Raw genomic sequence first — 144,179 nt, 5'->3', positions numbered from 1 at the left:
GGATTAAGAAATAGTCATGGTCATGCACCAGGAAATGACTAATTGGCTTATTGAGACATAGAGTATTAGTTGTCTAGATAAAAGTTCATGCTTTTAGCTTCTTCCCTGGCAGGGCTACATTACCAACTAGGCAAAGTTGAGTAATTCTGTTTGGGAAAATGGGAATATTCACAAAATAATGCACCATATAAACTGGCATAATAAGAGCAAAAAGATGGGTCTACCTAGGCCTCCTGATTACCAAGATGACCCTACAACCTGTGCTAATTGGAGTCCAATTCAATACTTTTGCTAGTTACATCGACAGCAAAGTCTTTGAAGACTCGGCAGACAAGATGTACGTGAGATGCACCAAATGCAGGATGTTCCTCTGCATAAACAAAGAGAGAAATTGCTTCCTGGATTATCATCACTAAAAGGAAAACTCAAGAAGTAACATGCAAGGAAATGACAGAAAAAGACAATAAGTTTTTAGATTTGCAGATATAGTTCAGATTCGTACCTTAAATCAACAAATAATTCCTACAAAGAATTTAAAAGCAAAGAAATACAAGAGCAATAACAGATCAAAGATTTGAGTTCAACTGTTCCATAGCTGAAATAAAAAAAAACAACACTCAGAGAAGTCAAGGGGTGACAGGAAAAGCAAAATTAAAAAAAAAGAAGAGAGTTTTCTGTTTAATAGAAAATCTACTGAAATATGCCTAAAATCAACAAAAAAGTAAAACAAATACAAAATGAAATAAAGTTAAATATGTTGTTGGTTAAGGTGGAAACCTTTACATTTTAAATTGTCAAGTTTGACTGTTTTTCCACATTAAATTGTCCTGCTGACTACTACAGTGGACATACTGTTAGAAAAAAAGAGGAAGGAGGACCAGAAGTTCACAGAAACAGTGGCAAATATTTAGATCATCGGGGACAGTTACGTTCAACAAAGGGAGGAAGCAGCACATGGGAAGTTCAGCAAGAAAGTTCAGTGGTTTTGGGAAAGGAGGAATGTGTTGGAGTGGTGTTGCTCCCCTTTTTATGCTGAGTTGGACAAACAGAATGTCCCTTCTATTCAGATTCAGATTCAGAAAACTTTACTGTCTGTTGTGACAGAAAATCCTCTAAGAGGTGGCTCAGCACAGAGATCACATAAGATATACAAAACCTATTCCTTGAACAAAATAAAATACACGGCACAAATAACTTAGACAGAATAAAATATATGGTACTAGTGTGTGAAAAGTGGCATAGTGCATGTGTGAGAATTCATTGTTATGTCATTGTTTGTTTAAAATGCCTATGGCAGTGGGAATGAAGGAGTTCTGGTAAGTGGTTTTTTTTTGGCCAGAGGGACTTTATAGCAGCGGCTTGATAGAAGTAGCTGGAAAGACTTGTGCAGGGGGTGAGTGGGATCCTTTGTAATGAGACTGGCTTTTCTTTCAACTGTTCAGGTATAGAATACTGATAATTGAGTTTGGACTGTGGTTATTATACTTGCTTTGTTAACGATTCGGTAGAGCTTTGATTTATTCTTGACAGAGATGGAGTTGAACCAGGTTGTGATGTTGAAAATGAGTATAGATTCAATGAGTGATTTGTACACAGCTGTTAAAATGTCCTTCATGACAGACGTGTGTTGGGAGAAAGACAGAAGGCTGTCTATCTCTGTGCCCAGGTACTTGAAGGCCCCTACTATCTCCACTGCCTGCCTATTCAGCCTCAAGCGTTCAAAGAGAGGGTGGGGGGAATCAGATGTTTGCTTTCCCCCACAACACAGCTGTTTTGTCTTTGAGATGTTGAGCTCCAAGAAGCTCTCCTTTATCCAGGATATCAGGGAGTCTACTTGCCGGCGGTATGCAGACAGGGAGATCTCATCCTTCAAGTGGGCCACCGGGGCCATATCATCTGCGTATTTAAGAAATGAGATGTCATTGCTATTGCATGTTATATTGTTTGTGTAAATGGAAAATAGAATGGGGGATAGAACATAGCCCTGAGGAACTCCAGTGTTTAAAATCATGTTTTTGGATATAAAACCGTTGACCACATGTTGAGGCTGGTCCTGCAAGAAATCCTTTATCCATAGGATCGGTGTAGATCCAAATGACAAATCCAAACAGCAAACGGCTCCAATATTAATGTATATCAGTCTCTCATGTACTGACTGACAAAACATTACACTGTCAATCCAATGAGAAGATTAACTTTCAGCTTTTGTTTTTGTATCAGTTCTGTATATTTAGAGTAAGACAGTTGATTGAAAACTAAATTTTCCAGTTTGTTGATGCACCAATAAACAGAAGTTATTTGCCATTTTGCCAACATTAAACATCACAAGTTTCAGAAAGTCCAACTTAAACTTTTTTCCAGCAAATTTAAAACTATACATAACTATATTCAAACCCTTTTGAGACTTTTTATACAAGTTGAGACTTTTAGGTCCTGCTTGTTTCTTTAGTTCTGGTCAGTCTCATGCTGTACTACCTAGGTACTGAACAAGAGTGAATTAGTAGAGTATGATTAAGTTAATGGGAATCAAGTGAGGTACTGCTTGTTGGCTCAGTGCTTTATGATTAAAGGATAAAATCTCAAATCTCATATGCAGAGCCAAACCAACAATGAATCGAGCATCACATTTTCAGTTGTGGAGAGTAGTTCCGAGTGCGGCAGATACCACTGTGCATGTGTGGGAACGTGGTTCTGTTTACAGCAGGTTTGCTAGCTTGTTGTGCTACATATCACTTTGTATATCAAGAGGTTGACCTATGTGTTATATATAGCTAGTGAAAGGTGTATTGTGTGCGTGTGTGAAGTTTGATATATATTATTCCTCTGCTGCACTGGGTGACATGTTTCTTCACCCCAGAGATAACGGTCATGTTAGCTTGTTTAGAAACAGCTTCAAAGACTAATAACAGTGACTGCATTTTCAGTCTCCTGAGAGTAGTTCTGTGTATGGCAGACTACTGCAGTCTGAAAATGTGCTGCGTTCCAGACAACTCAGAAGTTGAACATTTCTGACCCCCTACTTGCATGGAACAAGTCTTTGGAGCCCTTTAAACTAATGTGACTATAATCTTCGAGGCAACTGTGTGGTTCACTGATAACAAAGGTAATCATAAATAATAAAATATGATTACACTCAGCTGCACAGCAATCGCACAAATATTCAGTTTCAGTGGAGTGGAAGCTATATTTACAGTTATTCATAACACACAGTGCACATGGATCAACAGTTTAAAATTTAAGTCTGGATATGGCGATCTGAGAAACATGCACATGAAGCTTGGTTTGGTTCAACTCCTCTGCATAGAGGGAATTGGCTGCTTGTGTTCATTTATTTATGACTCTGGTGTAAATAATTGACATGCAGGGTATTGGCAGTGAGTGCAGGTTTGTTGTTCATCATCACTCTTTTCCCTGTGTTATTCATTGGCTGTGATGATGTTGTACACCTATAATTGCTGCCAGTGACACCAAAAACTTTCAGATTTCATTGATTTGTTGGATTACTGAGAGTTGACACGGCAACAGTCGTCTGAAACTTATTTTAAAACAGGGCCATGAAATATCCGTTAAACCTTTTAGATCAGCTCACTTGCACCTCATGATTTTGATCCTGATTATTTATGGTAAAACACTTTTTTTTTTATCCATGACCCATCACTGTCATCTTTAGTTTGATGCGAGTTCGACCTTTACAAGTCACCTCCACCTTTAAGTTGATGTTTTTAACTATAGCAGTGAAGAATGCAGCATCGGCATGGACACAGTCTGTTCTAGGTATCAAAGTCTAACTATACAAGGCAGTGCACAACATGGTGCAACTTTGTCTCATTGTAACCCTTGTGTGGTGCAAAACCCTCCAGTGCCATCTGCTGCTCACTAGACTCAATTACATGATGGTTAGTCAATTCTCAGTCAAGAGATTGGTAGTTGCTCTGATGTCCTGCAGCCACAATACGGCTAGATTCATTTGTAAGACAACACAAAAACACCAACCATCAATCAGGTAATGACACCTTTATATTAAAAAAAAAAAAAAAAAGGGATAAAGATGGGGGGGCATTCATTCATCACCACATCCATTTTCTTCTTTTTCAGGGGCAGTTGATATTGTACCTCCTCAATAGCGACAAGTTATGATGCAGCAGGTTTTCTGGATGAACATTTTGCAGTGAAAATAAGTGAAACAGTTTAGACTTTTTTTTTTATAAACTTTATTCATCAATTGGGGAAGTTTAGTCGAACAGGCCGAATCCCATGTCGTCATCGGACTCCTCAGACTCTTCTTTCTTCTCTTCCTTCTTCTCCTCAGCTGGAAAACAAAAACCCCCACAAACTATTATTTTCTGCTATAATCACCACATTTGATGAACAGCTATGGTTATGAGGTCACAAACAATTCATGCATTCATTAGTAAATATTTCTTAAAATGTTAAGAAATTGTGATATTAATTTAAATGCTTCTTAAAGCAGCAAGAAATCACAGTACTTTTCCTCATTAAAATGTAATTATTACACCCTATTCTCCAAAATGTCCCGGCGTTTAAATTAACCCATTAATAAAAAAAAAATTAAAAGCTTCCATCAAATTATGACTTGTACCAGCCAAGTATGTCCTCAACCAGGGTTAAATTGTTTAGTTTTGTAACATTTAATTCCACAAAAAACAACTTATGATAATTAATAGATTTGGCTGCTTGTAATCATCCTAACGTCCAAGGTGAAGGCAAACGAACTGTGAGCCAAGTGTCATCGATGCTGACAAACTAGGTGCTAAGCAGTGATGCTCACCTGCAGCAGGGGCTGCAGCTCCGCCAGCGCCACCAGCCGCAGAGCTGGCAACGGCTACGGCACCGCCTGCTGGTACGCTGGCCAGCTTGCTGTAACCTGTGGAGACACAAGTTGGCACACATAAAACACAAGTGGTTACGCAGACACTCTGCAGCCAGAAACAGGTTAGAGGTCAGAAAACAGTATAATGATGACATTAAATATAATCTTACAATTTAGTTATAATACTTTGACAGCTTACATTCTTCTCCTGGCCTCAGAGTAATAACATTTGGTATTTGTTCTTAGACAGTGAAATCATTATCAGTGAATCCAGCTTTCAGTATGATTTTCCAATTTCTTTTTGTCACTTCCGTGTTGCACAAGAATTTACCATCAATATCAAACTCCAGGAATCAATTCATGTCACCTCTACATTGTCCTTTGCATGTCATGGGATGCACTTCTGTTTCTCCAGGTTAAGATGCATTTTAATAATTCAGAAGGTGCATTTCAATATCAAAATCCTGCTTGGTGCTGTTTAACACGCCACACAAATATCCTTTCATACACCAAATACTTTAAGATTTATCATTTTTAATTATTTATAGTATTTCTTATCATCTGGTATTTTCAGTATTTTATTACCAGACTTTGTGTCATTTAACAAGTTTGTTGTTTTTTTTTTTTTTTAATCTTTTTGCATCAGGACCTGAGTAATATTCATTTTGTTTCTTTACATGTACAATATGCTGGACTGACAATAAAAACTTTGAAATCCTTGATAAATGGCACACTCACCTGTGGCGATCACCTCATCCACATTCTTGCCTTTGAGCTCAGAGATGACCTGTTGAGCAAGAGATCAACTTTGAGAATATCACAAGAGTAATAACTAGCTGCTGGTAGAGACATGCTGCCACAACGCCATGATGAAGCACAACAAAAAGCAGTTTGTACCTTCTCCATGCGTGTGTCATCAGCCTCAATGCCTACGCTGTCCAGGATCTTCTTGAGGTCGCTGGCTGCGGGGCTTTCATTGCCACCAAGGGCAGCGAGTAGGTAAGCAGCAACGTAACGCATCCTGCGAAAAATGTTTTAAAAAATTACGTTCATAAGTTGAAAAATAAACTGACCACAAACAAAGCAGCAATATAAACAAGTTACTAAATGAATGTTACAAGTATTAGCCTATTAAATGAAAATAAATCAACAACACTGCAAAGAGCAAATTCAAACATGGTATTGCTGCAAATTTAAGACAGGCTTTATTTGCTTATATGATCAGATTGAAAGGACTCTAGATGTGTATAATGTACTTTGACGTTACTTAGCACTTTGTTTAGCAAAATCACCATCTTCAAGATTTCTTGCTACCAGCTTAGAGCATTTCTGTACTTCTCTCTTCCTTGCAAAACAATTCTAGGTCAAAATTATTCTTAGGTTCCCTTACATAAATTTCCATTTACATCTACCCAAATACTTTTCCAATAAATTAAGGTCTGGGGAATGTGAATGAGTGCCTCAAAGCTTTCAGATCTTGGTTTGTCACAGCTGACTTTGAGATACATAAAAGTTAAATGAAAGGGTTTCAATCCCTTGTGGCAGTATAAACATTTTACTTGGCAGATGTGTAATAAAATTCGAAATGTTGCACTTCTTAGAGCGTAATTTGCGGATTTACCTGTAGTATGAACAGTAAATACTGTTAACAGTGTAATTTAAAGTTTGAGCACTCCGTAGATCATGTTAATTACTTTTATAATCGTAGTTACAAACTGTAGTTGCATCTGATAATTAGCATGTTTATCTCTCAATTTTCAGTTTAGAGCAGATTTTTTTTTTGATCGTGTTACATGAAGAGATGGTCCAGCATAAAATGTAAGCATCTCATGTATTAATACAGTACAGACAGCTTCGTCTCAGCAAATATTGAGCCTAAAAGTCCTTTTTTTAAAGTCCAGTCACATTTCTCTGATATTTTCTCCAAAATATGACAATTACAGCTGGTTTTACGTCTTCACCATGTGGCGGTTGTCTTCAGTGCCGTTGCCGTTAGCTAACTTAGCCGCTAGCAACGTTGCCGTGCTTAAAACTACTAAATTTTGTTAAAATAACGCTTTTTAAGGGTTGAAATCTACCAAAGTTAGTTGTTTACGTCTTTCCTTGCATACCACGCTTATTCTCACACTGATTTTGCAATTTAAAACATTATAAAAAGCCACTCACTTGAGTTAGACGGGCGGGCGCGTGTTCACTCCGAGGTTAGCACGGACAGAAAGGAAGATACGTCACAGAGTGAAACCGGAAGAAACCTCACTTCTTCTTCGGTTTTAATTAACGACCGAAAGCAAGTAACCCGCCACCTGCTGCACCGGAGAATATATCGTTATCTTTTGCATTAAACTGCTATAAGTTCAACACACTTGCATGTAACAGACGCTGTTTACACGTCATCTATGCACAGTGGTGGAAGAAGTATTCAGATCCTTTACTTAAGTAAAAGTACCAATACAGTGATGTAAAAATACTTCATTAGGCCTACAAGTAAAAGTCCTGCATGAAACCTTTTAAGTAAAAGTACATAAGTATTAGCAGCAAAATGTACTTACAGTATTAAAGTAAAAATATTCATTTCGTTCCTCTGAGTGATATATTATTATATGACATCATTAGATTATTAATACTGAAGCATCTGTGTGTAAGCAGCATGTTACTGTTGTAGCTGCTGGAGGTGGAGCTAGTTTGAACTACTTTATATACAGTTAGCTAGTTTAGTCCAGTGGTTCCCAACCTAGGAGTCAGGCCCCTCCAAAGGGTCAACAGATAAATCTGAGGGGTCGCAAGATGATTAATGGGAGAGGAAAGAAGAAAAAACAAAGTTGTGATACACAAATCTATTTGCGGTTTTTGGATTTTTTTCTCTAATCTTTGATTTTTGGTGAAATATTGGATCATTTGAACATTTATTGAAATTAAACTATGTAAGAAGTTTAGAGGGAAAAAATCACTATTTGGTGGAGCTGTTAACAATTTATAGACATCTGAAATGTGACCTCGACTACACACTGCTTTTTGTAAGATGTCAAAAGCCAAAAAGGGTTGGGAACCACTGGTTTCATTTTTAACAATGTGTTATATATTAAAAGTTTGTTATATTATCCATTATATCAAATCTTCATCTAAAAAATAACTAAAGCTGTCAAATAAATGTAGTTGAGTAGAAAGTATAATATTTCCCTCTGAAATGTAGTGGAGTGGAGCTTGATACATAAAATGTAATTGTCAGTATCTTCACTGTGTCAAACTGGTTTGTGTTGATGTTATGTCTCCACATCACAATTATGTCTTTTTCAATTACAGGTTATTCCTTTTATGACATTGCAAAAACAGTTAATTCACCTTTAAGCTGCCTGTATCTTTTGATCTTAGCAAGTGCTGACAACTTTTTCAAACTACTGCCTTACAACAAACTATAAATGTTCTCTAAACACTTGTGTGTGTGTGTGTTATTCTGTTTATTAACATGAATCAATGCTCCTTCCTTGTCTGCTCCTACTGCTGATTTGGCTCCTGATCCAGTTTGGCCTCCTGCTTCATCCTCAGCTCCTGCTGCTGCTGCTGCGTTTGCTCCTGGGTGTGATTGATTTTGTGAACCAACTCCGCAATGGATTGCATCCACAGTATGACAAACCAGCAGCTGTGCTCCAGTCTCAAGCTGTAGTGTGAACAACCAGCTCTAATGAATCGCTGTCACGTGCACCGTTTGGTTCCAGGCAACCAGCCCTGAGCTCCTCTTACAGAGCTCTTCTCAAACATCGACAGTATTGTGTGGATGCATCTGGGTGAAAACCTTTTTAAAAAACAAACACTACAACCAAGCCTGATAAATAACTAGATGTTTGGAGATGACACCAAAGTCTACAAACCAACCTTCTCTCCCAAGTTTACATAATTCACAAACAGAGACAAAGGGCAGAAACTACAGTTGAAAAGACCCTTTTTTCCCCGGCAGACATTTCTACTTTTCAAACACAGGTGTAAGTGATCAAGTCTTGTCATATGACAAGTCAAAATATCTGCTGTGAAAAAAGATTATGAAACTGATTCATTTGGGGACAAAAATAAAATAAAAGTACTCTGATGTTTAGCAGCCAAGCAACAAACAACATGTAAAGAAGCTGGAGAGACATTTGACAGGGAAGAAAAACTGGTGATGTTCATCAAGCAAACACATCAGTCAAATCCAAAACAAGCATCTTTTGCTCTCAAGATTACTGTTAATATAGCACAAGTGCCTTGTGTCTTTTGTGTGAAAATTTGGAAAGTTTCATTTAATTTTTCATTGTGCAGCAGCATATAATAATGAGGAATATGTGAAAAAAGACACGCAGTTCATGTATTTAATGTCTTCTCAGTAAAAATCAACACTTACATGTTGTTATATTGGGGGGTTGCCAGAAAAAGTTTGGGAACCACTGCATATCAGGTGTTTCTGTCATTCCCTCTTCTGTAATGTCTCCATGTATTCCTGATACATGGTTTCTAATTGCGAAATTGTGGATTTAATGGGAAAAAATTGAATTTTACTTCATTTTACAAAATAGTTTAAGTCCAACTGTCACATCCATTAAGTTACAGCTGCCAAGATGTTTTCACAAAGTTTCCACTCCTGTCACTGAAGTCGCTTCCTGCTTTTTCTCAGTTAAGTTGAGACAGATGCAGCAGTGAGAGATGAGCATTTAAGTGGACGGAAAACATTTACTGAAGTTCCTGCAGTCCACATCAACAAGAGAGCAAACTGTTTCAATCGTTCAGTCTTGAGCCCTACATCAAAAAGAGCTCTTACTGTGTGTTGTGTGCGTGCTCTTGATGTCAAATTTACTTACAGTGATACATCTATCATTTGTGTCAAGCATGACAGTTCTCATAAAGAGTACAGACTCTATTATGCAGCCTACCTGCAGCATGAATATTCAGCTAAAAGAACAGATAAATCTTACATATTCAGTATAAAATCTGAACTTAATGACAGGAGACATGCTTATAAAGATATTGGTTTTGGTTGTTCTGGCGGACATCTAAAATAAATGTGACAGACACTCAAGAAGACATTCAAAGGTCATTAATTTAAGCACTGTTTATTTAGCCTCCAGTCCAATTATTAAGTTCTACATCACAACATTTTACATTCCACATCAATGTAACACAGTAAATCAGATAACAAACCGGAGAACACAAAATAACAACAACACAATCTACGACGTAATAATCCTAAACAAGCACTGACTAAAACGTTTCAAAGCATTATCAAAATTTTCACAGAGGTTGAAAGTTTGGTCTTGGTACTAGAAAGAAAAGAAAAATCAGTTCAGATGTCAGAAAAGAGCGCTGATCCAGGCCGGTTTATCTGTTCAGCCTCAATGTCCGTACAGATATAAGATCAATAAGTCGCCTTCCTGCGTCAGTGCTGCTTTTCTGAGAGACTTTGCTGATATGGCCCTGGTACACAGCCAAAATGGAAGTACCAATCATTCCTGGAATTTCTTTTTTAGGAAAATCACTTATAAAAATTGAGAAAAATATCAAAAGAAAACTATTATAAAAAATACTCTATTGACCATTCCAATATATAGACAAGGAAAAACGGGTAGAAAGTTGACGGGTACTTCACAAAATTCTGCAAACTAAGTCAAACGACGGTCAGTGACATTCAGTGGAGAGTGTGCAATATCAATTACAAGTCTCATTACATTTTTTTTCCTGATGAACAATATGTGTGTGTGTGTGAGAGAGCAGTGAATCTAACCAGCTAATTTGAGATAAAACACAATTAAGAGACAAACTATACATTATATTAAGACATTTCGACTTTTATGTACACTCTTGACACTTCTGCTAAATTTTCTGCCTCAAATAAAAAAAAAAAAGAAAAGAAAAAGCTCAAAGTAGCCTATGAATGGTCTATTACTAACCACATCTCACATAAGCCTATTGTTCCACATGCATCCTGACAATCATTAATTAAATGGCAAGGCTGTTATCACAGGGAAATTCTCACTGCAACTAGTTGACAGTGATCAATATGTGAATGTTGAAATATCAAAACATTGTAACTGTCTCGCAACGTTACGTAAATCCAATGTGTCTTAAGTGCGACGTTTCCAAAAATTGTCGAATTACATTCGATGTTTCTCCACATAGCCTCGGAGAAGTCGTTCTCAATTGACATTCTACAGTAAAATGATGAAGATTTTGCACCATGTCAGGAAATTTCCAAACGTTTTAAATGACTTTGCATAGATTATCGATTTGCATTCAGTTTTTGCAGTACCGTGTGTGTTTTATTATCATACTTTTTCCTAAAATTCTGCATTTTTCATAGGAAGTCATGGATAACATGGAGCATCGAGCATCAAGCATCATCGTGTATCATAATTTTCTTGCAATAAATAAAGATAATATGGCCGTTGTACCTTACAGTTAAAACAGAGTTTTGAGTTGACATGAAGGGTGATAATGGATACATGTAGAGACTATTACAAATAAAAAACAACATGCCAAGGAGTGATTTGTTTGCTCCAATTTTACATTGAGAAAATTGCAATTTCATCATCAATTGATACTCATTTTCTTAATATGAAAAAAGCCATTCATTTCCACATTTTGACCTGATATTCTCAGTACCTAGTGACCAATTTGGGACTTTATAAAACATTTTAGAGTGATGCATTTAGCGGTGGCCAAATGGTTAAAGCCAATTGTCTCTGAAAGGTTACAGTTAGATGCACACAATATCACATTTTTTCAACTAAAGTATTGATACTTGAATTAGCTGGAGCGACTTAGAAGTGGTGGATAAAATGGCAAAAACACCAACAGAGGTGAAGAATAACTCTAGAGTACCTATATCACAAAAGCAGTAATTAGTAATTATGAAGCAACATATAATAATAACAGTTATGTGCCACCTGCAAACTGACACACCTGACTGAATATCCACAAAATGCAAATAATATTTGCAGACTGGTTCAACATTAGAGGACAAATAGTTCAGGACTTGCAGGAAAGACTGAAGCTGCGCCGAAGATAAAGTGGTGCTGCTTTCATATTCTGTTGTGTGTTTCTGTTACTTTATCCACCATCCACTGAATTTCAACATCAGTTAATGAATCACTACCGAACTCCTGTCTCAATTATGTGATGTACCAATCCTGAGACTGGACAATAGTATGGCTTACACAGCTAAAACCTTGTTCACACATTCTACTGTTTACAGGGATATTTTGTAGTCAAAACCTATTTTTTCCTCTTTACTGGGAAAGCAAAGCGAGGTTTCTAAATACTCTTTTGTTATTTTATATTGAATAACGTAATTTACAGAAACCCATGACTTGTGGACTTGTTTGATTTACATATTGTATGTAAGCATAATGACAGGATCGGGACATCTTAATGAAAAAAAGATCAGAATTGTTGTTCTTTTAGCCATTAATATTCCAGGAGAGTTTTCTCATGATGTAAGAAATATCAATAAGACAGCTAAACATGCACAAACACTTAAAAACGATAAAAAACTTTCTTAATAGGTGTTTTTGTGGACATAGGAGTGAAGCCTACATATACAGTACTGTGTGTCGGGGTTATTGACACCATTTTGATGCTTCAAACCGCCGATTAGACCAACATAGCTGTTTGGCAGTATTTAGTGATAAAATGTTTGTCTTTATCGCTCCTTTTTACATCATGTGCAGTTTGTTATATTACATACAGAGTACATGGGTGCCACTAAATAGTTGGTTTTAATGAAGCAAAGACGACTGAAAAATGCCAACAATTTGTAAGCAGGGTGATAAATCTGTAGTGACACGTTACAAAACATCTCAATTTATTGCTTTGCTAATCTATTGAAATCTGTGGGCTTAATCTAGTCTTTCAATGGAATACAACCATAATATAATAAAAGTAAGTGGTAATTTAAATTTTAACATATTTTTCAGTTCATCACTGGTTTTATCTGTAAGATTAACCTCAAGTCTGTTAAAGATGTCAATGGTGCCAGGATAGAAAAGTTCAAATGTAGTAAATGTTTCATTTAACACACACTCTTTGTTCTGCAAGACTCTAAGTAAGAAAATGTTAAAAATGCACAGAAAATAAAAACGAATGATATGCCAATGCAATACATTTACAGCATAAGCCACTAAACACTGTGTGAAGCCTTGATGATTAAGCAGTGACCACATACAGCATGTGTGAGATCAACACCTGTGCTCACATTAGGCATTATGTGACTTAAAGCGATCGCTTGATATAATGAACGTCTTATTTTTCACTTCAAACTGTCACTAAATGATGCTAACAATGCTAACAAGCGGATATTATCAAAGATGAAAAGATGTGTTGTGTAACTGATTTCTCATCGAGTTTTGCACCTGGCGTTCCGTCAAGACAAATGAATCAGTAGCTGGACAGGTTTCATCTCATGTCACGCTGACTGCAGGGTTTGTGTTTATAAAGGCTGATGATGAAAGTGAAAATGAGAGTCTCTGTAGCAGCAAGAATTTAGATCATGCACTGCTGAGCCCCCATTACGCCACTTACAGAACCTGCTAGAGTTCACAAACCCCACAGTGCACGCTGAGCTTTTTATAACATGGCATGACATTAAGAAAACTAACGAGGGTAAGCCCAACAAAAACCTTACAGATAATCCGTCCCTTATGTTCAGGAATGTCCTTCCAGTGGTTTCCCTTATTTTAATCAAATATACAACTATTTCTGATTAAGTCAAACTGTCATAAACTCCTCCAAAGCTTCCCTATGACAGAAATATCTGTGGAGTGGCGATAAAAAAAAAAACTGCATCTTTTTTTTAGTTTGCACAATCACATGTTTTACAGGATGTTTAACAAATCAAATGATCTTTGAAAATAACAGCTGCAAAGTGTGTAGTGATTCCTGCCACAAGCATTTAATAACCAATCTTACTTTTGACTTTAAACGATCAAAGAGAAAAAAAAAAAAAAGTAGAACCGTGAACACAGTACATGAGATAAACATGTTTGCCCTGAGGCACTTGGTAGTGGCTGTGATAAAAGAATTAAAAACACTACCTTTCCAGTCAAAGGAGTTCTGAAGTTGATCTCAAAAGTTGCATTCAAATTGTCAATTCAAAAATAATGCACAAGGTGTGAGTGACCACCTACAGTGACAATCATAATTATTCTAGTATTCTCCTGGAGTTGTAGTGTCCAGTACAGTAACAGTAGTGAATATTAAAAATGCTACAGAAAACGGTAGAAGCACAATATACAGTAAGTGTGAGTATAAACTAAAACTAAACTCGGGTATATTTGTTATGCTTTTCGGGCAGGAAGATAAGAAAGAGACCAGAACAGATGGCCGGAAGGCTAGAAGAGGAGAGACATGGGAGCTGGGCATCAACATGGGGAAATCCTACTGGGGATAGTTGTTCTGTTGCCGGCGCTTCGCCGACCTCATTTTCTCAAAGCGGGACTCCATTTCCTCTAGGACTTTGGGGGTGTACCTTACTACCAGCTTCACTGTGCCCTGAGCTGCTTTAAGGAGTTCCACAGCTTTCTCGTGGTGCTCACCTTCCACACTCTGGAAACACAGAAAAACAAAATGTACATTAAGATTTTATCACAAAGAGGCACCAGCGCTGTAGCAAAGGCTACAGTTTTTATAGGGTTGTAATCAAAGAGCAATATACTGTGAGCAAGTGCTAAGCTCAAGATCAAAAGGCTTTGGAAGAAACAATGACGTCATTATTTTACAAGTATCAGTGTGATCGTAGCTGCAGCCTACGATTTGGCAGCCTGGTTCAACGTATCATATAAAAGTGTGTAATTTGGAACTTTTAATGAGAGAGTAAACAGAGCAATAAACAAAGTCGACTGGATGATTGTCTTCTGGCTGATCTTGAATTTTACAACTACCTAGAGGGAAGCAAGTAGCAACAATTATCGCTGCTGAACGTTGTAAACAACTTGGACAAGCCTTAAGATGTAGTTTCTCTGATAGCTGGAGTTGAGAATCTGCTAATTGGTAAAAGGCCATTGTTTATCAGCTTCAACTAATACAGTGAGCTAACAAGATGGTGAAAATGTGTATCTTTTCTAGGTGAGCACACTGAAAATTGAAGTTACAGGCTGTAGCTCAACCCAGCTCTTTGCTAAAGAAGGAGTGGTGAGTTTTGAAGCGTCAGTGATTTTGTCTGAGCATTAAAATGACAGGATTCATGGTGAAAACAGGCAAAGTTCCCCTTGAATAGGAGACAAATCTTTAGGTTAATCAAATGTCAGTGCATATATATTTAGCAACCTCAACAGAAAAAAATATTTCTACATCACACACACGTTACTTGTGCATGGAAATCTAAACTGCAACTGTTTATGTCCATTTTAACATCTGGCTGCAAAACCAATTTCTCAAAAGAGATAATGTAGCTGAGCCATCAAAAGTGTCTGTTCTGCTCTCATATATTAATCAGATATTAAAATGCATGTCATTAGACTGAATTGTACGCCACGCTAAAGCATCAATTGTCAAATTCCTGTAGTAAATAACAAGTGTTAATTGAACATACCACCCCGTTAACGGAGAGCAGCTGATCGCCTCTCTTCAGGCCCCCGTGTCGGTCAGCGATGCCTCCTGGGATGATCCGTGAGATGTAAATAGGCGAGTTTTGCTCCTTTCCGCCCATTATATTGAAACCCAAACCTTCTTCTGTCTTGGGCAGTTCCACGACACGTGGATGCGAGTGTCCCTCACTTGCCGCAAAAGCTGCCACAGTAGCCTATAAATTAATCAGTTGTGTTAATGTTGTTAATGCTTTATCAATATACTGTGTTTACTAAAATGTGAAGTGTTCAGCTGACAGAGTTTTAAGAAACAAATGATCTGAATTAAAACACAGAAAAAGAGGTGTGTGAATCACATAAATGGGATTTGATTTGGGTCTACCTTGGCTGTGGCGTTGGCTCTGACCTCAGGACTGCTGTTGATGTCCACTGTTTCATACACATGCTCATAAACCTGAAGACATGATTTCTGTCAATATTTTGTCACATCTCAGCTACAAGTAATCAAACCAAAGCCTGTGTGTAACACTAGACGGAAAAAGTGAAGTAATGCCATCTAACAATTCAGTGTTTTAACACTAATAAACTCACTTCTCTGACAGCATTACAGAATTCACTCTGTAAGACCCTCTGCAGCGCCTGCAGCTTCTGAGGAGGCACTTCCCCCGTCCTCTGAAGCTTATCGAGCAGTTCAATCGCACGGTTAATATCTGTCAACCATAAGAACACATGCACCACCATCAAGGTTAAAACTGGTATCTGCAAACGGAGACATTCACAAAAGGCATCTGGAAGTCCAGTTTAATCCACACAAATGTAAGACACAGGGATGCAATTGCTTTTGAGTGAAAAAGTGGGAAAAGTCTAGTGATTATCCATTTAATCTTTTGATATAATTTAACCAAATATAAACTACAAAATCTTAAATGTCTGGCAATTAACCAAAGTCTAAATTAATATCTAAAATTGCTCATTTACTCTGATTAAAAGCCAAAAAAAAAATATAATACAAAACATAATAAATATCTCCATGGGTAGTTTAGCCATGAGAAAACCTGAGCATGGGACTATTTCTTCATTTGTGAGATTTTGTCTAAGTATGGAAATTTGTTGTTTGTTTACAGCCTTGTTGATCTTCCATAAACACAATAAAACATGTCGCTACAGAAGAGTAAATATAGTGCCATGTGTTAAACTGTACGTATTCAGTAACTTTAAATGTTATCAGACAATTTACTGCCTTTTTTTTTTTTTTTTTAAACAAATGAATAAATTCCACTGTCACCACTTAGTACCTGGAACAAACATTATCATTTTCTCTGTCTAAATTAGGGCTGCAACTAATGATTATTTTCACTATTGATTAATCTGTCTATTATTTAATTGATTCATGGACTAGTTGATCTAGGAAAAGGTCAGACAATGGTGAAAAACATTGATCACTATTTCCTAAAGCTCAAGGTGACACCTTCAAATGTCTTGCTTTGACCACAACCCAAAAATATTTAGTTTTCTATCATTGAGGACTAAAGAAACCAGAAAATATTCACATTTGAGAAGCTGGAAACAGAGATTTTGGACATTTTCTTCTTCTTAAAAAAAGAGAATCAAAGTGATTAATCGATTACCTAAACAGTGGCGATTAATTTAATAGTTGACAACTGATTGCTTAATCATTGCAGTTTAAGTGTAAATAACAATAATAACCGTACAGAATTGCGTTTACAAGCACAAAAACAAGTGTGAGACCTTTTTGCTCCAATATTCTGTTAGTAAAGGTGTAAATATGTTCGTATTTTGAGATTCTTCTTTCTTACTAACATGGTTATGACAAAAAACTTATTATTATTGTCTCGATCTCCGGCTTTGCTAACGATACTGTAAATTCATTCAAACTCGACTAACGTTTCTGAACACTACACTTCATTGCATCAAGCAACGTGGTAATTCTTCTCCACATACATTAAAGTATGCTTTATAACAGAGAGTAACGTTACATGTGTGGACTTCTGTTTAAAGCCATCTGGGGTTTTCTCTGCTGTCCATCCAGCAGCTGCTATCTGTTAAAGCTAATCTCAGCAGTTTTAGACATTTGCAAGACTTGGGGTTGAAAATAAGTCTTTTGTTACAAAATGTTTAAATCCCACCTGCCCATCCTTGCTGCCAGTCAAGATGAAACTAGAGATTACAACTTAATGAGGCCACATTTCTTAATGTTAACGTACGTGGAACCTTTAACAAACAAGCTATCACAGCTGATCACTGTTAGCTTCAATTAGCTCAAACTAAAACATTGTTACCGTACAAACTATTACTGCCTTCCTCACTACCGAAAATAGATACAATGAATGAAAACTGTACACATTTGCCATCTGTAAGGCATTGTTAACGCAACATTTGGTGACTGAACGAAGATATATGCAGTCAAAAGCAGCAATCACCAGCTGTATTAGCTAACGTTAAGCTAGGTTATTGTATCACAACAAATATTTCGAAGCTAACGCTAGCTAGCCAATTAACTTTACCTCTCTCCAACCGCACAGGCTCCCCAAGCGATGCCATCCTTGAAATGAGAGTCTATTTGGTGTCAGATAGATATTGCGTTAAACGCTAGATATGGAAAACTAAAGTTGGTAATCCTAGCTAACGTTACGTGTGCTTAACCGAGACGATAAATCAGATTAGCCAAGTTAGCCGGCTAGGCTAGCTGCCAGTGTCACGGTGCGTTCAGGGAATCCTCGAAAACTGGAAAAAAAAACGAATTCACCTTGTTATTTTCAGTAGTTTCTGGATGTGCGTGAGCAAACATTGAAGGCCTCTCCTTTAAACTATTCTGTATCATCAGTCAATGTTTTAAATTATTTTCTCAAAATAAGTCCTAAATGAATTCTACATTCTGAAATATTGCAGAAGTAATTATGTGTTTATGCAATATGAATTCCTTTTGTACATATATCACAATTTAATATGTCAGAATCAAAATGTAGCGGGCAACAGAAATTATCTCCATTCATGAGGATGCTTCTTTCTAACACCTTTTGTGGCCTCTGTATATTTCTTTTCTGGTGTTAATTCCCTCTTTAAAGGTTGAATAATACTGCAATACTCCACTCAAAAATGTGTTTTTCTTCATGTTCCTTCAGTTGGATGTTTGAGCTTCGCTGTGCAGAATGACGTATGTGCAGAGTTTGACACTAGAAGGCTGTTTTCACATTCATCTGCTGAAAGTGGAAAGTTTCTCTGTGCTCGCTGAAGATCGAAGTTAAAGGGGTTCTACACTTCGAGCATGATTTGTGACCTTGATCCTGGTCCAGTATTCAACTTACACAAGTGTGATGTGGAAACTTGAAGCCTCCATTGTTCATACAGTGAGAATGGACTTTTCAGTGAATCTTGTGTCCAGCAGTCCAGCTTTTGAGAATTAAACTATTTAAATATGAATAGATTCTGGATTTTTGATGAGGGAGAAGGAATAGATGTAATTTTAAGAATTTCTAAATGCGTAATTACACTTTTTTGTGGAAAAAAACACACAAATGATTATTCACAGCAGAGTTTTTTTTTTTAAATATGTTTTAAAATACGTCTGGAGGGGATCTTTAAGTATAGGCACTGGGTTTTGTAAATTCTGTTTAATGCTGACAGGAGATGTGGACAGGGGTCCTTCTTCAGGTGTCAGAACCTTGTGTTCAGCCCACTGGAGGTCCAATTCACCAAAATCCAGGAATAAAGTGATGGAAGGTGCCTGCTTTGTGATCCCATTCTCATGTCACTGTATAATGATCACACAGTCAGCAAGCTTCCATGGCTTAGAGCATCCTTTATTCAACAGCTGTACTGAGCCTCTGCATGGATGCTCATGGCTCAAGGGAATGTGGCATTAAAACCTAGGTATTAGTAACAAGGGACCAAAAGCCTCTTTGGAATAGTCTCCCTACTGCCCCCCGCTGGCTGGCTTCAGGACATCTTGAAACTCTGCAGAGAGCACACTCTGCAGGAAACTGCTGCTTCACCACTCTCTTGAAACATCCAAGCATGCCAGGTCTCACCACACCCCAATCTATGACATCACACAAGGTGTTTGCCTTTGACAGCTGATGGAATACACCTGCTGTGACATCACAGATTGGGGAGCGGCCAGAGGTGCCAAACACTTGAGGGTATGAGCCAGAAAGAGTGAAGCAGCAGCAACTTTACTCCTTTTATTTTGGTACAATATGTGATAGACCCATTGTTTGAGTAGAAATGTTGAGTTTGGTTTTCATCTCGTTATTGTCTTTAAGCTTCAGCCACAGCTTTGGGTCAAATAAATACTACATTATACCATAAGATTTATTCATATGCATGATTTATAGTCACAAAAGACAATATGGGCTTCATTCTGGCACTGCTCAAACACAACTAGTCACTTTGCCCATTCATTTATTAAGTGTGTGATTGAAGTTTTCTATTACTTAAACTAGGTTTAACAGAAATTGCTTTAGGCAAGCCTAGATCATTATTTTGAAAACGCGTCTGTTTGATTTATTATTCTGCATGCCGAGGATGTGTCAGTGCTCAGACATGTTGACTGAATATCACTAAATCCTTCTAGTTCTATCTTAAGGTGGATTTTTTTTGAAGAGCTAAGCAGAGCAATTGCTTGAATGACTTAAGATAATGCTTATTCTTACTTGTTTCCACCGGGCATGACAGTATCTCTTATTGGACATTTGAGAGACATTATGATTATAATCTTTCTCAGAGGTGGCATAGAGACTCTCTACTGTCCTCACAGCTGCAGTATAATAAAAGTAACTCACAGCACCTTCATCAGGCTCCTCTGGATGATCCGAGAAAAATTGTGAAGAAAGTGAAGCATCTTTTTTTCTCTGTTCAGAAAATCTGTTTCCAAATTCCCAAATCTTCTCTTCAGAGGTCACACTTACCTTCAAGTTGATGAAGAAGAAGTAAAATGAGGCAGCTGGGATCACATGTAGCACAAATTTCAGACGTAACTGAAGCTTGTGATGAATCTTTGTATATTTGTGATATATGAGCATTCTCTTTGTCTCAAATGTTATATTATGGATACCTTTGAACGTGTTTGTATGATATTGAGGAGAAATGAAAGAAAAAAATGTATTGTTATCCTACTACGACCTTACGACTCACCATGTATTGAGTTATAGTCTGCTGGAGAGAATGTTGATATGAAGCTGCAGTCAGAGAGGCTTTTCCTTCAGATCAGAGTGACCGTACAGCTGTTTAAACACCCCGATGATTGTCCTTTTGTAAAATATTTAAATATGAGATCACCATGTGTTGATAAGAAAATGGTGGTTGTATATTTTTAATGTACACAAATGGGTGGGTGAATCCATCACTGTCAAAGTCGGGTATGCCTCGTGTGCACCCGTAGCCTACTTATGCTAGTCTTCACTTGTACGTGTGGGCGCTTTTCTTGTCATGTTATGTTGTTGTAATTGTGAGATATCACATGCAGCTGGAATAATAATTATGTAAATCTCTGAATGAACACAAAACTATCAAAGGACATGTGTTTGTGTTCCAATAATGAGCTGGTGGGGAGCAGGAAGTAATTTTTTCACCTTTTCCCTAATAAAAATAACACTGAATAACACCCAGGCCTGCAAATGATAACATCTTTGCCACCAATAACACATAACTGCTTGAATTTCGCATGTATTTGCCAATGCACTGACTCCTCTGCTATGGCAAATACTCTGTGTTATTATCTCACAGGCTGTAAATGTGTGAAATAATTTCATTGGTTATCATGGAAATCCTGGTCATTTTCATTTTGTAGTTTTACGCTTCAGAAACGTGGCAGCGTTGGTGCGCATGTATGTGTGTGCATGTGTGTGCCTGCCTGCCTTCCTGCCTGTCTGTACAATAAAGTTTGTCCTGCCTAAAAATGCACTGTTGAAACTTTATCGACATTGATTTTGTTTTTCAGTTGCCTATAGTCATTTTTATTTCTTCAAATATTTCAGTTTAATATTGCAAACAACTTCACAACATACAAAATGAATAATATTAACCCAGAAACATGTCAATGAATAAATTTTATATATATATAGATATATACATATATGTATGTATATATCTATATATATAATTTTTTTATATATATATATCTTGTCCTCTGGTGGGGATAAAAAAATAAACAGCAAAGCTTTGACAACAGCACCTTGACATAGTATGTAATTCCAACATTACCTTGAGAAGTTTAGAACAGTAAACAGATAAATTACTTGAGAGGAAAATTGTTTTCTGCTGAATATGTAAACGGAATGTTTTTTGGTCAGCATCATATCCTTTTTTGTAAGTGGAGAATTTCTCGATTCACAATTGAAGCAGCATGCAAGCTTTTGAAGATGGAACTGTCCTCTCTCATCCTTGCCTGTTTTTTTTTTTTGTTTTTTTTTCCTTCATTTTCTAATTCTTGGCAACGTAAACAAATCACAATGTCTTGAGGAATGTGATATAGTAATTTAAACTGGGCGCAAATGACTGATCAGATTTTTTTTAATTGTTTACAAGGTCATGAATATGTTCAATAAATAGACTGTAGTATCACTTTTACTGTATAAACTTCATCTTTTTTTACATGCAGTCCATAAAATTTTCATTTGACGGAATAATTTACCCTGTTATGTATATATACAAATAGATATTTTCTCTTTATTCTCTTTTTTAAACTCTTCAATAAAATCTATACATTTTATACACTATCTCCCTCTTTTAATGGTCAATGTGCATACACATGAAGTGTCTATCCTTATAAACCGCCAGCCAATCTTCTTTTTGCTATCCATGGTAAGCGCTCGCACGTAGGACTGGGTTGTCCTGCATTGGGAATTATAATGCCGCTTGTCTATTCCTCTGCAGCCCTCCTTCGTGTACCCCATGGGGTTGCATTTGGTCTCATAAAAGTATTGCTTCAGTTGGCCATTGGGGACAGGGACCTTTTCCATGACGGTAACTGTCTGCCCAGACATGTCTATTGCCGTCTTTTTATCCACAGCTGTCACCCACTGGCTAATACTGTCACACACACTGAGCTCTCCGCGCCGTGAGGGATCGGAGTGTCGCCGCACCCTCATGGACATATTAGCGGCATCCAGATAGTTTTTGTATTCCTCCAGAAGAAAGAGCAACGGCGGCTCCAAAGGCACTTGGTTGCTGATCATCACCCGCGAGTCGTACAGGTCGACATCCTTGGTCTCCGTGGTGACCACAGAGGACGGGCCCCCACCTCCCTGGCTCTTATCAGCCCCCTGTCCCAGCTGTGCCGCTTCTCCCTCCACCTCCAGCAGCTCCTCTATCACTTGCTCAAACGTGTCTGTGAGTGAGGGCAGTTCCCCGCGCTGGCCTGGCCCACCACCACTCTGTGGAGTCCCATGGCCTCTTGCGGCCGTCGCAGCAGCGCCCAAGTAGCCTTCCGTCCGATGGCCCCGCATGCCCGGGGCGTCTCTCAGGGGCGCAGCTCTCATGCAACTGAAGTATGAAATAACCATAGTAAGGAACAGGATGGTCATCACTCTTCTAACCTGGTGGAACTGGAGGGAGGAAGAAAGACAGAAAACAAGAGGGAAGGGAGAGAGAGAGAGAACAGACAGTTAGTCAAAGAGCATTTCCAATGAGGTTAGCTTATTTTTGATCCATAATACACCATCTCATGCCTCTCCTGTTATTTACACCCTCCACTCTTTCTTTGCGAGCCAAAAAGAGAGCCAGTGCTGTAGCTTTGGAATAATCACAAAATGTTTTTTTTTTTATTAAACTGATACTGGCGCCGTGTCATCAGTGTTTTCAAATTGTTTGCAAACTGTAATCATCCTGTTCCTATGTGAGGTCTGGCTTAGATTTTTATTTGTTGGCAGCAGTGCACAAAAGCTGTGCTGCTGAGCATCAGAGAGATCAGTTATTACAAAAGATAAGATTACACAAATAGTTGTCACTACATCCTTACAGGCTAGCTATAATTTATGAACAATTCAAATGTTGTGTTGTACAGCTTATTTCGAGAATGTGATTTATTAGTTAGATATTAGTTACAATGGGCAAACCTGTCATTCATTGTATTGTCAGTTTTGAAAGCTTTTTTTTTTTAAACTTGGGTGTCATGGTTGATTGTCATGTTTATTAGGGCGAGTATGTACCTGAATTGTTTGATTTTTGTAATATGTTAATTATATAGTTTCCAGGTAGGAAATTACATTTGGGATCTAAAGGCCATGTGTGTTGACATAAGGATATGGTTTTGTTTGTTCCGTGTGTTTGACGAGGCAAAAAGCTTTCATAAGGCTCATGTATTATCTTTTGAGTCTGGCATTTCCCCCCCTCCCCAACACCAATCACCATTAGCAACACTGAGGGAAACTCCAATGTGGACATCACTTAGATACTGACTGAGTGGTGGTGTTTGTGTCAGCTCTGACAAACACACCCGTGCTGCAGTATTATTAATGAAAAAAAAAAAACTGGTCTGTGTTGTAAGACAGGTCTGATACTAAACCTTTATGAATGGGAGGCAGGGGTTTGTTCAGGGACACTGTTTGTTTTTTGGCAGGTGGATGGAGAGGAAGAGCACTGCAGGATGAACTAACACGATGTCATGAGGATACTGAATGACAGAAAGATGTGTCATCCTTCTCACACTGTAAAGCACCAATCTCGAGGCTCCGGAGAGCTGCTCACAAGATAAGCAAGCATGCCAGGGGGAAGGAAAAAAAAAAAAAAAAAAAAAAAAAGCACCACAGTGAGCCAGGTGTAGCCGAAATACTGTACATACATCCTTAACCAGCAGTATCGCCTGAGCACATATGCATCCCTTACCTTTGAGGAGCTCTAAGATTCACAGCAAATCAATGAATTGGTGGACATCCAGCAGCCAGAGATATAAAAGCAACCATAATGAAAAGAAAATCTAGATCTTGCTTTCCACAGGGGCTCATTTAAAAATAGCCTGGCCGAGGCTTTGACTGCACTCTGCATGTCCCAACCTGATGCAGGAAAACACAGCCCAGCAAACACACTGCTGCTGCTGCTGCCTCCACTCAGAATGGACAGGAGGACCTTTACAGTATAGGGAGGAGCGAACCCCACCTTAAAAGCATTTGTTTCATTCTTAATTGGTATCTGGGGCTGTGGCTGCAATTAACCGACACCGCGGTGACTGCCATAGAGATATCTCATCTAAAAATAGATGTGCTGGGAGTCTCACAGTCTCTATTCAGAATATCACATCCTTCTTCTTAATGAGCCACTCATTCCCAGAGCTCAGTGACGCGCTCCTCCAGAGTGTGTGAGTGTGTGTTAGGGGGAGGGCATGGGGAGGGGCTGGCTTGTATGTGTTTGCAGGGAGATTGGGGTGGGGGGGTATTTTTCCTCTCACCAACTAAAACAACAATGAGGACAAAGCCAGGAATAAGAAGCTGATTATCCAGTTTTCATTAAATATTACAGTATTAATTACATGAAAAACCAAGCAGATTAACCCCTCAATATTGATTCTAATAATAAGATTTCTCTGTGAGTCTTCCCAGCAAAGAAAATCATGTAGGTTTTACAGGATTGAGGCCAGTAGTCACGAGCTTTATGTGTAGGATGCATTTAGGCTTGATATTATTATCAGCATCGCGCACAAATGGTTCCACTTCCACATGAAGGGAAATGAAGGCAGAGGGGGCTGATTACTGTTAGGCGTCAAACTTCAGGCTGGAAATGGTGCAGACGAAGTGCTGCATCTTCCGTAACAGACCACAGGGGTAATATTGCAGTAGCAGGGGGTGGAGAGAGTGCCAGCGTCATTTCGCAGCATAACAACCACAGATGACGTCTCTTCCAGGTCTCCATAGGGGTGGGGTGGAGGAGGCGGGGGGTGGTGGGGGGGGTGGGGGGAGAATGGAGGAGAGGAGGTTGCTGGGGGTAATGCCACTCAACAGTGTGTGTGCAATTGCATGCCGTTCCCCCGGGTATCCTCACACCGGGAACAACAAATGATTTTATTTCTATCTCTGTGATTTCCTGTTTCCATCAGGACAATCAATATGGCTTATGTTCTCAATCAACATCCTGTTAAAATGCGATAAAGCCAATGAATCATTTAATTGCTGTGGGACTGGCTGTGGATCTTTGGCTTGTATCTACTAGAGGCTAAATGTGACAACTGATTGGTTTATACATCCAGTGAAGGAAGATTTTTATGTGCACTGCTGGATTTCACAGTTAATAAAAAAGCTGCTTGCGAGTTAACACAATGGGCATGAATAATAAAGCGAGGGAGCGATGCAGGAATGTTTAAAATGACATTTTGGGAGCTTCTGGATCAGCTTTTGGAGTTTGGTTAGATGCAGGAAGTGAGGTTTAAAATACAATTGGGTGCACCACTCTGTCAGATAATAAACTCATGATGTGAGTGGCAGGAGTGGTTTTGCTTTTGACCAAAAAGGTAAATCACTTCAAAGCTGAAGCACTAAGCTAATAACATGGAGTGGAAGAAAAACAAATCCCGCAATAACCACTGCTCAAACACGCTTTTCTTTCTTTATTCAGCAGCGCACCTCAGAGCATGAAACACCCTGAACAATAGTAGCAGGTGAGTGTGTGCACCCTGACGTCTCTGGATGACCACCTGTTTGTCTGCTCTGAGAGCACGGCTGTATGGCGGGGGGGATGTGTAACTTACCCTCGCGTTTATTCTGTGTGCCAGGTGGGGATTAAAGTGATAAATGCCTTCTTTGACAGATGCTGAAAAGTTTCCCCAAAGCATGAAAGGACTAGTTATTATCACACAATCCCCCAGCACACTTTATGGCTTCATCTTCACCAACAGCCTACATATAATAATCTTGTGGAACCGTTAGAAGGGGAAAATAAACATCAAACAGGGGAGATGAAAGAGGGAAATGTGGCCGCTACATTTGAATAGAAATATATGACCTATAGCAACATTTGTTCTCTGCCTCTACTGCCGCTCCCTTGTGGGCATCCGTCTTTGTTCAATTCCTCAAGAACCATGTCGACTGGAGCTATTTACCCAGCAACATGTTTTGTCACGTTCAACATGTATCGCACACCATGCCAAATGTTCAGCTTTAAAAATAGAAGAAGAAGAAAAAACCATGCATGCATGATATTAGACCCCTTGTGTGTGCCACAATGCAGCACTTTTAAGAAAGAAAAAAAAAGCAATTAGAGTTGTCTGCAGTAATGGCTGACACATGTGGAAGCTTAATTGCTTCCTTTAGATCTGTTTTCAATCTGACACAGTTTCAGGGCACGTTTAGTAATAGATGAGCATCACTAAGGGATTATACCTGGCCTCCAGGACAACCCCGGCCACTGCCACATAAAGCCAGACATTCAAATAGCTGCTGAGTGATCCATGCTATCCTAATGAGCTGCTGCTTCCCTCCCACACTGCGTGCGACAGTGGACAATTGAAAGAACACAACATATCGACTCTCATTTGGGGCTACGTGGTTGTTCTTAATTGTGCAACGAAAGTTACTTCTCAGAATGAGCGTCCTCAAAATGTCCACAGCTACCTGGAGTTTGTTGAAAAAAAAAAAGAAAAGATCTCAGGTATCCTGAGTTCATTTTAACCCATGAATGACCAAAACTGAAATCTAATCACTGAAACAACACCATTGCACCTATAGTTCCACATGAAGGCCGCTGCAGTTCACAACGTTTTGCACTAGATGGCGTGTGAGACCGTGAAATGATGGTGGGAGCTTTTTTTTTGTCTCTCCCTCCCTCCAACACCCATTTCTCCCCCCCCCCCCCCCCCCCCCTCCTGTGAAACACGATAGATAGATAGATAGATAGATAGATAGATAGATAGATAGATAGATAGATAGATAGATAGATAGATAAGCCCAAAATAGTACATTGTTTCAATTTTTTTGTTGTGCGTAATTGTAAACAGGCTATAAAGTTCACTTATGTGCAATTTAGTCATAACTCTCACAAGAAATTTGGCCCTCATTTGCATTTTTTGGAAACTGCATCATTAATTCATCATTAAACCATCATCCAACCGACTGTTGGGATCCTCACATAAATTCTTGGACAAGATATGCTCACATGAAACAGTTTTCCACCACTCTGTAAACTGTACCTTGTTTTATGTCCTATTCATTCTGGGCAGTAGTTTGAAGTTGTTCAGTGCAAGCACACACAACACCAAGAAGTAGACCCAGCCATGTATGTTGGCCGACGTAGCTGGACGTTTAGGTCTCAGGTTTCCTATAAAGTCTTAATGAGTTCATCAAAGTTTTTTTTCCCCTCTCCCTCCAAAACAACAATGTAAAACCTGTCTGGACTTTTTTGTTTATTTCTTCACAGTAGATGTTAGATAAGCAAATAAACACTTTGAACAGAGAGTTTATTGAGCTATTTATGAGCGTAAAGTTGCCATTAAACGTTCAGACGTGGCTGATTTCACGCAGAGACACGTTGGATTGTTTCCACCTTATTACTTAAGAGAAATAATAACCAGTCACATTACTCGGGCTGCTTTAATCATACTGAAACAACAATCTGTTTTTTTCTTTCTTTCTTTCTTGAGATTACATCTGCTGAGCCCTTGCTCTCCTCTGGAAACCCAATCAACATAATAACTCCGTTTTTTATTAATGAACAGGAGGATAAGGTTACACATATCCCCTCTCGGGCTGCGGCGCTGTCTGTTCGCAGGATAACCGGACTTGATCGAGCTACTTTTAGACCCCCCCTCCCCCTCCCCATTCATCTCCCCCCCACCTCCACCTCCACCTCCAACCCCCCCCAACACCACACACACACACACACACACACACACACACACACACACACACACACTCACATAGACACACACACACACTTTCTATCTTTTTCCCCCTCAAGCAGCATCAAACAAAGCGAAAGTGCTTCAAACAACTTATCGAAGAAACAAACAGACACATACCTTTTACTGCCCAGTCGTAAAACAGACCATTCAACAGGACAGTGTCATCTGTGATGTTTTGGACAACTCCCTGGGTAATTTTACTTAAGCGATATTTTCCTCTCTGTACTCTCCCGACAAGCTTCAGGATATCTCTTCAGCTTTGGAGCAAATAGATTAAATTATTGATGGTGGAAATTGCATGGATGAGGTAATGCACTCCCATGGCTGCGCGGCTCCTTTGGAGATCGTCTGAAACTGAAGTTGTCGCATGCTAAAACGCCGCCGCAGCAGCACCACCACCACCACGGGATGAGAGACCTCTGGAGCTGGAATGAGGAGCCTTTGCAACTACAGTAACTTTACTACACAATGACGCTGCAACATGTGACCTGCCGCTGGCTGACTGGTCGCCGCACCAAACTCCTGTTTAAACAGCCCCGAGGCGGAACTATTAATGCGCTTTTTTTTTGTCCGCATATCGTGCAGCCCGCATCCACACCACAATATCTGGCAATATATAGCCTATAAAGGCACAAGCGAAGCTTCTCCTCTTCCGTATTTTTGCTCACCGAGGCCAAAGAGATGGCTTTTTTTTTTTTTTTTTTAATTTTTTCTTTTTTTTGTTGAAGGTTTTGCGTAACAGCGCGTCTCCACCAAGTAATGATACACTGCGTGCCATTTAGAGATTGTGTAAAATTAGATACTCAGAGCAAAAGTAGAAATATGAATTTTTTGCTCTGGTGTGCAGATAGTGAAGCAGCTATAATTTATGTAGCCTAATAATAAGCTTGTTATTAGCCTGTGTGAACAAATTTACCCCAACATGTAATCCATTTTGGGCAATATTTTCTATATCCTTGATACAGACTAAAACCCTATATGATGTACCGTATATAAGGTCTATTTATGAGTCATCCCCTATCATATATAAGCCTCTGCATATCAGCTTAGAGGAGGCTTCTAATTTTGCTCCAGTAAAATCTAAGTGGCGTTTGGATGCCAACAGCTACCGGAGGCTAACAAAGATGTGAACTTATTGAAAAAGAAAAACAAACAAAAAAAAAAACTCTTCTTCTCCTCGCTTTTAAAGTGAGCCATCTCCACAACAGATGGATGACTCCCCTGCAAGTGCTCTGCAGTGTAGTAACCAGCTTTCGCAGGTTATTATTACCAAATGTCAGCTAAACAAACGCGTTTAAATTACATACACAGAGAGAATTACTCAGAAAATGAAAACTGCTTCTTGATACTCTGTTTCCCCTCATCGGGAACAAACTGGGCAACCATTCATCCCCTCTTTTATAATGAGGGATTCAAATAAAGATGTCAGCGGAGCCGCAACCTTTCAATGGGTTGATGAACGTTTGGAAACTCCACCTCTGATGAATACAAGAGTGAGCATAATGGGGGAAATAACAACTCATTATCCTTGTGACTTGGCCCTGGTCCAGTGCAAAGATTTATTGTGATGTGTTTGCTATATTGCCATCATGATTCTTCCCTGCACGAGCTTATGAGCTGGAGAGCTCTTGTTTGGCATGTAGCAGTATGGGAGTGGATGCTCACACCTGCTTAATGAGTCACTCCCACCTCCAACACACCCGGGGACATGCCAAGATAGATATAGCCCTCCCTGAAGGCTCACAGGAGGTGAGGGCAAACTCTGGATGACAAAGAGTTGCATCAGCAATCACTGAGCGACATGACTCCAAAGAGGATAAAAAAAAATGCACACTGCACAAGGGGGCTGTTCCAAACAAGTAAATCATAAATAAATCACTTGGCATCTCATTAGAAGAGCAAAAAACAACAACATGGGTCTCTCTCATTTCTGCAAATGCAGCACAACTGAAGGTGGCGTTTCAAGTTGAAGTCTTTTGGCTCGCATGTGTCTGGGGCTTCAAGGGCTGAACTTTTCTGAATGAAATTTTTTTTTATCGTTTCTGATAACTGGGAGCAAAAAAAATGGAAAGAGTTGTGGTTCTTTTGGGGGCCACGCAGAAGCACTGGTCCCGTTATAAGGCAACCAGCAGGTTTCTGAAAACTGCTAAAAGCTCTTTTTCATTGGAAGTGAGTCACTAACAATGACTTCAAACTGTCTGAGGTGCTCAGACGCAACCTTTGTATGTTTGGGGGCAAAATTTGTACAGGTTTTAATCGCCCCGCCATTGATGGCCATAAAACATCTGTCTCTCCTCACATCATCCACCCCGCTCACCTTTCTGCCTGTTTGTGCAGTAGATATGTAGAAGAGACAACTCACAGGAGCTGACAACACGACACACACACACACACTTGTATAACCTTTCAAGGCTTCTCTTGCCAAAAAAAAAAAAAAATGCAGCACAACGCTGACAGGTCCGCACTGCCGAAAGCTTCACTTAACAAGTAGAATTATGCCTCCTTGTGCGAGAGAGGAGCCGTGTAACATGGGCGAAATGACATTTTGTGAAATGTCATTTTCACTGCGGGATAAAGGCAGGCGACGAGGGTGTTTTGATCAAAGTGAAATTGCATCCCCTCCTCGAAGAGAAAACACGTCAAACTGAGAAAACATTGTGTGTGTGTGTGTGTGTGTGTGTGTGTGTGTGTGTGTGTGTGTGTGTGTGTGTGTGTGAGGTTGGGTGACGTCAAGCAGCGCGGGGCGGGCTGGTTGGAGAACAGTTGAGAAAACTCCAGACTGGTAAACAGGTAAACTGAGCACTAGGCCTCATAATCAGACGCTGGAGTGAGTTAATGTCATCCCTCCTGTGATGACAATAACCTTTACTGTAATCATCAGGCAGACACAGTAGTCCTCTAAGCTTCATGTATATATATATATATATATATATATATATATATATATGTACACACACACACACACACACACACACACACACACACACACACACACTCCTTCCACATCCTCATACAGCTGATACATTATTTCTATAGTGGCAAAGACTGCAAATCACTCCACAGCCTATTAAGCCTCTCTCTGTCTCTGTCTGTCTCTTTTCTTGGCTTATGCCTCCTCCCTCCTTCCTCTTCCTTCTCTTCCTCCTCTTCCTTCTCTCCTCCCCCCACAATCCAATATCACCACAGCATCAATAACCTTTGCATGGTTCACTGCTGAATGAAAACACACAGATCATACCACAAAATTACTTAGAAATGCTGAAATATTTGTTATGTTTCAACAGGAACGCAGAAACCACACAAATGAGGCTGTAGACAACTAAATCAAAGGCTTGAATAAACCTCCTACTTGGTTTAATATAACATATCCTGCTACTATATGCAACTATAGATACATCTTTTACCAAATAATGAACAGAAATGAAAAAAAATATCAATCTAGAAGTTAGTCCAAACATGAATCACTTCTGGTCTAGCTCATATTCAGGAAATACAAATATATATATATTTTATTATTATTTCGGGAAGTTGCTTGAATTCAGTGATGTGCAGCGTGCTCACATGCTGAGAGACACACTTGAATGGTTTGATCACACATACACACACACACACACACACACACACACACACACACACACACACACACACACACACACACTGCACAGCATCCTCGTTGTCCCGCAGTGGTCCGACATGTAAGATGTCTTTACAGTCAGAATAACTATATCCACAGTGTATTGATAACTTGCCGTGGGCTTTGAGCAGCACTGTAAAGCACACACACACACACACACACACACACACAAACACAAACACACACACACACACACACACACGCACGCACACAATCACGCCACCGACGAAATAAAATAAATAAATCATAAAAGCCACAGTGGCGTGAAGTATAACTGATAATTAAAGGTTCGGGATGAGCTTCAAAGCTTCGCCTCCTGCCAGAACTTGTTTAAACAAGCCTGTTAATTGGCTGAAGGTGTTGGTGATGAAGATGATGGTGACTAAAGCAGCAGCAGCAGCAGCAGCAGCGACGGCGGCGGCGGCGGTGGCGGCAGCAGCAGCGGGCGATGTAGCCTACATTTCCATAATGATTAAGATGATTCATTTTCTCTCTAAATATATCGTGACGTCCGCCTAATTGTGAGTCGAGATTTCCGCCATCTATACCCCCCCATCACGACCCCCACCACCCCAATATAATCAATAGCCTATAACTGATATTAGACATCAGCTTGGACACATAGACAAGTTATTACATTTCATGAATGAAAGACGTTGTGGCAACTGGGCAACTGCACGATCGGAAATCGAGTTAGGTTATAGCCTATCTATTATTTAAATTTAAAAAAAAAAAAAAACTCCTTAATTGAAAACCTGATTTCACCAAATCCTTTTAGTCCCCAAAGTGCATGAATTGATCGCAACGGCACACAAAGGCCAACATTTACACTATGAAAACAAGAGCAACAGACACGTCAGCTGCATGAAACAATCAAGGAAATTATTAATATTATCTTTATTTCTGCAGGGTTTATTTTATTTCGTTAAATAAACAGGCCTACCGAAATAATTTCATTTGATTCTGCAATGAAACCTACCATCAGGTTTGTTATTGACGCCCACCCCAACTCTGCAGAGCTGAGAGTGCAGAGAGAGAGAGAGAGAGAAAGGGAGAAAGAGAGAGAGAGAGAGAGGGGAGATTCTCGGTAAAGATAACACACGCGGAGACGCACGCACACAGGCGCGAGCGCACGCAGGCGCACGCCCGCACACAAACACACGCAGCCCCATTTATGGACTGATCCGCTGACGTACATTGCAGAAAAGTGCTATAAAAAAACCTTCATACATACAAAGTGTGTCGTGCCACCCCACAGACCCCTCCTAACCCGCCTCCGCTCATCCCTCCTCCTCCACCCAACACGCCCACGCCCACACCATAATCCCACGTCTCAGTAGAGGAAAAAATAAAAAAATAAAAATACTGCTACATGGCCAGAAAAGAGGCATTCTGCAAAGAAAAGATTATATTTGTAAACCAAATAGAGCTGGGAAGATGCTGCAATAAAGAGAAATCTCTTTCTTTTGTTGTGCATGAAAGGCCAAATATTTCTTTAAAGTGTCACAATTTTTCTGATCTTAATATCAACTAAACTAATCATCGCTTCGTTAAATAAATTATTGATTGATCATAATTTGTGCAGTGAACCGTTCTGTCGTACTAATAAGCCTGAAACGTGGCTGTTATAGTTGCGACGCAGCCTTTATTAAAGCAGCATTTTTATGAATGTCGGGCAGCCCAATAAGTAATATGATCTATTTTGGTTTCACTGTCATATAAAATGAGGAATAATAGACATTAATATGCAGTAAATGATCTGCGCACGTTACATTGCTGGGTAAAAAAATATATATAAAAAATACCGACAACGCCAGCAGCGGAGAAGTCACATAATTCAAATGCAATTAGAAGATTTGTTGGATAGATTCAGTTTGGGAGTATTTATTTGAAAATGCAGCCTGCGAGAGAGGAGCCTTGATTAAAACAGGACTGCCAGTGGGCGTTGGGGCTTTTCTCTTCTCTTGCAGTTGTTTTGCCATGCAATTGCTTCGTCTTGGATCAGAAAATCTTAAATCTTTGACCAGAGGAGGGGAAAAAAAGGATAGGGAGAGAAAGAGAGAGAGATGGAGATGGAGAGAGAGAGAGGGAGAGAGAGAGAGGAAATACACAATATCCACCGTTTCTGCATCGGTGCGAGACGAATTTTTTAGGCTACAAGTCCTTCAGGAACAGCAGAGCAATAAAATCCCAGAGCAGTTTTGTGTGTGATGATCATCTCAATCTTAACAGCCTCACGTGATAGATGTGATGCGTGCCGTTATTTTTAAACAAAAAAAAAAAAAAAAAAAAAAAAGAGACGACGACGGAAAGAAAAAAAATCGATGCCTCCCGAACAATTGCATATCAAGACATCTTATCTCTCCATCACATTCAGCCATAACATCTGTCAGTGGATGCACTTTGACCACGCCCATATTTATTGTAATTTTTTTTATACACAGAGTAATACAACAGTTTGTGTGCTGTAAAAAAGGAGCCTCGCTTCGGCAAAACCCGCAAATTACACGAGTCAAAGCGATTAACAATTAATTCATCTTTTTTTTTTCTCCATTATTCATTGGTAGCATGTGTTTGACAGACCGACACAGAGCCGCGTATGGACAAAAGAGGGGGTAGGGTAGCAGGTGAAGTGAAAAGCACCTTATGAATGAAACCGTGGAGCGGTCGTAGTAAAAACACAAGTGATTTGATGGCGATGACGGGAGGAGGGGGGGAGGGGGGGTGAGGGAGGGAGGGAGGGAGAAGGGAGGAGGGGGAGGAGGAGGAGGAGGAGGAGGAGGGGGAGGTGGGGGGGGGGGGGTAAAGAGTAGGGCTATTTTTGGTCGATAACAAAATCCAGAGGGTTTGACATCAAGACAAAACATGAATGCAGCAGACCAAACAAGAAAAAATAAGCATAGATGGATAGATGAAAGGCAGAGTTTCATTTTCCCAGACAATTTTTTTTTATGATCTGCACCAGCATCAGTACTCCAGTTCGTGCAGGCTGGAAGGATCACTGCAGCGTCTTAAGTCCCATATTGGGAGCATGATTAGGCACAACGCAACGATTACGCAAATTGTGTTGCAGCAGGCAGTGTTCAGGAAACTCCAAAAAGCTCTATTTTAAAAAATCCCAAGCACGAAACCGAGTCCCAATTTATACGTTTCACATGACTCGAAGCCTACGTGAATGTGCACGCACCAACATTTCACAGATATAACTTCATCTTTTTAAAAAAAAAAAAAAAAAAGAACAGGCAAAGGGGGGCAAAAAAGACATCTACGAGAGATGTTGGTCACCTGGATTGGATCGGATTTCATTCCGGAGTTATTTCGGTCACTGATGCCCACATTTAACACACTGCTAGACGAGGGCTGCATGCTGTAGTTTAAGCCGAAGTTCTTTTCAGAAATAAGCCAGAGGAAAGCCCGTAAAGACGACAGGAACAAAAGAGTGACATGAAAACAATGGATTATGCTCTTACCTTTACAAGGGCTGACAACCACTATGTGCGTGGTTAGATCTCCGCGACCAAGACTTGCATGTCCCAAAGTTTAACGCAGTGTGGGGGGGCTTATAGGTACCGAGAATGTGGTGTGCAAAAGACCAAGACGCCCTAACATTTTAACTTTCACCATGCTCTACAAAAACACATCTTTAAAAAAAGCACAAGCTCTTTTAATGGCAAGCGCTTTTCCTTTCTGTTTTTTTTTTTTTTTTTTTTTGAATTGCCTTTTTTTAAATCCCGTTTTTTCCGTTTATAGACCACAGGCTCCCTCAGAAATAAGCTTACCAAAAGTTGAAAAAACAATCCCAGGTTTGGCAAAGGGGGGTTGGGAAAAGAGAGAAAGAGAGTTGGCGTCCACTCGGCGTTTTAGTCCATGCACGACTCCGGTGCCTCTGTCCAACGTGCTGAAAGCATAACACAGCCAGGGTAACTATGAGGGGCCAAGAAAATATCTATATACTTTTGTTGAGTGCCCACTTTAAACTGCTTTTTTTTTTTTTTTTTTTTTTTTTTTTACTCTGCTGCTTCCCCGCGTCTTGTCATGTGTATTTCCCCCCCTCTTGCCAAACCAGTCTTGTTAATATTTGATCACATGTTGGTCGGACATTTCCTTCCAGATAACAGCACCTATATCACAAACGCCGGTTCGATCCCCCCCTCCTTATAGTCGCCTCAAAAAAGGCTCCACTCTCACGCCAAATTACAACTGGCACCACTGATACTGAGCCTCGTTGTTCCTAATGTCATGCTTGTGGCAAGTGTCACAGGTAAGTGGCACATGTTGCTTTTAAAAAAAAAAAAGAAAAAAGAAAAAAAAACACGGGCACCTAAAAAGAACATACATACATGCATAAAATATACAGCCCTCACTGCCAGCACACACATCCCTCTATAGCCTACATCCCATCTACACATTGCGCGCAGACACAATGTAATATTTCCTTACCTCTCTCTCACTGTACCGGCATATCCTGAGCCGAGAAATTGCCACACAATCTTTTTTTTCACACAAGCTTTGTCAACATCAGCCTCATCAGACGTGGGTCTCGATACTGAGTTTCTCAAGTAGCCACTGAGTCCAACCCTTCCAGCAATGCGTTGCCAGACTAAACAGCAAGCACGACTATTTACTGCTAATCATCCCTTTATATGCTGTGTGTTTTCATTGCTACTTACCATTTTCCCCTACGCTGTCCTGGAGATAGAAGTGTCTTAATATCCACTCACTCCAACAGATGCTGGTAGGTAATGTGTCTTGTTTGAAGTCATCATATGAGAACTTCTGCTGTGCTCAGTAGATCGCCCACCACTTCGCTGACTTATGAATCTAATAACCCTTTGCAATATCGGCGTGCTTAAACTCTCTTAGGCAACACCTTGGTGGCTCTACAGTAAAGACAAATATCAACAAGCCTGGCTTGTCAGAAAAGCTTGTACAGATAGGCTATACGTAACACCCTCGCCCGGACAACGCCATTAGGGGTCTTACGTGATTGAAATAAGCGACGGCAATCCAAGTTTATGGGGGATACTAGTTCCTGACTGATCGCTCGTTCACTGCCTCAAATCTTTAAATCCGCATCCGACCAACAATGACAGAGACATAAAACTTCTGAGACATATCCATATTCACGTGTTTGTGTTATAGACTGTTAACTCCCTCTTTGGCGAAGGGCCATATGCCTATTACGCATACGCACAACTGGTCATTTAGATTTTTCTAAGACGCACCGATGCGCAGCCAGGTCGGTTTAGAAAACAAATATCACATTAATAGCGCCCCTGTGTCTCCCTGTCAAGTTCTTGAGGAACTTGTTGCTGCTTTAAAAAGAACCCCCCTTTTCGTTTTTTTTGTTTTTTGTTGTTGTTGTTGGACCAAACACTCTACATGTATACTTACATTGTCAATTCTGTTAAAGTGCTGCGTTTTTTTGTTCTTCCACCCGAACAGATATAACAGAAAATCAGAAAAAAAAGTTAATCCACGTCCTCCAGAGGCGTAATTACACTGAGAGAAGCGATCAGGGCGTTTTGATACTTTTCGATCAGGAATATCTGGAAGTTCAAAGGCGAAATCTGTTTTCAGTAAAATTCCATCAGTTGCACTGCCAACACTCAGCCATCTGATTGTTATGCGGTGACGAAGCGCTGTGCTTGCAAGTGAAGCCCCAAATGTACTAAGTAACATGAGTAATAGGTGATATTTGCCTGACTCTTTGCCAGCACCCAAAACTTTCCAGAGTGCTTGTAAGGAAAGTGTCATTCTTGTGGTATAAATTACTTTTTTGTCATAGTTTGTGGACATCACACTGCATGGGTGGCGCGTTACTGGAACCTGTAGGCGTGCGTCTGCAAGAGACTATAGCACCAAATTGACAAATTCTTCTTTCACTAACACACACATACACACACAAAAGGCTGCTCATCAAAGTGTTTTTAGGTAACTGGATGCCACTCAGACTTGATACTCAGTTTGCCTTCTGCCTCATGTGAATCATGGATTTAGAAAAGCCTCAAAGAAGCCATCAAACATACATGTTGCTGCACTGATCTGAACATTTCATCTGCAGGTTTGTTTATGACAATAAATTTATATTAAAAAAAAAAAAAAGATTTCTGTGTTGTCACTGTTGCCAGTGTCACTTCACAATATTGTACCAGCAAACTTCTGACACATTCAAAAGTCTTTCTTGGCAAAAATATATGATTCTAATTTGGTCTGACTACGCATGTACTCTGTCATCTTGCTTGTTGAGGCAGAAGCCAAAAACTTATTTTCTTTGCAGTTTGTTTCAGTACATTTCTTTCTCAAAGACACAAGATGGCATAATCTGATAAAATTAGAATCATTACTAAAGAAAAAAAAAAAAAAAAAAAAAAGATTATTATTTGCCAGGAAAGATGTTCATGCACCATGCAGGCAACAAGTGCTGGACTAGAGAGTCACACATAGCTTATTATCCTTGAACTCACTCCTTTCTAAATGTAGGCTTTTCACACAGTGGCTACTCATTACAGGTTACTAATAAAAGGGAGTGACGTACAGAGAGAGAGAGAGAGAGAAAACGAGAGGTAACACATATCAGCTCGGCGTGGACAGCATGCTGAGGATGAACAATTCACTTTCATTCGCCGCACATGATTAAATGATCAGGATGTATGTGTCCCATCACCTCTTGCGCTCCTACCATCATCCTACTCTCAGTCCTTTCTGCTTCCTGACGTGGTAACTTGACTTGCTCCTACTTGTGATGTTGTTAACACTTCCTCTGCTCCCACAGCTTTTCGCAGACTCTGTTACTGACTCATGCTCGTCCCTTTTCCACTATCCATGCCCTCCCCCGCACTCTTCACCACAATATCTTATGGCTGAGTCCGAGGTCACAGATCAATCACTTCATCCCCTGGGCTGCATATGACTGCATGGCATTTTGCTCCGTGGTCTGCCAAGATACTTCACCTCTTTTGAGCTTACTCTTGGAACTTTTAAGTGTTTGAGTGGAATATGTTTTGGCAGAGGGAGTGTTATTAAAATCTGTAGCCAGCGGGCAGCACCGTGGGATAAATATGGAGATGAATGTGCACAATTACAGACTTTTTTGTGGTCTGTAAAGAAAGATTTACATTGGTATAGATATTGATATTCATTAGGTACAGTAAACACAGAGAGGGTGATGTATGATTTTTACAGTGTGAGAATAATGGCAGAAATACCACTTGGCTCATTACCACTTGTTCTTATTATTTTATGTTTTGTAAAACTGCCTTTAAAATGTGATCTTATGCCAATTTCATCCAACCTTTTGCGACGACTGGCAACAATATGCCTATAAAAAGCCTGAAAACGAATCCCAGCTCCGCCTTCTCAAATGACAACTGTACAAAATGAATCACCAAAACAACAAAAAAAGTATTGTTAAAGCCATTTTAACACTGCAGTCATCATACATCCCTGTTTACATCTGCTAATTACATTTGGGCCCTGTCTGGTCTCTGGAATCATTACTAAAATGTCGAGTGCCAGCCTAAAATTTTGAGTCTATCAGCACTTTCCTCCCCCTCGCCGTAATGACAACTATTAAGCGAGGATGGATCCAGTCTGGGCTGTGTGTATCATTACTCTGTCTTAATCTTTGTTCCATAAATATTGATAACAAGAGCCCCACGTCATGTGTTACTAGTACCTGCTGTTAAAAATAGCAGGCCTGCTGATGGCAGGTTATCTCTTACTGTCAGATCCCTGTGTACCCCCCCTCCCTCCCCTCCCACTACTTCTTGTATCTACAGGAAGTTGCGCTCTGGGACAAACAAAGAGCAGACAGAAAACAACAAATACTCTGATTACACACCAGTAAATCAAACTACTGTACCTCACGCCTCTTGTATTTATCCTCGACCAGTCAAACAAAATGTAGCTTGTAAAAAACAACATATATTAAGTCTTGATTCACTGACATAAAAACATGATTTCCTATAAATTTCTGCATAATGAACCGGTCAAAATAGCTTCATTCTGTCACCTTGTTGACAATGTGTTTCATGCTGTACATCTGTCATTCTGTCGTGCAATTTCATAATATTTCTGTGCAGTGTGGAATTAATTATCAGGCTCGGTCAGTGACTCAGAGCTCAGGTCTTCAGAAAGTAATACGGCCCGTAAATAATCGCCCTGCTGCCACCATACTTCACACTGATGGCGAGCGCTGCATTTGTGCTAATTTCGCTGTTCTATGTATAGTGTGACGGACAGTGTCAGGATGGATGGTATTTGGGTTGCCCCAGTGGCTTAGCAGGCTGAAATTGAACCAAATGTGCTTGTGTGATATTGAGGGTTCCTATCGTTATCATCCGTCTTCTCCCCCTGACCATCTTTTTACCAGTTGAACACCAGGTGACTATGTAAACTCTGTCTTTAGTGCCTGAGGGGAGAAATCTGGAGCTCTGGGTGTGACATATAAGTGCATTGATCTCCTAACTCTGACTAACCTCCGTCTGCTCGACAGCCTGGAGTGGAGGATGCTGCCTGTCTGCCATTAGCTTTATGACTGCCTGGGTGAGACGCGTAATCTGGGCCTGTCACTGGACTGAGAGGCTGCCAAAGTGAGCAACAAGAAGGGTTAACACAAAGATTTAAATGATCTAGATCATCAGTTTCTTATCGTGGGCATCAAGGAGAGCGAAGACAAGAAATATGGATCCAAACTCAAATCAGATATCGCCCCAGGACTGTGACTTATTCATGATCGAAATGAATGCATTGTATTTTAATTCTGCAGCGTGGTGCGCTGAGAAGAGATTGTGTGTGAGTGTTTGTGTAAGCTTGAAAGTCTATGGAGTGGTGTGCGAATTTGAATAGATGTATTTGCATCTTGTTGCTTAGCCAAAGGCATTATTGGTTCCCAGTGGTAGTGACCTGAAATTTTGCATGCACGGCAACTCTGCAAATGGTAACCCCTTTATGATCAGCCAAATATTACACAGTACAAGTAGAAGGCACTGACCTTCAATGCAGCACATATAAGTAACACACGTCGACCAAGATGTTCACATTTCATGACTGTCTCTCCTTCGCAGTTGTTCGGCTGAATTCTACGAGGAAAGGAGAAGCAGTAAAATGTATTTACGTCTATCTTAACAACCTGCATTTGGAGTGCGATGGTTCAACACTGATTTGGTGACTTTAGTTATTATTATTATTCAGTCCTATTTGCATGCGACACATGTTTTCAAGCAAGTAACAAGTCACACATACTAGAAAACAATAAAAAAGGACTGAAAAGATGATCACAACAATAAAGGGTGGTGATTTTTATAGCTTGTAGATGTACAGAAGTCATTACACAGTGATTCTACATTCATACTCAGAGGAAATTCACTTTGTGTGATTCAGTCCGACACCAGTAAGGTGGACTGTAGCAGCACAAGCTGTTGACCTTGCAATGGATTTCAGAGGTAGACGCTGAGCCTGCAAAGATCTTCTATGAGAAAACCTGGGCTTTCTTAGTCCACTTACCACTGTAAATACCTTACTGTAAAATCTAGTGTAAGCCATCTTAAAATATTCAGTCAGACTGGGTCAGCAACCCTTCAACACTCATACCACCATTACTTAGGCTTTATACATAACAAAACAGTTTTTTTCAGTGTTTTTATGTAAAAGCCCTATTTTCTGACCCCATACTGAAATGCCTATGTGATGAATATAATCTTTATCTGCTTAAGCACTTGTGAGCGCCCAGGAATGGACGGGTCAAGAGTTTTAGCTCTTTTACTGGTCATCTGATGTAAAAGACAGGAGCTGCCGCCTGCAGCGGAGGTGGAGGCTCGTGACTTGGAAGCTGGCAGTTCAAATCCCTCAACTGCCTGACGAAAGCTGTGTAGGGAAGTAACACTGTGCTCTGCCTCAGCAGCAACTGTCAAAGCACTTTTGTACAGAGTCACTGACGTCCCAACTGCTCAGTGACAAACAGTGCGAGACTGTGGCAGTATACTGGGCAGCTCCCAGGTGTGAGCGTGTGGACCTCCTCCTCACCTTGTCTGGTCAGATTACTGATTATGATAATGTATGCTTGAATTAAAGCTGGCAGTTTGCTGATCAAACATGAATCAATGTGTGGCTGTTTATAAGAAGATTTTAGAGCTGATACTATCTGTTGATTAATCAAATGGCAACTGACAACTATTTTTTATAATCAAAACATAATTTAAGTTATTTTTAAAGCAAAAATGTCAAATATTTATTGGGAAATGGGAATATTTGCTGGTTTTCTTGGTCCTCTATGATAGTAAACTGAAAACTTTGAGTTTTGGACAGCTGGTTGGACAAAAGCTTTCTGAAAACATCAGCAAAGGCTGTAGGAAACTGTGATGATCTTTCCTTTTTCTTTTTCTTTTTCTTTTTCTTTTTTACATTTTATGCAATAAACAATGAATTAATCAAGAAAAAAACTGTCAAATTAATCAACGGTGAAAACAATCGTCTGTTGCAACCCTAATAGCATAGAAAGGCATCGTGTGACCTACTTTGAAAAACTGATCTCTATCCCAAAAGTCAAACTACCAATTATGTTATTTTGGACAATGTAATTTGATTTACTTTTGACATTTGAATGGACATAACTGTAAATGAATTCAGTAAAACTATGAATACTTGTGTAAATGGAATACTCACAATATTATCCACCTTATGCTTTGTGGTTGTTTAGATGTTCCTAAACAAAAGAGGCCTGTCAGACTCCATATTCAAAGTTTCTGAGTAGAACAAGACAAACATCTTAATGCCACTACAGTATTTCAGAATATTACGTACTGAATGAGATTCTGACGCAATTTAAAAGGGCTGTAAAAAGTGCAGTAGTGTGGATAAATCCTCCGAGTCAGTATATTGGCTGATTTTAGCTTATTTTGGCTACATCGCGATTACATGAGCCGATATTCAACAAAAAAAATTGCAGTACAGAAATGGCAAACGTACAGTATGTTTGAGGTAACTTATATACAATTTCTCCATCTCATAGTTTATCTATCAGAGAGCACTGACAAGTTTATTTTTCAACTGTACAATGTTCTGCTCACTACACATCATGGCAGTGTTAATTTTGACAAGAATTTTAAGTTTAGTTTTAGTCGCTTACTGAAAATTGTTGATGGTTTCAAGTCACATTTAAGTATCTTTTGTTTGTTTTGTTTTAGTCAAGATTTAGTCAATAAAACTCAATTTTACTTTTAGTCTAATTTTAGGCAATGTTTTAGTCATGATTTTCTCAGATAGTTTCATGATACTTTAATGTATTTTGCTGAATATTTCTTCTGGCTGTAAAAATTCCATTGAGAAGTAAGCGTACCTTGAATTCAGTCATCCAGGCTGAGATGTGTTACTGACTTACCGTACTTTGTACAATTAGTGTTTCTTTCGGTTTGAATATAAGAGAAATATGTCCACAGATCATCTCTCCTCTTTCTTCCCACCTGACAGGCTGCTGGTGAAGATTAGGCACTCATCATTTGAGAGGACAGCTAATGGCGTGCGGCTTTTTAAGCTAGCTAGACAAGGTAGGCTCTGACAAGGTTAGCTGGATCATATTAGTTATACTGGAAGCTGGTATTTTACACCCAGCAGGAAAAAATATCATCCAATGAGAAAGATGCACAGAGACAGTGAGAATTTGTACTTGCACTTGCAGATAAATGATGAGTTAAAACAACCAATGCTTTAACATGGCTACTGTCATCTAGGTTGTCTGCCAGACAGAGCCAGCTATTTCGTCTCGTCTTTACTCGTCAGGGCTTGATGAACAGAGATTTTTTTTGTCAATATTTTTTTCATTTATGTTGTCGTTACAATTTAGTCGTGAAATAAAAGGTTGTCAACGAATAGTTATCGTCAAAATTTTCATTAACAAAATTAACACTGCACTGTGGTCACAATTCTTTACCAATTAAAATTAAGACTCTATATATTGGTATTGTATTTTGTAACTGTAAAATATTGATCAATATTGGCCTGAAACATCTGGTATCAGTCGTACTGCACTGTGGAACAAATCAGTGTAAAAGTTATCTTGGACTTTTTCACACTTTCACACCAAAAGACGAAATGATAAATCAACCAGTCACTTTTCAATGAACTGATTAGTCAGTCAACAGAAATGAATCCACCATTTTGATAATCAATTAATCTTGTAAGATTTGCTACTTTTCCTTGTCATACGTCATAATAAGCATGAATATCTGTGGATTTTAGACTGTTAGTCAGACAAACCAAACAATAAGATGATGTCAGGAAATTGTGACAGGCATTTTCTACTACTTCTCCCATTTATAGACCAAACAATCAATCGATTAATTAAGAACATATTAAAAATTAAAAATAATCATCAGTTGCAGCCTTCGATTAGTGAAAACAAGCTAATATCTTAACACACAGTTGACTTTTACCCCCAAATCTGATGGAAGCTTGGCTTCTCCGCTATTTGAAAAACAGTTTTGAGCAGTGTGATTCAACCATTAGCGTATTATATTTTCATCTTTGAGACGGAGAGTTGATTCTTAACCTTAGACACAGTAGCTGACAAAATAATTTCACTGTAACGTCCAATTAGTAGCTATAGTTAATGGCTGGAGCCTTTGATCGCATCACACAATCTTACTTAGTAGATGAATTCTACCGAATTGTTCAGGAGTTTCAGCTCTTGTGCACATTGGCTTAAAAGTTGAGATTTAAAGTTTCAAGGGTCAAGAAGGAATGTTCAATCTTATCTTTTAGCATGGATGAAGAACAGGAATAGTTAGACATTTTGGAAAATATGGTAACCTACTTTATTCCCTAGAGTTAGATGAGAAGATCAATACCATTCTCTTGAGAGTAGTTTCAATCTTCTCACTTAACTCCCGCCAAGAAAGTGAGCAAGCATATTTCCCAAAATGTTGAACGACTCAATTTTTACTGCTCAGAAAAATGGAAATTTGAACATTTACAAATCCATGATATTCGGTAAAACTGCATCTGCTGAAGAAGATTGTGTGATATCATCAAAAGCCCCAGAAAAGCTACTAAATAGACCCAGTAGTGAGGTTGTCTTGTCAACTACTGTTACTGTATATTTCTTTTCATATTTCTTTACACCTCTTTATTTTATAGATACTATCAAAATGTTATAAACACCACGCTATCTTCATAAACAATGTCACATGGTGAGGTGATGTTGTTTCATATCTGAACTTCATGCCCCCGCCAACCCCCTCCCCTTGTACAATAAAGTCAAACAAGATTCCCCATTACAGTTGACAGACAGACAGTAGGCACAAAGTTTAAAATAAAGGTCTTAAAGGGAATAAAAGCTTGGCAGTGAATGGTGAGGGAATTGTTAAGGATAATACAAAGGAGTGGGATTTCTCGTGCATTTGTCTGCGAGGGATATCCCAGCCAAAGTTTCTCTATACATCAAAGGGCCGCCGCAAATAAAAGCACACTTGTCAGGGGCGAACAAACTGCCTCCTTTGTGCCTTCTACCAGCCAAATTCAGGCACACAAAGCCTTTGGATGTACAACACTGCAAAGAAGAAAATACTATTCAGATGACATGCTTTGCTCTCTGGTGGTTTGCTGTGTGCTTTTGTCTGCTCTGACCAGGACAGATATATAATATCACTGGATCAAAATCCTTTCAGTCCCTTTTACTCCCTGTTAAAGACTCCCGTTACACTCCCTCCCCCATACACTCCACTATTCTTTCTTTTCTTAAACAAAGTAAACTTGATGCAGCCAGATAACACTTGCAGCCCTCAGGCCTAATGCCCAAAAATGAGTCTCAGGTTCATTCAGGTTTTTTTTTTTTTTTTTAAAGTAAAGAGTCTTATACAAACTGTGGTCAGACAGAATTTACAAGTCTCATTGTTGCCACAGAAATCTTTTGGTTTTCCTTTTCTTTTAAAAACATCAGTCACCTGCATCTTTTACATTCCAGTAAAATGAATCACCTTAAATTAAAAAGTTTTTCCACACTGAGATAAAAAAAACCGGAGAAGTCTTCCCGCCCGCACACACTCTGACACGACTCACAATTATCCAGACAGGCAACCTCACACACACACACACACACACACACACATCTGAATCACATAAAGCTCTGCTGCTCCTTCACTCGCTCTTCTCATCCAAAGTCCATCAAAGTACAAACATGCTCAACAGATGTCAAAATTATGTGTATGACGTGTTTATTTTCCTGTGTTTAATCTTGTAAAAATGTAAATCATCATTTATTTATATTGATATATTTCAGTTATTTAATTCTATAGTCAGTCAGTAAGTCAGTAAGTTATTGCTCAAGCAAAAATGCCAAACTTTGATTATTTTAGCTCCTCAAATGTGAGTATTTGATGCTTTTCTTTGTCATATCTGATATTAAACTGAATAAACTGATTAAAAAACTTGAATCTTTGGGTTTTAAACTGTCAGATGTTGGCATTTTTCACTTTGTTCGGACATTTTATAGACAAAACAATGAAACGATTGTATGAGAAAATAATCAGCAGATCTATCGATAATGAAAATAATTGTTAGTTGCAGCATTAAATGACTAGTTTTACCTCTTCAATCCTTTTTCATTAATTCAAATACAAGGATCAAACTGAGAATGGGAAATCGATCAATCAGAAGCTTGAAATGTTGACCACTCATAGACATATGTATGCAACAAAGGATTGTAAGTATGTTGCTTCATTTTAAGGGGTCATGAGGAAAAAGTTTGGGAACTACTGGCTTAAAGTATCGCAGGTATTTATCAGATATTAACTGAAATGTTACAGTGTTTGAGAAGATTTGTGATTCATAAATCAGAACAACAATATATTCACTTTATTGAGGATTCTTGGTTGAGGAAAAGAGGAAATGCAGTGTTCACATTTTAAGAAGAAGCTGTTGCACTCTCTGTACATGCAATGAAATGCATAATGAATAAAACACAGTTGCTATTGTCACCGTAATTATTATCACAGCAGTTTTTAGCAGCTTAACCGGAGCACAGTTATTCATTTCGTCAATCTTTTCATTATAAAGACATGTTTACCCAAGAAACTAATTTCTGAGGAACACCTAATTATTGACTGGCTGGAACTATTATACTTAATAAAGCCCAGCATGATCACAGGAGAAGGGAGCCCTTACTAATTATGAGTCGCGTGTTTATGTGCGTGGCTGGGAAATCATAGTCTGACTTCACTAGAATTTAATGACGTTATACACTATTTTTGTTTGACTTTTTTTTCATCCTTTTTACATTTGAGGAAAAACGTCAAGGCACACCTGAGCTCAATCAGAGGCACAATGGCGAGAACCACTGCTTCACTCTGCCTTAAGAGATTTCAATATGTTGAATAAAGCAAGTCTCTGAGTGAATGCAATGACTCATCACCAGGGTCATTTGCCTTTCACTGCAAATGAGTGTGGGTGTCTGACTAACTTGCAGTTATAAGCTGGATATTGTTTTTTAATCATTGGAGAGAGGGAGGAGAAAGGGTGAGAGAGAGACCTCGTTTTTGTGTTTGTGTGTACAGTACGGATGAAAGAGTGCGTGTGTGTGGCGGAGTACAGTATGTGTATCAGAGAGAGACAAAGACTGAGGGCCACATTGTCAGCCTTTTGCATTTTGTTTCAGACGCATTGTGTGCCCGGAGCCACGCGTGTTATTTATCAAACAGGCACTCCGGCCTGGAAGTACAGTTTCCTGTCATCTGACAGAGGAGCCCTCTCTGTGTCAGCAGTGAAGTGCGCCTCCCTGCCTCCGCATGCATTTGAGGGAGGACCACGCAAAATGTGGGAGGAGGTATGATGAGGGCGGTTGATTGCACATTCTGCTGGATTTCTTGAAGTTCACACACTTTGTGAGGGTTGGTTTCAAGTGGAAATTTCGAAGCAGGTGCAAATTTTTACAAGTCTTTAAAATAAAGTCTAAGGTAGGCAGGAGAAATTTTAATTAAGCTCTATCTGCAGAAATCCAGCCCACATACAGCTACTATAAATTCCATGGTAACACTATTTGAAGGGGTGTGCGTAAGGCTGGCATTACACTGTCACATGAACATGACTTAAACTTCATGAATTATAACTGTTTTCATTAACTTCATTCGGTTAATAATGACAATTGTCAAATTCTTTTAGCAGTGTTACTACATTTGACAATGTAATGTCACTTTTTATATCTTTTTGTAACTGAACTCTACCACAGAGGAAATGATTTACAAAATTGTCATGTGAGAATTGAAACGTGTAAGAAAACAGACAAAGACACGAGCAAATGAAGAAAACTTCTGTCATATCGATGACATTTAGGAAAAAAAGCAAGCAAATGAAGAAATACAGTCACCAATTTGAGAAAACAGGCTAGATACTGCATAAAAAATGTGCTACAAACTTGACGGCACCATAAGAAGACAATCATGTATCTTGACTGACTGCAATTCTACCAGCTTCAGCTCTGCTTTAACCGGAAGAGGAGCGGCTTGTTCCATGTTTCACATTTTATCAAAGTTATCCAGAACACTGTGCAGAGTGGACACCAAGCAAGGCTGCAAGTTATCAAGATGAGAATAAAATTAGTAACAGCAAGGGAGACCCCCTTGCTGTTACTAATTTTATGCTAATATATTTAAATCAATGTTGCAATGATTTATTGATCTTGAAATGCAACACACAAACATCACTATTAAAGGCTCTGCACACTCACACAGGTGTTTTTAAGTCAAAGTCTGGCTGATTGAAGTTGGGCGGGGAATAGAGAGGCAAAGTGAGAGGTGTTATTTTATATGTTCAGGGTTCTGGAGGTAACATTTTCTGCATAGATAAAGCTAGAGCACATCCAAAGCTCAAATGGACATGAAGCTCTCTTGGTTGAATCATCAGTACAGAAGATGAGCAACTTTATTCAGTCAAAGGTATGAGACTGTGTACACAAAGTCCTGAAAGATTACAAAGATTACACTTTGTAGAAACCAGATAAAAGTTTCAGCAGTTTAAATCAATTCACTTTCAGATTTTGCATCAATGGCGGATGAATTTGACACCCTGCCGAGTTGTGTTCCCAACTGCAACAGAAAAGTGTTTTGAATTTGCTTCAGCTGTGATTGGCGCCTGTGACTGACTTCTCCATAGCAACGGTCACTGAGGCTCATGGGGATTGTAGTATTTAAAGCCATCCACCATGCCAAAGTGACAGAAAGCAAACACGATTACTCAGAAACAAAGATGAAATAGTTAAAACATAACATTAACCTATTATATTGCAAAATTATCCAGGAGGTTGTCATGATGTGTTAAATGCCCTGCACAGTCATTGTTTTCACTTATTTTGTCTGAATAGACCTCCTCTCAGGACTGTGAGCTTGTCCTTTGTTGTGTGTCGTATACCGTGATGAAGGCCACAAATTGAAACGTGTTGGTCTTATAATAAAGTTGATCTTTATACTACAAAAGTGTTGCTGGAGTCTTGACCCCTTGAGCTTTACTGTACCTGCCAGGATGAACCAAATTACACCTTTTAACATTTTTATTGGTACATGGAGTCATGCAATTCCCAGCATAGCTCCACCCACTTTTAACCTGAGTAGAGGTCTAATGAGCCGGGAACCAAGTGGCAACCTCGGGGGCTGAAAAATGAAGCCAATGTGGAGGTGCCAAAAACTGCAGTTCCTCGAATGGTCACTTGAGGCGGGCTCGAAAAGCAAGTCAATCCCCATAGACCCCCATGTTAAAATGCCCAATTTTAAGGTATATGGCTTAAAGGTATGAATAATTAAGGGCGTGGCCACTTTGAGTGACAGGTGGGTGCCGTCACAAGCAAATCGCTGCCACGGTGACAACGTTGATTAGGTAATGTAACCATGGCATAACCCCAGATTTACGGAGTATAGGCGTAGCCATAGCCTTCGCAATTTCAGTGTGTTTTCAGTTCATGGTAGTTTATTGTAACATTTTGGTTACCTAAATATTCAGTGTTTGGTTGTACTAAAAGACTGTCTAAGGAGTCGGACATTCAGTTTTAAGTACATTATCTTTTAATGGTTTTAAGTGTCTTTTTCACAGTTAACAATAGATGCACCTTGCTAACCAAGCTAGTAGCTAGCGTTAGGGTCAGCTCCACTCCCTCATCCAAATATGGTCACTGCTGGATCCAAAAATCCAAGATGGCGATGGTTAAAACGCAAACTCGAGGCTTCAAAATGGGAGTACACAAACCAATGAGTGACGTCACGGTGGCTACGTCCATTATTATTGACAGGTGGGAACACCTTGATGTTGTAGCACTGTAGGTGCAACAAAGGCAACATTCACATTACCTTAACGCTCAATCTCATCTTTTTGTGTTGCTATTTCGCAAACTTGTTTGTAAGTGACATGTATCTGGCTCTGGTTTGTTCATACTTCCGTGAAAAAAATCTGATCTGAGTCACACAGAGGCAACAAAATCGAATTCGGTTCACTTCATCATGTAATCTGAAGGTAGCCTATACTAACAGGAAAGTGATGCAGATGTGAATCAAGTCTGTACAAACCCACACAGTCCTGAGAGAAGGTCTAATCAGGCAAAGTAAGTGAAAACACCTGTGTGGGTGTAAGATGGGTGTGTTGAGGCTCTAACTGGATCTGAAACAGAACAGACTGCACAAATAAAAAAGAACTACAGCCTCTGAAAATCTGGTATTTATTAAGACTTCAAAACAAAAATGGGAAATTTCTGCTGTATTGCATGCAATTTTCCGGATTATTCCGGGATTAATAAAGGACATCACTCAGATAATCTGCTTCATCAGGACTGTGTAGGTGTGGTTTGTTCGGATTTCATTGACAGTGGCAACATAAGCGAGCAACCCCACAACTGTCATCACAGATTGATTCAAATATTGCAAAATCCTGATCGATGCACAGAGGTGCGCAACCTTTTTACAGCTGGGCAGCATGGTCGCTCAGTATTTGGCACTGTTGCCCTTGTAAGAAGGTCCTCAGTTCAAATTAAAAACTAAAGTTCTTATGTGATGTTTTCATGCTGTATACCAGTGGTTCCCAACCTGAGGGTCGGGGTCACAAGATAAATCGGAGGGGTCTGCTTTTATGTAAAGGATAAGCAATATTCTATATTTTTTGCAAATCATTTGTGCAGAGCCAAACCAACAATGAACTGATTCCTACTTACAAGTATTGTAAGTAGTTTCTTATTATTAAACATGTTATTCTTCTGTGCTTTAGAGCTCTGTTGTTGTCCAAAAACTAGTGAATATAAAAACATGTCAGTGAGCCACACCGCTGCACTGGGTGACATGTTCCTTCGTCCCTGAAGACAGTGATTACCGTAGCTTGTTCAGAGACGGCAAGAGTAAGAGTAAAAATAGCAATAAGATAGTAACCCGCCACTGTGCATAAACGGTTCCATTTACAGAGCTTCACAATTGTTGTGCTACATAACACAACCTCTTGACCTTGTACTGAATTTCTTTAAGAAATTTATAATCTAGTACTTTGCACTGAAGTGCTTTGAGAAATTTATAATGTAGTACAAAGTCAAGTGGTTCTGTATTCTTTGGGGCCATTTCTAAAAAAGCTATGGTAATCTCCGTCGTCAGGGATGAAGGAACATGTAGCCCAGTGCAGCGGTGTGGCCCACTGACATGTTTTTAATAGTTTTTGGACAACAACAGAGCTCTACGGCACAAAGAAATAAGATATATCAGGCTTTGGATACACACACAATACTTGTAATTAGGATTAGTTCATTGTTGGTTTGTCCCTGCACATGAGATTTGTTGACAATAAGAAAAATATAGCAAATCCTTTAACAGGATAGTAAAAACGGACAAAGTACTTTTGCTACAACACAAAATTTGTTTTTCTTCTAATCTTTGCTTTTCTTTTAAATTACAGGATAATTCTGCTTCTTTAAACCTGTAAAAGTATTAAAATGAAAGTGTTTAATCACCTTTTGTTTTCTATGGTCAAAACCTGTAGACATATCCAGTCTGTGACAAAAGGACGTAGCTTCATTTTGATGGGTCACAAGACCAAAATATTAGAAAACACAGCTCTACTCGTACTGAAGACATGCATGCTGGGTATTAAGGGTAATACTCCTGCCGCTGGCTTTAAACAAAGCACCGGTCTCAAAAATAGGGTCAGTCTGTGAGCCCTAGACTGTGTCTGCCCATTGCTCCTAAATGTTTAGAAAGGGGGAAATGCAAAAGGCTAATTTTGCTACAGGGATCAATAATTTCTTCCTGAAATTTAGACATACGGTATCTCTAATGTAAGCTACATCATCATGGAGCTGAGAATCTCCCCATAAATGACAAATTTTTTAATATAAACGGCACAAGCAACAACAGCACAACACGATGTCTCAAACTGAATGGGAAACAAGAGAGGACTTACAGGGCGTTTATAGGAAACAGGTGTGAAAAGCTGCCGGGAAACAAAGATAATTTGAATGTACGCATATTCCCTAACCATCATAAAGAGGTGGAGTCACCCATCCACTCACAGTGTGCAGTATTTCTTGGAAGTTGCAGTAAAGGGTAATGAGCACACACTCATGCACTTTATAATACCAGTGGGTTTGGGACTTAACCCTGTCTCCATGGCAATTGCTGCAATGATGACAAATTTGCTGTTTCAATAAACAAAATGACTAAAATCCTGGAGCCTTAACTGATGCCTCATTGTTGTGTGTTTTAGTGATACAGTCATTACATGTGTAACGCAGAGGGGACACATTAACACAGAAGGACATTTTACACGCAGACAGAATAAAACAGCATCGGTTAGTCAGTTGGTATTTGCAGTCTGTGGGTTCAGACTTTAAGTCAGCAAAGTACTTCAGTAGACTCTGCAAATCGTGAAATGTTTATTTGCAAGGCTACCTGCACCATACAGCCCATTCTCCTGAGGATGAGTCATCCACAGGCTACATACAGTACATTTGAGGTGGGCTTTGGATAAGCTCCTGGAGGAGAATGTAGAAGGGGCACTGAACACTGCTGAGCCATCACAGCTGTACTGATTTTCTGTCACATTGTTTCACAACAGGAGACATTACCTGGTAAAGGAAACTGTAAATCTCACCCATCCCCCGCTATAACCACTGCACAAGGTCCTGTCAACAGTCAAGAGAGTATTGATAAAGGGACTCAGGTGTTTGCAAGCACATTGTTTCCTCACGAAATGTGTTTGCTGAGTAAAATGTAGAGGAAAGATATCTTATAATAATCTGCCGGGCGAAAAATAAAGGCGACAAACACACGAATGTGACTAAATGTATCAGCTTGATATCAAGCAAAAGACAACATCATAATCTAATTCTTAGGAACATTTGACTCAAAACAATTTTACGCCATCTTGTTTTCTGTATGTGGCAGACGGTGTACATATGATGTCCTTGAAGGTGGATGTTTGAATGTAACCACAGATGGACAAAGTCAGCCAAACAATAAACTTCTTTGTTGTATTTATCTCTCCTTTTTCTTTTTCAAGCAGGCACTCCATAAAAATATTGCATTTTTATGTTAAAAAATCATCCAAAGCTACCAGCGCTCAAATAAAATCTGCTTCTTACACAGCTCAATCCACGACCCACCAATAAAATCTTAACATCACGCACATGATTTCCGCAGGTTTAAATATCTGTAAAGGCGTGAGCTGACGAGGCTTACCTTATCCTGAATGTTCAGCCGCCAAATGTGCTCCAATATGGTGGATGATGCAGATAATTTTATTTTATGGTTTTATGTCTATTTCTTTGCTTTCCACAGTCGGTTGTACCGGCAAGAGAGGGGACATGGTGTAAACAACAATCTTCATGGACCTGCTTTACATGCCAAATCCAGTGTGCATCCAAGGAATTTCCATAACCCCTATTTAAATATTTGCATTAAGCATCACGGGACAGGGGAATGAGCAAAAGCGATTGTTTTGTGCTTCACTTATGGAGCCATATTTAACATAAAAAAATGAAATAAATTGAATTTTCCACTACAGCATGTTAAATGGACACAGAACTCCTTTTTTAATCTTTTTGTTTTTGTCTTTATTTTGGTTAATTTAGCTAAAGTATCCACAAATGCACAATAAAAAACAATTATACAAACCAAAGCTGCTCTTGACGAGTATTAAAAGCACTATTTGAATCTGAAATATTAAACTTCAGCATGTTCGCATCATCATGAGTCTGGCACACACATCCAGCATGTTTACCTATTTTCAGGGGGCGTATACGTATATTTTTTGGTAAAACAAAAGACACTATTAGTGGTAAAAGGACAGCCAGCCAGAGTTACTCCACTGTGACATATTGCTTTAAGATATCAGGTCATCTAATTAGACAGGGGACGAAAAGTTCACAGCTGTGACGTGCTGCCTTGTGGGAGTCAGGAACATTGTAGGAGGGATCATATGCTTATATTTGTATGTGGTAGTCTCTGTCTCTCCTGCTGGTCGTGCAGAACTAAAGATTCTTTTCAACCATTGGAGGCAGCAAACACGCTGTCAGTCTCATCCAGACCAACACTCAAGGTTTTATCGAATCAGAATTATTATTAACATTAATTAACTGCATCAACGTGTCTTTGTGTGTCTTTGTGTGTGTGTGTGTGTGCGTTTGTGTGATGGCATCTGGGAGTGCGGCAGGTTAAGTGTTGTGAACGCTTCAGAAGCAAACGCTGTGATGTTTCATCTACATGAACATCTTTGTTTTTTTTAGCAGCTTAGTCTGTTTTGTATGTTCATAATAACCACTCATCTCTGACTTTGCATGAGACACAGTAAAGGTTATTATCGTCCTGATCAGGAGCAAATAAAATAAATAAATGAATAAATAAATAAAATCAGAATTCACTTGTATGTGCTCCAGTGACTTTGTGATGAAAATAAGGCAGCTACATATAGTAACATAATGACAATCAATTAAAAGTGCTCTGTGTTAAGGGCAAAATACCATTAAAGTCACTGTGATCTTTGTTTAACAATACAAAAATAGAGTTAACAACTTTGTGACGCATTTGCACAGAGGTGTTTTTTTACTAACAAATCACAACACATAGCATGTAATGTCTCTCAGGGAGGCGAGATAAAACAATGGGTCCGACATGATCTGAGATTCTACCTGCAGTTGCTAAGCAACACCCACCTCCAACCTCTCAGTCTGTCCCATTGGTCAGCAGGAAAAACGCACAAGGCGCCCCATTGGCTAAGAGAAAGTTAATAAACTTTAGCCAAGACCTGCCTCCCTGTGTGCGCACACACTCTCTCTCACTCTCTCTCCTTCACACACATACACACACACACACACACACACACAATGAAGAGATTCTTGTGAATGAGAGCATGAGAGGGTGTCAGTGCTTGCGCAGTACAGTGCTGATATATGCATTGAGCTCCTGAGCTAAAAATAAAGATCATACTGAATGCTGTGCCTCTGAAAGTTGCAAGACTGAATTCAAAGTGACAAGTCTAGTTCTCTCCAGACAGAGCAATGAGGTCCCACCCTCATCATAGATCCAGGAGGTATTTTTTGACATTCGTTTTTAGTAAAGAATTCTAATAATAAACTGCTTCCAAGTGATTCTTCACATCGGATCAGGCTAAAAATGCAACACAGGAAAGCCTAAAATATCTTTGAAATGCATTTCAGACGTGGTATAAAGCAGTGGTTCCCAAGCTGTTCTGTGTGATGAACCCCCACAGCTCTATCAGATGAAGGACCCCTTCATCATCGCTATCGTCACGCTCTTTTAAATGGATGTTAAACTGGATGTCATTTAACACCATTTATTTATGACATTAAAGTGGATATTGTTATAATATTTTTTTCTTACAACTGTAGGTTGTTCTGGTCAAGTTTGCATTTGTACCACTATAACTTGGGATGGCAGAAACCAGATGTTTCAACCATTTATCCATGACTTTCAGCTATCCTTTCCAATAATGTATCAATTCTTAGCTATACATTCCAATAATTTACTAATTGTTCTTAGCTATTACATAATTACTTTCACCCATTTCTACAGTTTATCCGTTACTTTATCCACTACTATAAAATTATCCACTTAGTCTTAATTTATCTATTGCTTTTAATCTGTGTCAACCATTTATTTAGCCTATTACATTTCACTGCCTATTAGAACCACTTATCCATTTTTTTTAGTCATCACTTTTAGCAAACTGTTTCCACTGTTTATCAATTAGCCTACTTTAGGCTAACTTTATCCATTACTTTTAGCTAAAGATTTTTTTACTGTTAAGTCGTCACTTGTAGCAAACTATTTCCACTGTTTATCAGTTACTTTATGCTAACTTTATTCATTATTTTTAGCTATTACAACCATGTATCCATTACTTTTTGCTATATCACCTGTTTATCCATTACTTTAAACTGTCAATTTCTAATTCAATTCCACTCATTCTCAATTGCAACACGTGGTGTTGAGACAAACAGCATCCTATCAATCACTGCACTTGGGGTTCACTTGTTCCTCCTTAAACACATATGAAATAGTTGTTTTTTCTATAGAAAAACAATCAGGAAATTATCTTTTTGAGTTATGCTGTGAGTCACTCCTCAGTCAGTTCAATTTCTCTTGTCATTGTGTTTCACCTTCCATGAGCTTGTCCTACATCACTTATTTATCACTGGAACGTCTTGTAATCCAAAAGTCATTGAAAACCACATTTAGACATCAATCAACACAAAAAAGCAGATATTACATTTTAGAAAGAGATTCATTTATTGAAAAACAGCCAAAGATTGTGGATCAATTTTACTAACTGTACAACCACAAATTACAACACAAAAATTAAAACAGCTCAGTGTAGAGCAGTTTCCATTTTGTCTTTTTTAAAGTCACGCACAGTCTACCTCTGATATTAGCTGCCCCGGGGAAACAGTACATAAAACTCAGAACATCCACAGGACTTTTTATTTCTTGCAGTTAGGGTGTACATGAGTGAGTTAATCTTAAAATCCATGAGTAGAGAAGATAAATATTGGTCTTCAAACTATCAAAAATCTAAACAAACGACCAATAACTATACAATGTTAATATATACAATCAAGTAAATCCCTTCAGGGAAATGATGAAAATTACATTACATTTTGTTTTATTACGTCAGCATTTGTGTTTGAGAAATATACACAATAATCAACTTTTTTCTGTCAGGTCTTGAGAAGAAACACTTAAAAAACAACAAATACAGACGGAAAAGTTTGGAAGAGAAAATGTCCATAAAGGCTGATGTTAAGAGGTCGTTGCTTTTACATCCGCTTGGTGACTCGCTTGAACTGTTGGGACGTTTTATAGAAAATGGACTTGGATTTCTGAGGTTGAAGGAGGCTCAGATTTCCTTCTGAAATGCTCCTCACAACTCTCCGAGGCTTGTTCTCCTCTGAACCTGATGGCAGACAAAAAAAACTTTCATTTAAATTCACCAAAAATATTTGGATTTTTTTTGGTAAATATCCAATGTATGAACATACTCTTGGCCATGATATTCTGCAGTGTGCATTTTTATGACTGTACATATTTTTTCTTTAGCGAATGCCTTCTTCAACTGTGTTTTTTTATGTCGATACTTACCAGCAAAACGATGCACCCTGAGTGGTTTCCGGGCCACAGAGGGGTCTTTCTTTATACGCTTCGGTGCAGAGAGGCCCTGTGTTAACTCATCTCTGATGCTGTATTGTGAATGAAAGTGGCAGGAAAAAACGGAAAAAGTAAACAAACACAAAACCAAACATTTTTTATGCATGACTGGAATGCCTGTTAAGTATTTTAAGTTATTTTGGTGACAGTTCATCACAGCTTTAGTTTGTTTCATCCACTGCCTGTATAAAACGACATACAGAGAAAATTAAGCGCTTACTTGTTGAATTTACGCTTTCCTTGTGCAGCAGACGTCATGTCCATGTAGGTCGGGTTGGCTCGTCTCACGTCTTGTAAAGATGGCATCTGTTGCCTGCAGGGAGGGGTTCATATTAACGTAACATCTCCACTGTTTGGACTAAGAGACTCCACATCGGGGACAATCAACATCTCTGGCACCTCCAGGTATAAAATATGTAAATCATTGTTTTTGATCGGGTATTCCTGTTTTTATGAAGCTGCACATTGACGAGATGATGTCCCGCTTTTAGCATCTTAGACGCGTTATCCATAAGTTTCATATTTCGCCAATTCCTGTCAAGGCAAGAGCAGGTTTGGAATTTAGTTGCATAAGAAGTCTTTTAACACTATATGATCGAATTGTAGCTCAAGATCCTTGTGCTGCTCCCTCTGACGTCTCTGCCTGCTAAACTTTGCGTGAACCTTGACCAGGAAACTGTTACTTACCCACCACGCAGTTCCAAAAACACTTTTTTTTTTTTTTGCAGTAGCCACAGTAAAACTTAAGTACAAAGTTTCTTGAAGACATTGAGCCTCTTCCTCTAAATTTGTGTCATCATTTAAACTGTTAACACCATCTACAAAGCTCCTGCTCTTGTCACGAGAAATATTTATAGAGGTAATGCTTTTTCCTGCTATCTAAATGCACTCCTTTGAGATATGACCTGTCTATAGCAGGACAACTTAGTTACCAGGTGCTAAGTGCGCTCATAAATTCTGGATTAGCCCCGCTCTTCAGTATTTGAGGAAAATCAACCCCTCATGATACAGTTTGTTTGTACGCAGCAGAGATGTTTGAAGCAATTCAATTTGTCCTGTGATTTTGGTGATTGAGGTAATGTGATTTTTTTTCCTGATTAGAACAAAGTTATCCAATGAATTCAATCATATACATAATGGAAGCATCCTTCACTAACGTAAACCCTTGTTGCTACTGCTGCTGTAATTCAAAATATTTTCCATTTTGTTTGCAAGTCCTAGCTGAAGACACCGGTACGCCACCAAGACACTGCTCAGCTCAGATGATTTAAAGCCTCTTGACCCGATGTTCCAGTCTGGAAACTTGCTGCCTACACTCATAACATTTCCACCCTAGTCTCTGTTTTGTTTTGAATAAGGTTTCGGGGATTTACCCCTGTTGAATGGTTTAGTTACCACCCAGCGTGTGTCTTTCATTCGGCAGCCAAAGGGATGTGTCTTAGGATTTCTTTCTAAACATTTTATGTAACTGATTCGAGAAACGGCTGAATTAGATAGATATCTCTAACTTTTTAAACTTTATTAAGAGAATTAATAACATTCAGAATTTGCATTTACTATTTTGAACAAAAGCCAATTCTTAGATTTCTGATGTAGTTTTGATTAATTCCAACTCGAACTTTCTTGCTAGTTGTGATGTAAGTAAGGAAAGGTGGATTAATTTATTTAGTTAAGTAAAAGTTTCTCTCAATTGGAAAATTGAAAATAATGATTAGTGACAAAATAAAAAGGTTTTTGATGTGATTTTGTAGACGTTTCTGCTGCTTTTTGTGGCATGCGCATTTCCCCATCTTAACTTACAGTAGGCTACATTCTCATTCTGTCGTCTTGACAAACACTGATGAACAAATGATCTACAAGCTACTAGCTTATAGGCTACTAATTGGCTACTCGCTAGCTTGTCAAGAAATTTTAAATTTTAGGTAAAAATCAATCCTCAATGGATAAAACATCCAGGTGACTGTGAGTCCCTAACAGACAAAAGGATAACAAGCACATGAAAAACAGAGAAAATCAAAGGCATGTGCGCTACATTAAACAGTAGTTAATGTCAGGAAAACAAGTAATTTTATTATTATGTTCAGCAGAAAACACAAATTTTGCTGCTAACTTGTTCCTCCTCATGTCATAGAGGTTAACTGTAATGATATTAATATTGCTAACACCCAAAGTTCTGCTTTAACACTCAAGAGGCCAGCTAAAAACACTTTCATGCAAACTCCCCTATGCTGAAAAGTACGTGTGCAAGAATAATTGTTTGGTAAACGGGAGGCGAGAAAGTGCAACGAATGGTTCTGATAGATTGTGTCAGCTGTTGCGATTTTTCCATTTGTCCACAGTTAGATTGTGATGCTATATCAGTCTTGGTTTCTGTTGTGTGACCAGTATTTTCTTTGGTGTTTCCTCAAGTCTCTCAGTTCCCATGAAAAGGAGTGTTTCTTATTGTATTTTCTACAATATTTGCTAATTGGGTGGAGAGAGGAGAGTAAACTATTGTAACAGTATGTTTTGGAGAGATCAAAGTAGTGCAGTAGGGCAATAAGTAGGAAGCTTCATCATACGGAATGGCCTGCAAAGAGCAGCAATATCCTGCACATGTTGCAGCAAAAGAACTGTAATCCACATTACAGACCACTCTGGAAATGATTCCCTACATTTTGCTGACCTTCAGAGGTCATGCCTTCAGAACTCAGCATTCCTAGTCTTGTTTACTGATATGTGCCCATAATACAGTGCAAATTGTAGTCTGCGCAAATGACATAGACCAAACGTAGAAGGACCAAAGGAACAACATTTAACAGCATCGCTGTAAAATAAACAGGAATTACACTAAAATCATAGAGAATCGTAAACATTAATGTAAAGAAATCTTAAATGCTTAAATTGAAAGAGGGGTTACAAACTGAGCATTTTCTTACCTTTTTGTAGGAATCTGGTTCCCCCCATTGCCTTTGGGAGGATTGAGTGGTTGGCTGGGAACTGAGAAGTCCACAGACCTTGATGCTTGACAGGGACCATCATTGCTTATTATTATCGTTGAATTAGTTGCAGTTTCATCATCGTTGTCTAGAACTTCAAAGGTCATATTGGGATCCATGGTGGTGGAGAAGCTCATGGTCTGAACAGTTTTTGGAGCAGGTTCTGGTGTGCACTGGAGCGGGAACATGCCTTCCTCATAGACTTGGGTCTGGGAGACGGTCCTGGGGCTTTGTGGTGGCAGTGATGCAGACAGATTTCTCCTGGTGGGCTTTCTGGGAAATGCTCCCTGTTTCACATCTGCCTGATTTCCTCTACCTATGAACACAAACAGTAATCAACAGTTAATAGAAATCAAACAAACAATGCAGTGACAGTTATACAGTACACACTAATAAATGACCTATGAAGAATGAACGTAGAGTAGTCACAAAGGGAGTTTAAACCAAAGAAAGTGGTTCTCAGCTAATTAGACACAGTAGATTAGGCACAATTAGTTTCATACACAACTACAACAAACAACATTTGAACATTACAGATGGGAGTCAAATGGGAATTCTACTTCCAAGTGAACGGGGAATGCCCAGAAAATGTTGTCTTCACTTTGTTTTGTAAGATTTCCAAGCAGAATGATGTCCAACCTGTCTGCAAGCCAATTTATGTATCCTGTGTTTATTGGTTCAAATGTTGTGTGTGTTGTGCACTTTCTGGTCAATATCTCACAGGACAAAGAATGTGGTATGGCAACAATGTCGCCATTTTTTGTGACTAACATGTTTGCTAATAATATTAACGTCATCTTTCAGGGATACACAGTTATCTTCAGATAGAATATTTTGTGTTGGCATTCAATATGAGGTTTGCAAAAAGAGAGCCCAAACGTGGAAAGGTCATACCACCTACATTGACATGATAGACATTTCAATTGATATGAAAGCTACTTTGACCTACATCAATTGTCTTCCAATGAATGTATTAACAAGTACTAATGCTGCATGATTTCAAGCCCTCTTTGCAGTTGTCAGCACCTGTAACATGCCATCCTTGGAAGGCTTATTGCTAACACAACTAAAGGCCTTGAAAGTGAAAGCATATCAAACCACTTGAAAAAGTAAGCAGGGCAACAGTAAACACATTGCTCCCCAAAATGACGTCGACTCCCGTTACTCAATCAGAAATCAGTAATAAGTGCTGAAGTCCCAGTCGTAGGCCAAACAGTGCAATTTAAAAAATGTCAGATGAGATGGATCGTTCCCTTAAGTTAAGTGTGATCAGTAGTGTCAAGAAATATTATGCATGGCACAAGGCAATTAAACATATCCTTGCACATATAAACATAAACTTTACAATGTGATGTGTTATTCCCCTAAAAAGCACAGCGTTTTATAAATAGACCAGAACTAGAGGATTTTACCTTCTAAAAGCCTTGGAACTTTTTTTAAAATTCCCTGAGTAAAACATGGCCTCAGACACACGACTGTGAACTCAGCTTTTCAAAGGAGTAATTAAATTTAGGTATGTAGTGCTTCTTCAAAATTGAGAAACATAAAAATCTCTTGGTTAACATATCATAGGATAGTTTGTTGATCCCATAACCTGAACATGTATCATCCCACTGAGCATCAGGGGACATACAGTATAAAATAATGGCAAATCAATCAGTGCCAATGCTCTTATATTAGCTAGCAGTTCTGAGTTAGCCAACAGCCTTAACCATGGTTTAACACAACACATATCTCTCGTGACTTTATTTCTGGCTACTATAATTGTTTTAACTCAGAGTTTCTCTTAAAAACAAAACAAACAAACAAAAAAAAACTAAAATATGATTTTTTGCACTGTGCCCGCCTTTTTGTTGAGCTGTTGTTAATAAATCCTAAACAGCATCAACAACTAATTAGCATGACAAACAGGAGCAGATCAGACAGCAGGGAGGGCTCTTACAAAAAAGAAAGAAAAAAAAAACATGATGGAATATGTGTGCTTTTACTGTATTATTTTATAATAAACAGAGGTACTGAAGGTCAGCAAGAAAAACACTGCAGAGGAAGCATTCACTGATTAGTTAAGTAGTACGTTTTGAACATGGATGTATTATACGAAGATAGATGGGGGGATGGGGGATTTTTTCGCTGCAATACCACAACTGGCCACTGGGAAAACTCGGCAGCAAGGCTGAATGGCGGCATGTTATTCAGCTGTCTCAAAGGTGCGGTGTGTAGGATTTAGTGGCATCTAGCGGTGAGGTTGCAGATTGCAACCAACTGAATATCCCTCCCCTTCTCCTTCCAAACGTGTAGGAGAACCTACAGTGGCTGCGAAACTTGCGAAAAATGAGAAAGGCCCTCTCTACAGCCAGTGTTTGGTTTGTCCGTTCTGGACTACTAAAGAAACATGCCGGTACAACATGGCGGGCTCCGTGGAAGAGGACCCACTCCCTTAGTAGATATCAAGGGCTCATTCTAAGACAACGAAAACACGGATCTTATTTTCATGGGATTATACACTAATAAAAACATACTCATGAATATTATATTCTATTTCTGCCAAGTCCTTTCCACTAGATGCCACTAAATTCTACATAGTGCACCTTTAATATATTGATGGTTTTGAAACCCTGCCCAGGTTTGAGGCAGAATGTGCCACTGTGAAACTGATCCCCTTAAAACATACAGTATAATGTCCCACCAATGTAACCTCCCTGTACCCAATAAAATAAAGAAAAAAATAATAAAAGATTAAAGTGAGCCAAACTAACAAATGACTACTTGATGGTGTTTTTAAGCTTGACAAAAATGGTTTGTCAGAGAGAGAAGCAAAGCTATTTACTGTTTTTATATTTAAAATGTTAGTGAGAATTGCATGTTTTTGATGATCAAAAAGACCAACGTTTCGATCAGTCTGTCAATAAATGATCTAGTGTTAGCAGACTCTGGATATTATTTTCCAGCCCCATATGTTGTAGCTAGATAGTGGTTGAGTACAGACTGACAGCTAGCGGACAGTAAATGTTTGAATTCCATAGCCTTCCAAACAGTGCAGGGATCGGTTGAGCTTGTATTAACTTGTGGTAATTATTGCAAGGACGCAATTTTTTGTTCTGTTTTTTTTTTAAAGGCAGCTGTAATACAAAGCCATGATTACACAGTCAAGTATTCATTGTAGATTGCTGTTTTAATAAGAATACACTATGTTTAGCCAATATGATCATGAACCTTCTAGTTTCTACTGCTTCTGACATTTTAACCACTAAAGCAGCATTATCAAGATATATCCTCATAAAATTCAATACTGATCAACACAGGAAAATTTATCATGTAATTTTGTGCCTCGTTCAGTTGTATTTGAAAATGATAACAAAAAACTTGTACAGATTCCAGAGCAGAGTGGGGTTGAATCACTGTGTCTGCATCACATTATAGACGACCATTACACTCATGGCATTTCCTGCAGAGGTGTGGTGGGGGGGATGGAGGGGCTAAAAAGGAAAAATGCCAGCACATAAAGGAAGTGAGAAGAACACTAAATGCAAAGGTGAATGACTGACTTATATATTACCCTAAATATCAAAATGCAATATTTAGCAAATGTGAGTCACACTTCAGACAGCACATCGAGTGAGGAGACAGTGATAAATAGCCCTTTTCTGTGGCAGAGGAGTTGTTCCTAGCAATAAATGGCAGCAGAGTTCCTTCAATCACATATTTTTGGCTTGTAGGGGATTAATACATGCATGAGTTGCTATTTCTGGTGGAGGCTGCACTGAATTAGGGTCGCCTGGTTGCTGCTGCCTGTTTTTTATAGTGCGCCTTTTCTGGTTGGTGGAGCAGGGGAGTTTACGTCTGTTGACGTTTTTTCCTGCCCTGCTGTGGATCTGCATTTTCATGAATGAAGCTCAAGAGGGATTGGGAGGGTTAGATGCGAGACAGACAGAGAACAACATTGGAGGGTAGGAGGGAAAAGAAAGGTAGAATGGGGGAGGGGGGGGGAGGCAGACTAACAGACATTTGAAGCAAAAGGCAGAACAAAAATCCAGGCAGGAAAAAATAGAGAGAAGTGAAGGCTAGATGATAGAACTGGAAAATAAAAAGAACAGCATGAAGGGGGCAGTGGGAGATAACTGAATGAAAAATCATCAAGATATCAATAGATGCATGTGTGGGCATGTTGTAATCATCACTGAATTGTGGAACACTTAAATGCTCCTTCAAAGTGATAACTTCCGTGCGATTTGCTATTAATGACCAGTCCACAAAGAGTTAACGCTCTTTCAAAACCCCAACCCTCTCTAAAACCGATCACATTTGATTGGCTTAGCAAGCTGCAGGGTGGAGCTATTTCTCATAACATGCTGCAGTGACTACCATTAAGAGCTGATGAAGCAGTAAGGGACTGACGAGCAGCGTCAGAATAAGATCACAGCAGTTTGTCTGAATGCTAAATAAAACCCACAGTTATTAAAATATTTGTGGTATTTCAACTCTATCATTTTGTATTTGTCAGTAATAGAGTAGTCATTTAGCAGAGCTGATAAGGCTGCACATTATTTGCAAGACTATACCTACTGTATGTATATAAGTGTGTGTACTACATGCATGTAGGGGTGGTTGCTCTAGAGTGAAATTAAGATGGACAGGGTGGTTTTGAAGGATGCAAGTGTGAGTCAGTGAATGCATAATTGAGGATGCACTGAGTTATGATTTTATTAGAGAGATGAAACAGTGGCTACATGATCCCAATAATGGAAACAAGAGTGATGCAAAAACAGTTATTTAAAAGCTGAATAAATTACACTGATTATATTATGTAGAAATTCACCATTAAGCTCATTTTAAGTCTCCATAAAAGGCGTGCGTAGCCCTCTACTTTGTCTTGAAATGGCATGCATGGACAGTTAATTATTTCATAAGGTGCTGCTGCAAGATGGGCTGTGACTACAAGCAAACATTCTGCAGTTTATGAAGATATTATTTGACATAATGTTAACATAGATCTTTAGGCACATTTAGCTTTGTCCAGTATTACTGAAGATAAATACTTATTTCACATATCTGGAACTGATTAAGGCTACTATATCATTTTTATACCGATATATTTTGTTGTTAATAACAGAGAGTATCATTATTAAGCACTATTCTGTGAGTAGAAGGTAAAAATAAACCATTTATTTGTGTTTTTCACATACTGAATACACACTCACAGTTTACTATGGGTGTGTCAAGTGCTACACTTGACACAAGTTGCAAACTTGACAACAGAGTGTGGCTGTTTAAGTTTTTGTTACTTGTAAGATTGTAATATTAGTGAAATAAGAGCCCTGTGGAGAGAAGACTGGAGATTAACTGGGAAAGAAAAGTATAATTAAGAGTATATAACAATAACCGAGTAAAGGACAGAAAAAAACAAACAGTAAAGCAACTGGCTTGACTGACTCCTAAGGCCTGAAGAGGTGTCTGGCGGACAGACCTTACAGAATGAGGACTTATGTTTTGCCAGAAAAACTCTCTAAAAACAAAAACTGTACCAAAGTTCACTTATTATAAAAAGTTGCAGGGAAATTTAATAGCAGTAGTGACAAAGCCCCTAATACTCTCATATGTCATTTCCATTCAAGGAACTCTGGTCATCTGGCAGGAGTATTTCCTTCATAAGTTCAATTTCCCACAATATGTTTCAATGAAATGTAGACCACCTGCAGTAAATATCATTACAGCCAATTTGAACTGCAATATTTCACAAAGGTTTTTGTATTACAAATCCCCAAAGGTTCTCCATGTACAGTTTCCTCTCTATAAAACCAGTTGTGAGTATTCACATCATTTCACTATTCAACTTTGGGCCAGGACAGAATGTCTGCAGCGCAACTATAAATCAAATTATATTACATGTCTGATTTTTACTGTGTATTTTACTACTTTGAACAAGTCTTTTTTGCCAAACAACTAAAAACATGTTCACCAAATAAAAAAGCAGAAAAGTGAAAATGTAGCTTTACACGATATTAAAAACATTATTTTACAATCTGTGTGTTCTACTTCAGTAAAGGGTAGCATCATCTCTCAACATGTGATGGATTGACTGAAAAGTGATACGGAGAGAGCAAATGAGTGAATGACTGACAGATGTGCGGACTTTAACAGGTATGCAGGGGTTGAGATTAATGGCTACAGCATGTTTGTAAGACAGTAAGACAGAGTAGATTTACCTTTTGGCGACGGAGCAGCGTTGCACAATGATGTTCTTTTTGTGCGCCCCTCTGCACCTGAGTTAACAAAATCATAAAGAGATTCAAGAAGAAGAGAAGAATCATCAACATTGCCACAAATACAAAACAGATAAGAAAATCTACTGCAACCTCTTAGGCGGGTTTGTCTCATTACAAAAATGCTACATTATCCTTAAATGTTTGAAAAGTGCTGGCTTTCTTTTCGTTGCTATCACTTAATAGATTGTCAATCAGGAGTATACACTGAAAATTTTAATAGAAACATTCTGACAAAAATTTCCAAGGTGAAACATAATTTAACAAAGCTTTGATTCAAGGGCTGATCATTGCGCACATGTACATACATTCAACCAGCTAATTGCATTGTGGTTGTTGTGTAGTATTTTTGGTTTTAAACAAACATCATATATTCTTTAAATTATGGCCTATGGGTGCTAATATTTGCATTCAGTGGTCATAAAATGTGGTATATTACTGAAATTGAATTAAACAGGAATTCACTACAACCACAGTAAAAAACAAAACAAAACAAAACTAAACATAATACACTTTGAAAGAAGCAAGCTGTGGAACAGCGAGACAGGTGCAGAGTTTAGTGTCTGATAAATGATAAGACGCCATCATATTAATTGAGTATTGTTGGCCAGCTTTGGTTCATGCTCCACTGTCTGTCATGGCTTATATGTCATGAGGGCCTGGCGCTGCTAGGTCATGCAGGGATGACAGTTAAAAATGAACCGTGTTATCTCATGGGTCCCACAATACACACTAGACCTGGACGACTACCGAATACACTGGTCCTCACTGAAATATCTTACACGATACCTAACTATTTGTCAAACTGATCTCACATCCAAGTGTCACATCTGTATATTCAGTTCAATGAAAAAATAATGGAAAAACAAACCTAAATAAAAAAATTACACACACATTCACACAATTTTTTTTTTCCATTTTCAGATGCTTTCTTTAAAAGTGAACTTCTCATTTTAACTTTGGGCTTAACATTTAGTGGGAAGTGTTAACACAACAGAGGTGCTCATTTATCAAAAAAGACAGGTTTAAGTTTGCTCTTTATAAAATTAAATCAAAAAAGTATTTTGTAACGGACTTGTTCAAGAGAGAATAAACCATCTATTGTATAACATACCAAAAGCAAAGATAACTTTGGGCTGTCAACCTCACACACTTCAAAATGAATTTACTGTGGCCTCATGTAACTTAATGGGTTGCCTGGTAACGTCAAAAGACTCTGAAATTAACGTCTGCTGTATGACTGTCAGATCAGTAATCTTTACCAAGCTGCAGTGCATGATGCCTGATGGTTGAACTCAACTTCAAGTAAACATATTTGAATAAAAAAAACTTGGTACACTATTTTAAAAACATTAGCTAGCTATCAACTGGGATCCTTAACGTCAGAGAGATGAATGGCCAAGTGATATTTTCTCCCTTACTGGTTTGACATAGATTCATTCACTGCGAAGCCTCTCTCTCTCTCTCTCTCTCTCTCTAATCCTTTCACATATTCTGGGAGAGGGAGGGGTAAGATTGTCGCATGCAGTTGATAGAGTTAATTGAGGGGGGACAAATCATTTATATGTAATCATTGGGGTGACTTGGCTCCCCATAAAGTGATGCCGTCCTTATATTTCTTCCCACCAGCACAAAGAAGGTGGATGTATGCAAATACAATAATTTCTCCTACCAAATATTCCAAGCATACACCAATATTGTGATTAAACCAAAACAAAACATCTAAATGTGAGGTTAAAAAAAAGGATAAAGTGTAAGTGTGCTGACTTACTGCAGGGGCTACTCTGATGATAGAGCAGATGTGAGAAAGAAAGGACAGGTGCCAACTCGCTGTGGAGCCCAATGCTTCCCGCCTGGTTTGTCTCCTGCATTTCCTCTTCACCTTTCAGATTCTGCCCCGCCTCTTCCTGGTCTGCCCAGACCACGCCTCTCTCCCTCAACACAACCTGCTCTAGTTCGTGGTTCTCCAACTCATCTGCTGCAGTGACCAGCCCGGCCCCGCGCATCGCAGAGTAGTGCCGATTATAAGCTGGCAACAAGATGTTCACCATTCTGAAATGCATTGGAAGAATGATGTTGAGAGAAAAAAAAATGTGTGAGGTGAAATACAGTTTTTTTCTATACTAAGTAATTAGTTACTGAATTCACTGGGGATTCATTCCAAGTATTGTCAACGTACTTTTGCATGCGCTTATTCTGCTGATCTTGCAGCGCAGTGAGCTCGACCATCTGCTTGATGTGTTGTTTGAGGTCGTTTACCTGCAGCTCCAGTCTGTGGCAATGCAAGTCCTTCTCTAACACCTGAACAAGGGGGAGAAGCGAGGTCAGGGAGCAGGAATGATGATGCAACAGCCGGTATAACATAACAGCATTAGCACTCTGGTGTGCAGAATTAAAAGAAACAAAAGGTGATAGGGGGTCATGACGCTAGAGAGAAGATGCAAAGTTCTGTTTTCATCCATGTTTCATTTGCAAAGCTGTCTGGCTCTGGGTAAAGGAGGGGAGAGAAAAAAAAAGAACTCTGACGTAAAGAAACTACGAAACAACAGCAGAGAGAACATTTGACCGGTGGGTGCGTCATAGTTCTGGGTCAGTTCCTGGAAGAAAGGATAAAGAAGAAAAAAATAACATGGACATGGTTTTAGGTAACTGGCTGCTGTGTGAGGGATGAGTAAAGGGTATTGATTTATTCTCTTCAGTGATCCACGAGTGAGCTGGAGAAATAAAATGAGCACGGTTCTAATTACTGGGAGAACAGATGGGAAGAAAACAAAGACAGTCACGACACCAGTAGAGACACAGCCTACCTTCCAAAATAAACAAACAAAAAACACCAAGCGATGAGTTTTCAAGGATGTAACTCACATTGTTAATTTTTTCTCTATATCTAATCATGCTCATTTGTCTGCTTACATTAAGTTTACAAACTATTTCATCCTGTTGTCAAGTTATGCAATGAAGTCTGTAGTTTTACTTACTGAATGCTTCTATTGACCTGCAAATACTGCCACAGGCATTGTGGTTACACCTTTTCGATTAGGTTCAATCAGTTAATTAATCAAATTTGACATAACTTCTGTTTGCTGTTGTTAGAATTAACATAAATAAAGGTTATAACAAACCATGGAGCAAATTTAGGGCTATTAGGGTTATTTTTCAGCACCAGTAAATGTAATAGGGTCAGTAAGTTCTTCTAACCTGTGAGGCTTGATCGTTCGACTTCAACAACTTCATATCATTCTCGACGCGATGAAGCCAGCCGTCATTGTCCAGGAAACGTGTTTCTGCCTCCTTCAAACGTTTGCAAATGTGCTGCTGCTGAGCGCGCAAACTTGCAATCTTCCGTTCATGCTTACAAGTGGCCTATTGGAAACAACAGCAACAAAAAAGGTGAATGAATGGCAACCAGGCAATTTACATTAATTTAAAATATTTAGCATTTGTTGAGAATTCTTTGTTTGGAGAGGCAAATCTGAAACAATTTATCTTAAGATAAAAATATAAATGAAAGTTTTAAAATGTCAGACAGATGAAAGAGTATTGCCCTCAGAAGATTTGTTCCCACGGTTTAGTTTTCCTCAGTTTGGATGAGAGTGGACCATTCTGCAAAGTTTGGTTCATTCTTGAGAATTCACTTTCTATATGTTGGATGGCATTTACAGGTGGGGCTAACACTTGGACTTAGATGGCTGATAAAAGCCAGGAACTGGGGAGCAATGACCCTGTCCTGTAGTGGCGTAAATGAGAGGCTCAGACAACTATAGAGAACAGAGAAGTAAAATGATGACTCGGCAGCTGTTTTCTGCGGGGATGATGGAATGTGTGGATAGCAGCGTAAGCATCAGCTACCTTCTCAGTCTTTTCCTTGGCACAGAAATATTGGACCTGCAGGTTGTCCTCCTCACTGTAGCGCTGGCGCAGCTCATTCTCCTTCAGTTGTCTCTCCAAATCCAGCTGTTCTTTCCTGATTTGGGCCCGGCTAGAGAAGATTTGCTGCAGAGCTTCTGACACCCTAGAGAGAAGGGGAAAAGAGTGATGTTCGAAAATTACAAGCTTTGACTTAAAAGGGCTGCACTAGGAAATGTGAATTAACAAAAGTAAAACAAAAGAATTAATGTCAAACTTTTAAAGTGATATAAATGCTCTAAAAATGGCCATGGCCATTTCATTTGATGAGATCACAGAGCAGGCCATTACAGTCACAACTTATTTTGCAATCAAACGAACAATCTGAGTCAAACGTAAACCAAAGGGTCACGCTACAACTACATGTGAATATATTATATATTGCCTCTTTAAAATAGATAAATAGGTACACCTGTAAAGTCTAATGCAATCCCATCTTTGTGGAGCTTGTAATGCTTAGTTTTGCTCCTACTGTCAGAAAGGTGTTCTTTAAACTAATTTATAGGACTGTGGTCAGTGGTTGTTGTTGTTTTGGAATGCATTATGTTGAAAGGCTTTTTGTAATGTTTTGCCCACCTTGATTTACATACATGAAGGGGACAGAATATTAGGAGCACCTCTTAGTATAATGCAATCCAGTAAAACATGGCCATCACCACAGGGATTCTAGCCAGATGTGATTAGAAGCTGCTATGCCACATGTAAGGACTGAATTTAATATATTGCTGTGCCGAGAGCTCCTACAAACCACTAAATCAAGCATTTAACGTGTCATAAAGAGGCCATGAGATATTTTATCAACACATTTAAGCCAGTTTTAATATAGATATAGCAACTTATAATGATCATTTAAAAGTAGTCAGATCACTCATCAGATCAAATATTTGCCAGACTAATGTTGTTATTTAGCACAATTACTTAATGACATTTTAAGGCTTGAGCTGATTAAAAAATCATGTCTTCAAGACGGCCTAAGGCCTCCACAAGATGCCAGTGACTGAGCCAGAAATGTTAGATATATGTAAGATGTTCTTAGATATATGATGTATATATGTATTCTTAGAATAGAGTTGAGGTGATATTCTGATTGGATGCAAGTGACTGTCTAGTTGAGTTAAAGCAGGAGGAAAGACATGAGAGGCACGCAGGTAAATAAGACTGGAGAGCTGTCGCTGAAATGTGACTGCACTCTTCAATGTAACTCCAGTGACGTAGGAGACGTCGTGGCCTTGCTAGACTGCTGAATTTTTAATAGTGTGAGAAGCGTGCAGCCTCTATTCAGAGCCTCTCACTGTGCGAGTTGTGAATTCTGATGCCAGTGAATGAAATGTGTGGGAGTGAGACTCATTCAGCTTTTCCATGTCCCCCGCCCCCAACCCAAATACCCCGACAGATGCCACTGTATGCCTTAAAGACAACTAGATGGGATGTGGTTGATCTGATTTATATTGAAGAAATAAATGGGTATATATCATTTCAATTAGAATAAAGGAACTGCAGTTATAGTGAAGCTAATGTTGATTATAGTAGTTCTATCCAACACTTATATACCTTTACACAAAGAGGTAAGACTTGAAACCAAGACGCAATTCTTTTTTTCAAAACACAAAAAAGCAAAGGCCAAGGCCAGTGGTTTTCAATCCCGATCCTTGGGACTCAAAGTATATGTTTTTTTTAATCCAAGATGTAAAATAGTCCCTGATTAGATGGCTGGATTAAAAACTAGCAGTGCACAGGGTCTCAAACCAAGGCTGCAATCTCCTACTCTTTGTAATGTTTTGGACTGTATCATCCTGTTTCAATTAAAGAAAAATAAAATATATGCATAGACAGCAGCATTTACATTATAACAAAAAAGGAGTATTATTTATTATTCTAATTTAAACCTAGAAAAATACTTTATTTACCTTAGATTTGTCTCAAGTTTAAATTACAGAGAAGCACTTATCAATATTTTACCACGGAGCTGCTCTTAATATGCAGGTCGACTGATTACAGTACAAGTCAGGAGTGAATGTTGAAAAAAAGCGGAAAAAAAAAAGTCTTCAGGTATAAAAAGATTGTTGTGTTCATATTCTTACTTAGTCTTAACTCTAAAACAATCACGGTAAATACTTATTTAAAAAAAAAAAAACATATTGGTGAAGATCATAACAATTAGTATTGGTTTCTTCATGTGACACATTTCCTATTGACGGAGAATGTTACAGCGGGACATCAGACAGTTATATGTCCATCTGGAGTGTAAACTAACGGGCCATGAATTATGAAGAGACAGGACATTTAATTTGACAGAAAGGCGGCATTGCTGAAAAACAAATCGTGCTTTTTGATTGGACTTTTTTGTTACACCCAACTAGTGTAGCATGAGGTCACCACCGAAGACGCACTGTTTTCCAGGAAGAAACCGTTTTCCAGGAGACTCAGGCGCCCGTTTCATGGGATGGCAGTAACACAAACAAGTTGTTTAAAAAGTAAAAAATACCAGCCTGTGTAGCTGATCTACACAGGCTTTGGGAACTGATCAAGCCTTTCATCAGCAATTCAGTAGCACTGGCATTGGATAATCAATTCTGATACTTTGTTTACAGTATCACTATGGGTAGGTCAGCTGTCAAAAATATTACTAATGCACTATGTTGTGTGTGTGTTCTCAAGGCAACACAAACAAGTAAATAAACAGCAGCTGGCATTTTCAACTAATGATATCCACACTGACATTATGTGTTACCAATCAAAGCAGGTAGAACTGCTTTAGGTTTAAAAATCCTTTTGCTTCTACTCTAGCAACATGTTTTTCTGGTGCAGCACACCTTGACTGCGCTGCTCCTGGCCGAAAACTGTGTCTGAACATTGAAATTTTGTATATGTAAAAGGTGAAGACAGGCTATCAAAATACTATCAAAGCATTTCTGGCCACAATTGTTTCTGACTGTCACTGATTTCTCCACAGTGATTACAGATTATTACACTACTGCACCATTCAAAAATATAACAGACAGAATCTTTAGGTGCTGCATAGAGAGCATCGAGTTTTGGCAACCTCCAGATTGCCTCTGTGCATTTTGCTGATGATGTACAGTAGTTCTGCTGGTTTCATCAAACTGTGAACTCCAGCATGCACTGGACAGGTTTGCAGCCAATAGTGAAGCACCACTGTAAACGAGTCCACTGTACTCTATCAGAAAGTGGTGGACAGTCTGTTTTGGGTTGGGAATGAGTTGCTGCCTGAAGTGACGTTTGGTTTGGTTGGATTATGATCCAAAACCTCATCTATGGTCATGAGCTCTGGCTAGTGACACAAAGAATGAGATCATGGATACAAACAGCCAAAATGTCTGAGTTTCCTTCACAAGGTGTCTGGCCTCTTAAGGACAAGGTGAGGGTCCCAAAAATCCACAAGAAGATCACAGTGGAACCACCGATCCTTTGCTTTGAATGGAGCTACTGGAGGTGGTTGGGGTATTTCAGGACCGTCTAACTGGGAGGACACCCGAGGCAGGCCTGGAGTGCGCTAGGGGGATTATATATCCCATTGGCTTGGAAATGCCTTGGGATCCCCCCAGAAGAGCTGGAGAGAATGGGCAGTGAGAGGAGCTTCTAGGCTAATTTGCTTAGTCTGCCACAACAATGACCTGGACCCAGACAAATGCCAGAAAATGGATCGATAGTTGGATGATAGGTCACAATACAGTATAAAACATTGCAGATAACTGCTAAAGGAAAACTGTGATACAGGAAATTAAGGGTTTCCTCTCTAAATTGGATTGCCTTTACTATAAATATATACATAGAATATAAATAGATTCTTTATATGGCAAAAAGAATTGTACCAACTCCTATGTTCATACCAACCACCTCATATTCCAGTAGCCTGGTTTGAAGCTTCATTAAGCAACATTTTTGATGACATTAAATCAAATCTCGAAGTGATGCCAATTGTACCGATCACACTGAGAATCAACACCTCAGACCCGAGCTCTATGCAACTTTCAACAGCTTTAAGCCCACCGTTCTGGTCTGTTAAGTCCAGTGCTTTTTTTTACTAAACAATTGTATAAGACTGATTGCTGCCACTCATGCTACCTTCCAAGCACAGAATGGCGGCAAGCAGATGTTTATATGTTACCCATAGGCACTTAGGGCCTGAGCACCGAGTGGTGCGAAGGCCCTATTGTATCCGAAGGAATTACTCTTCTTCTTCCGAAAGAAATGCATTTTTGAGGGGCTACAGGTGCTTGAAAACTTATGAAACTTTGCACAAGCATCAGAAGTGGTGAAAAATTATGTATTTTGTGGGCCTTAGGCTAGGGTGTGGCAAAATGACTCAATAGTGCCCCCTACAAAATTTCAAAGTCAAAGCCCCCACCAAATTTGACGTAGATGAACAAAATTTGGTAGGCACATGAACCATGTCCAGACTTACAAAAAAGTCTTTTGGAGCCATACCCTAAGTCCAACAGGAAGTCAGCCATTTTGAATTTACTGTGCAATTTTTGCACAGTTTTTGCCATTTGCAGCCATTGTATTTTTAACGAAGTTACAGGTGCTGTACTTTTAAATCCTATACTTAGCAGGTTGACCAGATCCATCTCAAATTTGGTCAGAAAGGCCAAATGGCCTTGATGATGCTATATTGTGAAGCTTTATGATGAAAAGTGATCAAAATCTTGAGTTTTCATGAAACTCTCTTTATGTGGCGTGCTGTTCAATTTGCGTGTTTTGCCATGAAACAGGAAGTTGTTGTAACTCTACTGGACTTTGTCCAATCTGCCCCAGATTTCACATGCTTGATTGAAGTCCAGGCCTGAACACATCTACATGTCAATAATGAGTCATAGCACTACCTACTGACAACACAAAGTCAGCCTTATGTGACAAACATCTTCTGATATACATTTAATTCAATTTATCAATTTATCGAATATCATGGATGAACACATGATATATAGCAACATGATGTACAATTAGTGGGTGTTCTCTAGTGCCACATAGTGGACACTGGAAGTGGTACTTAACTCCTTCATGCAACATCCGATATTCATGACAATGCATATGCGTGTCAGGCGACCTCCACTAAATGCATTACTGCATTAATGATCCACTTGTGTAGCACCACTTACTGGCAACAGGAAGCAAGCTTTATGTTACAAACTCCCTTTGATTTACTTGAAATTTAAAGTGTGTGGTCTGCATTTGATATGCAGCTACACAATGAACATTTAGTGCGTGTTTTCTAGCACCACATAGTAGACAGAGGAAGTGATAGTTATCTTCCACATGCAATGTCCAATATTGAGGAAAATGTATGCGTCTGCTGCCCTCTGGTAAATGTATCGCTGCATCGCGTTGCTCCACAATAGCAGCGCAACTACGGCGCAACCCGACATGCACAAAGGTGCGAGGGCCTGATCATTGCTACTTGCAGCTTTAATCTACTTTTATATTTCTTATTTTGGTATTTTCAGCCTATTCAGCACTTTGGTCGACTGTAGTTATTTTAAATGTGCTATAAAAATAAATATTGACTTGACTTGACTGCGTGCTGAGCTGGCATAATCAAGATTTACAGCAGGCGTATTTATACCCTATGACATTTATTGTACCATAAATACCATAAATAAATTAAATACAATAAAAAAATAGCCAATTAGACTTTCACTCCTAATTTGATAACCTGAACCAAAATGCATAATTACACCCAGAGCTGCCTGGTCCACTCACTGGCTCTAAAGTCACAATAACCACAGGTAAAACAACAGTTCCCTTAAATGTATCTCTACTGTGCATTGGCAATCAGTGCATGTATTCAAATAACAATAAAAGGGCTTATGACACATAAAGAAGGCAACTACTGATATGTCTCAGCTTACACCCTGAATCACAGTTACGTAAACGCTTACCTTTTGAACTCTGCTTGTTTCTGAGAAGAGATTGTGTTAGAAGTTCCAGGCACCATGTTCTTCTCCTCGTATTCTTTTAGTTTCCGCTTCAACTGTACAATCTTTAGAAATGTGACAGGACATTAAAATAATAGTCAGACAAGAGCTACTGATAACGCTAACTTTTGAAATCAGATATTGCGGAAGTTGTGTGGATTTTTTCAAAGTCAGTGCTGTAGTGTTGGTTGTGTCAGATTACCTCTTGTCGTTGCTTCTCACATATCACTGCATACTGGCCAATGTGACTGTCCAGGCTTAAAACATTACTCTTCAGCTGAGTGGAGAAGAAAATGATTTAAAAGCAATCCATACATTTGTAATCCAAGTATTACAACTCTTAAATATTACAATTTACCTTCAGTGAAATCAACATAATAAATAGAATACTAACCGAGGTTTTAATCTCCTTGGCCCTGTTGGCATACTTCAGTGTGTTGTGGGTGTCGTCATATGACTTGGATGAGGGGCTAACATTGGCAATCATAACTGTCCTGCAGTTGCCTCCCAAAGAGTCTTTAAGTATCCGCGTCAGCTTGCTGTCTCTGTATGGTATATGAGCTTTCTTACTCTGAAACAAATGAGAAAAGTTAATGTTAGCCCAAGAGGTAAGACCATGTGTGCGTTCACTAAAAGTGTACACCAACAAGCATTTCAGAAAAGATGACAAAAGTTTGGGATGCCACAGTGTTTACTTAGAAAATAAATCAAAAATGTTTGAAAGGAACAAATACCAAATCTAGGAAACATGACAGATTCCCAAAACTGGAAACACTAATCAAAATAAAGGAAAGAAAAGGTGCGTTACTGTTGTTGTATGTAGGAGCACAAATGTGTACTACACCTTAATATGCATTCTCCATCTGGACAAGCTCCACAAGTGAGCTTAGTCAGATTACACTATTTGGTGGGGACCAATAAATGTGACGGGGAACAAAACTCAGCATGGAAAGCTCATTTTAAAGTTCGCAAGATCCACAAAACATGGAACAGCCATCTACAACAGTGGTCTGAAGCCTCTCTGCAGCTGGTCTGTGAACACAGCTCGGTCTGTAATAATGTTATTAGATAAACTACAGCTGCTTAGGTGGGTCACCATCTCATGGGCATTGGGATTGCAGAAAGTCACATTAAAATTAAAGCAACAAATGAGCGTAAAATGATCTCTTTTGGGGTTTGCAGCTGTGCCTGCACTTCTCCTTGGAAAAACCCTAAGTCTACATCTGGATTCACAGACCTTATAGTTCATGTCAGGTCCTTACAGGGAGTTACAGAGTAGTTGTGCCAGCAGGCATTCAAACTTACTATTTCAGCAAAGTCAGAATTTAAAAGTTAACAACCATATTTCACCAAACTCAGATGTTTGTTTTGACTCCATACATTTGGGAAATTGTGAGGATTATAACCCTGTCAAGTTACAGGTAAATGGAGGGATCTGCAGTGGTGTGAATAGCAGGTGTGAAACAATCACAAAAAATGGGTGTTGGGTTCAGCAGGAATAAGGCATTTTCCATATTAATGTGGACAAAATTAAAAACGCCCCTTACATATCAAACAGGGTTCCATCCATACCAGTAATTTCAGACCAATTTCTTAAACCATGCCATTCAAGTTGCCAAAACAACAGAAAGATTGGTTTAAAGGATTTGGCTGTCCATTTTCTATATTTTTCTTATTGTCAACAAATCTCATTTGCAGAGCCAAACCAACAATGAACTCATCCTACTTACAAGTATTGTGTGTATCCAAAGCCTGATATATCTTATCCCTCTGTGCTGTAGAGCTCCGTTGTTGTCCAAGAACATTTAAAAACACATCAATGAGCCACACCGCTGCACTGGGGAAAATCCACATCCCTCATCCATGAAAACAGTGGTTACTGTAATTTGTGTAACTTCTTTAGAAATGGTTCCAAAAAGTAAAAACAGCGATAAGATAGTAACCCTCAGGGGTGAGGTTCCTTGTACGGTAGATGCAACTGCGCATGCGCAAAAAAAGCCAAATCCTTTTATCGCTTTTTGTTCCACATCTTTCAGCTGGCAAACAAAACTGTTAATTCTGCCATTATCTGGTAAGTAGGGTCAGGACGCATTATACAATACATGACTGCAAAATCATGGTAATTAGACTTCATTCTCTACTGAACAGTTTCTGGCAACAAACTCAGATCTCTCAGCTGCTTCACTCAGTGCTGCAGTTACATGTAACACATACATAATAACATAACATTTCACAGTTAAAGCTTCCCCTTGGCTGTCATTTAAAGGATTTTACTGTGAAGCAGGTACAGGTTTTAGCCTTAGCCGACATAGTCAATGACAGCTAACTCATGGTGCCACAGTGACAAAAGGGGCTATGTCTGGTCACGGCAACTGCAGGAGGGCTGGAGCAATTTAATCACTATTTAATGCTTGCACATTATAGGTTTTATTATTTAAATTCACTCTGAGCAATCAGTAAGAGACATGGAAAGTTGAGGTTGACAGTAAGTTTGCTGCTTAACATGGTGCCTGGAACCCAACCACATCTGCGGGTTGACAACCACACAACATCATAAAAAAAAAAAAATAGCTCAGCTTTCTCTGTCCACACCATAATGCAAAACTGGTTCTATGAAATGTATCCACTCTAGACAACATTTTCAGAAAGCCTAGTTTTCGTGGGTGGGAAACGCTGGCCTTGTGTGAATGGAAGGCCTAAACAGAGATAAAAGGATGTGTCGTCAAATGTATCTGCATTAGTTTGGACATGGCCTAAGGCAAACAACTTACAACAAAAACCTCTGTGCAGCATAGCATGAAGATGACATACTGAACTGCCCAAACAGAAGCAGCAGACATTCTTCTCACTCAAACAAATGGCATGTCAGCCCAGACACGAGCGGAGACATTCTTTCCTGTAAACAATGGCCACAACATGAATTCCTCTTCAGCCTACAGTAAACACTGGAGCACCAATAACCATGGGGATAGAATGAGGAAGGAGTGGGGATTAGTGGTGGGCATTGTAGGCTGAGCAGCTCAAACTGAGTCCATCACTGAAACACTTAAGAATGATGGGCAGGGTATAATACATTAAAGAACACAGTTTTAACCCAAGAATGAAGTAACCTGTTGAGGAAGCATCACATTTCACCATGGCAGTGTTACATTTGTGCAGCATTTCCTACATGTATGTGGCCTGCTTGCACGTTGTCCCTTGAGACTGGTGTGTAAAATGAGAAGACTGCTCGACAGGTTAATGTATGCAACTGGAATGAAATAATACCCAAATACTCAGTTGACTCTGCACTTCTCAAGCTCTCTGTTTCATCTGGACGCTAGTGCTTTAGTTCATATACCTATATGTATTATAATCTTTAGAACATTATGCAAAATTTCCATATGCGCTGATGATATATTTTGCTGATAGAACCATAAGAATACAAAAAAACCCCAATCATGCTTGATAGCGGTTTCATTGGTGTAAAACTCAATGTACGTGTGTGTATCAGTGCATATGTCTGGATGCATCTATATGTGATTAATTTTTAAATGTGTTGTGACTGCAATAATGGGAACGACAGCATGCCACTATAAACATTCTTTGTGTGTATGTAGTTGTTGATATTGAGAAGAGCTAGTAATGCCATATTAAAACTGGTGATAGAGTAATGTGAGTGGATAGTTATTAACATGTTTTATGTCATTGTAATATGCTTGTGTTGGTAAATTGTGTTGTTTAAATTTTGCCTTAATTTTAAACCACTACCTAACATTATTTTTGAAGGTTTCTAAATAAATATCATTTTAACTTTTATTTGACAATCACAAAGCAGAGCTGAATTTGTTACCAAACTAACCAAACACTTTGTTTAATGTCTACAGTCTGACAGAAGCTGCAGTGCATTGCTGTCTTTGCTAACTAGAAATTGTCTTGTGTACATTTAAATTCAAAATTTTAAGCGTTACAACAGCAAGCACACAACACTGTTTGAATGATCTGTTCTTCTGTGAACAGATCCCCAATAAACAGTTTCAGCTGTCACGGAGACATCAGACAAATTGCTCTCAGTACACAGAAAATGTGAAACACTGCTAAATATTTAAAGGGAGACCACATTTTACAGTTTCTCTTTTTCCACAATGTCTCTATTACTAGAAGATGGTTACATATTTGTTTGTGCTGGCCACGCCCCCAGCTATTATTTGAGACTCTGCCATTATTGAATACCGGCTTTTATATGAGAAATTATTATATGCAAAATCACATATAAAATGATCAAACTAAAAATGTGTAAAAAGATAGGTTCACAGTTCTAGTCTGTCTTAAAAAAAACACTGACATGACCATATGAACATTTAAACTTGTGTTGCTTGATGTAATCATACCTGCATACTGCTCATTAAGAGAGTACCTTCCCAATTCACTTGCAATGTCTATCCAATGATAGGGGACTAAATCTACAGTCCTTGTCTTTGCCTAACTGGTTGGACTTTATACAATATGTCCCCTTTCCTAGACTGAGTCACACATTTATTCATCTATCAAACACTTTGGAGTATTTTCTGTAATCATATCGGAACTTCTGCTGAATCATTGATTTTCTTAACTAACCTAAAGCATACACTTAATAGGAATGAAAGTGTAATCAGGGCTCAGATTTCACAAATAATTAAATCCAAATAATAATAAAAAAAAACAACCCAGATTGGATCTCATAAACATGGAGAACTCTCACAGACTATCTGCTCTTAAACTGCCAACATAACATTGCTCATACTACAATATCAGAAAAAAAGGATGCATAACAACAAAGTATTAAATTGATCATCACGCCAGAGGACACTCCACACCCCTCACTCTCTTATACACACACATAACTACAGTTTTGACCGTTAATTAAGACATAGGCCTATTCTGTTATTAACGTTACTGACGTATCTGCACTAATATTTTGTCGATCTTAACAGTTCATCAAACTCGTAGGAAACACCTGCTAAAGTGGTCACCAATTTAAAAACACCACTGCTCTCCTCCCCTCAGCCAACATGTGTTGCATATTGGCCGTTGTGGCCAAGCGCTTTAAAAAAACATAAAGGGACAGACGGAACCATCCATCAAACAGAAATAACAAGACTTTGCATCTGCCCAGAGGACCACTGGGACTGTCTTTAGCCTAGTACAATCGGTAAAGGAGTTGTTTACTTCCTGAATCCTGTTACCTTCAGGGAAAATCACAATCAGGTGGAGAACTGGGCAAGAAATACAGTGCAATAAAATGAGAAAAAAAAACCCCAGACCTGGTCGAGACAACTCAAAACAACTTATTTTATACATAAATATCTAACGCTAAATCCTGTGTGTCGATATTATTTCTCATAGGTCTGCATTATCGCAAAGTCGCGTACACTCTGTTACATTATTTTGTCAACACTCTGTAGGTAATCTCAGAGTACAATATATGTAATGTAGGGTAATTTGAACTCACCTTAGGGTCAGCAAGAGCATTGATAACATTTCCTAGGGCAAGGAGTGAGCGATTGATGTTAGCGCCTTCTCGAAAACGTGCCCCTTTAGCGTTGGTGGCGCTGGCTCTCTCTGAGCCTGCCAGATCAATCAGGCTCATTTTGGCGACGCAGACATTAGGATTGAGGCTGGCAGTTTTGTCCTGTTGTCTCAAATATATCTGGAGAAAAAAAGAATACGAAACTGTCAATTTAAGAACATCAGGAAGCAAACTGAGATGCATTATTACACAGCTGTTGTGAAACATGAACTTAAAAGATACTTCATACTTAAAAAAAAAAAAAAAAAATCTTATTAGTTAATCATTTTATCATTATGTTGTTTTCTTCAAGTAATGATATCATGCTACCACCTAACTGTCCTTGCGGATTTGAATATGACTGAACTGAAATACCTGAAACACAGCATGGGACCGTGAGGAGGTGGCATTCATATCAGTGGGGTGCTGCGTCCTGTTTCGATTGCCAGAATCCAAAGCCTCAAGAATGTGCTCTGCAGATTTGGGCTGTATAGGGAAAAAAGGACAACATCATCTATGGTGTGTGACCCAGTAAAAGGCCCCATTTGGGAACATCACAGCAGGAGAACAATAATGGGGGTCAACACTAATAGTCTGTATATGTAACCCAGTTAGGATAATATTTGTACAATATTTTTTATACAAATAATTACATTTATTGGGATTTGACAATTTTCCCAATGAATTAGGAAAACATCTAACAATCTACCCAACAACGACTACAGTTGTTTTATATAACTGATAACATCACATCAAAGTTTAAGTTTCAATTCAAAATGTTTTTCCCCACAACCTTCATTTATTAGGAGAGAGCAAACCCCTAGAGAAAATGTTTGAATAGTAACACATATTTTTTGATCATGTCTTAACACGGGCGGTGCATTTTTAAATATTAAGGCTGCAGAGGACACGATTCCTTGGCATTTATTCTTGTACATCTTCTACAGACAATATTCGTAAGACAAGATGCTACGGGCTGGTGCGTGGGATACATGTTGCTACTAACCTGATGCAGTGTGAGGCCCTGAACAACCACTCCTTTAGAACTGTCCTCTCTCACTGCAAGAGGCCCCGCATTAGCCAACAAGTCTCTGATCTGTTCATTGTAAACCTGTGAACAAACAACAAATGTTAACTGTAAATAGAGCCAAATATATTAAAACAGGGTTGCTGCACTTTTTGAAATCATATTTAATGCTTTTTAAGACCTTGACAGAGAAAGTTTAATACCCTTTCCACAGCAAAACAAATGTACAGTAGGGCTGAGCTTTGTGTTTGAAATCAACTTGACAATAACAGGGACATTTTTCTAGATATTTCTGTATCTCCATATGACAATCATATGTAAAATCTTATAAAGTAAAAGTAAATTAATGGCAAATGCAATGAACAATGTGCCACTGTTATGCCTTACATTAGATAAAACTTGGTTAAAATAAGAGGATTTTATTTAAAATTTCAATTAAAATTTGCTTGGAATTGTTATTTTTGACAACACTGTGTAAAACATTGAGGCTGTTCCTGTTGTTCTTGCACTCACAAAGTAGGCTACAGTTAATTCTCCACATTAAGACACATACATGTTACAATTATCTACCTTTCATCCACTTCAGTCCATTAAATCTGTAAACACCAGCTAAGTGGTAACTAAATTAAGAGTCTGCTCCTCTCCCTCATGTCGCGTGTTGGCCGTTGTGGATCCACACTAAAACATTATTATCTAGATTCTAGCAACTATCAGAAATAAACTGAACCCCCCTGGCTAACTACCTTTAGCTTAGCATCATCTGTACTGTTCTGTGTACTTCTTCAATCGTGAGAGCAGGCGGCCTGTTGAGAACCAATCGAAACATTACCAGAAAAAGAAAGAAATGGACTGGGTGGCGATTCACTTTAAATAAGTGAATCCTATGAGGAGATACTTCTCATGCAACTAGGCATCACCTCAAGTTCTGAAAATCTAATTTAAGACTTTAAGAATCGGCGGGAACCCTTTAAAAGCATCTCAAGAGATCAGCTGAGACAAAAATGTACAGTTAGGTTGAGGTCCTGTAAGGGACAAGAGTTAAAATTGAAAAAGTTAGTAGAAAAGGATATAGAAAAACATGACAAATGAAAAACAGTCCCTTTACACTTGGCCATTAATGCAGAAAACAACGGCAATGCCTTTAGACAAAACCAGTGTGATTCAATTACAAATGAATATTGCCACTGAAACTGTTTGGTCAGTGTCAAAGAATCACTGGTAAAACAAAACAGTAAAGATTCAAATATTCACCTCAAGATATGAGAATGCAACAGCAAACTCCTTCTCCTCCTTGGCATCATCCATGCGTTTGAACAGGTCTTTCATGGTGCGGTACATGACCCCAGGTTCATTTTGTGAGCCTAGCATGGTGTGTGTCTTGCCTGCTCCAGTTGCACCATAGGCAAACACTACAATAATCAAAAAAGAAATACCTATAAAACATGCATATAAAATAACAATGCTAACTGCAACAATAGCAATGGCTATACAGACAATCTTACTTTGGATAGAGCATAACCCCAAACTGTAATGTGAAAAATTTACAAAGTGAAATATGGAAACTAGAGCTGTAACTAACAATTATGTTCATTATCTATCAATCTGTCGATTATTAACTGATTAGTTGTTTGGGCTATACAACATCAGAAATCAGAAAATGATCAATGTTTCCCAAAGATGTAACCTAAAACGTCCTGTTTTGTCTCAAACAAACAACCCAAAGGCATTCAGTTTACTATCATAGAAGACTAAAGAAACCAGGAATTATTCACATTTACGAAACTGGAACCAGATCATTTTTAACATTGTTTTTTTTAAAAAAATGACTCAAAACAATGAATCAATTATCAAAATAGCTGGCAATTAATTTTCTGTCGATTGATTAATTGACTAATGGCTGCAGTTAAACAAAGTTCAGAAACTGTGCTTGTTATGAAAAATCTGTCTTAAGAGAGTCTAACTGATAAGAATTAAGACGTTCTAATCAGCCTGGATCACAAATGATTTCATTTCTTATCAAACCAGGCATTTTCTAATGTTTTTGTGATGGCCCTCTAAAGCCCAATCTGTTTCCGGCCCTGTTTGCAGCATGTACACCAGCTATCAAAATTGCCCCATTGTGCTGATTTAAAGCACTGGAACTGCACAGTGTTGTGAGCTAGTGACCAGCAAGTGAACCCTAGAGCAGACAAAGTAAATTAACAGCAGCCAGCAGTTTCAATTAATAATATGGCTGTGTGACTCAGTGAGCCATGTTGAGCAAAAATAAATACACTGGAAGAAACATGCCTCTGAAGTCATGCTGCTGTGGGTCATAAATGCATTTAAACGTCAGCATCTGGTTGATGCTATGGTTGAAGAGAGATTGTCGAAAATCCTGTTTAAAGTCCTATGTTTATTGCCAGGCTGCCACAACAGATCACTTTACAAAATATTACAGGAAATAAAAATAATAATAATAATGATATTAATGAATGCAGCTGTATTAAGGAAAAAATAAAATATGATTCAGATTAGAGCTGTAATGATTAGTTGTTCAACCGAAAGTTAATAGGCAACTAATTACTAATTTTTTTCATGCAAAAATGCCAAACCTTCTTAAGTTCCAGCTTCTCAAATTTGAGGATTTGCCTGTTTTCTCTGTCTTAAATCACTGTAAATTGAATACTATGGACTATTGGATTGATGGTCAGATAAAAAGTGTAATTTTAAGACGCCACAGGGAAATTATGATGGACATTTCTCACTACCTCGGATATTTTAGACAATGCGATTAATTGATAAAATAATTTGTAGATTAATCGATAATGTATTTATCGATTTGTTACCTGTGCAGTTAAATCCATTCATCACACCGTCCAGCACTGTTTTAGTAGTATTCTCAAAGATGTCATCTTGAGTAGAGTTCTCATCAAAGACATAGTCAAAAACAAACTTAAGGTCTTTGTTGGCCCTCTTGTTAATGTTCCTGTTCCGTACTCTTTGTGACCCAAAACATGCTACGTCCTGTTCCTTGGGGTCAAATATGAGCATGTGGTTGTCAACAACCTGGACCACATTACGGCAGTTTTCACGCTTCTCACTCTCGTTGGTCGGCCTCACCCGAACAACCACCTTTACGTGGCTGCACACATCACTTTCCATAGTGTTCCCTCTTCAGTGACTCAAGTGTTCCTGCAAAACAAAACAAAGGGTTAACTACATTTTTCACGTTACAAATTACGAACACCAGAGTAATTTTTTGGAAAATATGGTTTTTAAATCATGCCAATTGAGAAAGAAACAGGGAAAATGGACAGAAGACAGCAAATGATGGATCTCTGCTATTTGTTAAGTCATCAACATGTTTCTTCTGCATCTCTGAAGGGTTTGTCACAACTTTTCCTTGATGGCATTATAGACAATAATTGATAAGCTTGTTAATTAGAGTAGAACCAAACTCTCATACTTTAATGGCCACACAACCAGGTGGGTAAAATCTGCTTTTGGTACAGGTTGAATAGAACATGGTTCCAACTTCCAACATTTTATATCACATCATTGTAGTTCACATATGCCCTGAATTGATCTGTAACATCTGTATCAGATATGAGCAGTGCCCTGCAATAAATCATACCCTGATGAAGGTTATAATGTTCAGTTTTGCTCTGATTAAGAGTTGAGTTGATTCAAATTTAAGTAATTTTGTACTCTGCTGTTTGCAGTGCTGTTAAATTCTACTGTGTTGTACTGTGAAGTTTTTTTCTTTTGCCCACTCTCATTGATATAAATGATGTGGATAAAATGCAAGAAAAAATAACTTCTACTGTCGTATTAAAATGCAGTGTTTTAGATAGGTGTGCCTGATAAACTGACAACAAGCTTAAGTGAATATATATGGAAAATCATACTAATGTTACCTAAGGAGTGCAATGTTTGTACTGCTTTACATCTGCCACACAATGTTGTCCCTACCATTGAAAAATAACAGCTAATAACAATATTCCCATGCTCCATTACTACCAAAGGAAGCTAATGCACTAACGTTATAGTAGCTGAATGACAGTTTCTCTTAGTTAAAATCAAAGAAACTAAATCTACCTGTATGTTACCACGGCGAAGGTTAATAACGACTCAATACGCTGAATTAGCTAACTTACTGCCTAAATGAAAACTCCATGGCAACTAACGACTTTTAAAAGTCACGATTTAAGATACGATACGGTGTTTTTGCTGTTAACTGAGTGGTACTCAACGTGTTAGCATAAAAGATTTAAACTCAAGCACACAATGTGTAACTTAGAGACGTTTTAAAATGGGAACCGACTGAACGTGAAGCCAACAGAGCAAACGTTAACTTAGCACAGTAAGCTAACACGAGCTAGCTATAACTTAGCACAGTAAACTAACACCAGCTAGCTAGCTATCACACAACTACTAACGGTTAATTTACGTTTTCTTTATGTCGCGTGCACTCTGTATACCTTTTGACAGTTACAGTTCACTTCCATTCCATCAACACTGTAGCATTTTCCGAGTAGATACAAGTAGTTCGTATTCCAAAAAATTAAAGTCGACAGCCAAGCCTAGATGACAATAACCAACGTTAGTGCGACAAGCGCCAATATTTTCAAAAACAAGCCCTCTTCCTCTGTCGCCATTCATTGGGCGGACCGGAGTGACGCGTCGTGCACGCTGCTGCTGCCGAAGCTGAAGGTGGAGCTACACCGTCGGTTACGGTAAGCTGTAGCTAACCTCCTGAGGTGTTGAGTCGCCTCTCCGACACAGTTCATTCTGATTAAATATATCTTTTTACATGTGATGGAGTTATTAGTATGTCCCTTCTCGTATATTCGTTGACTATTTGTGTAGCTAATAGCGCGCGGTCATCCAATATGGTGGCATAGCAACAGTATCGATAGCTTCGCAGTTGTAAAACGCACAACCGGTGTTGATTTAATGCGGTCATAGTTAGGGCATACACGTGTGATTAAAAAGCTATGAATGGTGTATGGACGTTGCATATCTGTTATCGATAACAACCGTATCTATGGCTTCAAAACATAGCGACACCAAACACCCCTGAACAATTGTGTCAACGTTAGTGTGTACATGAGTAGCGTTTACTCCACACATCCACTTCTGCACGTAACATGGTGCGTTTTTAGTTTGCTAACTTTCTTCACACCAAACACGTGCTTCTGTGTGCTAATACATCAGCAACAACATACACTTAATCACACGCGTTTGGTAAATATATGTGGAGTATAACTACTTTGCTAACAGCTACCAATCTAGTGATGAAGAAAGTTATGCTCATGACCTTCTACCCACTTCTAGCCTAATAGCTAACAGCCAAGTAGCCATGGCAATGATGAGAGACGGGGACCCCCTTAAGAAGTGATGACACAGGTCAGAATGTTCAATAAACCATGATAAATGAATGTTTACAACATAACTTGTCTGCACCGAATGTGTGATATTTTTATTTATATTTATATGCAAACCATGTAATGTGTATAAAAAGTTTATTTCAAGTCCTGTTGGGGTACAGGTATGTAACAGGTATGGCCTTGCTATCATTTAAAAATTCCTGTAGCTGCTGCACAAATATCTATTTTATTGGATACATCACTAACTGAGCTCTAATTTTCAATACATCTCGTTGCCAGGAAACACCTGAATACCTTTTAACCATGTGGCTCACTTTTGTTCCTGTTCCTGCAGGCAGTATCGGTCATGTAGAATCCCAAAATGTTTGATTTTTGAGATTCAAAAACTATGTCTTATTGGTGATGCAATATATGAACCACAGATGTGCTTGAAAGGTTAAGACTGTGGTGCCGGCTTGTTTTGATCATCTAATCCACTAGTTGGTTATAAATTTCCATTCCTACTGGAAATATCAAAGCTAAAAATGCATAATACTTTGTAAGCCTGCCATGTAAGATTCCTGTCAATTAGATTTTTGTTTCAAAAGACCAATTCACACTGTACTTGCTACCTAGCATTGCTGTGTTTTATCTCTTGGTACATGTAACTGCAAAAACAATTATTGTCATATCAGAAATCAACTGTCACATTGTTAATAACATGTCTACCAATCCTGTTCCCCTTAATTGGCTTAAACCCTTTATGCTTCTGTGCAAAGTTTTAATTCTTATATTATCACATCATCTTGCTCTTATTTTCTCCACAGATCATTATAAGGATCATGACGTTCCACTTGTATTTGCGCTTCAACCCAATGTTACGGAAAACAAATCTGGCTCTGTGGAGATTCTGGAGGTCATGGAAATTAAGTCTGCACTCTTCTACAGTTTGTGCATCTTCTGGTCCTGGTCCTTTGGACAGATCAGACGAACTGTCTTCTGTTTCAGCTGAAAAGCCTCCTCACACACCTGTCATGCTAAAAGAGGTGCTTCATTACTTGGACATCCACCCAGGTCAGGTAAGTTTGCCTTTTTTGTTATTTGTACAAGCTTTTTGATGTGTTAAATAAAGTTAATGTCTGTTTGTTAACACAGTAAGAGAGATTCAGTTAGACCAAGTAAGTGTCACATGAAAGCATTTACAAAAGCAATGGTGTAATTTTACTCCTATTACATTTTTGCCACGAAATTGTATTTATCCACTTACATATTCCCCACATTCGCTCCTAGAATGTGTTCAGACTATTGGCAAATCTGGTGTGTGACTAAATTGGATCTGTTGGACTGACTGTCCATACTGATATCCGCAAGTGATTATGTCAAATTTGTGTTTTGAGACATTGTTATCTGGTCTGCCTTGGTCGCTGTGGTAATGACATTGGCAAGCAAACTTGTGCTAAAAAGTGTTTCTTTTTCTGACCTCCTAATATTTGTCAGATCATTTGAAACACCTGTCAATATAATGCATTTTCATAAAACATCACCACTGACTACAGTCTCAAAAATTACAGTGGCGTTGAATCAACCATATCGTAAGCTTCACAAAAGATAGGCAGGGCTGTTGTGTTAGCATTTACATCTCTAAGTCAGAAACTGGTCAGTAAGAGTGCCTCAGTACTTTCTGTGGCAAATACATCGGTTGGTTTTGAATTAAAAATAAATTAACACCAGTGTCAAGAAGTAGTTTTCTAAATGAATGCATCATACACACCTCAACAGTAGCTTATTACAAAATGTAGATAACTATTAGAAATCACCTCTTTACTGCTAATAATTTTCTTAACTGAGATGTTTATTTCTAAGGTAAAAATTCTGTTCACACAATATATAACAACTTGTTGTTAATAAAGGCACACATGAATTGGACAGGGTGCCAGTAGCTTGGCTTTCATTTAATGTATGTACTACCAGGACAGATGGGCATGAGTCAAAAGCCTTCTGGTGTGACAGGCAGCATAGGAGGGGAAGTGATGCCCCCCTTCACCCCCCCTCCATATATAATGCATGGTCAAGGCAGGTGGGGGGCTACGGGTCAACAACTTAGTCAGGAATTGTGCCACTGTAACGCTGTTGGCAGGACACAGGGTGCTGCGTCGCTCCTGCCTGAACTTTAGCACCTCTAAACTCCTCCGCTGCCCGCCCATTTGCCAACTGTCCCAAGACAGCTTGCCAATCAGATGCTATTAAAAACAGTTGTTTTTTTGTACAGTACATGCTGTAAACCTCACTTAGTTTGACGTTCTGTGGAAATGTCGTATGGTTACACTCAGAGTTAGTGTTTTAAATGTTGCTTCACTGCAGATGCCTGTTAATTTATCCATTTATATGATGACACATGCTGTGTGTAACTTTGCAGTTTCACAGGTTCTATAACCAGAGCAACATTAAAACCGTAATCCTGTGCTGTCACATTGTTATAGCACACAGCAAGTAATAGGTGCCATTTAAGCAGTCAAATCTATAGTGGTGAAGTTACTGTGTCATTAACAGATTAGTCGCCGTGTGGAGGAAAACCTATGTTTGATATCAGACAGATGTCCACTGAAATCACTGAGGGCAGTGAGATTAATAATTTGAATGGCTATAGTAAGATAATCACCAATATGTAATTGCTCTTGTCAGCTGAAGCAGAGTATGTATGAATGGAGTACTTAAGCGATGATGGGTGTCAGAGCAAATACTGCAGTTAAACCAAAGTGTGTAAATGGAGCCTCTCAGTGCCCTGTTGCCTCCCACACAGGACGTCTGGCTGTAAATGTGTATGCAGGTAGTTAATTTGCACTGTTAGCCTACACTGTAATTCCACAATAAGAGCCATCATGCTTTTGATTACTGTATTTCTTCACTGAAAACACACATTTACGAAACAAAGGAGAGCTTACAGGCCATGGCAATAGCTTTGAGTTTGTTTGTTCTGCTTTGATTTAATGCATATCTGTATGACGCAGGATACTGGAACAGGACTTAAGACATATGGTGGGAAAAATTCTTAAAAGAAGTTGGGACAAATACTACAAAATGGATGGTAACGTTTATTGTTGAACATCCCTCATGTTTTACCTTGTGGAGATGGTGGAGAAAGAGCCTTTTGATATGGAGAAAGATGCTGCTGAGTTTGGAGAAAGTTATTGCAAATTGACACCTAAATACACACCTCTGACATGTTAATGCTATTGTAGTTAGACACATATTCAGCATTCAGCAAGAGAGAGTGAAACTGCACACCCAGGGGACACAAGGCTACAAAATGGGAAAAGTTTTTTTATTTTAATGTTTTTAGTCAGAAAATGTAACTTTCTTGCGATGGAAGACAGAAGGGCATTGAGAGGCAATGATTAAGTCCATTTCCATCCACCTGTTATTATGTGCATTTTCAATTTGTGCACAAAAAGTGTAAATGTTTGAAATAAAAAAAAGTAAAAATATCATAAAATAGTTTTTACGCTTGGCTAAGGTGGAAAAGTGCTCAATCTTCCATCTGTGTGGACCGATGAGGAGACTGTTGCATTCCTCAAATTAATTAGTACATGGAACATAAATGTCATATTTCTGTCACGTTTCCCTGTGATTTTTTTATTCCATGGGTTGAGGGGCCTGATGGACCATTGTATCTTTACAACCACTGACCAAATTTCCATGAAATTTGGAATCTATAGTTTCATGGTTCCCGAAGGATATATGTAGATATATCACAGATTTAAAGAACCACGGTGTTCTTTCTCCTATGTTTCTTTTCAATTTCCAAATTTTGTATTGAGATAAAACTGTCTGTTGTAAAGTTTACAGACTGACTTACTGGTTCAACTGTGATATACCATACTTGTTGTAGTAGAGAGCACCCAGAGTTTAATTACGAAATGAGGGACACTAGCGAAAGGGACACTCCCATTTGGTTGTATCTCCAAATAAAATTTTTGATATTCTGGCTAAACTGTCAGCTTGTTTACATGTCTGATTGTGCGTGTGTTTTGCCCTGTTGGACCTATTTTTAGTGAGATCTTAACAGTTACTTTGGTGAGCACAATGTCATCATGACAGGCCAGTACCACAAAAATGAAACCCAAGTTCTAATAAACCATAGTTTCCTTTAAATGCTATCTCAGTCTTTTACCGAATATATGATTTTAACTGTTCACCAGATAGAGATGTTTGGAGTTGAATGCAGCTGCTCAAAGTTTCACCAGAGGGCTGGTGAGAGCTGGATGGACTCAACAGTCTGCAAAACCAAGACAATGAGCTGATAGCTGCTGAAAGCTGTTCAGCGCTGCAAACCTTTCGAATTACAGAAAGTTGTTTAATTCAATTTTAATGTTTAAAAAACACAGCTTAAATTGAGATGTTAAACTTTGCTACTATCATTGCTGCGAAGAACCTACAATAAATTCACTATTTCTTTTAGGTGTAGGCTTTCCTTGTTATAATGCTCTCATGAAACCCCCTTTTCCACTAATTTTCATAGTTAAGTTAAAGAGCTGCTCTGAAAAGGACGAAGCATGAGGAGTCCTCCACTGGCGCAGGCTGCTTGCGTAGGGGACCTCCTCTAGAATAGATTAATGAGCCATCAGCTGAGAGTCCAGGGGAAAAACCCTGTGCTGCTGTAGAAGGAGAAACGAGCTGCCTACTCTTACATTTCAGTCTCAACACGCTCCCCCTTGTGGAATTAATGAGGCCATAAGTGTTAAACCTACTTTTTTGGATCAGTATCGGAGTCTTTTAACAGTCAACCCATTGCTGAGCAAGATTAGACAAATAATAATTATTGGTTGCATAGTTTATTCCACTTTGTACTTTTTGAGAAAGATCTCCTGATGCGATAGGATCATTAATAATCATAGGCTTTCTTGATTTAGAACGATTGACGTATTTATAAGTCAAATTTAAAATTGGCATATATATAATTATGTTACATCACCTAAGGCATCTGACTAGAAATTTCCACTCACATGTTTGATCCTATTCACAGTCACTATTGGTTGCTATTTGACTCTTGTGTAGTAACTCAGCCAGAGCCCCCTGGTAATACATTAGGAGGGAAATGATTAATATTGTCTAATTGGGGTCAACTATGCACAGCATCTTAAATTCTGATAAACTCACCTCACTACAAACTTTTTTCAGGATTTTTTTTTAAAGGTCTGGGGCATTATGAAAGCAATAGAAGCATGAGTGCCAACTTATGTAAAAAAGTGTGTGTTTGTTTATTGAGGTTGCTCACCATAAATAGCATGAACTGGACTAGACTTATGATGACAATGGAAATCTTGCACAAAAATAGAGCAAAACAGGCAAACCACAAATCACAGGTGTTGTAGCTTGTTAAGGCCAAGGACCACAGCAGACTTATTTGAGTGCTGCATTTTTCACTTCCTTTTTGTCTCCCCTGTTATTTGGGTTATTTGGCTGGCTGTAATTCGGACACATGAAGAGAAACTCTGTTCTATGGATAGATGACCACAAAACACTCTGCCAGCTGCTACTTCTCAATGGTTTTTTTTGTTTGTTTTGCATTTTTAGATGCAAGATAGAACACAGACTAGAAAAAGTAGTGTACAGATGTATGACAGAAAAATATTGTATCTGTCCACATTTCCACATGTTACATTGAATATGGTTTTGTGGAATTTAACAGTTTATAGAGCTTGTCAAGGAGGAAAAATACACCAATTACATGTTAATTCAGTATTCAAGTGTGGGGAAAAAAGTAGTCAGGGTGCAGACCTCTACCTGACAGAACGTGTCCCATATCACGTTCTGTCAATCATAATGTCAGCACATTATCATTTTTTACCAGGCACTGAGTGTACCAGCTTGTACAGAGTGATATTGATAGGGTTAATATGATCTTGTCTCTTTAAAACAAGTTTAAAGTCTTACAGCTTAATTTTGGGCCAGATAAGGTGAGAAATGGATCTGTAAGTGCTGTACAATGAGTGCATGTACTTTGTGCAAGACCATTTAGAGATTATATATTAAATCTATTGTAAAACTGATATAAATTCTCTTTCTGATCTTTGTCAGCACATAGACATATAAAAACTGTATATGTACTGTATTTCAAGTAAAAAAAGACAATTTTGGTGACTTTTATTTGTTTCTTTGTTGGTAGTATGAATAATACCAGCATCATCCAGTTGAAGCGCTATTGTGAATACAAACCGAGGAGTAATATGATCTTGCCTCCTCAAATTAGTTAAAAGCCTTGCTGTTGCTGTTTGGACCATGCAGCGGAAGTCAAGACATAGTTTCATGAGTAAATATGAAGTACAGGGAAATAAAGTACTTGAATCCTATAGAGTTTGCTTTTGCACCTTTTCATTTGTAAAAAAAGGAGCTATTTAAATGAGGTTTTAGTTATTTTTATAGAAAACGACAGTGTTCTCAGTGAATGTGTTCAATGAAAATAACCTCAGATTTTATATTTGTACCTCTTGGAAATGAACATATGTATTTTATGAATATCCTTTAGTTTTATTGTGTCTTTTATTCAGTATTTTAAATTTCTCTAATCAGTAAGTGTATTTGCATGTACCAAATATGATTGGTATTTGTAGAAAGTTGCTCATGGCATTTTATTTATATTGATCTCACAACAGATATTGGAGTTGTTACACATTTTAAACAGTCCAGACAAACTCATCTGCTTTACATAATGCACGGAATATCAAATATCTAATATAACACTATCTGCATGATCTGGAACAAGCAACTTACTGTTTTCTCTGTACTAATCTTGCCACCACAGCCTCCTCAGGGTCTTGCCAATGTTTTTTCTTTTTCTTTTTTTTTCTTTACACTCCTTTTTGGGAGCACTGAGTAGTGAAAGAGGAGGCTGGTAAATAATTGATCCTTGTAATTAAACACTCCAGCCAGGGATGCTGGGGCTGATTGACGGCCAGATATTAGGCCCTTGTCTCGTAAGGTTGCAAGTTTAGTCTGAGGTTATCAGTGGCCAGAAGAGTCTTTCTCCCTCCCTGCCTCATTACTTTCATGAGTAGAATGTTTCATAGTGGAGCGGTGGGTGGGGGTGTGGTGTGAAGACAGTCTGGGACTTCATTAGCCAAATGGGGTGCCTCAGTCTACAGATCGTTCAGCCTTGCTGAGCAGACAACCCCTTTGTGGGTGCTTCACCACACTGTCCTGTAGAGTTGTTTTAGTCCTTTCATCTTACACATTCTTCAGCTTCAGGTTCACTTGAACAACAACTTAAACAAATAAAGCAAGCCTGTACCAACCTACCTGAGCAGATGGTGTCTATCATAGCTTATGTCAAGTAAAACTCCTTTCTGCCCGCCAAACTGTATTTGCTCACCTTTCCAGTTTTGAGACATTGCTTACAGTACAAAGCTGTATATCTCATAGCTTACAGAACAACATGTTGACCAATAAAGCATCGATGCTCCCCTAAAAGTAAATACTTTCTTAAATGTTGCTCTGTATTAATGTTTGATTAGATTTGCCATGACAACGTTGACTGTGTGTGTCTGTGTGTGTGTGAGAGAGAGAGGGAGAGAGGGAGCAGGAGATAGAAAAAAAATCTCCTTACTACTGATGCACATAACATCAAATAACAGTGCATGGCAACTGGAGGGGAGAGAGTGTGCTGCTTCAACATCAATTACCTAGAGTCATATCTGCATATAGCTTTAATAACAATTATTGAAATTGTATGACGCTAGACTCGCATGCATCCAATATTGCTAAACTTAGTAAAAATAAACTGGAATCCATCCCCGATGCTGAATTGATACTATTACAGCAGGTTTTATTGCAATATTTACATTTGTTCCTGGTGTGTGAGTGTGGGTATGCTAATCAGATACATGCCCTGTGGACAGCTGGATTGAGATGACTCATTCCTGCAACACATCCTCAATTGGTGTTTGTGTGAGGTCCAACTGCATTATCTCAGTGGTTTTTCTTGTAAATATGTTCAGGATAATTATATAACAGAACATTTATAATTTAATTTATTTATTATTTATCACTGTTTTTGTTTAGGTATTGGTTAGATTTATTGATCATGATTTTAATTATTATTTTGCTGATTGATTTAAGCTTTTGTCAAATGATTTCACTTCTTTTTATACCATTAGGCTATGAAAATATGCTGAAAGCAAAAACCACCTTTTATTTTAAGCTGATTTAGACTAGGACATATGAAGAGTGATTTATCCTAAATGTTTAGATATTTGAGTATATTGCAATGCACAAGGTGCATGGTCCCTGTTTTATAATTGTTTTTAAGTTAAATGCCCTGGTATTAACTGACTCCATACAATTCAAAATTGTGCATTTTTATATAGTAATTTGCTGCAGTGAATACTTTTTCATGTTAGACATGCTTCCTCTCTTGCATGAAACGGTGATCTAATTTTGCTGTATCACAACTGTCTGCTGTGAAGCTTAGCCAAACTGATGGCCGCTACCACTGCACATGTAAGTGGTGATGTAGATGTAAATGTCTTGATCCGCCAACACTAGTCAGCACACACGTCCGTGTTGTCTAATGCCATCAAAGATACATCCTATTTCACAAAAGTGATTTTGTGAGCACTTCTTACACACAGATCACAAATGTTGGCAGCGTTACGTTTCACAAATGATTGTCACTCTCAAATTGCAGATTCATTTGTAAGTCCTACAGGGCTCTCTCACTTCTCATGCATGAGCCGCCCACAAATATGTGGTTTGTTTTCATGATTGAAATGTGTCAAAATGAGCAAGAGGAAATGATTTCATGCTGCAAATCACAGCTTGCATGTTGCAAAATTTGTGAAATTGGTCCATGGCTGAACTTTTGCCACAAATCAATTCAAAGTCATCTGGCAAGGAGCTGATGGCAAGACAAATACATGAAAGTTACAAAAAGTAATCCTGATCGATTACTTCTACATTTTACCTGATTGTCAAGGTGGAGGAGAAAATGTTTGTTGCTGTAACTTTCAAGAGTTGTAAAGTCCTTCCAAATAGTATTATAAACGACTGTGCACCGCCTTGGTGTTTAAGAGGCCTTCAAACTCATGGATCTATTACTAAAACCAGCCATCCTTGATCATATATCATGTCTCACCAGTCCCTGCAACAACACGCCCATACCAACACAGCTGCTTGCCGTTTTATTAACAGAGCAGTGTTTTCAGTCCGAATGCCAAGTAAGACTTTTTCTGGCAGAATAGCGTCACACTGCATCCGCCTTTGCTACTGGACATAAGGAATGCTGTTTTTCCTGAAAAGGACAGTAGAGTATGACTGAACATTTCAACAGATTGTGATGTTCATATTTTCTCCTGTAGGAAGGTCCAAAGACAAGGACTGCAGATTTTACACAGTTTAAACTTGTGGTTCTTATGGCCAATTTAAACTTAAGGTAATGTGAAACAGGTGTGATGTATACTGTCTTCCTCAGCATGTGTTCCTGCATATAAACAATCGTTATTAAAACACTGTTGCACTGTTCCTGATAAAAGTCAGTGGCAGTGACCTTATCTGTGTAACCAACATGATCTATATTCCCAGCATCATCCAGATGAAGTGCTGTTGTTCTCAGCTGGAGTGCTCCCACTCCTTGCCTACTCTGTTTCCTGACTAATTTGGCAGGGAAGAGCATGTCCGCTCGACACTACATGACACTACTGACCTAAACCAGTAACAGAACTTTCGTTTCCTTCTCACTGTTCCTACACCATGTCTACCTCCGCAGTTTAACCACAGTGTTCCTGCTTGAGTTTGCTGATTTTTATATACGTTATATTGCACAGACACCTTACTTGGTTTTCATGTCTTCCCATGTTTGATTCATCTTCCACCTAAAGATGAGCGCAGTTTTCTCCCCTCTCAAGCAATTGAGAAAAGGCCTTTCTGAGGACCATTGCATTAATTACAGCTACATTAAATCCTGTGAGATTAGCCAGAGTGAAACTTTTCCTTAGTGGTCACATCCTCTCATCAGTATACCCTCACAAACATAATGCTTCAGAGGCCAGATACACTTTGGCTCATGACACCTTTACCTCTTTCTCATGGGTACCTAAAGGAAAAATATGCATGCTGGAGCTGTGTGTTACCTACTGACAGGTACACACTGGCAGCAGTGCTAGATGTAGCAAATTTCAGGCTCACTCTGTCAGCAGTGTCCTGCTGAGAGGCAGCCATCACATGCAATCTTACCTCCCCTCCACTACACCCTAAAGGCTTAAAAGGCTGTGATGTCAGGGACCAAAAGACCGGAGATGGCTCACGGTCATTTCTTCCTGTGGCTCCTCGGGTATTGGGCAGCTCAAAACTCCGCTCTGTTGTTGTTTCCACCTTTACCCAGGTTTACAAAATACAGTCTCGATGCCAGCCCCAACCTTAAGCTTAGGGACGGACAATATGACAATACACTGCGAGGCAATTGAAATTTTTCAGCTGTTAAACTTGACATTGATAGTGTGATAGTAAGGCTGGGCGATATAGACAAAATTAAATATCACAATGTTTTTGACCAAATACCGCGATATGGATATTGAGATATTATTGTAGAGATGTCTGTTGGTGCTTTCACAAAATATTTACATAATGAGATTTTTGATAAATAATCATCGGTAATGTGGGTATAATGAGTAATTGGGTAAAGGCAAATAATAGAACAGTCTGGTAAGTTCAGAAAATGACATCACTTTACTGTAATGCAGCCTTTAAAACCAGGAAATGACAACATGCCATATCACGACTTTATTACAGTATCCAAAATCTAGGACAATCTAGTCTCTACGGCTGTAGTCAACCAACGAAAATCTTGGTTGACTGAAATCGCACATAATCTTCAACTAATCGATTAGTTGTGGGGGGGTGAAAAAAAAATTGTTGGATGTTACGGGACAGAGTGAACTCAGCAGCCACATATTTCTCAGTTCTCTGTTTCTCTGTTTAGCGTCTTCAAGTTAGGCTGACCCATTGTTGCTAATTTTGGAGTTAACCCCCTTTACTTCTCCAGCACTTCGAGAAATAACAGACGTGACTTTTCTTGGTCTTGAGAAGCTGCAGCATTTATTAACTGTTGTCTGTCTGTACATTTACTGCCAGACTGACAACTTACTGTTCACCTTTTCCTCTGCTCCGCTCGTATTCAGTCACTTTTCTGCCGCTCGCTCTTTCCCACTTGCTACGCACACATATTACGCACTGCCCTATTCTTTAATGGAGCTACGCTACCAAGAGCTTCCCAGGCAACGACACAGAGATTGACTCATGTTTTGGAACAGCGCTGCACAGAGGCTCCCAAATGCTATTGATTTCCGAATTAATGGATATTTGGCGTTATTTTTGGCATGAAAAAAATATTTTTTTTGCCTGGCAGGGGTTCTCTTTATAACAACACTGATTCAGTAAACATTCAGTACGTTCAGTAAACGTTGAGTACAGTTAGACCTACAGTTAGACCTAACAGTCTCCATTAGGTTGAGCGAGTTCAAAGTTGTGAAAACAACAGGGGTGTTTTGAATACACATTTCCGTTCATAATTATCACTATGTGCATGTTAGCCAAATAATTTGCTAGTATGTCCGTCCCACCGCAAGAAATAATGGATTAATCCTGGAAGGCTATTGATGTAGCACTTTACTCCTCATGAAAGTAACACGGCGATTATTTGACCATTGAGAATTTGGTCAGACAAGAGCATATTGACCAACTAATTGACCAGTCGACCAGGAGACTACAGCCCTACTAGTCTCATATTATGATATTGATATAATATTGATATATTGCACAGTCCTATGTGATAGCCCCATCAAAGATTTTTTCAGTGATTCAAATTGGTCTGGTGTTGTTCTGACAGCTGTTTTCTAAGTTAGAAAAACAACCAAAGTATTCGGACATTACCTTCCTTTGCCAAAGTCAGAAAAATTGTGACAGAGAAATGGTCAGAATAAAGATCAACGCTGCTGTATTGGTTGTTGTAAAATGAATTACAGAAATAACAACTCCTAAATTGGCAATTTTTACTTCATGTGTAAAAATGTTATGAAACTGCTCTTAGCAACTAAGACCACAGCTTGCGAGTCAAGTGACAGTACCAGCACAGGGATGGATACGTCTCTTACTGCAAGGCTAAAATAATCCCCCTACCAATCAAAAAATGGCTAACATGCACACAATGTCAGTTATGAAGGGAAATAAATGGCAATTCTGTCTGATTATCAGGCTAAAATTATGATTGTGGCCACCCATCAAAACAGACAACACAAAATAAGATGTATGGTATCTGTTTTTCTGGCATGCTTGCAATATGTCTAATCTCTTGTGTAGCTTTAACTAGACTGAAATGTGATGCACTGTTGGCTTTACAGTACCGTCACCTCTTTTTAACAGATACTGTAACTATAAAACACAAGTGGAGTGATGATAAAACAAGTCATGGAGGGGCCTGGGGCAACTTTATCAAAAATCTGTCCATAGCGCTGCACTAGGAAGCCCCCCCTTCAAGCCCACCCCCTCCCTCAAGCCACCTTCACTGCCCCCACCCCATTCCCTAGTTCCTTTCATTTCATATTGTATTGTCAACCCAGTCTTCAAATTACTGGAAGCATCTCTTTAAATGCCTCTAGATGTCTTTTCCCTATTACCATGCCTTCCATCATGAAGCCTTCATTTAGCTTGACTCCTCTTTGCACTCCCTAATGGACTTGGCCCTGTTCTTCTTTTGTCTTCCTTTAGTACCATGAAATTCACCTTCAGGAGGGAAAGCCATCTTTCCTGATGCTTCTTTACATTTTGTGAATATAGTTAGATGATTCCACCCCCTCTTTTCAGTTTCACTCCTGTTTTCTCTTGGGCTTTATATAGTTTACATTGTTTCCTTGGTGCGCTGTATTGACAGAAGTGTCACACTTAAGAGACATCCTTCAGAGCAGGCACCAATGAAGCACGTAATCGTTTTGAATAGATCCACTGCATCATATTTGACCTTATTTCCTGTTTCCTGTTAAAACAAAGAAATATCCTTTTGGCGTTTCTGTCATAGTTCGTGGCTTTTCCTATCTTGTGGAGGTTAGCAGTCTATATTTTTTTATTAGATTTAGACAACTATGTAGGCAAGTCAGCATAAAATCGTATGATGTCAGAAAACCAGATTGACAACACAATGTATACATTTTCATTTTTAGTCGAGGCTCTCAACACAAATTGCAGCATTGGTAGTTCATAAAGCTTAAAACATTCACAGTCAGTGTCAAAGCAAGAAGTGGCAGTGACGTATAGGGCAGCTAATAGTCGTAGGGAGGAGCAGTCATATAAAGCGTTTGACTTCAACACTTGAGATCAGGATTTGCGTCCCCTCTCTACCAATAGACAGTGTAAAGAGGATCTTTCCCTAACCTGACCTGACCCCATCCCTGACTCGTTTTTTGAATGCATTTGAATACATTTATAGTGTAATGTATCCAACTTTAAATTTAAGCAATAAGACATTGCTTAGACATTTTGAATTGCATAGTAATACTTTGGTATATGGTCCCTCATCTTTATGTTGTTTTTTTATGAAAAAATCAGTATACTGTCCTTTGTTTTGTTTGACTGTACTTATTTGGTGAAAATTGTAATTACCAGAGAGTAGAAATTTACGTTTTATTTATTTTTTTCCTGTGATAGCTACCCCTCCATAAATTTGGTTCCGATTGACAATGTTGGTACTAGGTCTGTAACTGACGATTATTTTCATTATCGATTAATCTGTTAATTATTCTGTAGATTAATAATCAATTAGTTGTTTGGTCTATAAAATGTCAGAAAATGGTGAATCATGTTGATCACTGTTTCCCGAAGCCCAAGATGACATCCTCAAATGTCCACAACCCAAAGATATTCAGTTTACTATCATAGAATACTAAAGAAATAAGAAAATATTCAATTTGTGAAGCTTTAACTTTAACTTTTAAATTTGGACATTTCTTTCTCAAAAAATTACTCCAAACAATTATTGGATTATCAAAATAGTTGGCGATTAATTTAAAGGTATAATATGTAACTTTTCCGCATTACAGTGTCTAAAAATGGCTAGACCTATGTTATATATTTTGTTGAGTGGTGTACTTACATTATCCCGAATGTTTCCAACAACGTTCAAACCCAGAGAAATATAATTTTAATCATTTGGTCACCTGTCAATGGTGTCATATCCCCTTTGCGCATTAATCAGCATTGTAGTTGTATGCCAGAAGCTGTCATAAATTGACTTTTTATCCAGTTTTAAGCCACATTTTCATGATGCACTTTTAGATCCTGGTTATTTTTAACTATATCTTTTAATCGGATGAAGGATTTCAGTAATTGGACGTCTGGATCTTAAGTTATCAGAGAAACAAACTGAGCAAACGTTAGCAGCAGCTTGGCTTGCAGCCCCTCCGGACGTCCTGTGTCCGCTGTGTTGGAGAAACACTGATTTTTAACATGAGACTGCTTTATTCAGTGTTTTTTTTACCAGTTTTAATCACTTTTTTCATTTGTTTTGGAGAGGAGGAGACCTTTGCTGATAATTTTGCTCTGGTAAAAGCTTCCTGAACGATGAACACAACAAAGGAATCCTAACCAGGAGAAGCTGACTGCAATGACGGAAATGGTGGTTGTTTAACAACTCCAGTGATCCCACGCTACTTCACAATATCATCGAACTCCATCTTTTGTTATTGTCTTTATTGAAAGACCCCTAGCAGAAAAAAATTACATATTGTGCGTTTGACAGTTAGCAACTAATTGACTAATTGTTGCAGCTCTAGTTGGTATTGTAATTTGATTGTTCTAATATCTGCATGGATGGACAATATGAATAGTTTGTAATATCACTTCAATTCTAACGGCCACACAGGCTAGCTCCGAGGCTAAAGTTGTTACCCATTGCTTAGCACCATCTGTTATTTGAGCATTTCCTATGTTACGCCACACGTTACTCTGTATCATCATTCCAATCACGGAGTGAAGTACGGAGTGCTGAGGTTACAGAACTACACATGGCTGTGAGTTTTGACAGTCTGGTAAGTTGCCATCGCCACAACTGGATCCATGAAAGAGAGACAACTAATGCCAGGTAGACCCCTTCCTTTGTATAATGTGAGAAGACGCAGCAAGTGTTCTAATAACATGAACAAAAAGTAACATCTAGTGGGAATTGGTAACGTTATTAAACTAAGTGAACAATAACTTTCCGAGTCTGCTTTTGCTAGCTTCCATTTTCTGAGTTGAATACAATAAAAGCATGGTGGGTCCTCCCAAAAGCTGAATGTGGTTAATGGGCATATATCTTAAATCTCTAAAAAATGCTATGTGGACTGAAAAAGTGACAAAAACCCACCTTGTATTAACGTTGATATGCAACAGGGCTATGACATTCTCTAGTCAGCAGCGCACCATGGAAGTTGACAGCATGTCTTCTAGCAGTGTCAGCTGTCAAATGTCAGTCAGCCACTGCCATGGGAAACACCCACCCAAAGACTTGAAGCTTAGAAACTCTTTCCACAAATATGTCCAAAAAAGTTTTATCCTTTCCTGAAAAATGGTAAAATATAACAATAGGTGCAGTATCATTATTGTCTACATTTGCTTATACAAGCAAGAAAAAGGGAGAACAAAAAATTCTGTTTGGCTTTCTTATTTTTGTCCCATTTGCAAAGAGTAAGCAGCTTCTTGATTAGCTGAGAATTAGACCAGTGTTAATATATTTGTCTGAGTGTAATATCGTGTAATATTGCAGCAGTAAGTTTGCCAGTGCTTAATATGATAAAATAATCAATTTGTTGAACAAAATGTCAACTAAAATACAGAAATATAGTCCTCTTGGATACCAGCTCAGTTGTGACAATTGGGATTTGAGTAGACTAATCAAAGTAATGAGGAGGATTTCATACATCGCAACCCTCTTGCCCCTATTTTCAACCCCAAACTAACCTGCTAGACTGTGGGAAACATTAATTTGATTATCCCTCCCACAGCTACAGAGCACAGAGGCAAAGCTGTAGTAGTCTGTGCTGATGTAAGCATATGTATCCTGGAATACAGAAGTTTATGGAGTTGATAGTTGTAATTTTTATACATTTTTTACTTATTAAATCCTTAGAGATTAAGGATAGGATATTTATAGGAATTTTTCAAAGATATATCATAGTGCAACTACTTTTTAGCAGACTCAGAAACCTCTTGATTATGACATATGTATAATAACCATTGACAGTGTTAATGAAATGTTGATGAAACACATACATTTATATTAAGGATTTGTACTGATTTAAAAGTAATTTCTGAGTAGCTATTAGACCTGAGTCGTAATCCACCTGCATATTTGACTCATGATGTTAATCACAATCATTTGCTTGTTAAAGTCTGCATTTAGTTTCATGCAAAAATGAATCTTTCCAGCAGAGAAAATGTAGCTCAGTAAATCTCCAACCTGCAAGACAAAAACAGACAGTTTGTCTGGGGGGGTGGGGGTGGAGAGTGATGACTCATGCACACAGTAGAGGTCCCTCCCTTTCCATTTCTTTCAGTGTCCAATCAGTTCTTTCCCAGCTGTCACTCATTGCCTCCAAATCAGACCCCCCCCCCCCCAAATAAAATGATTTACTATCCCTTGTAAATCACTTTTTGTAAAAGTTTAGAACATGTAAGCTAAATAAAAATACCATTCATATCATTTCGGACACACAGATTGTTGCTTGATAATGTGATTATTTTACAGTGCTGATGATGATCCACTACATGTAAGATTTCTTGGTCATGCTGTGGCCCCAAATACAGCTGAAACAAGCATGAACAAATAGTGAAATGCTCTGAAATAGAGTTTGAAGTTGATACTCTTGGTTTTAATTTTGACAGAAAAAAGCTTAATACTTAATCAAAATAGTTCTCTCAGAAGCTAGATGAATTCATCATTTTTTAAAATTTAATTACTTTCAGATTACTTTTTCAGAGGGCAAAAAGCCTATAAAACAGTAGAAAGACTAATCGTTTCCTTGGATTGCCCACGTACAGTAAATATTGAGTTATTGGCGCATAGTGTCAGAGAAGATACAAGTGCCTGCTATCCCTGTTCCTCCAGGGATCTCCTCAGCACCACCACAGTGTAAGAGCCAGTCTCAGGACTCCTTGAAGTGGGCGGATGCTTGACATGGGCTTTATGAGCTTTATGTAGAGGAGGACAGGGACCAGGGTTAAATTTAACAAATGCAACAAACCATGCAATCCATATAACAAAGGCAGAGCTGGCATGAATTATCTGAAAGTGGTGTTGAGAACAAAAGCAAGAAGAGTACATAGAAGAGGAAGGAAGAAGGGAAAAGGAAAAAAGGAAGGGCACTGGGGGCGTTGTGTAGTTGGTCTTGAGGTGAGTAGTGTGAGGGCGGGATTACATTACAAGATTAGAAGAAGCTTCATAATATATCAACAGCTGTTATCACAAGGCTATTTTATTTATATAGTACATTTAATTACAGATAAGCTCAGTATGCTTTACATTACAGTGCATACAGCAACAAGTGACATGAGATTATAATAAATAAAAGACAAGAACACAGGTACAAAACCCCCTGCCCTCAAAAAGACCTTAACAAACCACACAACTATCCCATAGAGACAAACACACTCACACACACACACACACACACTTACGTACTATCATTAGACTCAAAAAAAGTTTTCAGTTTACTTTTGGATGTAGACTCAACTGTTAGGTTTTTAAGGGTATATTTTGCCATTTGCCATTTTGAAAGTGCAGAGAGGCAAGAAACAGGGAGAGATAGGTAGGACATGCAGCAAAGGTAGATGTTGCAGTTACGTCGTATGTGTCTTAACCAGAAGTTACCGGGGTGCCCATATGTGTGACAGTTCTCAGGTCATCAAGCAGTTTGTTCCAGAGAACAGGACCAAAGAAGCTAAAAGCGTTCTCACCAGATCTGTATCATATTATAGGTACAGTTAGAACGGCACTGCTTGCAGTAGTGAAGCACCAGTTATCTAGCTAGCTTAGATGCTAAAAACAAATCAGGCTAAGCTAGCAGAGGAGCCTAACAGGAAGTGGGAGATTCCAATGGTTTATAGTAATTTAGTTATAGCTTTGTAGTTTAGAAAACTCTGACTTTACCATGTTGGGTAGACCCCAGAGCAGAATTTTGGTTGTTTCAGATAACAGTCTTTAAAAAGTACCCTAATCAACATCGATTGTTAAAATGTTGACGTTAGGACAATTAAAATAATGTGTAGACATTGTTTATATTGTTTAATTGATAACACCAACTTTGATTTGCCTCTTTAGGGTGTGTTTCCTGTTGAAAAACCGGGAGTAGACGCTCTTCAGCATATGCTAGAACTCAATAGGTATGGACCTAGCCAAGGTCTTTTTGTTTTGTCGGTTGCTGAATTTCCTTTTTACATGTTTTTGTAAGATTGTTTATTTCATTTTGTATGTAATTATTTTAAAACAGCACTTTTACCAGCCTGAACTGAACAGTTTTTGTCTGGTCAAAAGAGCAAATAAACCATACACTGGGTGAAGATTATCGCTGCCTCCATATGTTCTTCTTCCACCACTTGGCCAATATGCACAGACATCGATAAGTGGTTATGACACCCATAAGCACCCATGATGTGCTTATAGTTATGCTCTTTGTATTCTCTACCAATATACTCTAGCTTCTCACACAGTAATACATATTCATAACTTACAATATTAGCAATACACTGTAAAATTAGTTTTATTTGTTTTGTTGTATCAGGTATTGAAGGGTCACTTCACCAAAATCATGAAAAAAAATCCTCTAGAAGTATCTAGTATGGATGTAGTTTGAGGTTTATGTGTTAAGTGTCTGAAATTTCTGTTGCCATCCCACTACAGTGGAAGTGAGTGAAATTTCACTTGTGGTGTTCATTCCCATAGGGCCCCACCTTTTAGCAAAGTAAAATAATACATTCTCACCTGCATGCAGTTTTTTTGCTGCCAATTTACCCAACTGAAGGGACATGGTGAGTATCCTGTAACAGCTCCCACATCCCTGGCGGTCCCAGGATCAGCACCTTGGACAGCGATCATGCCACACTTTCTTGCAAAAAGTTAATAATGATTCACCTGAGCTGAAAGCACAAGGATTGAACTGCTGTAGTCTGGAATCCTTACTACAGCTGACCACAATATTATTTCAGATTAGTAGATTGTTCAGTTAACCATAGCCTGGTTGTCATCCAGGATCCCTCAGACAGATAAAAGTCGTGTTAACCTGGCCCATGCTGTAAAAATAAAAACACAATAGAATAAAGTGAGTCCATATATCTTTAAAAAAATGCACATGGCCCTCTATCAGTTTGAAATCGGCTCATTCAAAATTAGATGATAGTGTAGAAGTGGCTGGCATGTGATGTGTGCAGGTCTCACTGTAGGTTGATTTTCCCAACAATTCATGTCATGTAGCTTTCTCCCCTGTGACAGCTAGCATTGCTTGCGTACCACTGAAGTATATCTCTGCTAAGTTTCTTCATATTCACAGGCAAAATGTTTTAAGGAGTCGACGCAACATTTCTTTTTTCTCTCTGTGTAAGTATCTATTGTTGCCAGTTTGTCAAATTAAATACAGTCTATGGCAGTTTCATCTCCCTTTTTATATTTCCACAACCCATTGACCAGCAAATCGGCCACATAATCATATAGTGCATTCATACTCAGGAAGAACATTCATAGTCGTAGACCTATTACAGTAAATACAGAGATGGTGTGTTTGTGTTTGTTAAGGTCAAGTTGTGGAGTGGCCTGTAAGTTTGCATTACGGCGCTGTCTGACAGGTAGTGAGCTAGTAGAAGTGTCTTCACTTCTGTGAAGACTTTTCTCTTTCTGGAGATATTGTATGGGGATTTTCTACTGGTAATCTAAAACAATGGCAAAGTAAGGATTAGCTTGTATGGCTGTGTCTAAACAACTGCTGTTTAAACTGATTTCTAAACTTTGAAAACAAGGGTTTATCAACTGAGAGGCTGCCACTGTAGTTTGTGATGGTGCATCTCCTTACAGAGGTCACTGTCGTTGCCCACTTCTGCCCACTCTCCTGTTGTGGAAAGTGGCTGTACACCTTTTTTCCAACAGACATTTTAACATGTCATACCAGGAAAAGCACATGCATTCCATGTATGTATGCAGGTGTCAGGGGCCTCGTATTGTACATGCTGGCTCATTGGCTTGGTTGGGACACTTAAATGTAACAGAGCCATCGTTAATGTTATTAGTAACACCTGTGATTTTCCTGCCATTACAAGCCAAAATGTCTGCTGTGAAAAACGTCTGTTGTATAAAGAAGATAATACTCTCATACCCCATTTAGACCGACATAGTGGTGGGTCAAACTGGGTTGGGGTTCTAGTTGAATGGGTCCTTCACGACCTACCCACATTCAGTGACACATTTGAACACCATTTAACCGACTTAACCGACCTAAAGAGAGAGAGAGCGTGCAGATGGACAGAAAGAGGGGAGAAACTGAAACTTAACTTTTATCTGGTACTTATTCAATGTAATTCAACACAGGGGTCCTGTGGTGTCGTGCGTGTCTTGTAGTCCGTGTGGATTGATACATTTGATAAAATGGAAGCTCTGTTCTGTGAGACGGGTGAGTGAAAAACGTTTTCTATGTGGATTGGCCTTTAGAGGTGTCTTGATGTAGAAAATAACAGACTCAGCGGAGATGTCTCCATTCTTCACCTCTGTCTTCTTATTTTCATATATGGCATACATAGCGTATTTCCTTTCTGACCTCCAACATACAAGTATTTGTCCACTATTGCATTGGGTATATATGTAGTGTTTTTTTCTTATAACCAAGTGTGTACTGTAATTAAAACTGGCTGTTGGCATATTTCATGTCAGTTTCTTTGTGGTGCAGCATTTTCTGCAGCTTATCTAGACCTTAAAGATGTTTTATTTAGGCAAATGTCATATATTTGATCAATACTATTTACTTTTTTCTCTACAACAGTAACAACAGTTACACTTTATGAACACAGTCTATGCTTAACACAAGGTGACACCAGAAGGAACATAATGACATTTAACCATCCGTGTGTATTTCATAACAGCCCTAAATACGCCTGAAATTTCCTATATATGGTGAGGGGAGAACAGACTAGCCAGCTTCCTGAAATTGTTTAGATAGTTTTCCAGTATGTCCTCTGCCTTGTGCTACACTGAGAGCTTAACACATCTGTAGACCAATGGCCTATGTCAGGCTGCAGCCAATCCAAAAAAGGGATTTGTCTAGAATAAAAAGGCAAAACATAGTCTAATTGGTAGACCCAAGAATGCCAAGTCTGTACTTGTGACTCTGTCAGGAAAGAAATATCCAAGAAGAATCCAAAGGCAGTTTATAACTACTTAAGAAACTCCAACATTCAGCAGCTGATATTTTTGTCAGGACTTGTGTACATGAAAATTTAGATTTTAGGTATTACTCAGTGATCTTTATTTTCAGTGTACATGGTTGACACTGAAAACTGCACTAACCCATTTGTTGCAGTGTATAAACTGTGCCTCTGTGGATATGGCTGTGCAGTATATGATACATATTTACCACCGGTCTCTTTTAGTCTGTGGCTCTTGGGCTGATCTCTTTCCCAGTGATCTCTTCTTCAGGGGAAGATGTTTGACTTGAAGTTGTAGATTCTTGTTGCCTCATTTGCAAAGTCACTTAAGTAGTGTGGTTTGTTGGACCCTTTGGTGCTTACTAATGAAAAATTAAATGATGAAAGTTTTGATAATTGATTAATCATGCAAAATATTTTGTGGTAGGAAACATTTGCAACATTTTATTGCTTTTCATCGTGGCATTAAATTAGAAACCTTTTTTAAATTTAATAGGACAAAATAAGCAATTTGAAGACATTGCCTGTCTGTGAATCCTTAGTTGCAACTCTAGTTAAGTGTGAACTTGTCATTATGATTTATATAGTACTCCTGCATGTAGCATTATTCCTTTGTTAGACTTTGTGTGATCCCAGCAATGTTAACCTTTTTCAGCCTTGTTATATGGGTTATATGCGTACATGTTGGCAGGTGTGGGCACATTTCCTGCAAAACAAAGAGAGTGACCCAGTGTGCTTGTTTGAAAATGTGAAATCTCAGCAGGTAACAGTGCAGTGATTGACACTAATAAACAACATATGTAATAATATTACTGTTTTTTTCATCGGTTCAGTCAACTAACTTTTGCAAAGATGAATACTCAGTGAAAAAGAAGGGAGCCGTCAAATGCAAAAAAGTGAGAGAAATGAATAAGCTTAATATGTGCAGGAATATAAACGGGTACGGCTTGGATAAGCAGCTACTCTGGATTGCAACATGTTTCAAGCATGGCACTCTTCCTCAGGCAGCATCAAGAGGTTTATGCTGACGTGTCTCTAGTAATACAGGGAAGTATGTAGGCTAAGGGGTAAAACATGACAAAAAACATGTAGTCTGGAGGTAGCCCACTCACTAAGTCAAAAATATATCAAAAGGTGAATATACATAACTATATACACTCACTGAGCACTTTATTAGGAACACTGGTGCGATATAATGCAATCCAATACAACAGCTCTGCCATAAATTCTACTTTTATGAAGCTTACACATTTTCAGTTTTTGTTGGCATTGTCAGAAAGGTGATAATTCTACTTAATGTTTATTATTGAGGTCGTAGTGGGTGGTTGTGGTGTACTGGAGTGCATTCTATTGAAGTGTTCCTAATATTTTGCCCCCCTCGTGAGTCATAACTCAAAAGTCTTGTCAAATACATGAATAAATAATAATAACCCTATCTCAAAACATTTGAGTAAATAAATAAGACATTTATTTTACTCTCATGGTTATTTGAGCTAGTCCTTATTTTCTCGACACCAGCACACATTTAATCATTTCTCACCTACAGTTAACACGTGTTTAACACATGTAGCATGTTAGCATAGCGTTACTAGTATGCTAAATGTAAATACCATGATAAGGTTGAACGTTCACAAATCCTTCGGGGACCATGAATATCTGCATCAAACTTCATGGCGATAATCGTTCCAATAAATGAAATAGTGTACTGTGGATCAAAGTGTCAGACCGCACAGGTGGACTGATGGACTAGCCAATGGACCGATGAAATGACCAAAGTCTATCTGTATAGCCACAGAATTTGTATGGCTAAAAGGAAAACACAATGTCATACCTTTCTTCACATCTTTTTACAAATAACAGGATTTATTTCAGTTCATTTTTAGGTTAGTTTTTACACACAGCACATACATCAGAATAACAGAAAAAAGGCTGTACTAGTGGAATAAATCCTGCTTTAAGTATCCTTATGTGAGTTCTACGTTTTGTAACAGTTGGCTGCTTTTTCCTTCACAAATTTCTGATAATTCATATCTGTTTGGAGAAGAATTAAGCAAACTCAGCATTCTAACATCAGGGGACATAAAAAGTAATAACAAATAATTTTTACAATTTTAAATATCTTGCATATGTACTGGCTGAGTCAGAAAAGGCTTTCCTTTATGGTCCTTTGTGACTGTGTGCCTCCGACAGGATTTGTTCATTCTCACTTATTCTTTCGGAAACGACCTACAAACTTCAGATGGGTGTTCTTGGAGGCACACTAGCAAATGCTGTTATTACACGTGTAGACGTGTCTTGTCTTAACTAGCTCAAATACTTCTTTAAATGCCTTTATTTAAACTTGTGCCAAAAGACTGCAAACAGCACTGAATAGATGAGGAATGAAAGTATTTGTTGCAACTCTGCAGCATTCCATTGACAAAAGAGAGATTATCTCAACATACAAAGAGGCATTTGGAAGGAGCCCTCTGGCGAAGAGTTTTGTCAACATTTTTGTGCTCCTGTACCACTTGTTCACTCATTCACTCTCTCTTATTCACTAACAGACACATGGGCAGTATGTTTGGTATACCTTTAGTTAGGCAAAAGGCTGCATACATCTCAAACATCACTGATCACCGTCAACATAATCTCTTGACAGAGTAATTGCGGGAAGCTTTCATGCCTTTTTGAGTTTGTCTGCTCTCACTGGCCATCTGTTTTGGTGCACCCTCCCCCCTCACCCAACCTCCTACCTGCAAGACCAATACAAACACCTATCGCTTTCATGCCAATAAAGTAGAGACAGGGAAAAAATGTAATTTACTTATTTTCAAAGTAGTTAAAATCAACATGTGGTAAGCTGTAGACAAACATGTAGACAAGTATTGAAACTCTAATAATGTGAGTCAGGTGTGGTATTTTTTTAAATTGTTTTAGAGCGTTGTTTTATTGTATGAGAACAGCGATACAGTTTGAGCATGAGATTTATTTCCAAAGTCCATTCCACACAGGCACTGTTCAGGTATGTAGCCACTGCACCACAGTACTTAAAGCTCGCCAGTTGTTGAAACCCCCATCATTCCCATAATCACAACCTCCACCTTCATCTATTCATACAGGGCTCTCATGTCGCAAACCTGCCCAATACGTGTGCACTTGTATCTCGCCATGAACTTTGTGTGACAGAGAAAGAAATGCAAACCGGTTACCTCCACTCTTGCCATGGCAACGGACGCGACAAGAAAAGCGATCCCGTACCTGTGTATCTGTCTCCCTAATGGTCTGTGTGTTAGTGTAACAAGATCTGTAAAAACTCCCCTCAATGACATTTTAGATCCCCCACTGTAACTGACCTGGGCTGGGGAGTCACAAGTAGGATTTAGGTGAGTACTCAGCCTTCTCTCAGGTTCCTGTTCCCCTTTTCCTAATGAATTCAACCATAAGAGGACTTGAGATGAGGCCCCATTTTTCCATATGGCCACCATATACAGGATGTTTTTTGTTGTTGTTTTTTTAAACTTTTGCATGAATTATGTTTGCAAAATCTCATTAATGCAAAAAATATACTTTCTCACATTATGTATATTTGTATAATCTCTTTATATAGATGCTCTGATCCATGTTTTTGATTTTAACATAACAAATGAGAGTCTATAATGTGTTAACCTTTTACTTATGGGAAGAAAAAGCTCTCATTAAGAATGCTGTGGGGTAACTGCTGAAGTGTCCTGCATTATAGCACCTTGCAGTTTCACTGTCGGACTGCACCACTCGGACCACTCCTAACTCTCCTATTCCCTCTGCTGGGAAAGGCAGATATTACACACCCTAAATAGAGAACAAAATCTAGACTACAGTAATTAATTTTAATTTTAAGTATTGTCTCTGTATTTAGAGACAGAAATGACCCATGTAGTGTTCTGGCTTTATTCCAATCTGCTGCTTTCTCTGGGAAGACCTGGTCTAGCTGAGAGCCTCGCTGACACCCCTCTGTATGAAATATCAATGTGAATGACTCACTCCCAAGTTTGGTGTCAATCATCATCGCAAATGCCAAACCCATTATCACCAACTCTTTTCAAGGAGTTGTTTTGTCCATCTGGTGGCAGAAGTAGCAGGCTCATGAAAAAGAGGGAAGATTTTCAGAACGGCATTCAGGGCTTTTGAAGAAGCTTGTTTTCCCTCAGGATGAAGGGGCTAGATTTTCAATTTACCTTATAAATGACCTGGTAAACATTCAGTTCTCAAGTTTTGGTTGTACGCATTTAATATTTAGCTTGGTATATTCGGTGTGTTTTTGTGTAAAAGTAGAGGTGAAACTTGTATTCAACCTTCAGTGCAGCAGTGATTCAAATGTGAGTAAACATACAGTATTAATATTACTAAACAACCACCTCTGAGAATACTGAGTATCAGTCGGTTGTCTTTTTTATCACTTGCTCCAGTGAAATAAATATACACTACCTTTGTTCTTTTGGCCACAGCTTCCTCAAGATGTGACAAAAGATTGTTGTGACAAGTGCTGCAAACACTCCTGTGGAGGACCAGTTAGTCTCCTGGTCGCTTATGTCGACTGTTTCGATAAAAGCCAGCCTACTTTGCTGTTTGTGTTTGTGTTTTCCTTTTCCTTTTTTGTATTGAATAGCACAACAGGCAAGTTCATTATGCGTGTGACTCATCCCACTAGCCCACACCCCCTCCCCATCTGCTGCTGTGCGCTGGAAAGGAGAGGGAACCGCCATTGATCACTTCTTCCCTCACACATGCACGCACACACCCCACCTTCAACGTCACTATCGATCGACATGTTTAATGTTTTTGTGGGGAATAGCTGGCATTTCCTTTTGTGTCATTTTACATCTGTTCCCTACCATTTGCTGACATTATAATAAATCACAGAGCAGAAATTTGAAAAAATGAAAAGTAAAGCATAATCCATACAATTATTCAAACAATCTCAGACTGTCAGTGCAGGGCTGAGATTTTTTTGTAGCTGTGGCAGTCAGGAAATATATAAGGAAATATATCTGGACAGGACATGTTTCCTGCTTTGCCAGTGTTTTTACACAGACACAGCTGAGTTAACAGCTGCCCAACTAACTTTAAAGATGCTGTGGCAGAATAGTTTGCAGATATTCGAAATGTCCTTCATTGATAAAATATTTTCCCACCCTATACCCCCACCTGATACATTCATAAATGGTGTTTAACAGTTAATAAATGCCTGTAACACACCATAATGTTGGCATGCAAAATATCCTGAGGAAGGTGTTCACAAGTCCGCAATTTAATTAATACAAAGTCTATACAATACAATAAAAAGTTAGTGTATCCTTTGCTGATTTTAAGCCTTATTGTTTATACAACATGTTTCCCACTGATCATCCTCTTGTGTATCTTTTTAGGACAACCTGAACTTTCACACAGCAGATATCCAGTGTCATTCTTACATTTGGAAAATATCTTGTCGGCCAGTCAAAGGGTTACGATATTCACATTGTTCTCATAAAGAAAATGTTTGTACTTTAACCAAGCACAGTGAATTTACTGTAAGAAGAATTCACTTTGAAATATTAACAGGCTTGATTTCTGTCTTATAACATATTTAAACTCTGTTGTCAATCACAGACCTTACTTTCTGCATTGAAATTGAAAATCCATTGAAAAGTACTGACTCGTGAGTATTCATTGAAAGCAATACTTAATTTTTTAAGGGCATGGCTGTAATATCCATAATGCTTTTTAAGGTTAGCTATTCTCCTCACAAATGTTTTTTTTATAGAATAATGTCAATATCACATACAGAAACAAATTATTTTTTGAAAATTGGTTTAACAACATTTTGCTTGTAAAACAGCTATTTAACTGTGAAGGGCTTCTGTATTCATATGATAAGTTTTTTATGGAGAAAATACAGTGTTCCTGTCTCCCAAAGTGAGAATATACTACTGTAAATAATGCACTGTCAACTGGTTTTATATGCTCATCACTTTGCTTATCACATTTATTCCTAATATAAAAGACAAATGCTCTTTTTGTAATTATATAGTTGAAACATTATAACGTGTTTATTTAGTGTGTACATGTGACATGGTTTTGGGCTGATTTTCAGTTAGATCTTAAAATATATTTTGATAAGGAAATTTCACTCAAAGAACATGACTTGTTATTGATATTCAACTTGCCATCTTATATTATATTTAAACAAACATCTAAGTCTTCAAATATTTCATACTAGGTTTTGGCCTAGACTTGGTCTTGACTAACAGCTGTCCGGTGGTTGCGTCACAGAGTCACAACTGTTAGAGTATCTTGAGTGTCCTTTCTGAGTAAAAATGACATGATTGAATGTTGTCATGCACTGCTAGTTCAAAGCCTCCTTTATGTTTGTGGCTGTCAGCATGACACACCACTGCACATCTCTATTCAATTTGACTTGAAAAGAATGACAACAAAGGGTGCTATCAACTTTCCAAAGCCAAGTTACTCATCTTCATATGTCTTTTTGTGACATGTTCATTGGTATTTCTTCTTAAACGGGCTGCTCATATATAATTTTTAATCTTTTTACACCTCTACTCCAACGTGTTTAAAAGTTTTAATAAAGACCGAAAATCTCCACGACTCAGTTTTCATCATTGTGGGAGGCCTCCTGAGCTTAGCTGATTAAATTTTTTTCATCATAGAGTCATTTCTTTTTATTCGGTGTGACATTTGTTCTGGTAGCGTGATAACATGAGACAGAGCCTGATACCATGTGTGTCTCACCAAGAGCGTCACAGTTGACAACCCTGCATCCATTGATGTATTCGGATATTACTAAGGGTGCAATGCGACATCTACTGTCTCCAAATCATTCCATTCACAGTGTTCAATTTGGTTAACAGTGAGCCTAACCCCAATAGTTAGCACCATCATTATGGCAAATATTCCATATTATTGTAATTCCCCCATTGGGAGGATTATAGTTTTGCAGTAAATTATAGCAACAGTGGCAAAGGAGCAGTGGATCACACTCCACAGTACTTGTGTTATGGTTCTGGTGACCTGACTTATGTAAGTTTAATATTCCCTCTGTGAGAAATATATCTGGGTCTTAAGCAGCTAAATGCTCCACTATGTTCTACCAGCTAATCACTAACTTGGTCTGTCTGTTGTTTGGTGCTAGGCAGGTAGCGTACAATGAGTTTACAGGGTTTATTAGCAAATCATAGTAGTGAGCTGCTGTTATGACCATGATCTATTTTGTGTCTGGATCTGTCTGATTCAAGCTCAGAAGGTGATTGATTTATCGATCACATCCTACATTTGCTTGAAACGCTTGAGAGTTTTTACAAATTAAGGCAAATGGCTCAGTCAGTCATAGACAGATGGGGATGTGAGTGGAAGATCTCACCGCTGCACTGCAGGTGTTTCAGATCAACAAGTGTCACTTTTTAACTGGTGACCATGGTTTTTTTTTTGTAGTTACTGAGTTGGCAGCGCTTACCACCTCCACCTTTCCTAGGGGTTACCTTGTGGTTTATCAGTTGCTTCCTGTGGGTGGAAACAAGTTTGATGAGAGTGGTGAGAGTGAACCAAACAATAAAGTTGCAAAAACAATCTGAAAGACAATGAAACGCTACAAAGAGCTACAAGGAACTGCAGAGTCGAGTGATAATTCTCTGTGGGTTTGTTACCACGAGCAACCCCTTTCACACACGTAGCCATTTGAGTTATTGTTCATATACAGATATTGATTAGTGCAGCTTCAACTGATTTGGAATATTGATCTGAAATAACATGTTTACCTCTAATGAAGGTTCATGTTTTCACAAGTTTATGTGGCTTGTACATGGACAATCCACACAACTCATTATCTTTTCACTATGTTAAAACCACATTAAATTCTAGCAGTATGTGTCAGATTTGAGGACCATCCTTTTTCTGCCTAATAAAGAACAAGGTTAACGCCATCAAACATGAGACCCAAGTCTTGTTTAATGTGGTGCTTTTGGTTACTGAAGGGGAAAAAAAATAATGATTTAGTTGGACTATGGAAACACTCCTGTGGGACTTAAAATAAAGCAAGGAAAATAAACATTTGTCACAACTTGCAATACATTATAGCTAATTTAAATTATGGGGAAACAAATGCTGGCCCTGTCATGTTTATCTTGTATCAGTGCATTTTTCCAGATGAACTGTTTCCACAATACATTTTGATCTGTCACAACCTTGTAAAACACAAAGAACAGAACAAAACAACTAAATGAAAAGAGCTTGTGGAACATGTTTGACAACTTCTTCGCTGAAAATATCAACCCTCCTTATCAATTAAATCTATATTCTGTATATTGAGGAAGTCTACCTTGAACATATCGACAATTTTGAATTCGGTTTAGCTTTACTATTGACATCATAGGACAGATTCAGAAAAATATGTCAGTGCAACACTGTGAACAGTTAAATGAAGAATTAACATTGTGATGATAAAACGATGATGATTAAATGTGTCTGTGAAATCCTGTTGTGAGTAGAATGTGTTGTTTGCTTGCTTTTTCTCGCACGTAGGTGGTCCTGGACATGACATTTGGCGGTGGTGGTCATACCAAAGCAATACTGAATATGGTTCCTGAAGTCACAGTGCTGGCCTTAGACCGAGATCCTACAGCCATTTCTCTGGCCCAGCAGTTGGCCAAGGAACACTCGTAAGTGATTTATTGAAAAGGATCAACTTCACCAAAACACAAGCTAATGTTTTTGTCACAAGCTGTCTAGACAAATGTTTATACAATATCAAGGTTAATGTTTTACCATAATTTTTTATTGTCACAGTTGGCAGCTTGACCATTTCTAGCAGTGTTTGGTTTGTGGTCATTATCTCTAAAAAAAAAACAAAAAAACATACTGTAGGTGTGATATAGTATTGCAGTTCTCCCTGTATTTCTCACTTCTTGCCTGAGCCGATCAAATACTGCTCGCCAAGATACAGCCCCTGAGTTTCACTGTCCAATCAAATCCATTCTTCCTTCTTAACTTAAAGCTTTTCTCCCCCCCACGCAAAGCTGGTGGGCCCGGCATGTCATTTGTCAGAGTAAGGGCCCACGCCTGCAGTGTGAGGGAGATGCTGCCTCCCACGGAGGATCTATAAGATACAAGGGGGGGCGGGAAGTAGAGAGAAGCCCAGAGAAGTTAAAAAGTGGAGAGGAAAAAAAAAAGAAAATGAAAACAAGAGTGAGCGAACAGGGAGACACGAGGACACAATGCCAGGGTGAGAGGGAGTGTGTGTGTGCATGAGCAAGGCGAGGGAGGATGAAAATGAGATGTTCCTAAGACCATGGCGTGGGAAGGAATCCTTTTACGTAGATTCTGGGGAAACCTCTCTCAAGGGAATCTGCCAGAAAAATGTGCCTGTGAGAAGGGAATGACAATTAAGAGAGAGAGAGATTCAGAACACTGTATTCTGTCAGCAGCAATATAGCCCTGCTGTAAACTCTTCCACGCCTACTCGTGATGCAAGCTGAGAGAAGCTAGAGAAATCTTTGCAATTAACCAATATTATTGGAAGCCTGAGTAAAAGACCCTGGCAGCCTACGCAGTGCATCCACACAACAGGGTTGGAGGATTTTCTCTCTCCTCTGCACTCCCATGTCTTGAGGAAAGTATAACCTTAATGCAAACTGTTGAATGTTAGTGTGAATCTAAACCTAATTTTAAAAAGCATTAGCTTATAAAAGTAACCATCTGTTCTATGAATGTTGATTCTCGCATGTCGTTAATAGGATTTGTCTCCTTCAAGTTGAGCTCTGCTATTCTTTCATTTCTGACTGCTTTTCACCATCCTTGTTGTTGCTATGACTTCCCTGCACTTGAAGCTTCGCAGTAGTTGTGCCCACAATAAATAAATCTGAACAGGCTACAAGCAGCATTGAAAACAGATGTACATGTGTGCTTATGAGGTCACAGGCAAGCTATTAAGGTGTGATATTATATTTCTACACACTATGTACTTGTGGAATTTACACAAAGTGCCACGTTGGGTGTCACGTTAAGATAGCAGAATTTAAAAAAAAACATTGGTACATTAATTCCAGTTTGTTTGAAAGTGTTTCTCCCATCACTGTTATGTGGACGTAGACGTGTGAGTCACATCCTCGCCCATGAAGGAGTCTCCGTTGCTCTACGACACTTTAGTAAGTGTTGTGGACAAATCTACGGTGACCACACAGGAGGGCTGATCTTTAAGTCAAAAAAAGCAGAAGACACGTGATGTGTCTTTGATAAAACTTTCACCCTGGCTGTATGCTGTACATGTTTCCTTTTTGTTAATGCCTCCCCATTTTTCCTGTCTTTAAAAATAATTTGATTGCGAATGTGTTTTTTAAGGAGGAGAAAGAGGAAGTAATTGGCTCTGGGATACCACAACCCATCGAGCCAATCATCAACAAGGTGCTGCGTGCAGAACTCAGTGTTTCATTCCTTTCACTTTGCAAATTTTACAAAGTTCGACAATAACCACGCAGTGGAACTCAGAGTGTCTTACAAATAGGGCAACAGTAACCTAAAATAAGCGTTCCTCAAGCATCATCCAGTATGTAACCATACATGTGCATGCACAAGATACTGATTCCCTCCATGCTGCTATTTTCATGCCTCTGCGCCGGCGACAGCAGTGGCCAGAGGAATGATGTCTTCATGTTGTCCGTCTGTCCACCTGTCCCATTCTCGTGAATGTGTTATCTCAGGAACGCCTTGAGGGAATGTCTTCAGATTTGGCACAAATGTCAACTTGGACTCAAGGATGAACTGATTAGAAGTTGGTGGTCAAAGGTCCCTGTGACTTCACAAAACATGTTTTTTGCCATAGCTCAAGGATTCATGCTAATTATGACAAAGTTTCACACAAATGTCTAATAGGATTGAATGATGAAGTGATTACATGTCATATCCAGAAGGTCAAAGGTCAACTTCACTGTGACATCATATTGTTCTGCAAAAACACTTTTTCTGGCCATTATTCAACACCATAACTCAGGAACAGAAGGAGAGATTGTGACCATATTTCACATTTGGTCAGATACTGAATTAGTGACACTAATCTTGAGTGCCCAAGATGAAACTGTGGTGATTTTATCAAATTCCTTCCTTGTAGGGGGAATCCACTAGACTATGCACTTAGCCCCTAAGCTACATCTTAACTGTAAATCATGCTTTATTAATGTCAAAAAGCTTGTTTAACATTATGCGTCTGCCCAAAGATACAGCTGTTACAGGAAAATACTGTACATGTATGTAATAAATTTGATATCAAGGCCAATTTGCAGTTATTTAGTTATTTGTTCCCCAACTCAAATATTGTTTTTAGTATACCCAGTTAGTTTTGTGGTGTCCTGGCTGGAATGTACACTGAATACAGTTAAAACATCTTTACTCTTCCTCACATTGAATGAGTTGGTGGATTTTTTTTTATAGTGACAAAACCAAGCCAAGCATTATAGTCATTCACACTGTTCAGCACTACACACAAGTTGAAAGTCACTATTCTCTCGATTTATCTAGCTGATTAATAACCTCATTCAGTCAATCACACATCATAAGCAATAGCCAGTGAAGAATTCCATATTTGGAGGCTTTTTATTCTGTGATGCAACAATTGATACTGTAACTATTCAGAAACAAGCTTTTCAACCAGAAAATAAAGATGATATCATTAAAGTGGAAAAACACCAAGGAAACATTTAACAGTTATTGATGACATGTGAGACAATGGCAAAACCACCAAAGAGCAAACATCTATTTTGTTAGAAATTATTAATTAATTAATTAATTTTCCAATAGCTTTGATATTAAATAGATAAGTCACAAAGAGTTTTTTATAACCTTCTTGAGGTGAAATGAGGTAGCACAAATTGAAATTTTGAACAAAGCGCATTTTTAAACAGCAGCCTCTGTGTTTGTGTGTTCTATGTTTGTAGCCTCTTCTTTTTTTTCTTCACTGGACTGTAGATATTTTCATCACTGCTCCCCTGCTGAAAGCAATCAATCAGCATCTTGTCTTAGGCTTCAGTGACGCAGGTAAAGGAACTGAGCAGGTCAACACAAGGGAATATTTCAGGCTTGATTTGTGAAGAGGCAGCATCATGTTGAATGAGCATGTGCTCAAACTGAGGCTGCTGTAAAGGTTCTCAATGTCCTCACTGAGTGTACTCTTATTCCAGATGGACAAGAACAAATATTTAAATATTTAAGTGAGGGAATGGTGTGTGAAGAAGTGTAGCCATCATTATGTTTTATGTTAAGTAAACAATGTCTGAGTAGGGCTTGGAACCTTGGAAATAGCAGTATTACAAAATCATGTTTTAATTGTTATACAACACTCAAGCAAGTAAATTGTTCATTTTCATGGCTTTTTATACAATCTATCATATATTTTGCTTATGCAATTTAAAACCGTTTGTTAAAATGTATTAGATTACCACTTTGTAATTTTCTAGCTTTTAAAGGTGCAGTGTGTAGGATTTAGTGGCATCTAACGCTGAGGTTGCAGATTGCAGCAAACTGTATACCCCCCTCCCAACACCCACCCCGCCCCTTCCAAGCATGTAGGAGAACCTACGGTGGCTGCGAAACTCGTGAAAAACACGAAAGGCCCTCTCTAGAGCCGGTGTTTGGTTTGTCCATTCAGGGCTACTGTAGAAACATGGCGTGGTGGAGCAACATGATGGGCTCCGTGGAAGGGGACCCACTCCCTATGTAGATATAAAGGGCTCGTTCTAAGGTAACAAAAACACAACAATTCTTATTTTCAGGTGATTACACACTAATTAAAACATACTTATGAATATGAATATATTAATATTATCAATGTTTTGTAACCTAAGGCCCACTTCTGATTGTTAAGAAATTTCAGAGAACCACCTTCCCAAATAAATGAGAAAAAAAACGTAACATGACAAAAAAGGAAAAAAAAATCAACTGGGTTGTAAATGTGTTATGCCACTGTAGCTGTAATGACCAAAATAAATACTTTCTTTACCCTCAGTGAGACACTTGGGCTTGCTTCTGGGAAATAATAAGATCAAGTCATGGTGGGATGAGTGAGAGGCTAATACGCAGAGTAGCATTCAAAGTTGCTTTCAGTTTGTTCCTTGCCTTTGATTTTGTGACAGTCACAAGGGAAAACCTTGACTCACATAAATAGGTGGTGGTGAAAGGCAAAAGAAGTTTCATTGCCTGTTTTGACAGAGAAGGATATTGTCTTGGCAGTCAATATCCAAGGTCAATAAGGTCACCTTGTGTGAGCTGAAGTTCCAGGCAGCTATCTGCTGATTCTTCCATCAGTTCATTTTCCAACACAGTGGACAGAGCCATGTCTCCTGAAGCAGGATCTACAGAGAAAGGGTCCAAAATCCAAAGGTTTCTATGTCATGGGTCCACTGGGAAGCAGTCTGCAAACTTTCGTGACAACTGAGTCAAATTCTGGGTTATAGCACTAAATATGTTGACATGAGGAGAGGCTTCCAAAGTTTCACTTAGAAGTGACAACATGTCAAATCGTCCCTCCTGGACTCTTAAGTTCCAAAGAATAAGTTTTTTCTTAAAGCCCTCAATTTTGTCTGAAACGAAAAACACTGTGCCTTGCAGTGATATAACTGGTCAAATACATCTCATTAGTAAGCCGGTTTTGCACAAAAGTTACCATCAGTGGAATGCTCAGAAAGAGGGGAGTGCTGCTCTTTCAGAAATGTCTGCACTTCTTTTCTCAGCTCAAAATGATGTTAAGCACATGTCCTCTTGAAAGCCACCTTACTTCAGTGTGGTACAAGAGCTGCAAATGATCTGTTTAAAGTCTTTCTCTCAGAGCAGCAAAACACCTTGAGTGACTTGAGTGCATTTTTCTTAATATGGTAAACAGTTTTCACAGCCACGTTCATGACTTCACGCAGTTCTGGTGATATCTGCCTTGTTGCTAGACTTTCCCTTCGTAAGAAACTGTGTGTCTACTTGGCGTCTGGTGCCCTCTCTTGGATCTGTCTGACAACACCATGATGTATTCCTGTCGTTGATGCAGCGCCATCTGTGCAAACACCTGTATAGTATTTCCAGTCAAGACCTTTTTCGGTGAAGTAATCATCAAGGCAGCACATTACATTATCTGCTGTTGTTCCTGTAGGAAGCTCTTTGCAAAACAGTAGATCCTTGTGAAGATTACTGTCCCTGCAGTATCTTACAAAAGCTAACAATAAAGCGGCATTGCTAACTTCAGGCGACTGGTCCAGCTGTATGGCAAAGACTTGCCTTTATTCTTTCCACAAGTTGGCATTCGATGTCATCACTCATGTCAGCAATTCTTCTGCTCATGGTGTCATTGGAGAGTGATATTGACTGAATTTTAGTTGCAGCTGCCTCCCTCAGTAACTCTCGGCATATCCACAGCACTAAGCAAAATAAGCTCCTCTGCGATGGTAAATTTTTTCTTGCCACGAGCTACACAAACAAAAAACATAAAGGTAGCTTTCAGAGTTGCCTTTGACTGAGTTGTTAATGTTGTGATGACTTTCTGTTGTGTCTGAAGCCCGTCCCTTTTCCTTAAGAAATGTTCTTTTGGTTTCCCAACACATCCCAGGTGCTTTGTGTTTAATTGTCTTTGGAGCTTTGATGGTTTTAGTGCCTCATTTGACAAGATTTCACCGCATTTAACACACTGTGCTTTCAGCTCAGCATCACTGTCTGTCATTATGAATTATAATTTAATATATTCAGGGTCATATTTCCTCACCACACAGTTTGGAGCTTTTACTGGTGCAGGGTTGTCTCCCACATCAATTTTTTGTTTCAAAAACCAATCCATTTTGTGTCACTGTATCTGAGGGAACGTTAGCTAGCTAACAGTGGCAGTCTTTACCTGATGATGTGTCCTGATTGGCATGGTGATATTCAAACGTAACTGGTCATTGAAATTATGCATTTGAATTTGATGTTGTTTATTCATGTGGATTCTTGAGTTCATTTAGATATAAAATTAACTAGCTTTGTAAATTACCTTGTGAATTACTAAAAAAAATTATTTCTAATTTTAAAAGAACCATTTTGCAGTACCACTGCCTCCATGGTCCACTAGTTGAGAATAGCTGCGTTAAACACTTTGGCAGGTTCAAAAGAGCCTGTAGTGTCAAAAGGACAGTGGTGGGAAATTTTGTACACCGTTTGACTCTGCACAAGTATTTAACAATTTTTGTATTGAGAGCTTTTAAACCATCTCTGTGTATTAAGGACCAACAGACAGTATGACCTTTTGTCTCAGATAAAGATGCAGAACTAGAGGACATAAGAACACTTGTTGAAAAAGAAAACGTCCAAAAATATCCAGATGAAGTAAATAGAAAGAGATTTTCCACAATATGGCAAAACTGTTGCAGTGTTTTCTTTGTGGATCAGTGCAATGTGAATTCACCAAAGCTCACAGAGCAACCACATGATAATCGTACATTACTTAAGAAAATGATGAGAATTCTGATCTCCATTTAAGTTTATTTAAACTCAGAAGTTCTAATTTTACCTGGCACGTGGTTACCTCACAAAACGGGGATTTTTCAGTGCAAATGGGGGATGTGCCAACATGTTTTTGAGTGCTAAAAGCTGTGGTCAAGATGAGTGGTTTGCTTCACCATTGACTTACACCACTATTATCAGCATTGACACCTAATGTTTGTTACTGGAATTTTACATTAAATTACGTTAAGTTTTGGTCTATCTCTGTGTGAGTTTAGAGAAAATCATTTTCAGTGTTAGGTTGATCCAGCGAGATGCCAGAATAAGAAAATTTTGCATGATGTAAATGTTGTGGGGTGCTACAACTATAAATAGCTGAGATCTCTTAAGCAATTATGAGCCCACACTTGGACCTCAGCACATACACCACTGAAACTTGTCCTCTTTAATAATATAAGACCTTACATAAGGCATTTATATCTCCAACTCTGTGTCTAAGCCACATAAAGAAGTTAATAATTTAGAAATGTTATGTAACTGTTTTGCATATTTTTAAATCCTTCAGTGGCTTACAAAAACATGATCTAGAAGAAGCCCCTGTGTTAAGTGGAAGGTATGTTATCACCTGTGTGTGGGCGGACACACAGATTTCAGAATTTTAGTTTCCAATAATTAAAAAGTAGAAGTAATTTTGTTTATTTTTAAAATAATTGCAATGCAGGCAATTGCTGTCTTCAATAAGCATGGCGGAATTTTCAGTATTAGTGTTGTAGCTAGCTACTACAAGACTTTGTGTGAAATGATAAAATATTTGCTTCAGATTTGTGTATAAAATGACTACAAACAGCATAAAAGCTTTTGTATTTGAATGTTAAGTTCTATCAGTCTACTCATTGCCACCTTTTCCATTCATGAACTGAATTCATTAACTGGGCAGGGTTGAGAGCGCTGCTTCATGAGGTAATGCAGCAATACTTCACATTAACTCCTACCATCTGTGTCCTCAAACAAAGCTATGAGGTCTCGCTCAGTCTGAACCTGAACTCTTGCCCAACTCACTGCTGTTGCCCGTCAGTATGGCAGCTGGCACTGACCGCACCAAAAAAATGTGTCTTGTCTGCACTAACACAGAAAAGGTACTCTACAGTGGGCACACATTCTTTCAATTCCCTCAGACTAATAAAATGAGGAATTCAGCAATCATTTTAAACAGCCTAACTCGTGTAACATTCATTGGGAAACTCGTGGCTTTGCTGGCGGGCACTCCAAACACTTAAAGGAGCTCTGTCTCCTCTTTCCTCTCCAAACATTCATCTTCTCCCTCTACTGATACCTTTACCTTTACCATCACCTAAACCACCCACTATAGATAGCTAATTGTTTGTTGTTGGCTAACAAGGTACTATAAATGTATAGTATGGTAATTTGGCAATGTTTGCATTAATTTGAATAACTATAAATGCCACCATATTAGTTGTTTTTTTTGTTTGTTTTGTTTTGTTTTTAACCATTATTGAAAACCTGTAATTTACTACTTTGTAATATTCTTTATTCAGATTAAGGTAGATGATTGAAATTAACATTTTCTGTGTTGCCATGTAAAGATGTAAAGATTTATTACATTCTCTCCTTATAGTCTCTTTAAAGATGAATTAATCAATATGTTTTATATTGACATTGAATCAAATCATTACTGTATATTTAATGTAAAAGAGTTTGCGTGAGGTAACAAACCATCCAAAAATGACCAAAACCATACTTTATACTTTGGTTCTTACTGCTTTCATCAGACCTGTTCCCAGCTGTGGCAGGCAACTGTTACAGCGAAAAATCATGTACTGTGCGCCACCTGCCCAAACTGCAGACAAAGGCAACTAGCTGGTCAAAAAAGTCCAACATCTAGCAAGTTGAAGACCTGGATAGTCAGGAGCTTAAGTGAATTTTGGAGACACATTTGGCAGGTCCAGAGTGTCAGATGAGTAGAAGGCAACATGCACATCATTTGTTTGTGGTGCAGGGAATCAATTCCCCCGAAGATCCAATTCCAGAGAAAAAAGTCAATTCCTGCCATTCCGGTCACAAGGACCTTTCTCAAGACATATCAATCACAAAATGGTCCAGAACGTCAAAAATATTCTAAACCCAATGAGATAAAAGTTTGTAAACTCCCACCCAACAAGCACTAAGAGATTAATTTATACTGCATCTTTGAATAATGGGAAAAAAATCAAGAAATGTAGGTGGTGTGGTAAATGCTACAAAGAGGGCAGTAACAGAAGGGGATTGCACAGGTGATGGGAGAGAACAAGAAAGCCTTTGCTATAGATTTTTCAACAAATTAACTACTGTGCAAGATAGTGAATAACAATAGCAAAACAGAGGAAGGCCCTGGCAGTGTGGGTGAGATGCTCCCTTGCCATTTTGTCTGTCTTTAGTGGGCTTTGAAATAGAGGACCTGCCAATTTGAGTTCTTTCCTTGAATGCCCCTAGTCAATCTTTAGAAAGGTGGAGTCACTGTGATGTACATTAAAAAGGAAAGAGTCAAACTTAGTAAAATATCTGAGATGGGAAGTAAGTAACAATACCATTATTTTATTGATACCTGTATTGATACTGATGCTGCCTATTGATATTTATACTCGGCAATAAAACTCTTTTATTGTTTTGTTTTTTTACATAAAATTATGTAAATAATAAAATAAAAGTATATTTTCAAGTATATTTGCAATTATTAGCTTTGTTTTATTACTTCTGAAAAAAAAGTATATTTCTAGTGCTTTTATTGCTTTAGTAAAAATAAATAAAACTGTAGAAAAGCAGTAGAGCAACAGCTACTTGGAAGCTAATAACAAAAGATACCTTTACAGGGCTCCAGTCTGCTGCCATTAAGTCACATTTTGCAACTAGTTTTCAAGACAATAGGATTCAAATTTATATTTAGGTGCACCAGTTCTCCTTATAAATGTGCCAATGGTGAGGGAGAGAGAATTAATGGTAGTTACTGTGATGGCTATTGTGGTCTAGCTTACACGTGGTAAGCATTCAGGAAAAACAACAGGCCTTCTCCTCCAGATGGAGGTTCATGTGTTGAGAGCAGTGACTCAACGTATGTGCACAGGTTGCTAGTAGCTTCAAAGATGGGTAAGACATCAGATGTGATGGAGCATTTGAAAGTGCATAGCATTCATTTAAAAGCAGAGAATTGCTTAATTTTCACAGCACAAAGGCCGTCGGACCACATTAGCCAGCCATTGCTTCCTTATGTTAACGCAAGAGGTAAAACAAATTCAAGCGGTGTTGCTTTTGCTAAAGTTAAATAGCTATAGTTGTATTATCTGATAACAAGTTAGTTTGATTTGAGGTCAACTTGTTTTGTTATTCTGGGCATCAGAGGTACTTGCAAACTCGATCCCAGGGAAGTGGACAGGCAGCTCAGAAAGACAACAAATTTAGGGCATATTATCCCATTAGGTTGTTAATGTTGCTCCTCTTGCAGTGTAAGCTGTAATTTCATTCACTTTGCTAAAGTTATCCCACTCGTCCAAATATTTAAACCTGTCTACCATACGTGTAAGTGATACTGTATGAACAGAACCATGATTTAGTGGGCAAAACTTATGAATGCTCATCATAAACAGGCAGCTAGATTTAGCGAAACAGTTTATTTCAGAGTAGGAAAACTGAAAATGCATCCCAATAATGAGAGAATGAATGAAATGAATACCAACAGCAGCACCAGCTGTTCAGGACTCCATCAGTATTTCAGTTCTTCCAATCAAGGCTAAAGTAGAAAATGTTTTAATTGTCCCAGAGTCATCTCAGCACACAGAAAAGTCTCACGAGAAGTCATAACAGCGAGCAGGAGTTCCCTTTGTGGTGAGTCCCTTGTTGAGGTCTTAAAACATATTACATCAGCGTTTAAAACTAATTAAAAATGTATGTTAACCTCATACTGATTACACTTTGTACTGACTGCTGGATGGGGAAGGGTGTAGTCAAGTTGAGCAGCTTGACTTGGTTGTGGGTCCTTTATGTACAAAAGTTAGAAGTTGCCATTTAGAAATCAAAGTGCAATATTTTTGTTACTTTTGTTTAATAACTTTACCAGAGACCTATTTTTATATCTGGCAACCACATGAGTTGAAAACACTGCAGAAGACCTTTCGCTCCTAATGTATAGATGCTCACTCCTGTTGCTCTCTTCTGCCATCATCTTTGTTCACACAATGTTAAAAGGTCACATGAAAAATGCATGAATGTGGCTGGAGGATCTCACCACTCGTGCATGAGGAAGTGACTGAGTACACAGTCTTGCTCTGTCAGATACGGGGAAGGATCTCAGTAGGCTAGCTAAAACAGTTTACCTGGCTTCCAAGGAAATATCTGATTTATTTTTGGACTGTCGACTGAAAGCTACACAAACTATTGTTGGTTTCCATTGAATTGTTTTTTCACCTAGTCTCTACACAAACATGTCTGTTTAAAATTTACACTGATATTTTGACCAATAGTCAGTATTTCCTATAAATGGAAGCAGGAACTTTACTTACCATTTGCATTCAAGAGCAGAAAGAGCATTCAGAAAGTGAAAAAGCAGTGCTTGCCCCTCCCTTATTACCATGACTAAGATAATGAGGGAGGGCACAGACTAGCTCCTATCCCCCAAAGTGCTCCAGTGGAACTGCTCAGTGGCCAGCAGATCAGATTGCAGTTGCTCTCAAATGTAAATATTTTCTGATTTCTTTAGTCTTCTATGGCAGTAAACTGAATATCTTTTTAAAAATCAGACCAATTTTTATTTTTTTTAGTTATGTTCAAGATACTTAAAACTCAGTATTTAATTGGATGGACATCTTCTTCAGAAAGCATTTGATACTGTGAATAATTAGATTTTACTAAATAAATTACACTCCTTCCAATTTTACCCTTCAGTTTTAAAGATTATTTAATATTATTTATTTAACTGATCCCCGGTGATAAAAATGTAACCTCTGCCCCTGCTGTTTGTAATATTGGCATACCTCAGGGAAGCATATTCGGTCCACTACACTTCTTACCTTATTATTAATGATTCATCTACCATAGGTATTTTTATATTTTATATTTTTTGGCCTACTTTATGCTGATATTGGTATTAATAACTGTCTGCTGTCTTCTGATTGTACATCCTTATTTATTGGTAAATCATGAAATTTTTAAGGTTTAAAAAACCCAGAATGTTTGTATTTTTCATTTACTGAGGAAACTAAAATCGGAAAATATATCTTTACAGTCAAATCAGGCCACATCTTACTCCCCCTGATTCAAATACATATCATCATGTATTTATACAGAACATATTGAAGAAATTGTTAAACTCTCACCAAATCATATGAAATTAAGAAACCTCCCTGGACTCACCACTCTGTAGCTTGATCACAACGTAAAGCTCCGACGTACTATAATAATACAGCTCATTTAGGGAGCCTTTTTCCTCCTTTACTGTATTATTTAACCTGGATTGTTTGAAATACCTCCTCCTCTCCACAATTTAAACTTTTACAAAAGGCATTTTCTACTACTACAAAATTGTAATAATTAACATGTCTTCAGTTACAACCATATTTTTTTATCTCTCTTATATGTTGTGCACATTTTATGAAGTATTGTTTTTTGTAACAATTGTTTGTTATTTAACCCCTCATCTGTATATGTAATGTTTGACACATTGCCACCACTGTTTTCTTTTTGTCTTGTTTTATTAGGCTGTGCTATCCTATTGTTCCTTTATCCTCTCTAGCATTTGTTGTTTTTCATGTTAAAAATGAGAATTAATAAATGCTAGCCAACCCTGTTAATTGCACTCAAATTTAATTGATTCAGCTGATCAACTGATTACTTAAAAAACAAACAGAAACAAAGATAAGAGATGTTGATTGCACTCACACACTTTGCAGTTATTGTTTGTTTCATACCTTGTTCTTTTTGCCATCTTAAAACACTGGATATCAGTGGATTTCTTTTTTATTCCATCTATATGTGGTGAGTATTTTGATACCAGTTTTGTCATACAAAGTGATATGCAAAGTATAATTTCATGCAATATTCCTCTGTCTCATAATTTCTCCAGTGGCCGTGTGAAACCATTGCTTGGACGATTCAGCGAGCTTGAAGCCCTGCTGTCTAACATGAACATTAAGCCAGGCAGCATTGATGCTGTCCTGTTGGATGCTGGCTGCTCCTCCATGCAGATGGACCAGGCAGAGAGAGGCTTCGCCCTCAGCAAGGATGGGCCCTTGGATATGAGAATGGATGGAGAGAGGTGAGAGATTATTGGGATTTTTCTGCATTAACAAAACTGGACATAAAAACCAGCAGACTTAATTTTCCTAATAAATCATGTTGGGAGACCCTGGATATTCAAAGTGACTGGTGCCTTGAAATTACTTCTGTACTCATTAGAGCAGTAATGTAAGTGCAGCTAATGGTAAGGGGTATAGCTAACATGGGAACGTGCAAAAAACATTGGTACTCATTCAGAAAACAAGTGTTTTTATTTCTTCTGTTCAATTTGTTCATAAAGTTGAATAAAGTAGTAATGGGAAACTTTTAATTTGTTTGTTTAACTGCCTAAAACAACATATGTTTTCCACACAAGCAATCTGTTCTAGTCCTATAAATAAAGGTAAGACCCCTCCCCTATATTTCACTGAACATTACATTCTTTTGATCAGTCCATTTTCTTTAAAATAATGGAATAGACTCCCTAACACGATGGCAAAGACATTTTTTAGAGTCACTTATTCCGATCTTAGCTTCCTGATTTCCCTCTTTTAATGTTTCTCATTCTCGCGAGTATGGCAGTGAAAAATTACTGCTCCACTGATTCCTCTATTTGACAGATCTCACATAATCTTGAGGAACGCATCACACCACTAGCCTACTCAATTCTTGATTGGCCAACGGCGCATGCCAATATTCTCCGATGTGTGCAAGGGGAGGGGGCTATGCTGTGTGCCGGAGAGAGAACATAATTCATGATACAACAATTATCCAAAAAAAGATTGAAATTTTATTTATTGATTGATTATTTATTTACTGTTTTTTTTACCATTTGCCTGACTGGGCAAGGGAGTTGCCAGATTTACTAGCGCGGCTTGGCATTTTACTTGACCTGGGCAATCGGGCAAACCTTATTGATGAACTATTGGTATCATGGTTATACGGAAGACTGAAAAATGCGGTTTAAACACCTCCTGTTTAAACTAGCTGTTGAGACAGTGTTTGCATGGTTGTGTGTACAAATTTTATGTGGGTTTGACACTGGAGAACACCATTCATACCCCGTCCCCCACCAATAGTCAGCAATGGTTTCTTTTAACCATGAAGGCTTTCTCTCCCTAATTTTAACCATGACTAGAACCACTGGGGTCACATATCAGGAAACACTGAAAACGTCAAATTCCACTTTTATGAGTTATGAGGATTTGTTGCTATTGGTGCTGTTGACTTGTACAATTAAAATGCTAATAAAGGAATTTAATTTAATATTTGAAGTTAAGTTGAGATAAAAGCATCACTGAATTTGATTTGTACGGCTTATGTAACAAAATCATGAATATGAAACATTACTTGGCAGACTGTGTTACCATTTCCTTTTTGTCATGGATCATGTAATTAACAATAAAAAACTGCTCTTAAACTATAATTAGGACTGGGTTCTGTCATAGCGTGTGTAAGACAATATATGACACGTAATGATATGTTTATTAAGAAACAATGTCACCGTTTCATTGTTTACCAGAGACCAAATTTATTGGATCCTTATCAAAAATCTTTGTTTTAGTTATGTGTGTATTTAAATAAATTAATATTGACTGTTATATTATTATCAGATTTTTTCACTCACTATCAGTCGGGCTATACTTTGAAGTAACATTTTAATATACGGCAGTAAGTGTACAAAAATGCAAAACGGGCTCTCACAATGGAATTTGAATAATTAATATTCAAATGTTGTCATTACTCTACTATTATAATCATATTTTTGCAGCCATATAAAGAGAATAAATTAAATATAATATAATATAATATACAGTATAATCTAAAAACCCTGTGCAGACATGTCAAGTAGAGTCATGCATGTCTTTTTGATATTTACCAAGCTCAAATTTCTGTGCATCCATATACTGTATATTACAAATTAAGGATTCTTAAATGTTTTCTAAAATATATCTAAAAATCACATTACAATGTCAGTATAATATGCAAAGCAACCAGCTAAGGTAACCCCATTATGAGCTACAAGCTGCATTTCTCATTTTTCATTCCCTCACAATCATTCTATTCATAACTGTCAGCCATAAAGGTTTTCAGCTGTATCTCAGGGTTGTCAGGATTCGCCACTGTCAGCAAGGACATGACGTCAAGCAGCTTAATTGGGCTTCTCTTTGTGCGTAGGTACCCCGACATGCCCTGCGCTGCTGACGTTGTGAATACCTTAGATCAACAGGCTCTTGCATCCATCCTCACTGCATATGGGGAAGAGAGACACGCCAGGAAAATAGCTTCAGCCATTGTGGAGGCACGCCGTGTCAACCCCATCACCCGGACACAGCAGCTGGCCAGCGTGGTGGCAGGTAGCTAGACACTATCCTGATTAATTCCCCGCAGCATTCTGGAGGCTGTAAGGGAAAATAAAACACGAGTGGAGTTATTAAGGCTGTCTCCCGGTGGGACATATTTGTCACAGAAAATTACGTGGACTGTAATCTCGTCCTCTCTCCTGCCTGTGTTTTTGGTGCCTTTCTTCCTAACCTTTCATTTTAGAGATAAAGATGAGACAAAGACAGAGCCAGAGGTGGCCAGTGCCTTGAAAACAAACAGTATCTCACATACAGTCCCACCCCACCCCTCTCTATTTTTTCCCCCCCCATTTCTCTGCTCACAAATATGCAAACACACCTGACACAAATGCAAACACCCACATATGCTCACACACATGACACACTTGTGCATAAAGCCGGGATTACATTGTTTGTCTGCACTGACTGTTTTTTTTTTAGTCGTATGCCTCCAGATTTGAGCTGCTGAACGAGTGAGATGTTGTTTCACTAGTTATTGCACAGAGCAGTATGTGCGTCAGTGTCACCCTGGGAGAACAGGTGCGAGTAAGAGCAGCTGTTTGATCTTTTTTTTTTTTTTTTTTTTGAAGAGCATAGCAAGTCACTGCCGATGTTTATTCAACACAATCCAAGAGGTCTTGATTTAAGAAAGTTCTATGGGGGGGGGGGGACCTGTGACCAATTGTGACAGCATTGCTGACAAGAAAAACTTTGCAGTCTGAGGAGAAATGATGAGGGCTTATGTGAGGAGGGGGCACATTAATTTAGGGATGCAGCGGTATTAAGACATTGTGTAAGAAAAGCTTTTTGGTCATATTTTCCCTCCTCTTCATTTCATTTTCACACTCTCTTTTTTTCCAGTTGATGTATCTCTGTTACACACTGTTCAGTAGTTCATTAATGTCTAGATCAATATTTATTTTCATTATTATTTTTTTTAACAAATACTGAAGCAAATGATGACTACATCTATGTATGGCTAAAGTGGAAATTAGGCTTGTTCACATGCACCCAGTTCTACAATGATTGAGATTTCTAAAACAAAAATATGCCCACGCACAACTTTATAAATCTGACAAAAAGAATACTTAGGAGTTTTTCCATCTTTGTGCGTACACATGGTTTTAGTCACTGGACTTGTTTGCTTCACATCACTTGTTATTAAGACAGATGAATAGAGCTCACATTACAAAGTTTCAGGCTGATTTATTCCGGATATGTCTGTCTTTGAGCAACATCAATTTAAAATATGAGTCATTTAGTCATTAAAGCCTGTTGTGAACATTTTATATATTAATTCTAACATCTTACTATGTCTGCAGACTTTCAACAGCTCCTACTGTATAGTCACTTTCTGTCTCTAGTGGGGATTTATGTATGTTTGGCACAGTTGTTCTTCAACTGTTTATCCAGCGTGGTGTAAATACTGGCGCAGTGTCCAGAGGACTTCCGTTGATATTGGACGATTCTGCAGGACATGATTTGTGTTCAGTGCCAGTGTTCATTGCTGTACTGCAAGAGTAAACGGTGTGAAGGTGGGGGTGGTGGATGGAATTGAATCACATTGATAAACGTCATTTTAATTCAATAGTTTTTTATGCTTAATACATTGGAATCATCCATGAAGGCTTTCTCGCCCTGTGTTTATGTTCTTTTTTATCCTTTATTATGTGGCACTTTGTAAAGCGTCTCTCAGTATGGGTGCTATAAGTTGAGTTGTTATAACACATTTTTGTGCATCTGGCCCCAGCATGGAACAGGAGTTTCTACGATATAGTAAAGGAAGGCCACAAAAATAATGCAAGTGACTTCAACACAGAATACCGTAGGCCACCATGGAGACACATTATCTATGGCATACACCGGCGATGGTAACAGAAAAACCCTTAAGCCAAGAACTGTTTGTTTTTGTTCTAAAAGGTGCTTCAACAGCCCAAAGTGAAAATACAGCAGAGCAGCCTTAGCCATGTTTAAATGAAATGAAAATTTGTTTACTTTGCTGAACGAAAGGGCATCAGCTTTAGCTACTCCAAATTGTTGAATTTATTCAACATTAATTTATGTGCTTGCTAATACTGGCAATTCAAAAGCAGGTCAGAAAAACTTGTTAACAGAAGAACCTTGTTCAACAAAGTTTATCAACAGTTTCTTTTGTGATTATTCCTGGAGGAATTGTTATATAAATGTCTGATAAATATAAATGTCCTTTTTTATTGTTACTAAGCTTTCTAGATATACTGATATATCTTCAATAGGTTGATATTAGCAGAAAGTTGATTTGTAATTTGAATAGAGCTGGGTGATAAAGCCAAAAGTAGGGACAGACTGAACAAAATAGAATCGGCAGTCTGTTCAGTCAACTCCCAGTGCTTCAACTCTTGTAACCAAAGCCCGCTTGCCACCTGGAGTTACAATAATCAATAATGTGTCGTGACTCAAGAAGTTTTAACTAAAAATAGCCTTATTTGTACGTGTTGTTATAACTCCATTTTAATGATTTAGACATTTTACGCATTGTGGAAAAACAGATTTTAAATAATCAAATTAATTCTATAAATTGACCAGCCCTATTTTGGGGAAAAATTTTCTTGTTTTTGAAGGCACGTAAATGTATTAAATGCACATATTAAATTATGATTTGAGCCACTTTCATATGTTCTCTTATGGCCAAGTCAAACCAGCATTTATAAAAGTAAAATATCTTAACAAATCAATTAAAGTCAGTGATTTCAATGATAATAGAATTGCAACAATCAGTGAATCCTCTTTACAGAGGCAAAGTAAATCCATATGGAGCTGTGGCATATTCAGTATGGTGAATTGTGACACATAAATTTGCATTGTTGACCAACTGCAAACCATCTCATATGTGCTGATATTTGAGGGAACGGAAGCCCTGCTGTAGTATCCACAGCTTCACAAAAGAGGAATGTTTTGCAGGCAGCTGTGAGAGAGGAGTCAGTGGTACAAATCATCTAGTAATACAAATAACTAGCTTGGTGAGCTATTGTAGTTGGTTTGTGTAAGCATATTTCTGGCTAGCTAACATATTATCATTTAACTTGCCAGCTACAACAGCTCGCCAACTATCCCCATGAGTAGTTACTAAGCCATCAAGCTTCCAGCACCGCCTATTTCACGAGTACCTGTAAATGCATTCCACTGTGCAACTTCATGGTGTGACCAGGCACTTAAATCTGATAAATTCTTGATTTCTGCTGATGCAACCTCAATCCAATATTTCTGTCACTCAAACTGAAACATTTTGACCTGGAAAAAAAAGTTGTTTCCAGTTGCCCTGTTAAAGTTGTTTTGAACATCAAACACAGTCAAGATCCTCATTGAGCTTATTGTAGATGAGACATAACAGACATCTGCAGTTTCTATGTTTGATGTTTATAGCATGTATTAACAAACAAGAACAAGATTCTACAATAAGTTCAATGATTGCAGATGGTGTTGATAATTGTCTTATTTTGTCCAATGTAATAGATTCACAATGTTGTGGTTCCCTCTTAACTAACCGATTTTCCTTTATGTACACATCTTAATCTCTTCTTTTCTCCATGGATCTGTCTGTAGGACCTTTGAAAGATGAATTAGAGAGAGAGCACATGGCTTGGTGAGGCCAGACCAGAGCTGGTCCTTGCTGTGCAGGCATTGTATTGATTGCAGTGTGAGTCACACCTTGGGCTGTTTAGTGCAGGAGGAGAGAAATGCCACATCACTCACTTCTCTATTTATTGCAGTTTCTCTTTAGGTATATATAATTGTTTAATTGTTCTTTCGTCTTCTGCGTGGTGTTTATGGTTTGATCAAGCTGGGCCGTGCAATCTCTCCACATCAGTTAATTTCATGCTAATGTTTCCCAACTTTGCAGCAAATGTGCTGCAAATTTTCAGTCAATTTTTGGCCCTAACCTCTAATTTCCACATTTATTGACTCGTTTGTGGCTAAAATCAGATGCATTTTGCATCCAATGTGTTATTTATCAAACAGGTGCACAAGCCTGTAAATGCAGTTTTCCTGGCATCTGAAGTGTTCTCTGCATGTCTGCAGTGAGGCAAGTCCTTCTCCTTATTGTGAGGGAGGATCGCTCGAATAACTGGAAAAGAAAAGTTAAGTATGGAAAATCAGTGACAGCAGGCCCAGACTGAGTGCAGCAGTCAGAGAGCAATAACTACAAAAAAACATAATATTAATATTTCATTTTGGTATTTTTTTAACAGTAATCGAGCCATGGGGAGTTGTTTTGTGCTCAATAAGATTTAACTTGAACTTGGCATTCATGAACTGAGAGATCATGAGAGGCATTTGGCTGCTTTTACCTCCGTGTTTTAGTGACACATCAGCCATATCAACACCATCTCCACCCTCCATCTGCTCTGCACGGAGGCTCTGATGGACCTGCAGCTCTCTCTCTCTGCACTGCTTACAGTGACTTGTATATATTTCTATGTCTTTTTTGTGCTATGCCTATATCTTTTTTTATTTCCTTTGAACTTAATTTAACTCCTCTTGAATAAATAATATAAACAGACCTACTGTGTCTATAAAGTCAAATGCAACTGGATTTATTTAATTATTGAAAATGTTTTCATTTAAGAGGTTTCTTCAGTTCTCCTGACTAGTGGAGAATTCCAGGCGTTTCAACCTCTTTCCTGTTATTCACACATTGATATCACCTGTGGGGTTGTTGAGGTCATGTATGAGTCATTAGGTCACATGAGAGTCTTCAGAGTCACATGGATCAAGGTATGAAATGATGGCGTGGTAGCTGATAAGTGGTGTAGCAGGCTCCCTCTTCGTTTATGGGTGGTTGTTCCAGTTTGACTCCTTTGCTCCTCCTTTCAAATGATCTGTCTTGTCTGTCCAACACGTGTATGTTGCTGACCTCAAAGTAGCGCCTCATCTCTTATATGGACGTAGACTGGAGAGGCTTGACCTGAAGTGTTGACCCTCTTGGCCCATGAGCTTGTTCAGCAGTTGTTTTGTCGTCTCAGTACATCAGTCTGTACACTTTTCAATGCATTGGACTGCAGGACTGCATATATTACATTGCCATACTTATTTTTTGTGTGTGTAAAATCCATTCGCCAGACTGAATGTTGATGTTATTATTCTGCTAAACCTTGGATTAAGTTGTCATTGTTATCCAAGGAGTGATTGGTTTAAGTTCAGTGCTGTAGTGATGGCAGTATCTGTCAGTACATTGGCCCACCACCTTGGTCCAGACTGAAATATCTCTGTAATTGTTGGATGGATTGCCATGAAATTTTGTACTGACATTCATGGTCCCCAAAAGATGAAACCTATTGACTTTGGTGATCCTCTGACTTTTCCTCTTGTACCACCAACAGGTCAAAATTTCAGATCGGTTTCTTTTTGTTACGGCCAAATACTTGCTATACTAATGACTTTCCCATTAACCTCCGCTGTACTTTTTGTTAAGCGCTAATTAGCTAATTTTAGCACAGTGTCTTGCTAAGCCAACATGAACATGGCAAACGTTATCTTGCATGGCTGTAGACACCTAATCTTGAATCTCAAATGTTCAATCCAAGACTTTTAATTTATTTTTATTCCTATATTGAAGTTATTAAAAATGAATAAATAATAAATAAATAGCTTTTTTGTATTTTTATTTATGTAATTTTACTCTTTCTATTTGCAAATAAAAATAATAAAGATAATAAAATGCAATGCTTTAAACTTGAGTCCAGATCCACTCACAAAGTATTTCTTTGTCTCTAGGATCGTTCCCTGCAGCTGTTGTCTATGCACGTAAGGACCGTCTCCACCGATCTGCACATGTGGCCACTAAGACTTTCCAAGCTCTGCGCATCTTTGTGAATGATGAGCTGAACGAACTACACGCAGGTCTGCGTGCTGCCCAGGCAACACTGAGACCTGGAGGACGTCTCTGCGTAATTACCTTTCATTCACTAGAAGACAGACTGGTCAAACGTTTCCTCCAGGGAGACGACTTATCTAATCTAGATCAGTATCACTTCAGCCCGAAGAAACAAGGCAACGGGAAGCAAAAACTGGTGGAAAAAAGAGCAAGTGTTTATTGGCTTCCTGTGCAAAGAAAAGTGATCAAGCCAGAGAAGGAAGATGTACAAGAGAACCCTCGAGGACGCTCCGCAAAGCTCAGGGCAGCACTCAGACGTTAATTACGTCACACCAAGGATTTTGTGTCTTATCAGAAAATTTGGACTTATTTAAGAACAACTGTTTACACTGAATACTTGATGCAAGTGAAGCAAAAGTTATATCTGCATTTATGCAGTAATTTGCTTGCGGCGGATGCTACTATGTTGTTTGTTTTTTTCTGTAATTGTTAGTTTTCTTGTGTATGTGTGTGTGTGTGTGTGTGTGTGTACTCAGCTACACTAAAAATGACGTTTTTTACAGTTTCTAATTTAAAGCCCGCCTCTGCGGATACCCAGGGTTCAATTCCTGGTAGCGGCACCTTCAGCTTGGTCTTGTGTTGCAATGAGCACAGTTGGCCGCGTTTGCTGGTGGGAAGCCAGTGAGGGTTGTCTTCATCAAACACTGTACTGGTGATTTCTACTGGTTGGAGCACTGCCAGTGGGTCGGCTCTGGGAGTGAAAACATCAGCCTGCTAAATGGAGCGCTCTCCCATTGAAGCTCATTACTGGCAAAAGCGGCTGGTGACACCATATGTCACAGATGTAGCACGTGTCTGTCTGCAGTGACGAGGACTGCAGTGCATAGAAAACTGGACGTTACAATTTGGACAAAATGGAGAATAAAAACAAAGCAAAAAAAAAAGAAAAACTCAAAGTTCCACTTACTAGCTTTCAGAGCTTTCAACTGCATTTCATAGCAGTCATTCAGCGAGTGGAGCTGACTCAGAGAGAAATTTGCATATTTAGGTCACTTGATGACAGCTGACTCAGCTCTATTCATTTAATATAGACCACAAGTTGGGGTTGAAAGCTAGTAAGTAGGCCTTTGATACTAGATTGTTTTGGTACATGTACTGTTTCCAAAGGTCAAGAATGAACTTCCATGTTTTAAAGAACTACATTTTAAATCATGAAATAAGTAAACCTAATGAACTAATTAGAAGAAGTTGATTATGTTTACAGTTTATTACTTTAACTTTGGTTTCCAGAAGAAATCTCTCAACTTGCCTCAGCACTGAAGACCCTGCCCAAACTCAAGTGAGAGCCACAACTATGAACACAAAATTGTATGACAGCTGGTTTAAGTTTGAGGTTTTACCTAAAAATATAATTGTGATGAAAACTTTTTATACCCAAATAAAAATACAAGTATATGACCAGTTGGTTTCCTTTGTATTGGTTGCCTTTTTGTATTTTGAAGCCAATTTTTCACTCCAGTGCTACATTTTAAATACCTTTGGTTTGATAAAGCACTGTAATGATGGTAGGCAATGAGTTTAAAGAATAAGAAGTGTGATTGTACACACTTTTCTGAATTCTTTAATCAGAAGTTTATAAGAAAAAAAGCAAACCTAAAGTAAAGATTTGTGATATATTTAATTTTCTTGACCTGCTCATGTTTGACAGAGCATCAAGTTGTTATTGCTGCAAAATCACCTAGAAAGTAGCACAAAAAAAACGAAGTCTGTATTTCCCCTGAACCTCCCTTGATGAGTAGCTCAAGTGAAACCTCTACTGTACCGTATGAATCAGTAATGCCACTAAATACTGAATGACGCAAGTGTCAGAAGTGGTGCTGAATGAGCTGGGTGGTTGTTCTTGAGCATTCTCTCACCTTCAGCTGTAAGCAGATGAGGTGTTTTGATCTTTACTATTTGACTTTGACTAATTGTAATTGCTCCATCAAGATTATTAACACTTTTTTCTTCTGTCTCAGTTTAGTGCACTCTAAATATACCCTTCTTGTTACCTTGGAAACTAAATAGCGCAAGCAACATTTAACCATGTCTAAAATTATATGCTGTATTAATCTAATATGAAATGATGCCATATCTTGAATTTGAATGTCCCTCACTTTTGACATCAGTTAATGCGAATTACTGTCCCTGCTGACGGAGGATGTCATGACATTTGATCTTTTGAGTACTTTGTTTCTACTCTGTTGCCATAAGAGCTTTACTGAATAAAACAGTTTACTATGAAACAGGAGGTGAGCAGGGGTAAGAAAATGTTACTCACGACTTCATTCCACACTGGTGCGTGGTACTGTGGTGTTCATGTAAGCGTAAAAGTGAACACATTCTTTAGTGAAATGTATTCTTTAAAGTACAGTGCATTTCTAAAAGGTTTATCCTTGACCTTTTAAGTGTTTTATGTACTGCTGCTATTATACCTGGCATGCAGGATGTGATGTCAGTTTGATGTGTGGGTGTGTGTTTTAATACAACACTAATTTAAGATCTACAGATTACAGATATGTCATACTCACCACACGTACCCACAGCACTGATGAGATTAGACTGATGTCTAATTTTCAGATTTTTATAGCAATATTTTATAATTGATGTGTGAAGTAATTGCCTAATAGCTGGTCATGTTTAATATATTAGTTGATTTTAATGAGTCATTAAGCAGGTCAAGAGCTTTTTGTACCATAAGGTTGGATATTCATGACAGATATTTGAGTACAGCCATGTGTTGACTGTAACTAAGTACATTTACTCAAGTAAAAATAAATAGAGTAAGTAAGTAAAAAAATAAGGTAGATGTACTTTACTTCAGTATTTCCATTTTATGTTACTTTATACTTCTACTCCACTACACCACCACCACTCCCTCCCCCTCCAATTGTGTAGGAGAACCTATGGTGGCCACAAAACTCCTGAAAAATGTGAAAGGCCCTCTCTTGAGCCAGTGTTTGGTTTGACCATTCTGGCCTACTGTAGAAACATGGCGGTTCAACATGGCGGCCTCCGTGGAAGAGGACCCGCTCCCTGTGTAGATATCAAGGGCTCATTCTAAGGTAACAAAAACACGATTCTTATTTTCAGGTTATTATACACTAATGGAAATATACTTATGATTGTATTCATAATTATGTATATACCTATGTATTCCATTTTCCATTATATGCCACTAAATTCTGCACACTGGACCTTTAAAATATAATGCAACACTGACTGGGCATTTCTTGTGTTTTTAGGTTGATTTGGCAACACCCATGGTTACTCGTGGGATGAGCAAGTGTAGTTTAATACTACAGCAAACACTGAGCTGCTGTTTTGGCAGAAATAACACAGAAGACGACAAACTGGTGTATCTGTTTATTCAGATGTTTTTAATAAAGTCAATCAATAAAGTATCTGATTTCTTTCTGAGTAGTCTACAGCTCTCCAACAACTCACTGTGGCTACTCCTTCAGCCTGTTGTTTAGTAGATGCTTTTTTGATGAACAGTCACAGTCAGAGCTTCACAGTAAAAGCCATCCAGTGTTTCACCATTTCAGCGCTTTTAATGTGAAACAGCAGCAGTAGGAAATGTTCTGTTTGTGTGAGCATAAACTGAATATACTGTAGCTTATATGACTGTAAGAGAGTGAACAGAATAAATGGAGGCTGATTTCAATTAAAAAAAGCTGGATTACATATTGTACATGCATAGTTTCCAGTGAATCCCTCCTGTTAGTCAAACTAACTCAGCTACTAACGATGGACACTAATGTATAGAGATGTAATTACATCTTAGAATCTAAAAACAATGATTGACTGTTGTTAAGAAAATGCCATCCATGAATAATATAAAAACAATGTTTATCTTATGAAAATGTTTAGGATTAAAATTTAACTATATGCAAATAATACTTATGTACTTAAAATTCTAGACTTTTATGTGAACAAGTTTTTTTACACTGTGGTATTGCTACTTTTACTGTGTTTCAGTTGATGTAGATTATGTTGTGGATAAGTATTTTGATGTAATGGATGAATGTATAAATTGTGGCACAGATGGTGTTTTATTTTAAAATAGTGTCTCAGGTAAGCTAATTACTGAAAAGGATTATACCAAATATGTTAAAGTTCATTTTTTTTCTTTTGAGATGAGGATGTTTTATTTATTGGTTTATTTGTAGCAAGAGGGAGATTCAATTGCAGGGCCTCTTAAGTGCATAAACAATGTAAGCGGTGTCAGAGACAAGTTGTCTTCCTGATGCTTTTTTTAAAACCTCTTTTGTCTAAAATTCTGTGTTCTTAATA

General features: G+C 38.5%; 5 protein-coding genes across 7 annotated transcripts; 1 reads left to right on the top strand and 4 right to left on the bottom strand.

The window, feature by feature from the left end:
* Positions 1 to 3,905: 3,905 nt before the first annotated feature.
* On the bottom strand, positions 3,906 to 7,104 carry LOC122982172 (60S acidic ribosomal protein P2-like). The gene is made up of 5 exons (XM_044351272.1): positions 6,998 to 7,104; positions 5,729 to 5,852; positions 5,570 to 5,618; positions 4,790 to 4,885; positions 3,906 to 4,309 (listed from the first exon to the last, which is right to left on the bottom strand). Exons 2-5 carry the CDS (start codon positions 5,849 to 5,851, stop codon positions 4,233 to 4,235), a joined length of 345 nt encoding a protein of 114 aa, XP_044207207.1. The 5' UTR covers position 5,852; positions 6,998 to 7,104; the 3' UTR covers positions 3,906 to 4,232.
* A 2,789-nt stretch (positions 7,105 to 9,893) lies between these two features.
* lin7c (lin-7 homolog C (C. elegans)) lies at positions 9,894 to 18,112 on the bottom strand. Its single transcript, XM_044351260.1, has 5 exons — positions 17,901 to 18,112; positions 15,967 to 16,085; positions 15,758 to 15,829; positions 15,381 to 15,590; positions 9,894 to 14,395 (listed from the first exon to the last, which is right to left on the bottom strand). Exons 1-5 carry the CDS (start codon positions 17,935 to 17,937, stop codon positions 14,228 to 14,230), a joined length of 606 nt encoding a protein of 201 aa, XP_044207195.1. The 5' UTR covers positions 17,938 to 18,112; the 3' UTR covers positions 9,894 to 14,227.
* A 3,578-nt stretch (positions 18,113 to 21,690) lies between these two features.
* bdnf (brain-derived neurotrophic factor) lies at positions 21,691 to 28,889 on the bottom strand. The gene is made up of 2 exons (XM_044360784.1): positions 28,337 to 28,889; positions 21,691 to 22,940 (listed from the first exon to the last, which is right to left on the bottom strand). The coding sequence occupies exon 2, from the start codon at positions 22,917 to 22,919 to the stop codon at positions 22,110 to 22,112; it is 810 nt and encodes a 269-aa protein (XP_044216719.1). The 5' UTR covers positions 22,920 to 22,940; positions 28,337 to 28,889; the 3' UTR covers positions 21,691 to 22,109.
* Positions 28,890 to 56,584: 27,695 nt separating this feature from the next.
* kif18a (kinesin family member 18A) lies at positions 56,585 to 87,774 on the bottom strand. 2 transcript variants are annotated; one of them, XM_044351218.1, is made up of 18 exons: positions 87,624 to 87,774; positions 85,989 to 86,334; positions 84,412 to 84,569; positions 83,140 to 83,244; positions 82,509 to 82,619; positions 82,077 to 82,274; positions 77,001 to 77,177; positions 76,809 to 76,883; positions 76,571 to 76,671; positions 70,611 to 70,773; positions 69,960 to 70,124; positions 68,941 to 69,062; positions 68,533 to 68,813; positions 66,705 to 66,761; positions 60,442 to 60,817; positions 57,744 to 57,836; positions 57,458 to 57,555; positions 56,585 to 57,272 (listed from the first exon to the last, which is right to left on the bottom strand). In XM_044351218.1, the coding sequence occupies exons 2-18, from the start codon at positions 86,302 to 86,304 to the stop codon at positions 57,136 to 57,138; spliced, it is 2,733 nt and encodes a 910-aa protein (XP_044207153.1). In that variant the 5' UTR covers positions 86,305 to 86,334; positions 87,624 to 87,774; the 3' UTR covers positions 56,585 to 57,135. The 2 variants fall into 2 exon arrangements, with proteins under 2 accessions (XP_044207153.1, XP_044207162.1); XM_044351227.1 differs by lacking the exon at positions 87,624 to 87,774 and adding an exon at positions 87,241 to 87,508.
* A 15-nt stretch (positions 87,775 to 87,789) lies between these two features.
* On the top strand, positions 87,790 to 142,121 carry mettl15 (methyltransferase like 15). Of its 2 annotated transcripts, none has more exons than XM_044351250.1 (6): positions 87,790 to 87,878; positions 89,339 to 89,590; positions 118,467 to 118,603; positions 131,497 to 131,688; positions 133,827 to 134,005; positions 139,745 to 142,121. In XM_044351250.1, exons 2-6 carry the CDS (start codon positions 89,354 to 89,356, stop codon positions 140,164 to 140,166), a joined length of 1,167 nt encoding a protein of 388 aa, XP_044207185.1. In that variant the 5' UTR covers positions 87,790 to 87,878; positions 89,339 to 89,353; the 3' UTR covers positions 140,167 to 142,121. The 2 variants fall into 2 exon arrangements, with proteins under 2 accessions (XP_044207185.1, XP_044207175.1); XM_044351240.1 differs by lacking the exon at positions 87,790 to 87,878 and adding an exon at positions 88,196 to 88,295.
* The last annotated feature ends 2,058 nt before the right edge of the window (positions 142,122 to 144,179 follow it).

This window comes from Thunnus albacares, chromosome 1 (genome assembly GCF_914725855.1).
Source record: "Thunnus albacares chromosome 1, fThuAlb1.1, whole genome shotgun sequence".
NCBI lineage: Eukaryota > Metazoa > Chordata > Actinopteri > Scombriformes > Scombridae > Thunnus > Thunnus albacares.
The sequence above is the reverse complement of the archived record's forward strand: the minus strand, read 5'-3'. Positions and strand labels throughout refer to the sequence as shown.

What these genes read in the sequence shown, in the direction of transcription:
- LOC122982172 (XM_044351272.1), bottom strand. Translation starts at nt 5,851, where the DNA reads ATGCGTTACGTTGCTGCTTACCTACTCGCTGCCCTTGGTGGCAATGAA. An exon ending in ATGACACACGCATGGAGAAG is followed by an intron (nt 5,619 to 5,728) that starts GTACAAACTGCT and finishes CTTGCTCAACAG; the next exon opens with GTCATCTCTGAGCTCAAAGG. An exon ending in GGATGAGGTGATCGCCACAG is followed by an intron (nt 4,886 to 5,569) that starts GTGAGTGTGCCA and finishes GTGTCTCCACAG; the next exon opens with GTTACAGCAAGCTGGCCAGC.
- lin7c (XM_044351260.1), bottom strand. Translation starts at nt 17,937, where the DNA reads ATGGCATCGCTTGGGGAGCCTGTGCGGTTGGAGAGAG. An exon ending in GCCTGTGCGGTTGGAGAGAG is followed by an intron (nt 16,086 to 17,900) that starts GTAAAGTTAATT and finishes TATGGTTGACAG; the next exon opens with ATATTAACCGTGCGATTGAA. An exon ending in TCTGTAATGCTGTCAGAGAA is followed by an intron (nt 15,830 to 15,966) that starts GTGAGTTTATTA and finishes TCATGTCTTCAG; the next exon opens with GTTTATGAGCATGTGTATGA.
- bdnf (XM_044360784.1), bottom strand. Translation starts at nt 22,919, where the DNA reads ATGACCATCCTGTTCCTTACTATGGTTATTTCATACTTCAGTTGCATG.
- kif18a (XM_044351218.1), bottom strand. Translation starts at nt 86,304, where the DNA reads ATGGAAAGTGATGTGTGCAGCCACGTAAAGGTGGTTGTTCGGGTGAGG. An exon ending in CGAACGATCAAGCCTCACAG is followed by an intron (nt 69,063 to 69,959) that starts GTTAGAAGAACT and finishes CCCCTTGTTCAG; the next exon opens with GTGTTAGAGAAGGACTTGCA. An exon ending in CGCTGCTCCGTCGCCAAAAG is followed by an intron (nt 60,818 to 66,704) that starts GTAAATCTACTC and finishes TTGTGTTCATAG; the next exon opens with GTAGAGGAAATCAGGCAGAT.
- mettl15 (XM_044351240.1), top strand. An exon ending in ATGAGAATGGATGGAGAGAG is followed by an intron (nt 131,689 to 133,826) that starts GTGAGAGATTAT and finishes CTTTGTGCGTAG; the next exon opens with GTACCCCGACATGCCCTGCG. An exon ending in GCTGGCCAGCGTGGTGGCAG is followed by an intron (nt 134,006 to 139,744) that starts GTAGCTAGACAC and finishes CTTTGTCTCTAG; the next exon opens with GATCGTTCCCTGCAGCTGTT.